General features: G+C 39.6%; 1 protein-coding gene across 1 annotated transcript; it reads right to left on the reverse strand.

Annotated features, from left to right (window-relative positions):
* Window positions 1-63,968: 63,968 nt before the first annotated feature.
* LOC107819809 (anthocyanidin 3-O-glucosyltransferase 5) lies at window positions 63,969-66,600 on the reverse strand. Its single transcript, XM_016645962.2, has 2 exons — window positions 65,689-66,600; window positions 63,969-64,697 (listed from the first exon to the last, which is right to left on the reverse strand). Exons 1-2 carry the CDS (start codon window positions 66,460-66,462, stop codon window positions 64,044-64,046), a joined length of 1,428 nt encoding a protein of 475 aa, XP_016501448.1. The 5' UTR covers window positions 66,463-66,600; the 3' UTR covers window positions 63,969-64,043.
* Between the last annotated feature and the right edge of the window lie 77,579 nt (window positions 66,601-144,179).

The raw sequence follows: 144,179 nt of genomic DNA on the forward strand, positions 1-144,179 counted from the left end.
GCGGGCGATTGGTCGCAGAAGAAAAAAGGGGCTTGAAGAGCAGGGACCGTAGAAGCGGTTAGGAGGACCACATCTGCGAAGTTGCAGATGCGGGTATGGAACCGCAGATGCGGACAATGGTGAGTTAAGTGATTTCCGCAGAAGCGGATGAAGAACCGCAAATGTGGTACCGCAGAAGCGATAAATAGGGCCGTAGATGCGAAAATGCCTGGGCAGAAGGTATAAATTGTGTCCTTTGCGATTTGGAGCTATTTTCACCATTTCTAATTCGGATTGGGAGCTTTTTGGATGATTTTGAAGAGGGATTTCAAAGGAACTTCATTGAAGTAAGGAATTTGGACCTAAAACTCGTTCCTATGCTATTATTTCACGGATTAGAGCTATCGTTAATGGAATTTAAGGGATAAAATTTGGGAAACTAGGGCTTGGAAACTTAGACCTTTGCTTGAGGATTTGAAGGACCATTTGAGGTCGGATTTCAGAATTTTTGATATGTATGAACTCATGGGGAGATAAGGAATCTATTGATGTAAAAATTATCGAATTCCGAGACATGCCCCCGGGGGTCGGGTTATGGTAATTTTGGTATTTGTGTTGTATACTAATTATTTTCGCTTGGGCTTCGTTCCCTTAGCATATTTTGATGTCGTAATTCTGATTTTGGATAGATTCAACGCGAGTGGAGGCCAATTCGAGGTGCAAAGGCGTTGCGAGCTAGATATTGACCGGCTCGAGGTGAGTAATGATTGTAAATGATGTTCTGAGGGTTTGAAACCCCGGATTACATATCGTAGTGCTATATTGAGGTGAGGTACATGCTTGATGACTAGCGTGGTGTCGTGCACTATTGGGGATTGTGACTTGGTCCATCTCGATTGATTATTTTACCGCATATTTTACTGAAATCTATTTGCTATCATCATTATTTGGGCTGAATGCCATATTTGCGCTTCGTGCCAACTATTTGAACCTTTTGAGGGCTTTTATTGATATTTCCTCACTATTTTTACTTTATACTTGAACTCAGTCCTGATATATTTCATTGTTTTCGTACTCAGCCATGTTTACTCTGTTTTAACACTTAAATGATCTTTTAAATGATATTTTGGGCTGAGAAACATGTTTTACTATTGTTCGAGTGGCTTGTGAGGATTTTGACTGAGTAAGGTCAAGGGCCTATGTTATAAGGAAACACTGATTATGATTATGCGGTCGAGGGACTAAGATTTGTACACCACAAGGTGGCTTCTTGATATGAGGCTGAGGGCCCAGTGATGATGCCACGAGATAGCTTGATATTGTGCTTAGGCCGAAAGGGTCCCCTCCAGGAGTCTGTACACCCCCAATGAGCATGGGTACCCATTGTGATGTGAGATTGAGCCCGAGGGGCTGGTATTGTTCGAAGATGTTGCTCGAGGGGCGGATTTGTTGATACGGTGCCTAAGGGGGAAACCTTTATATATTTATCTTTACTTAATTGTGTGTCAATTACCATTCTTAATTGTTGAAAAAGGCTTTTCATGAAGTTAAATTTGAGTTTAAGGATTTTTACCTATCTTTTACTAGTTTACTATTTTAATAGTTTTACTGCTTCATTATAGCATGCTTTATGCCTTACGTGATTTCCTACTTTCAGTCTTTATTTATGATTATTACTCACTAAATTGGAGTACTCACTTTACTCCCTGCACCCTGTGTGCAGATTCAGGCGTATCTGGTCCCGCTCTTGAGTGCTGATCATTTTCGGCTCAGGCGGATCCGAGGAGTCTCTAGTTAGTTGTTGGCGTTCGCATCTCGGAGCTCTTCCATATCTTACTTCTTCATGTTCTTAGTTTTCTATACTAAACTCTATAGTTCGATTTGGAGTATTCCATTTTGTTAGATGTTCATAACTAGTGACACCCCGGTATCAGGCTGTGTTGGGTTATATTCCACAAATTATGTTATTAACTACTTAAACTTTGGTTTATTTTATCATGCTTTAGAATGCTTCTTACTGTTTAACTGTTAAATACTGAAATGGGAAGTGTCGGCTGGCCTTGTCTTCACGATAGGTGCCATCACGACCAGGCCCGGGTTTAGGGTCGTGACAAGTTGGTATTAGAGCCTAGGTTACATAGGTCTTAAGAGTTATGAGCAGGTTTAGTAGAGTCTCGCGGATCGGTACGGAGACGTCTATATTTATCCTGGAGAGGCTGCAGAACATTTAGGAAAAACTGCACATTCTTGAAATTCTTGTCGTGCAAATTTGTTGATCAGAGTGCTAAACTTCTGTTATTCTATTCTCTCACGAATGGTGAGGACACGCGCTACCGGTCAGAATGGACGACCACCAGTACCACCAGCTGTGGCTACTAGAGGACACGGTCGTGGTCGGGGTAGGGGCATAGGTGTGGCCCGTACAATAGCTAGGACAGCACTTGCAGATCCACCAGCAACCCCAATTCAGGATCAGGTCCATGTTATAGATGCTCCAGCAGCACCAGCTCAAGCACCAGCTGTGCCCCTTATGATTCCAGGTCTTCAGGAGGCCTTGGTTCAGATCTTATCAGTTCGCATAGGCCTAGATCAGGTGGCTTCAACCACTACAGCCGCAACTACTTCTCAGTCCAGAGGAGGAAATCAGACTCTCGTCGCTCGCACACTTGAGCAGGTCGTGCAGGGACTTCAGATGTCGGGGGCACATCCATCCTAGCCAGTTGCAGCTGCTCAGGACTATATAGTTCTTGCCATGCAAGAGGACAAGCAGCGTAGGTTGGAGAGGTTTGGTAGACTTAAGCCTCCAATCTTCAGTGGTGTAGAGGGCGAGGATGCCCAGGGCTTCTTGGATAAGTGTTAGATGATGTTTCGTACAGTGGGTATTCTAGAGACCAGCGGGGTCGCATTTAGTACTTATTAATTTTTGGGAGCTGCATTCACTTGGTGGGAGGCTTTTGAGAGGCGTATGCATGTTGGTGCAGCACCCCTTACATGGCAGCAGTTCTCCGTTCTCTTTCTGGAGAAGTATATGCTGCAGTCCCGCAGAGAGGAGCTGCGTAGGGAGTTTGAGTGGTTGCGTTAGGGAGAGATGACTGTGACGCAGTATGAGATGAGGTTCTCCGAGTTAGCTCGTCATGCTATTTGGTTGGTTCCGACAGATAGAGAGAGTATTAGAAGGTTTGTTGATGGCCTCACTTATCAGCTTCGTATTCTCATGACCAAGGAGAGGGTGATTGGTGCTACTTTCGAGGAGGTTGTGGACATTGATCGTGATATTGAGTTTGTTCGTCGCCAGGAGTGCGAGGAGAGGGAGGCCAAGAGGCCTCGAGGATCTGGTAGTTACAGTGGTACTCCTCGGAGAGGTTAGTTTCAGCACGGCATAGGTCGTCCATTCAGGCATGCTCAGCCAGCTCGCCTAGGTTATCGTAGGGCGTCATCGGGTCATGGTTCTCATAGTTCATATCAGGGCAGTCATCACTTAGTGCCCTTCTAGCTCAGAGTTTGTCTCATGCTCCATCAGTTAAAGGCTCTTCTATGCCGAGTGCATCTGCTAGTCACTCCGGTGCGAGGGGTTCCCTTCAGTCCCCTTCTTTAGCACCTGGGAGTTTTATGAGTGTGGTGAGATGGGTCATATATGGAGGTAGTTCCCTTATCGTCTTGCGAGTTCATCTCAGTAGATGGGTCAATCATCGGCTTCAGTGCTAGTTACTTCACCACCACCCACCCAGCCAGCTAGGGGTAGAGGTCAATCAGCTTGGGGTTGCCCTAGAGGGGGAGGTCGATCCGGTAGCAGTCAAACCTGTTTCTATGCACTTCCAGGCAGACCCGATGCTATTGCTTTAGATACTGTTATTACAGGTATTGTTTCAGTCTACCACAAAGATGCCTCTGTATTATTTGATCCCGGTTCCACTTTTTCTTATGTGTCATCATACTTTGCTCGTTATTTGGGTACGCCTCATGAGTTTCTTGCTTTACCTGTTTATGTATCTACCCCTATGGGCGATACTATTATTGTAGACCATGTGTACCGGTCGTGTGTGGTGACTATTGGGGGTCTGGAGACCCGTGTGGATCTTTTATTATTGTGTATGGTGGATTTAATATCATTTTGGGCATGGATTGGCTACCTCAGTGTCGTGCTATTCTGGATTGTCATTCTAAGATAGTCATATTGGCTATACCGGGTGTGACATGGATTGAGTGGCGAGGTGTGACTGATTATGTTCCCAATAGAGTGATCGCATTCTTGAAAGCCCAGCATATGTTGGGAAGGGTTGTCTTTCGTATCTAGCCTTTGTGAGAAAGGTCGGTACTGAGACTCCTTGTATTGATTTTGTTCTAGTTGTGAGGGATTTTCCCGATGTGTTTCCTGCAGACCTGTCGGGCATGCCACCAGACAGGGATATTGATTTTGGTATTGACCTAGTGCCGGGCACTCAACCCATTTCTATTCCGCCGTATTGTATGGAACTAGCGTAGTTGAAGGAATTAAAGGAGCAGCTTCTGGAACTCCTTGATAAAGGGTTCATTCGGCCTAGTGTGTCACCTTGGGGTGCGCCGGTTCTATTTGTGAAGAAAAAGGATAGCTCTATGAGGATGTGCATTGATTATAGACAATTGAACAAGGTAACAATTAAGAAAAAGTATCCTTTGCCTCGCATTGATGATTTATTCGACCAGCTTCAGGGAGAGAGAGTGTTCTCCAAGATTGATCTCCGTTCGGGTTATCACCAAGTGAAGATCAGGAACTCGGATATTCTTAAGACAGCTTTCATGACCCGATATGGTCATTATGAGTTCTTGGTAATGTCTTTTGGGATGACCAATGCCCCAGTAGTGTTCATGCATTTGATGAACAACATGTTTCGGCCTTATCTCGACTCATTTTTCATAGTCTTCATTGATGATACTCTTCTATATTCGCGTTGTCAGGAGGAGCACGCGGAGCATTTGAGAGTTGTGTTGCAGATATTGACAGAGGAGAAGCTTTACACAAAATTCTCCATGTGTGAGTTTTGGCTCAGTTTAGTGGATTTCTTGGGGCACGTGGTGTCCAACGAGGGTATTCAGGTTGATCCGAAGAAGATAGAGGCGGTTCAGAGTTGAGCCAGACCGTCCTCAGCCATAGAGATTCGCAACTTTCTTGGTTTAGCAGGTTATTATCGCTGGTTTGTTTAGGAATTTTCATCCATCGCATCGCCCTTGACCAAGTTGACTTAGAAGGGTGTTTCATTTGTATAGTCAGATGAGTGTGAGGAGAGCTTTCTGAAGCTCAAGACAGTCTTGACCACAGCTCCAGTGTTAGTTTTTCCATAAGCTTCAGGTTCATATACCATGTATTGTGTTGCTTCGAGAGTGGGTATTGGTTGTGTATTGATATAGGAAGGTAGATTTATTTCTTATGCTTCTCGTCAATTGAAACCCCATAAGAAGAACTACTCCGTTCATGATTTGGAATTGGCTGCCATAGTTCACGTGTTAAAGATTTGGAGGCATTACTTGTATGGTGTGTCTTGTGAGGTGTTTAGTGATCATCGTAGCCTCTAGCACTTGTTCAAACAGAAGGATCTCAATTTGAGGCAGCGAATGTGGTTGGAGTTGCTTAAGGATTATGATATTACTATATTTTACCATCCAGGAAAGGCCAATATGGTGGCCGATGCCTTGAGCCGAAAGGCGGTGAGTATGGGGAGTTTGGCATGTATTCTAGTTGGGGAGAGACTTCTTGCAGTTGATGTTCAGGACTTGGCCAATCGGTTCATGAGGTTAGATATTTCAGAGCCCAGTCGGGTATTGGCTTGTGTGGTTTCTCAGTCTTCCTTATGTGATCGCATCAGAGAGCGCCGGTATGATGATCTGCATTTGTTTGTCCTTAAGGATAGAGTTTAGCACGATGATGCCAGAGATATGATCATTGGTGATGATGGGGTGTTGAGGATGCAGGGCCAGATTTGTGTGCCCAATGTGGATGGGCTTCAGGAGTTGATTTTGGAAGAGGCCCATAGCTCGCGGTATTTCATTCATCCGTGTGTTGTGAAGATGTATCATGATTTGCGGCAGCACTATTGGTGGAGAAGAATGAAGAAAGACATTGTGGGATTTGTAGCTCGGCATCTCAATTGTCAGCAGGTGAAATATGAGCATCAGAGACCGGGGGCTTGCTTCAGCGGATGGATATTCCAGAGTGGAAGTGGGAGCGGATCACTATGGACTTTGTTGTTGGACTTCCACGGACTTTGAAGAAGTTCGATGCTATTTGGTTGATTGTTGATCGGCTAACCAAGTCCGCGCACTTCATTCCTGTGTGTACTACCTATTCTTCAAAGCGGTTGGTAGAGATCTATATCTGGGAGATTGTTCATTTGCATGGTGTCCCATTTTCCATCATTTCAGATAGGGGCACTCATTTTACATCGCAGTTTTGGAGGTCTGCGCAGCGAGAGTTGGGTTGTCAAGTTGAGTTGAGCACAGCTTTTCACCCTTAGACGGACGGGCAGTCCGAGCGTACTATTCAGATGTTGGAGGACATGTTGCATGCTTGTGTCATTGATTTCGGAGGGTCATGGGATCAGTTCGTACCACTTGCAGAGTTTGCTTATAACAATAGCTACCAGTCGAGTATTCAGATAGCTCCATATGAGGCCTTGTACGGGAGGTTGTGTAGATCTCCAGTTGGTTGGTTCGAGCCGGATAAGGCTATGTTATTGGGGACAGACTTGGTGCAGGATGCTTTGGAAAAGCTGAAGGTGATTTAGGAGATTCTTTGTACAGTGCAGTCGAGGCGAAATTGTTATGCCGACAGGAAAGTTCGAGATGTGTCTTACATGGTTGGTGAAAAGGTTCGGTTGAAGGTTTCGCCTATGAAGGGTGTTATGAGATTTGGAAAGAAAGCTAAATTGAGTCCTCGATTTATTGGGCCTTTTGAGGTGCTTCGGAGGATTGGGGAGGTGGCTTATGAGCTTGCCTTGCTACCCAGTTTGTCGAGTGTGCATCCAATATTTCATGTTTCTATGCTCCGGAAGTATATTGGGGATCCGTCTTATGTTCTGGATTTCAGCACGGTTTAGTTGGATGGTGATTTGACTTATGATGTGGAGCCAGCAGCTATTTTGGAGTGTCAGGTTTGAAAGTTGATATCAAAAGATATAGCTTTAGTGAAAGTGCAAAGGAGAGGTTGGCCCGTGGAGGAGGCTACTTGGGAGATCGAGCGGGAGATGCGGAGTAGGTATCCTCACCTGTTTGAGGCTTCAGGTATGTTTCTTGACTCGTACGAGGACGAACATTTGTTTAAGTTGGGGAGGATGTGATGACCCGACCAGTCGTCTCATGAGTTACCACTTCGTTTCCCCCATTTCTGCTTCTTTATGCGTTGTTTATCCGTGTTATGTAGTATCGGGTTGGTCGGATCAAATTCGGAATGATTTTGGTAAGGTTTGAGACATTTAGTCTCTTTTGAGGAAGCTTGAATTGGAAAAGTCAATCGGATGTTGACTTATGTGTTAGAGGGCTTGGATCTGAGTTCGGATGGTTCGGATATCTTTGGGAGGTGATTTGGGAATTAAGATCGTAATCAGAATATGTTTTGGAGGTTCAGAGTAGATTTATGCTTGAATTGGCGAAGTTGATATTTTGGCGATTTATGGTTGGTAGGCGATATTTTGGTATGTGGGTCGGAATGGAATTCCAAGAGTTGCAGTAGCTCCGTTGTATCATTTGGGATGTGTGTGAAAAATTTTAGGTTATTCGGACGTGCTTTGGTTGGGTTTTTGATCAAAAGTGGAATTCGGAAGATTTTTGGAACTTACGCTTGAATCCGGTGTGTTTTGGTTGATTTGATGTTGTTTGAGGTGTTTTGAAGATTGGTACAAGTTTGAATAAGGTTTTGGGATATGTTGGTGCTTTTGGTTGAGGTCTCGGGGGCCTCGGGGTGATTTCGGATGGTTGACGGGGGGTTTGAGGAATTGTTGCAGCTGCAGATTTTGCTGCTTCTGGTATTTCCACACCTGCGGATTGGGGACCGCAGGTGCGACACCACATGTGCGGGCGATTGGTCGCAGAAGTGAAAATGGGCTTGAAGAGCAGGGACCGCAAAAGCGGTTAGGAGGATCGCATCTGCGAAGTCGCAGATGCGGGTATGGGACCACAGATGCAGACAATGGGGAGTTAAGTGATTTCCGCAAAAGCGGATGAAGAACTGCAAATGCGGTACCGCAGAGACGGTAAATAGGGTCGCAGATGCGAAAATGTCTGGGCAGAAGGTATAAATTGTGCCCTTCGCGATTTTGAGCTATTTTCACCATTTCTAATACGGCTTGGGAGCTTTTTGGACGATTTTGAAAAGGGATTTCAAAGGACCTTCATTGAGGTAAGGAATTTGGACCTAAAACTCGTTACTATGCTATTATTTCACAGATTAGAGATATGATTAATGGAATTTAAGGGCTAAAATTTGGGAATTCGGGGCTTGGAAACTTAGACCTTTGCTTGAGGATTTGAAGGACCATTTGAGGTCGGATTTCAGAACTTTTGATATGTATGAACTAGTGGGGAGATAAGGAATCTATTGATGTAAAAACTATCGAATTCCGTGACATGGGCCCGGGGGTCGGGTTTTAGTAATTTCGGGATTTGTGCTGTATACTGATTATTTTTGCTTGGGCTTCGTTCCCTTAGCATATTTTTACGTCGTAATTCTGATTTTGGATAGATTTGATGCGTGTGGAGGCCGATTCAAGGGGCAAAGGCATCGCGAGCTAGAGATTTGATCGGTTCAAGGTGAGTAATGATTGTAAATGATGTTCTGAGGGTTTGAAACCCCGGATTTCACATCGTAGTGCTATATTGAGGTGAGGCGCACGCTTGATGACGAGCATAGGGTCGTGCACTATTGGGGTTTGTTACTTGGTCTGTCCCGATTGATTATTTTACCACGTATTTTATTGAAATCTATTTGCTATCATCATTATTTGGGTTGAATGTCATATTTGGGCTTCGTGCCAACTATTTGAACCCTGCGGGGGCTTTAATTGATATTTTCTCACTTTTTTGACTTTATACTTGAACTCAGTCCTGATATATTTCACTGTTTTCGTACTTAGCCATGTTTACTCTATTTTAACACTTAAATGATCTTTTAAATGATATTTTGGGCTGAGAATCATGTTTTACTATTGCCCGAATGGCTTGTGAGGATTTTGACTGAGTAAGGCCGAGGGCCTATGTTGTGAGGAAACACTGATTATGATTATGAGGCCGAGGGCCTGAGATTTGTACGTCATGCGGTGGCTTGTTGATATGAGGCTGAGGGCCTAGTGATGATGCCACAAGATGGTTTGATATTGCGCTTGGGCCGAAAGGGGCCCCTCTAGGAGTCTCACACCCCCAATGAGCGTAGGTACCCATTGTGATGTGAGATTGAGACCGAGGGTTTGGTATTATTCTGAGATGTTGCCCGAGGGGCAGATTTGTTGATACGGTGCCCGAGGGGCGAACATGTATGTGTTATCTTTTCTTAATTGCCTTTCAATTACCATGCCTAATTGTTGAAAAAAGGCTTTTCATGAAGTTAAATTTGAGTTAAATGACTTTTACCAATCTTTCACTAGTTTACTGTTTTAATGGTTTTACTGCTTCATTATAGCATGCTTTGTGCCTTACGTGATTTCCTGCTTTAAGTCTTTATTTGTGATTATTACTCACTGAGTTGAAGTACTCACTTTACTCCCTTCACCCTATGTACATATTCAGGCTTATCTGGTCCCGCTCCTGAGTGCTGATCATTTCCTGTTCAGGCGGATCCAAGGAGTCTCTATGTAGTTGTTGGCATTCGCAGCCCTGAGCTCTTCCATATCTTACTTCTTCATGTTCTTGGTTTTCTGTATTAAAATCTGTTGTTCGATTTGGAGTATTCTATTTTGTTAGATGCTCATGATGTCACGACCTAAATTCCACTAAGGATTGTGACGGCGCCGAACACCGCTGCCAGGCAAGCCAACCAAAATACTTAATTAAATTCTCGTTTTAATAATTTTGAAAACTATGGTTTTCCTTCAATTTCACTAGTAAAAGATAATCATTTCAAATCAAATATGAATGTTAAGAAGTTAATACAAGATATCCTATAATCATCCCAAAACCCGGTATCACCACTGCATGAGCATTTACTAGGGAATGAAATAAAATACAGTAACTGTCCGGAATACAAAATGGACAGAAATGAAAACACCGTAAAATACTCCAATGAGGACTCTGCTGGCTGCGAGTCGTCTCGATAAATGCAGTTCACCTAAGTCTCTGTATCAACCATGCCGCTATGCCACTAAGCCACTAGCCACATATGAACATGTGCAACAAAAAAGCACAGCAAGTGTAGTATGAGTACGAAAACAACGTGTACCCAATGAGTATCCCGTCTAATCTCGAAGAAGTAGAGATGACAGGTCGACTTCGACCCTTGCTAGTGGTCCAACAGTAATATTATTAATGCAATGAATCACAGATTAATTAAGAACAACAGTAAATTCAAATAAGTCATGAAACAGGTAAAAGTTCATTTTTAGTAAAAGTATCCGGATTCATAATCCATTAATTAACAATTATCTCAAGTCGGGGAGAGAAAATATCAATATCAATGAGTCTCAAGGCAAGCAATACAATCATGCACAATTCCTGCCGAGGTTATACGGCCCGATCCAACAAGAATGTAAAATGTGCACTGCCGAGGGTCGAACAACATGAACCATAGATGCATCTATTCAATCTGCCAAGGCGTTCGGCCCGTTTCGAAATTAAAAACACACAGACAATCAACCAAGGAGTCAACATGGAAAAATTATCCAAAGAAAGCCAATTCTCTTTTTAGAAATTCATTTACTAATTCGACGTGATTTAAGCAATTCAAACTTTCAATAATATTACAAGTATTCCAATTATAGCATGCTTTTGAGTCCTATACTACCCGAACTCAAACATAATAGTAGCTACGCATGGACTCTCGTCACTTCGTGCGTACGTAGCTGTCACGACCCTGCATCCTCAACACCCCATCATCACCAATGGTCACATCTCTAGCATCATCATGCTAAACTCTGTCCTTAAGGACAAGCAAATGCGGATTATCATTTTGGCGCTCTCTGATGCGATCATATAAGGAAGACCGAGAAACCACAAAAGCTAATACCTGACTTGGCTCCGAAATTTCTTACCTCACGAACTGATTGGCCAATGCCTGAACATCAACTGCAAGAGGTCTCTCCCCAACTAGAATATATGCCAAACTCCCCATACTCACTGCCTTTCGGCTCAAAGCATCGGCTACCACATTGGCCTTTCCCGGATGGTATAATATAATGATATCATAATCCTTAAGCAACTCCAACCATATTTGCTGCCTCAAATTAAGATCCTTCTATTTGAACAAGTGTTGGAGGCTACGATGATCAGTAAACACCTCACAAGACAAACCATACAAGTAATGCCGCCAGATCTTCAATGCGTGAACTATGGCAGCCAACTCCCAATCATGAACGGGGTAGTTCTTCTCATGGGGATTCAACTGACGAGAAGCATAAGAAATAACTCTACCCTTATGCATCAATACACAACCAATACTAACTCTCGAAGCATCACAATACATGGTATATGAACCTGAAGTTGATGGCAAAACTAACACTGGAGCTGTGATCAAAGCTGTATTGAGCTTCTGAAAGCTCTCCTCACACTCGTCCGACCATACAAATAAAGCACCCTTCTGAGTCAACTTGGTCAAGGGCGATGCGATAGATAAGAATCCCTGAACAAAACAGCAATAACAACCCACCAAACCAAGAAAGTTGCGAATCTCTGTGGTTGAGGACGGTCTGGGCCAACTCTGAACCGCCTCTATCTTCTTCGGATCAACCTGAATACCCTCGTTGGACACCATGTGCCCCAAGAAAGCCACTGAATTGAGCCAATACTCACACTTGGAGAATTGTTTATAAATTTTCTCCTCTTTCAATCTCTGCAACACAACTCTCAAATGCTCCACGTGCTTATCCTGACTACACGAATATACCAGAATATCATCAATGAAGACAATGACAAACGAGTCGAGATAAGGCTGGAACACACTGTTCATCAAATGCATGAACGCTGCTGGGGCATTGGTCAGCCCAAAAGACATCACCAAGAACTCATAATGACCATATCGGGTCCTGAAAGTTGTCTTATGATATTCAAGTCCCTGATCTTCAACTGGTGATAACCATAACGGAGATCAATCTTAGAGAACACCCTCGCTCTCTGAAGTTGGTCGAATAAATCATCAATGCGAATCAAGGGATACTTGTTCTTAAATGTCACCTTGTTCAATTGTCTATAATCAATGCACATCCTCATAGTGCCATCCTTCTTCTTCACAAATAGAATCGGCGCACCCCAAGGTGACACACTAGGCCGAATGAACCCTTTATCAAGGAGTTCCTGAAGCTGCTCCTTTAATTCCTTCAACTCCGCTGGTGCCATACGATACGGCGAAATAGAAAGGGGCAGAGTTCCCGGCACTAGGTCAATACCAAAATCAATGTCCCTATCCGATGACATGCCCAGCAGGTCTGTAGGAAACACATCGGAAAAATCCCTCACAACTGGAACAAAATCAATACTGGGAGTCTCAGCACCGACATCCCTCACAAAGTCTAGATACGACAGACAACCCTTCCCAACCATACGCTGGGCTTTCAAGAATGAGATCACTCTACTGGGAACATAATCAGTCACACCTCGCCACTTGTTCTGTGGCACACCCGGTATAGCCAATGTGACTATCTTAGCATGACAGTCCAGAATAGCACGGCATGGAGATAGCCAATCCATGCCCAAAATGACATTAAAATCCACCATACACAATAATAAAAGATCCACACGGGTCTCCAGACCCCCAATAGTCACCACACACGACCGGTACACACGGTCTACAATAATAGTATCACCCACCGGGGTAGATACATGAATAGGTGAAGTAAGAAACTCACAGGGCGTACCCAAATAACGAGCAAAGTATGATGACACATAGGAAAAAGTGGAACCGAGATCAAATAATACAAAGGCATCTCTGTGCCAGACTGAAACAATACCTATAATAACGGCATCTGAAGCAATAGCATCGGGTTTGCCTAGAAGTGCATAGAAATGGGTCTGACCGCCACCTAATCGACCTCCCCCTCTAGGGCGACCCCTAGCTGACTGACCTCCACCCCTAGCTAGCTAGGCAGGTGGTAGTGAAGTAACTGGCGCTGAAGCCAATGACTAACCCCTCTGCTAAGATGAACTCGCAAGACGATAAGGGCATTGCCTCCACATCTCACCCAGCTCACCACACTCATAACAACTCCCAGGTAATGGAGAAGGGGACTTAAGGAAACCCCTCGCACCGGAGTGACTAGCAGATGCACTCGGCATAGAAGAGCCCTGAACTGATGGAGCACGGGACGAACTCTAAGCTGGAAGGGCACTAAGTGATGACAGGCCCTGATGAGAACTATGAGAACCATAACCTGATGATTCCCCACGATAACCTGGGCGAGCTGGCTAAGCATGCCTGAATGGATGGCATTTGGTGTGCTGAAACTGACCCCTCGAAGGAGTACCACTATAACTACCAGATCCTCGAGGCCTCTTGGCCTCCCTCTCCTCTCAGTCCTGGTGACGAACAAACTCAATGTCACGGGAAATATCCACAACCTCCTCGAAAGTAGCACCAATCACCCTCTCTCTGGTCATGAGAATATGAAGCTAATAAGTGAGGTCATCAACAAACCTCCTAATCCTCTCTCTATATGCCGGAACCATCCAAATAGAATGAAGAGCTAACTCGGAGAACGTCATCTTGTACAGCGTCACAGTCATCTCTCCCTAACGCAGCCACTCAAACTCTACGCAGCTCCTCTCTGCGGGACTGTGACACACACTTCTCCAGAAAGAGAACAGAGAACTACTGCCAGGTAAAGGGTGCTGCACCAACAGGACTACGCCTCTCAAAAGCTTCCCACCAAGTGAAGGCAACTCCAGAAAACTAATAAGTAGTGAAAGTGACACTGTTGGTCTATAGAATACCCGTTATACTAAGCATCCTCTGTGACTTATCTAAGAAACCCTAGACATACTCGCCCTCTGCACCACTGAAGGTCAGAGGTTGCAGTCTACCAAACCTCTCTAACCTAAGTTGCTCATCCTCCGACATAGCAGGAACTAAATAGTCTTGAGCAGCTGCAACCGGCTGGGCTAGATGTGCCCCCAGCGTCTGAAGTCCCTGCATGACCTATTTAGGTGTGCGAGCGGCGGGAATCTGAATCCCTCCCCCGGCCTTAGATGTAGCTACGGCTGTAGTGGTTGAAACCGCTTGAGCTAGGCCAGTGCAAACTTATAAGATCTTAGCCAAGGCCTCCTGAAGACCCGAAATCACTATGGACACAGCTGGTGCCTGAGCTGGTGCTGCTGGAGTGCCCATAACTGGAACCTGGTCCTGAACTGGGGCAACTAGTGGATTTGCAGGTACAGCACTAGCTGCTCTTTCCCTACCACGACCACGGCCACATCCTCGGCCTTTGGTGGCCATGGCTGGTGGTACTGGTGGTCGTCCATCCTGACTAGTAGCGCGTGTCCTCACCATCTGTGAGAGAATAGAACAACAGAAGTTTAGTACTCGGATCAACATATTCTCACGACAAGAATTTCAAGAATATGAAGTTTTTACTAAAGGTTATGCATCCTCTCGAGGATAAATACAGATGTCTCTGTACCAATCCGCGAGACTGTACTAAACCTGCTCATGACTCGTGAAACCTATGTAACCTAGGCTTTGATACCAACTTATCACGACCCAAACCCAGACCCGGTCATGATGGCGCCACTCGTGAAGACAAGCCTAACCGACACTTCCCATATTCCAATTTATTAACAATTTAAGCATTAAAAACAGTCGAAACATGATAAAATAATCCAAAGTAGCAGATAATATCATAAATACACGGAAGAACAACCCAACACAGCCCGATATCAGGGTATCACTAGTCATGAGCATCTATGAGTCATAATACAAGTCTACTAAGTCTATAAGCTAGTACAACTATCTGAAAGGATATAGAAATGATAAAGGAGGAGAAACATGGTACTGCAGATGTCAAGCAGCTACCTCGTGGACTCCGATATCTGTCGGGAGCTCTCAACTCGCACTGGCAGGATCCGCAACGCCTGAATCTGCACACAGGGGGGCAGGGAGTAAAGTAAGTACTCCAACTCAGTGAGTAACAAATGTAAATAAATACTGAAAGCAAGAAATCACATAAGGCACAAAGCATTCTAAAATTAAGTAGTAAACAATTAAAACAGTAAACCAGTGAAAGATAGGTAAAATTCTTTAACTCAAATGTAGTTTCATGAAAAGCCTTTTTCAATAATTAAGCAGGTAATTGACAGTCAGTTATGAAAAGTAAACACATAAAGGCTCGCCCCTCAGGCACAGTATCAACAAATCTGCCCCTCGAGCAACATCTTAGAACAGTACCAGCCCATCGACAAAGATCAATATCAGCCCCTCGGGCTCAATCTCACATCACAATGGGTACCCGCGCTCACTGGGGGTGTATAGACTCCTCGAGGGGCCCCTTACGGCCCAAGCGCAATATCAAGCGACCTCGTGGCATCATCACTACGCCCTAGGCCTCATATAAATCAAGCCACCTCGTGGCGTACATATATCAGGACCTCGGCCTCATAACCAGTATCAAATATTTCCTCACAACATAGGCCATCGGCCTTACTCATTCAAAATCCTCACAAGCCACTCGGGCAATAGTAAAACATGATTCTCAGCCCAAAATATCATTTAAAAGATCATTTAAGTGTTAACAAAGAGTAAACATGGTTGAGTACGAAAATAGTGAAATATAACATGACTGAGTTCAGGTATTAAGTCAAAACAGTGAGGAAATATCAATAAAAGTCCCCTAAGGGTTCAAATAGTTGGCACGAAGCCCAAATATGGCATTCCGCCCAAATAATGATGATAGCAAATGGATTTTAGTCAAATACGCGGTAAAATAGCCATTCGGGATGGACTAAGTCATAATCCCCTAACAGTGCACAACCCCACGCTCGTCATCTAGCATGTGCGTCACTTCAATATAGCACAACGATGTGTGAATCTGGGGTTTCATACCCTCAGAACATCATTTACAATCATTACTCACCTCTATCCGGTCAAATCTCTAGCTCGTGACACCTTTGCCCCTCGAATCGACCTCCACTCGCATCGAATCTATCCAAAAATCAAAATGAGGAAATATGCTAAGGGAACGAAGACCAAGCGAAAATAATCAAAATACGACACAAATCCCGAAATTACCAAAATCCGACCCCCGGGTCCATGTCTCAGAATTAAAAAATTTATACATCAATAGATTCCTTATCTCCCCATAAGTTTATACTTATCAAAAGTTCTAAAATCCGACCCCGAATGGTCCTTCAAATCCTCAATTAAAAGCCTAAGTTTCCAAGCCCTAGTTTCCCCAATTTTCACCTTAAACTTCCATGATTCCTAGCTCTAATCCGTGCAATAATAGCATAGGAACGAGTTTTAAGTCCAAATTCCTTACCTCAATGAAGTTCCCTTGAAATTCCTCTTTTAAATCGTCCAAAAAGCTCCAAGGGCGAGGTCAAAAATGGTGAAATAGCTCAAATTCACGAAGGCCACAATTTATATTTTCTGCCCAGTCATTTTCGCATCTGCAGCTTTTCAACCGCATCTGCAGTCACTGCCTTTCCATGCATTTTCGCATCCGCGATCCATTATCCACATCTGCGACTTCGCAGATGCGGTCCCACTAGCCGCTTTTGCGGTTCCTGCTCCTCAAGACTTTCTCCCTTCTGCGGCCGATCTTCCGCACGTGTGGCATCGCACCTGCAGTCCCCAATCCGCAGGTGCAGAAACACAAGAAGCAGCAAAGTTCAACAGCTGCAACAAGGTTTCAAACACCCTGTCAACCATCTGAAATCACCCCTAGGTCCCCGGGACCTTAACCAAAAGCATAAACATATCCTAATATCTTATTCAAACTTGTACCAATCTTCAAAACACTTCAAACAACATCAAATCACCCAAAACACATCAGATTCAAGCCAAACTTTCTAAAATCTTCCAAATTCCGCTTTTGATCAAAAACCCAATCAAATTACTTCCGAATGACCTGAAATTTTGCACACATATCCCAAATGACTCAACGGAACTACTGCAACTCTGAGAATTCCATTCCGAACCCTATATCAAAATCTCGCCTACCAACCGGAAATCGCCAAAATATCAACTTTGCCAATTCAAGCCTAAATCTACTCCAAACCTTTGAAACTCATTATGATCACACTCCTAAGTCACAAATCACCTCCCGAAGCTAACTGAACCATCGGGACTCACATCTGTGCCCTCTAATACATAAGTCAGCATCTAGTTGACTTTTCCAACTTAAACTAACTCTAAAGAGACTAGGAGTGGGCATTCGGTCGGTTCGGTTCGGTTTGAAGAAATTCGGTTCGGTTATTCGGTTTTCGGTTTTGTAAAAGTAGTAACCGAAAACCGAACTGAAATAAGTTTGGTTCAGTTTGGTTATTCTAATTTCAGTTCGGTTATTTCGATTCGGTTTTCGGTTTGAACATTATCATATTGGATTCCTTCTATGTAATAATACAACCGGCGAATTTGTTAATTTTTCCCAAAACTTCAAAATTGTTGGAAATATTGTGTTTATAGAAAAAAAATAGACTAAACTTTGCACACTTTATGGATCATAAAATTCAAACATAGTGTAAATTACAACTCTGTGTGAAATTCTCCCGGTATCTATCACATATGCTTTGGAAGTTTTAATAGACTGAAAGTCTTTAAGATTGGAAAGTTGATGGACTTACTTAATTGGGTTGAGTCTTTGATAGATTGGACATAATAGTATTAATTTATTACATATGGGCTTAGCCTATGTATAACTTAAAGAACATATATGTTAATAATTCGGTTTTTCGGTTAATTGAACTAAAAAATATAATAACCGAAAACTGAACCGAAAAACCAAAATTTTAAAATTTTAAACCGAAACCGACCGAACAAACCGAATAACCGAAGCCGAAATAAAAAAAATCGGTTCGGTCAGTTTATTCGGTTCCGACCGAAATATGCCCACCCCTAAGAGAGACTAAGTGTCTCAAACCTTACCAACTCCTTTCCGAACTCGATCCGACCAACCCGATACCACATAACACGGATAAACAAAGCATAAAGAAGAAGATAATGAGAAAATAGAGTGGTAAGTCATGAGACGACTGGCCGGGTCGTCACAGTAACCCCCACAAATAGGAGCACATAACCAATTATTTCACCTATGGGGACAATTCCCTTTTACAAGGTTAGAGAGGAGACTCACCTCGCTCTGAAGCCTATATTCTGATTCAAGAACATGCTCAAACCTCCAATTTGGAGCCCAACGATCCAAAACTATTCAAATAGGGTAAGAACTAGTTAATACATGCTCAAAAATTTGTATTCTAATTATTAAACAGTTTTCCCAACCCTAAATGCAAGGTTCCTAAAATTCATCCCCAGGCCCACGTGCCCGAATTCAAGAATTGTTTGAAGAAAATTGTTACCCATAACCCAAGGATCAAGATTATATGATTTTTACTCCATTCCCTAACAAATTTCGTGGTTAAGTCTTGTTTTTATCAAATTCTAGGTTTTTCTTCTACAACCCTTGATTTTCCCTAATTTTCACATGTTAATCCAACCATAATCCATGTATTTAACTTATGATGTGTAGAAATTATTTACCTCTTTGATGCTGATGGAATCCCTCCTCAAATGCTCTCAAAAATTGCCTAAGGCCAAGTGGAAAATGAGGGGAATGGGCTAAGTCTCGGAACAAAAAGCCACTGCACCAGACGCAGAAGTCGCATTTGCGACTCTAGGCTCGCAATTGCGATGTCGCATTTGCGACAAAAGCACCGCAAATGCGAAGCCCATCCTCCCCTAACATGGTCGCATTTGCAATAGAATCCTTGCAAATGCGAAGAGGACAACATCGCAAAATCGATGGCCCTCTCGCAAAATGCGATCCCCCATTTAGCAGACCCAGGTTCGCAAATGCGATATTCCATTTGTGACCAAAACACCACAAATGCGGTCATACCAGTACCAGCAGTCCCATTTCTTAGCAAATCACTCCGAAGCTATCCCGAATCTCACCCAAGCCCCCGGGGCACCAAACCAAACATTCGTACAACTCTAAAAACATAACACGGACTTGCTCGAAGATTCAAATCACATCAAACAATGCTAAAACCATGAATCGCACTCCAATCCAAGCTTAATGAACTTTAGAATTTCAAACTTCTACATTCGATGCCGAAACCTATCAAATCACGTCCGATTGACCTCAAATTTTCCACACAAGTCATATTTGACATTACGGACCTACTATAACTTCCAGAATCGAAATCCGACCTCGATATCAAAAAGTCCACTTCCGGTCAATCATCTCAAAAACTATCAAATTTCTATCTTTAGACAAATGACTCCAAAATGACCTACGGACCTCCGAATTCACTTCTGATCACGCTCCCAATACCAGAATTACCATACGGAGCTATTCCCATACTCGGAATCCCAGACGGGCATTGATAGCACTGAAATGCACTTCAACCCAAACTTATGAGATTCTTCCAAAATGCTAACTTCCACAATAGGCGCTAAAACGCTCCCGGGTCTTCTCAAACCCGATCCGGACATATGCCCAAGTCCAAAATCATCATACGAACCTGCCAGAACCTTCGAATCCCGAATCCGAGGTCATTTACTCAAAAATTCAATCTTAGTCCATTCTTTTAACTTAAAGCTTCTGAAATGAGAATTCTCTTTCCAAATAAACTCCGAACTTCCCGGAATTCAATTCCAACTGTGTGCACAAGTCATAATACCTAAAGTGATGTTGTTAATAGCCTCAAACTGTTGAACGGCGCGCTAGAGCTCAAAATGACTGGTCGGGTCGTTACATTCTCTAACACTTAAACATACGTTCGTCCTCGAACGTGTTAAGAACTGTGTTGGAATTGTCCTGAATCATTGTTTAACACCTCGAGCACCTACCCGTGCTACCACCACTCAGCTGGGCACCTTAGCTTGATCAAATATGAAGATATCCTTTTTCACTTAAGCAAATAAGCCTTAGAGCCCAATTCCAACATCCGAATTTCTCTGACAATCATGTTTCCAACATACGCTCACCGTATCAATAGCTACACGCAACACCAGAACATGACTGCATACCTTAGCTGAATTCACACCTTGCACCATTTTACTCACAGGACCACAATAACATTTTCTTATCAAATTAGTCAAAATGCCACGAACTTGATGCTCCCATTGCACCTCACGACATACATAGATCTGGCTCTAACTCTTACAATACTGCCACGACGGAAGAGATGTATAGAAGTTCATAACCAACTACCGAACCAACAAATCATTTGGTCTATACATCTGACAAGAACCATCACCTCATTCTGAATCAAATAATGGTCTTAGCTCCTTGATATACTTCATATAATCAGGTTGCACTGATCCTAAATCCAATGATCTCGTCTCACCCAGTACGAACTGCTCGGGCAATAAGCCACCCCGGACATGATCAAAAGTCTCATATGATGCCACAATATGCCAATAGACTACCAATTCGAACGTGATACAAAAGGAAAACGAACTTTGGAACGGACTACTTAACTCTCACACAGCTAATACGAGTTTTTCTCAGAAAAATAGGAAACTAAATGCATAAAAACGGATACGAGGAACAGTACTCAACATCACAATGTTGCAGCGCGCGACCCAATCCAAACAACATACCCATGATGGCGTGCCACCCGATCCGCACGTAAAATTCACATAAGGAGATACACACCAAGCTAGATTTCTCATTATAACAAAATACCGAATATCGGTCACAAGCACGCTAAGTGCATAATACCATTCCTAGGAAGACATATAGCGCTATAGGATACAAACTCAAGCACATTGAGGTGCGATATATGATCTGAATCTTAAGAGCCATTCTGCTCATATAACATCATCTCTACGCGGAACCTCAACACGTAAGAAATTCACCAAGCTGTCTCACAACTCACACGGTGTAATATATCATTACATGAAATAGTTGACGACGAAATAACACCCCGACTACTCTTCCATAAGGAGGGCATTGCTGAAATGAACACATCTGGCCTTATATGGAGCCCATATTCACATTTAAATCCATCCACATACCACAAGTTGATTCTGGTCGCACTGAACTTGGCTAATGACCTTTCAAAGGTCCATAATAACTCCTCTTTTCTCATAACACACAAGAACAACCATCATAACCGGAGTAATCCTCCATAGTCCCCAATAAATCAAGTGCCCTCAAGGCATCAATTCTCAAATTAATGATATCACCACAATCTTCATACTTAGTTTAATTCTTCAATCAATCAAGTGACTACCTGCCACACTTATACAACCTTCCCGCAGGGCACGCTCCCACGACCTTCCGTAATAGATAGCAGGTCTTTACATCCATACCACCACCCGCACTAACACTGAAAAGCGATTAAGAATCCTTAACCAGGATACAAAGCCTTTTTCACAAAACACTAATCTCAGGTGATGTTGAAGACAATGTCGGCTTACTCTAAACATTCAAATCCCTTTCCTGCTCATCCGAGCTCATGACATCCTTGTCAATACCGAACCACAACCTTGATCCTCACTTTCAAATTCTATACCACTCACTGCACCCAATATGCTAATATGCGATAGTACAATATCTTCATCTTAACTCTTGAACCACTAATATGGTAAACAACTCCTCACCTTGAAACGTTTTACTTAACTCACTCCAAAAGGATCATAGCAACACGCGAGTAACTTCTCATAACCGTAGAACATTCAAATCCTCAAATAGTGGTATAAACCACCATAACCCTTCTTGGGATCCGCCTACACATAACAAGCCATGATACTTGAATATTTCCAAATATAATCAATTACGGCGGCCGTCGAGCCTCGCGCGCACCGCCACCACTATGCTAATTCAACCATGGCTAACCAATCTAACTTCCTCTAATTCATCTTTAACTTGCCTTAGAGATAATATTAGCTTCATTCCTTACATCACCAACCTAAATACGCACTCATCTTGAGTGACCCCATTCTATGAGACCACATTATATCAAATTCCACGAACTATTTCATATTTCCCAAATGCTACACTGCAAGTCAAAACATCATAGAATATTCTGGGCCTCTTCTCATAAGCTTCTACAAAAGCGTGATTCTTAGTCGTACCTATAGGCTCGAAATCATTAGGCACCAAACTTTACCCCTTTGAACCTACTAGGACCGTTGATGAGAGCCACCCGCTCTGACTTGGCCCCGAATATAATCAACTCCAAGAATCTTCTAGCGCATGAATTGTTACGCCCGCAATATTACGTCTATATTATGCTTTACAGTATTAAGTTACGACAATGTTGCACCCTGTAGGATTGTACGTTGGATTTGTCGTAAGGTAATTGACATCAGTCCAAGTAAAAGATTATTTAGAGATTATAAGGATTATGCTATTTATAACAACCGATGAATAAGTGTTATGAAGGATAAAGAGGTACATGGATTAAAGAAAACGAGTTTCGTCGAAAGTAGCCAATTTGGAATAAAATACGGGTCGAGCGATAATACCCGATAATAGTACCATGCAAGGTACCATATGACCACGGTAGTATACTATATAAAGTATATATGAAGTATTTTAAAAATAAATATAATTTTAAGTAATTGTGGTAATTTTTAAATTACGTGGGTAATTTGTTAATTACCGGGTAACGGGACATTATCTAATTAACTAATAAGGGGATAAATATTAATAAATCCCCCTAAACGTGGCGGCAATATAGCTTACCAAACATGTGACTAAGTAGTCACATAAGCTTAGTGGCCATACATGTTAAAATCCTCAAACTTTATAAAAGTTTGGTAACTTTTTAAAAATTAGTCAACTGTTGATCAGAAAGTCCAATTCTTTTAAAAGATATGATTCGGCCAAGGATCTAACTGCACGGTTAAAAGGGGAAACCTGGTTTCACCTTCTCACTTATGGCATTCCTATTGAAACACTAATTAAATTCTAGGCAAGATTGAACTGTGAATATTATTCATATGAACGGTGAGACTACAAAGAAAAGCATTTACTGGGGGAAGATTGGACGTAGTTATTTATTTGCCATTCTCATGCATAGACAAACTTTGGATTGTTGGAAACATATTATTGGAGAAAATAGGAAACTTTGGCTTTCTGCAACGAACTGACGCTAAGCCCATCCGAAAAGAAAAAGCATCCAACAAAATTTTGCGAACAATTCCAGTGAGAATTGTTAGAACCGTAGCAACATAAAATTTTATGGTTTTGAAGGAGTATAGTATAATCGTTTCCAAGAATATTATACGGATTTTTCGCTATTCCAGGTATGTTAAGGCCCTCCTTTCTTTCTTTTGGCATAGTCCAGATTATACTGAAGAAACGAAAAAATACACAGTTTCTATAAATTACTCTATTCATAGAAATAGTGGGGGTGTCTATATTCTTGATTCCCATGAAAAATATCATTATCTTCTGTTCATGGGTCTCAAAATAATACGCATTTGGAAAAAAGAAATCCGGAAGGAATATTGAGACTATTACGTATTTTTCATGCATTTCATACATGTGCATTGACCCATGACCAGATGGTGTTATATACGCATATATATATATGTAAATATATGTATATGGGATATGGGAAAAGGTTACGGCGTTATATACGTACCACCACCTGATCAGCTGGTATATGATGATGATGTTGCCCATAGAGGCTGAAATATGATTCAAACGGCGTTATATATGCGTATATATGTATATGGGATATGGGAAAGGTTATGGCGTTATATACGCATCACCACCTGATCAGCTGGTATACGATGATGATTTTGCCCACAGTGGCTGATATGATATGATGGGATACCCTTAGAGGCTGATGATGTTATGAAACATGTACCTATGCACGACATGACATTCATACGCATATGCATAATGCTAAAAGTATTTTATAATTTACAGAGTTATTCAGACATACAGGTTGAGTCATGTACTGTACATTTCTTCCATGTCTCTTATGTATTTATTTTTGTGCCTTACATACTCAGTACACTATTCGTACTAACGTCCCTTTTTACCTGGGGACACTGCGTTTCATGCCCGCAGATCTAGACAGACAGGCCGAGAGCCCTCTAAGTAGGCTATCAGCTCAGTGGAAGATGTTGGTGCGCTCCATTTGCTTCGGAGTTGCGTGTTTGGTTAGTATGATTTACACGTGTATTATTTGGTATAGCGGACTCTGTCCCAACCTTTATGATATTTATGTACTCTTAGAGGTTTGTAGACATATGTCGTGTACGTGAAAGATTGTACAGCCTTGTCGGCCTATGTTATGAATTTCTAAATGATCATGTTGGGCTATTAGGGCCGTATGTCTCGTGTATATGATAATGTAATAAGAAAAATACATTATGTTAGTACTCAGTTGAGTAAGGTACCGGGTGTCCGTCATGGACTATCAGTTTGGGTCGTGACAAAAGTGGTATGAAAGTAGTTCTATCCTAGAGAGTCTACAAGTCGTGTCTAATAGAGTCTTGTTTATGGGTGTGTCGTGCACCACACTTATAAGCAGGAGGCTACAGGGCATTTAAGACTGTCACTCTTCCTTCTCACTCTAGATCGTATGGTAGAGCTCAGTTGTAAGAATTCAAATTCCTAACTTCTATTTTACTCGTATTAAGACGATACCTACATCATTAAAGACGGTTGGTAAAACACATGGCTATGGAAGAGTTAAGTTAGAGGAACTCGACTTTGCATCATGCTTATGATGAGTAACTGTGAGGTCTTCAGCAGATCATATGCGTACTGAAAGGTATAAGCCTCTTGATAAGGAACCTTAAGGCAAGAATATTTATCCACATTTATGGTGAAAGACAATGCTTTCAAAAAGTAAAAGAAGCAAGATGAAGTAGGGTACGAGGCGCCTAGTTAATAAAGTTTAACAGCGTTTATAATTGAGGCAGAGGAATATAAGCTTTTTGAGTTATATTCAATAGTAAAAGAGGTATATACAATTGGTCGCACCCCTTTCAGATATGCCCTATGGGGGTTAACAAAAATAGTATAAGAAAATATGATGGATGAATTGATTGCGTCAGTTGACATTTCCGAAAGATATTGCAAATGTGCTAATAGATCTCTTTATGAGACATCTAGATGGTGCACTCTAAAATATTGCAGCCAGATATGAGTACTATAAAGACATGCACTATAAGCCTTGAAGGGATAAATATTACCTTAGTGTGGCGCGCGACCCTAGTAAAGTGAGAATGTTCAGCAACTTGAAGAGCCACTGGATGGAGCAATGGAAAGCTATAAGCGAAAGAATGTCGTATTGATGTTTTCACAAGAAAAGGGATATGCAGGAATATTAGCAGAATAATGAGAAGAGAGATAAGGAAGCATTATGAATAAGGTGTGATACATGGATGAAAACGGTAGACTGTCACAAAACCTATAGTCAAATGAATGAAGAGACGAAAGGTAATGGGCCTTAAGACAACAAAAGAGTATAGGCCATAAGGTTATATCCTCATTTCGAAAAATAAGTTCATGATTCCAACGCGACTACCAGAGGGGAGAGTTAATCCCCAGAGTAATAGAAATCAGTATAGGCTGGTAAACAAGATAAACTAAATATGAATTAGGGACTGAATGATTGGAAAGTACTCAGCATCATGGTAATTTTAAATTTTGTTCTAGCGATAATAGAATGGACCACAGAAGGAGATTCATGATGAATTCAGAGAATGGTCATTCAGAGAGACGTTTCCCTAAAGCAAGCAATGTGAGTAAAGTTAAGCTTAAAAAACTGTATGTTCCAGTTACGCTAAGTGTCACCCTCGCGAGTAAGGAAATTTGTCATCCTTGGTATAGAAGGATTGCCGTGAGGTGAGTAAGGATCATTGATGTTGAGAAATGATGCCAAAGATGAAGAGGTAAAACATCTATAGGTAGATCCTCGTGGCTTCAACTTTTAGTACACCCCTAAAGGGGGGATATGGAGTGATGTGGCATTAAGTCAGAATTTAGTGGTTCTGGTGACTATGGAATGGTAAAGGAAGAATGTGATAAATGAAAGAGGAATGAGATGGAACTTAATCAAATCATACAGATACGCTACGATTCAAGAATATTGTGCAAGCACAACGTCAAGGAGAGGAAGTAAAGGCTCCTGCCCGAGCTGTTATTAATAAATAAGGAGCCAGTGCGAGGCGTAAGTTAAGACAAAGTAAATAACCCAAGAAAGATTACGAGGAATATTGATGTGAGAATGGGCCAACGAGTAGATAGTAATTGGTCAGGGAGATCCCAGTTATGTCTAAATAGGAGGTTACAAACGAGTCATCAGATTGTGTAAGATAAACGTAGTAGAACCCAACATGGAGAATTCAACCTCAGAGAATATCATTATAATACTTGAGATATATTCAAACAAGAGTCGGGGTAGTTAAAGGTACTGCACGAGTATTACGGGGATAAAAAAAAGTGCCACTGGGAAAGCAGTCAAAATATCATTTCAGAAGCAACCATACAAGCACAAGTGCATGAAAGTAAGAAACTACGGATGATTATAGGCAAGTAAGGACATCAAAAGGTCTGTAATAATCTCACAACTTTACGAGAGTCAAGGGTTCTCCCTAAGTACTACAAAGAAAGACTAGATGAGGAGATAAGAAAGAAGGCTTCAACCTAAGCACAACGACCTAAAGGGGAAATAGTCATGTAACAACAATCTCACAAAAACATTGTATGCATTCCAAAGGAAAGTGGAACCTACCGTGGCTAATGAACGAGAAGTAAGAATTAAAAGTAATATTCGAGATCATATGAGTTGTATCAAAATTATAGCAAGTGTGAGCACTAAGATAAGCTAAGTATGGATGCAATAAGGGGCAGAAAGACCAGGAAAAGTAATAGCTTACGTTGGAAAAAAGATAAGATGGAACGAAAGAATTATTTGATCAATGATCCAGAGTTAGTACGTTATGGATACACTCAAAATTTTGGAGCATTATCCAGGCAGCATATTTTTTGACAATCATACAATCATTGAAGACTCCGGTATAAGCTAAAAGAAAGAATTGGGCCCAGGGCGTAGACAAAGGATTGAATTGTTAGAAGATTGTATCATGGATATTCCATAATGCCCATGAAAGGCAAATAACTGATACCATGAGCCACAGATCGGAAGATAGCTTAAGCCTACGTAAAGGTTGATCATAAGGAATAGGAAACTAAAGAATTACATCACCTAAGTAAATTAGGAGTCTGATTATTGGACCTAGAAAAATTATAGAAGTTGTGCTTGAGAACATGATATAATCGCTCTTAATATCAGACGTTCAAGAGAACTAACACAACAACCATAATCTATAATGGCTTTACGAGGAAGCCAGTTAGAAGAAGTACCAACCTCATAATAAGTCAGTACGAAGCTCCCACCGGATTGTGCATGTACAGGAGGTGCGAGTATTATAATAGAGCTTCAAGTTATGGACATGAATTACACCTAGGTGGAAGGGAGGTTTTGAAAGAGATAGAAGATATGATACGAGATTTTAAGGTAAGTAAGGTAAAGGTGAACAACGTACGAGATACTCAAAGGTAGAAGATCGTGAATAGTCCATACTTCAGATAGAATGTTATAAGAACGGGGATCAAATAACCGGGAATGATAGAGGCATTGTCGGCGGCATATCTTCCAGCCTATGGTTTCTAAGTACTGAGAGATCTAGTTATGAGAGTAGATAAAAGTTGGAGACAATGTGATGTCTCGCTTGACATTCCAAAATAACATAAGAAAATCTATGGTGCGAGCAAGTTGAAGAAAAGTTGCGAATAGTATAAATGGATATGTATAGGTTGCAAGTTAAAGTATGATAGAGCGACAAAATTTTAAGTAAACATGAGTAAGAATGAGGAAAGGCAAGTGAAATGGCGACGAAAATGGATAAGTCCTCAAGATTAAGTCCATGAAAACAACAGAGATAATGGTTTCTCTAAGTTATTGAAAGTTCAGTATAGCCTGAATAAACTCAAAGGAAACTAAGACTAGTAGCATTTAGAAAAGATGGAATGTTGCCCTGATAGTACAATGAGGGTGTAATTGTGATGGATAAAGGATGACGTTTAGGCCTTCGAGTAAGTAATGATTTGAAGAGGATTTCATGGATTGTACGAGATTAAAATTCCCACATAAGGGAATCACATTGGGATGCTATAAATATGGTCATTAAAGTATAGTATCACCCCTAAGTGGATCAGGAAAATCACTTCAAATATTCCTCGATGGAACGTAAGCCCTAGTGGCAAGGTATGACATAAGAAGTTTCAAGTTATCAGTGGTATATTGTAGATTAATATTGAGGAGAATCAATAATGGATGGACAAAAGTGAAAACAGGGTCTTTCAACAAATAGCCCATGTACGTACCCCTCACCTCATATACACGACATTCATATATCAACAATACCAAATCCCAAGGGGAGTTCGCCCACACAAGGTTAGGCAAGCCACTTACCTCGAACCAAGATCAAATCAATCCGAAATCATGCTCTTGCCATGAATATCCAACTCTGAGCGGCCTAAATCTAATTAAATCATTACATAACGTAACTATTGCTGCAAACAACTAATTTAGCTAATGAAATCAAAGCTAAGATGAGAAAATAGAAAAACTCCCAAAAATTCTCCACCCGGCCCACGTCTCGCAATCGGGTTAAAGTCATAAATTATAAATATCTGTGAACTCACGAGTTCACTCATACAAAAATCATCCAAAACTGACGCCTAATTCCCACTCAAACCTCAGATTTTTAATTAGGGAACTTTTCCACGATTTTCCAAACTTCCACTCTCAATTTCCTTAATTAGATCAAGAATACAACAATAGATTAATGTAATATGATCAAAATCGAGTTGGGATTAGTTACCGAATAGCTCTCCTTCAAAATCCCTCAAAAAATCGCCTTCCACCGAACTCCAAATTGAATTTTGTGTTATCAAATTTCAAACCCTCGAAATCCCCTTTTCTGCCCAGCGATTTTCGCTTCTAAGAGGTGCTAATACCCAATTTTCCCTCATATATTTTAAAATGTGCATACACACTTTCAAAATATTGTACATGCATTTACAAACATGGACAAGTGTTTTTATAATTTTTCTACAATTTTTAAAGGCCCTAAATCCATTTATTTCTGCATTTTTTAATTACATAAACGTTCAAAACTATCCCTCATATTAGTTTTTGATGATTTAATCATCTAATTTCATCATTTATTTTCATATGAGTGTTCAAATATTTAAATTGAATTTTTCATAATTATATTCGCATTTTAAAGACTATAATTGCATATTTTGCAAAAATAGCCCCTACATACGCATAACTACATTATCTATACAACAAAATGGCTTTTTTATATTTTTATAATATTAAGCAATTATTTTAAATCTCCTGCATGCATGAAAATTAATTTTTATCATTTAATTAGCTATTTTTCAATTATTTTATTTAGTAAAAATGGGTATTTAACAAATAGCCCCTAATTTATACCCAAAATCGGATCCCCCCTAATCCAATTTAATTGAACCCCAAGCCCAATTCAAATCAAACCTAGCCCAACTAAATCCAACCCGCCCTAATCCAGAACCAACCGTGACCGTTCATCTCTAAGATCAAGTTCCATATCACCCCTTACCATTTTTAATCCAAATAACCCCCTAACCCTACTCATTTGTTACACCCCGCCGCCCTTGAATCCCTCATCTCCTCTCTTCTCTCTGATACTAACCCTAACCCTAGCGCCGTCACCTAAATCTACCCTAAATTCCTTCGATTCTTACCCATTCCAAGAGATTCTCTGGTGATTTGAGGCCTCTACCGGCCTCTTACCTCTTCTGGTTGTTCGATTTTGTTGTTTCACGATGGGATCTCGAAGATATCCGACCTAGATTTTGTTCAAAAAATGTTTAAGGGTCTACCTATGGTCATCTCCGTTTGTGAGTACTATTATCTTGTGTATATGGCTCGAATCTTTGGTTCAAAACCAGATTTCTTTTTATCTCTGTCACTTTCTCAAAACCCTCATCTCTTACATTTTGAATCTATTCACATCCTTGTAGATCTGAAACATTTTCGAGTTTATATGTTATCTTTCTTAAAAAAATTCTGTTCTCTTTATCATCGACTGATTTTAATGTTCCTCCAAATTAGGGTTTTGATTCTTTATTATTTGCTGTAGATTTGAAGTGGTTTTGAGTTTCTATAGCACTTTTCTTTGAAGGTTTTCTGTTTTCCTTACCATTAATCGATCCCGAATGTTTCTCTAAAACTAGGGTTCCACTTCTTCTTGTATCTGCAAAAACTTTTCTAAAAGTTATATGTGTTTGAAGCTGGTTATCTTTACTCCTATGTTCTAGTCCTTTTTTGTTCAATATCTCACTGCCTGCTCCAATACTTCCCGTTATTATTTATCTCTGTCAATTAAAATAGTTGACTGATTTTACTTAAGGTTTGAATCATATCTTCCTGTTAAAACCAGTACTTCCCCATGATATTACCTATTTTTCTTATTTATAACTTTTGATTGGTACTACTTGCCGTATTTAGATCGATTAGTCTAATTTATGGTCTTTAGACTTATTGCTTACCTTATTTAACTTCAATCATGCTTGCTGACTGATTTCGTATGAGATTATCCATGACTTAAGTGATATTAATTGATTAGGTTAAGCCCTATCTGACTAGCTAATCGATTTACATGCTTTATTTATGCGCCGTTAATTTTCCTTGCCTTATTCGTTTATTGTGTGAATGCGGCGAATCAGAGGGCCTAATTTCATGCTATCGAGTCACTTCAGAAGAACACCTTGAGACCCCGAGGACACAAAGTTGTGGCCAAGTTCCCCCCTCAGAGCTCGTTAAGATCCGACTTAAAGAAGATATAGATCGAGGCTAGTGTCTAATGGGGAATTCCCAAGGCACACGGCTAAGTCTGACAAAACCGGCCTACCCGGAGCCTGTATCATGGCGTCACATCTAGCCGTCCCATCTCCATGCTTTTACAATTAATGTATTTTGTACTATGGCGAGATTCCCCTCCTATATAAAGGGGATCCTCATCTCTTTGTAAGGGGCTGTTGTTTCTCCAACTACTCTACACAAGATCAATAAGAACTCTCTCTCTCTCTCTCTTTTCTCTCTAATTTACTCCCTCGAGGATGCCTCTTTCATTTATTGCTTTCATATTTGTTCTTCTTTTATCGCTTGATATTGGCCATAAAAAGTCTCTTTTAATTATATCCTAACTGTTATTCCCTTCCTAGTTGCCCCCGATAGCTCGATCCCGAGCCCAAGCATCGACCTCGAGACCCCTCATCGGTCGGTCCGAGGCCCCGATAACAAGCCCCTCGATTTGATTGTAACTCTGTTTTAGCTCGCATTTCATCTCTTATCTTCATACGTCTAGAATCAACTACCCTAACAACTAGCATAAAAATAGATCACGTATTTTTAGAGTCCCATCAACAAATTTAATCATTATTACCATTTTCACGGTAAAAATTTAATCGTTATTACCAAAAGTGTAAGAGCCATCGATTCGAAGACCGGATCCAAAATAGTTAACTATACATGCCTAAGGGCATAGCATAAGAGCCATCGTTGCCAGCTTCACGAGCCTCAGGGCCACATACCTAAAAGGACGCTTTGACCTAAGGCGTAAGAGCCATTGTCGCCAACACAAAAAAAACTTGAGGATCAATTGAGCTCGAGCCGCAACCCAACTCGGAGACTGAACCCAAAATAGTAAAAGTGCAAATGCCTAAGGGCAAGGTGTAAGAGCCATTGTCGCCCGCCCATGCAGACACAAAAGCTTGAGGGTCGAGTAGGCTCGAGTCAAAACCTGACTCGGAGACTAAACCCAAAACAATTGAGCAAAGCATAAGAGCTCTAACGCCAGATTACGCTAAAGGTCGTATCAATCGAGCATATAAGAGCCTCTGGGCCTGCCTGATGAGCCCCGTAGTCATATTACGAAAATAAGGATTCTCGCCAACTCCGAAACTAGCCCACCTGAATAGAAGCAAAGCATTAAGGGATACACAAGAAATAAAGCTTTAGGTTTTCTTTTATTTACATACACAAAAAGTGCATTCTCCATCTACAAACGCGCTCTACGAATATCACATACAAAATAACAAAGTCTACGCCCCGCTCCAGAAGGCTACGGCCTACCAGCCTCTTCTTCACTCTCCGCGGCGTCGGCCAGAAGTGACCGAGCATCACGCTCATCTACCCTCACTCGAGCCAGCTCTTCCGGGAGAACAAAACCCCTGGTGTCGATCTATTCAAGTACCTCTCTTCGGGATCTGCAACGAATATATTCCTCGATCATATCTTCACGATCGAGGGCCCTCTCCAACTCGACTTGGGCATCAGTGACATCCTTCAAATGAATCGCTATCTCGTGATCAGCCATAGTCCGGCTTAATGCTGCTTCAGCCCGAGCATCAACGATCTCAGCCCTGACCTTCGAAAGTTCAGACTCGAGCTTCGCGATTATATCCGCTTGAACCGAAGCAATGTCATTAGCCAAGCGAAGTTGAGCCTCAAAGGCAGGAACTTTAGCCAAAGCACCCTTCTCCTCTAAAGCTTGAGCTTGCACCTAAGCTCTTAGCTCACTACAGTCATTCCTAACTCGGTCGGCTTCACCCCTAAGGTGCCCAAAGCTTCCATCTTTTTCTGCAACTGAGATAGGCAAAAATTTAACCTAAGGGTTAAAAAGCGAAATGCATACCGCGAGAAGTTACCTGCTCCATCAAATAGCTCTCGTAATTTGAGCTCTGGTACGCCTCATATCACTAGTGCATCAACTCAACTTCCTTCTCCTCGCAGAGGAGCCTAAGGGACCTACCCTCCTCCAGAACTTTTCGGAGCCTAGCCCCATGATGGAGTAGCTCAGACCTAAGCCTATCAAAGGACTGCAAAATAAAAACTTGATAAGGAGGGGAAGACAAGAGATACAGAAGGCCCATGCCAAAACTCACCATGAAGTGAAGCCGGCGGACTTCCTCGAAGGCCGATCATACTTTTGTTGGTCCAGCCCCATCGGCCCTGGAAGAACCAACCTCGATCGAAGTATGATCACTCGGAGGAACCACCGCTCCAGAACCGGAGACTTCAGGAATAGCAGGCTCGGGTGATGTTTTCTCCTCGAAGACATGGACCCGTTTAGCCCTACCAAAAGCTCCATCACACTACAAGTGCATATCCCATTTATCACCATCGTCCCTTGGCTCGGAAGCTGACAACTCCTCCCCCTCTCCGGAGGAGCACAACCTTACCCTGGGGACCTTCCGATACGTACGACGGCAAGGTCAGTACATAAAAAGAGTAAAATGTCATCTCAAATATATGAAGGCCAAGGTAAAAGCAGCATATGCACATACCTTGGTATTTTGCTTCCCATCTGCCTTGGGACACAGCTCGCCACCTACGCTCGTTGCAAGTAGAATGGGTTGCCAACCTCCGGAGCCATCCGGGAAGATCAGGAACTTCACCCAGCACCCATGACGTTGCTGCAGAAAAGGAGGAAACGCAATTATTAAACTGGCTTTCACCACGAGCAAATCTGAGAAAGCACGAGACACTCCACTCGCGCGTGTAATTTCATTCCTCGGGAAATGGCATAATTTCTACGGGGATAACGTCAATCATCCGGACCCGGATGAATCTCCTGACCCACTCTCGATCCCCATCTTCCTCATTATCAACAACAAAGGGCGTGGACGAATGGCACCACAAGGTTAGCAGGCCTCGATGATGAAAGGGCTGGTACAACGTGACGAGGTGACTAAGTGTGAATTCAAGCCCATCCTTCTCCGTAAAGAATCTCGTCATCAGCAGTACTCGCCAAAATGATGGATGTATCTACGCCAAAGTAACCTGATACTTCAAGCAAAAATGGAGCGCGACCCTATCAAGGGGGCCTAGTGCGAAAGGGTACAAGTATATGTTTAGGAATCCATCGGTGGGGTCTGTAATACCCTCATTCGGGGAAAGCGCCTGCAACGCTACCCCCTCGCCCCATCTGAAGTCTCTCCTCACTATCTCCCGAAGTTCCTCTCTTATCGAAGACATAGTCTTCAGAGTAAACTCTCGTGGATCCCCTCCTTCCCGGGCAGGCCCTGAGGTAGCAATCATGGCTATAGTAGAACTAGAAAACCGAAGTGGGAACCTATATGAACGCCTTGGCGCTAAGGTAACAAAGAACTCAACGCCGAAACGGAAGGGCAGCTGCCTAAATTAATAAGATCTTCCAAGAATCAGGAGCAACCCCATATATATGTGGGAAAATAACAACAATTCGCCCACACAAGTTTGGCCCTGGGGGACCAGCAGCTTCGGCCCGGGTTCTGAGGTGGTACCCTACCTCGAGGTCTCCTATCAAGGATAAAAATAAGCACTTCTAGCTCCGTCCACGAGGTATCGACCTCGGGAAGTCTACATCAAGTTCAAAGTAAAAACTCCAAGTGCCCGAAGTTGACTTTCACTTCGGTGCTCTATCTCCACGAGGCTCGAGTGCCCCGATGATCCAAGTTTACCAGAGCGTTTCAGACTTGATCCCAGGAACAATGATGAGCTTGGAAAGGAGCCATTTCTATTGACCAAAGGCCAGAAAGAATATCGATGAACGTCAACAGAGGCATACATTCAAAATCCCCACAAACGCACAAGAGTATACAAGAATATGGCGAATACCAAAAGGGGAAATAAAGAAGATGTCCTTTAATTTCATAAATATTGGCTTACAATGGCCCCCGAGGGGTCCTTACATACAGTTACAAAAGCCCGCAAGGGGTCCTTACACAGAAACAAGGAAACGAAAGGGTATACACCCATAGTGAAAACCTAAGGACCTAGTCCATCCTCGAGGGTTCATCTCCAGTATCAGCATCTTCAAGCGCCTTCTTCTCGAGTTCGCATCCTCGAAGGCAACTACTTCGGTCGCCATCTCCTCTAGGTTCCCAGCTCAACCTCGCGGAAAGTCCTCGCCGAGGAAGAAGATGAAGAAGAGGAAAAGGGGGGATGCAGAAGAGGCAGAGAAAAGATACATAGCCCGCCGAAGACACAAGTTGAAGATTCGGCGGGCTCCAGGCTCAGCGGCCGGTTGTGCCATTTTATCTCTCGGAAAAGAAAAAACCCAAGGGATGAAGTGCCACACCAGGCCAAGGTAGGAGAGTGAGCAGCGATGCATAGTCCGAATAACTTTCTAAAAAGGGAAGGGTCAATTCCCCGTCTACCGTCATCTCGAGCCGATAAGGACAGCAATAACAATTGCAACAACAATGGCAGCGACGATAGAACGGTATAATCTCGATCGACAAAGGGAAGCTCAGGTAAAAGACCACAACACAACCTATAGGAGCGCTACCAAATGGCTTTGAGGCCGTAAACTCCAAATATGGTGATCAACAATAGAGTAAGATGGCGAGGATAAAGGGATGAATGAGCGAATAAAGCACTTAGATAGAAAAACAATGCCAGAACGCCCCCATTTATAGGAGATAATGACGCGGTCATATAGGCCTTTGGAAGACTGATCGGTGAGTGCAATTACTACGTTCTTGAAAAACCGAATCAATGGCGGTACTTTCACCTTAAAAATGGGAATCGACAGTGCACTGAATGATGACAAAAAGACAAGTCCATGGGATGTCCCGGTTATCGTAAAAATTGGCTCCATAGGTTGCGTCATCGGTATGATGTCGTCATAGGAAGCCTGAGGAGTCGGGTATCAGAATAGTTTCCTATCGCTTTGTTCTAAGAAACGCGGAGACTATCTGTATGCGGTGAAATCAGAGGGCTTAATTTCTTGCTATCGAGTCACTTCAAAAGAACACCTCGAGACCCCGAAGACGCGAAGCTGTGGCTGAGCCCCCCCCCCAGAGCTCGTCGAGGTCCGACTTAAAGAAGATACAGATTGAGGCTAGAGTCAAATGGGGAATTCCCAAGGCACACGGCTAAGTCTGACAAAGTAGTCCTACTCGGAGCCTATATCAAGGCGTCACGTCTAGTCGTCTTATCTCCATGCTTTTACAATTAATGTAGTTTGTACTATGGCGAGATTCCCCTCCTATATAAAGGGGATCCTCATCTCTTTGTAAGGGGCTGCTGTTGTTCCAACTACTCTACACAAGATCAATAACAACTCTCTCTCTCTCTCTTTTCTCCCTAATTTACTCGCTTGAGTCTGCCTCTTTCATTTATTTCTTTCATATTTGTTCTTCTTTTACTGCTTTATATTGGCCATAAAGAGCCTCTATTAATTATATTCTAACTATTATTCACTTCCCAGTTACCCCCGATAGCTCGAGCCTGAGCCCAAGAATAGACCTCAAGGCCCCTCATCGGTCGGTCCGAGGCCCAGATAACAAGCCCCTCGATTTGATTATAACTCTATTTTAGCTCGCATTTCATCTCTTATCTTCATACGTCTAGCATCAATTGCCCTAACAACTAGCATAAAAATAGATCACGTATTTTTAGAGTCTCATCAACAAATTTAATTGTTATTACCATTTTCACGGTAAACACTCTGCTCAGTGCTATTTAAGTTTCATTCTTTTCTTTAATACACACGAACATAGTTCAACACACACACATACATAGAAAAGTATACAAAGTTCTTGCTCTCGTCCTTTATCACAATCTTCCACTCTTTGCTGTTACATTGTCTAGCCGGCTGGAAGCCAGGGCTAGAACTTTGGACCTTGTTTGCTTCACTCTTCTATTCTAAATTCTTAACTGGTATGCCTCCACTTTACTATCGTTCAAACCTCTGTATGATTTAACTTGTGTACTTCCTATTCTCAGCATGTTTACTTTCATGTTATTAGATCAGTATGTTCTTTGTTATCGGCCTACCTATCTTTAACTAGATCCCTGTGTTTCGTGTTTATTGTTCCTAATCAGCATGTTTTCCTACTATTCAATTAGACTGTATGGTTCCTGCTATTCAACTTGACCTATGTGTTTCCTTATAATCAGCATACCTTTCATATGCTTAATCAAACTTATGTGTCTACTGCAATAGCATGTCTACTTGTGTTTGATTAAACCTATGCGTGTCCTGCTTTCAACCTGTTTACTCGTGTTTTAGCTAGATCTATATGCTTCTGCTATCAGCAAGTCTGCATACTTGCTCATATCTAACTATACCTATGTCTGTTTACTTCTCCACTAGCATGTTCCTTCTATATTTATTTTAAATGTTCACCACTCACAGACTTCTGACCAACATTGCTCTCAATCCCTGCTACCCCTTTGTATGTGACTGTATGTTTGATCCCAGCATGCCATTGTTTAGTGTTTGCTCACCTAGTAACAGCTAATAAACTAAGTTGAAACTCTAAGTGATCATGTTCTTGTATATTGTTTGATTATTGGGACCTTTGTTTGAGTCACTAGAATTGAATGACCCTGTTTGCTCCTCACTTCTTGAGAATCCAAAGCTATTTTCTTAAAAATTATCTCCTGTTTTCAACTCCTATTCTTAGAACACCTAGGGTCCTGCCCCTCCAGTGTGAGAATTGCCTAGGAGTCCATGAGACTCCTCTGAACTTTGACACACTGGGGTTGGCTTTCCAAACTTGCTCACAAAAGGGTTGCTTTGAAAGTTTTCTGGTGTGAGCATTACCCGGGGTCCCTGAGACTGTTGGGAACATTGACACACCAGGATACCATTGGGTGCACAATGAGGGTATTGGCATATTCATACTTGGTTGAAGGCCTGACTTTTCAGGTTTACTGTTAGGGCATGTTCGGGCTCCCTATAGTTTTAGCAATTTCACTTCTGTAATTCGTCATTTATATTTGGTTTGTAATAATAATTTCTTTGTAAACAGATATTGCGGATAGTAGTAAAACTTGGAGGGGTTCTTATACATATCTTGTTGGGAAAGGATAGATACCATGCCTATAGGTTATTGCAATATTTGTTTACTTAGATACCATGCCTATAGGTTATTGCAATGTCTATTTATTTAGATATCATGCCTATAGGTTATTGCAATGTTTGTTTATTTAGATACTATGCATAGGGTTTAAAAATCAATCATGCATTCTAGATACCATACATGTAAGTTTGCTACGATATTTTCTTATGTACATTCAGATACCATGCCTATAAATCAGTCCTGCATTCTAGATACTATGCCTATAGGGGTTTAAAATCAATCTTGCATTTTAGACACCACGCCTATAAGTTTAAAAAATCAGTCTCTACATGCCAACAAAGTCTAAATCAGTTTTCTGCATGTCAATAAGGTTTTAAAACTAATTGCTGCATTTAGATGCCATGTCTATAGGATTTGAAAACCAATTTTTGCATTTAGCTTCCACTGTCTATAAGTTTAAAACCAGTTTCTACATCTAGACAGCATGCCTATAAGGTTTAAATCAGTTCTCGCATCTAGATACCTTATCTGTAAGTCTAAAATTAGTCTCTACACCTAGACAGCATGCCTATAGGATCTAATGAACCAAACTGCATGCTTAAAATTATTTATTGGTTTATTGCACTTCTAATTAATGACTAGATACCAAGTTCATAGGACATCACTGATACACGCCTAGGCAAGCCTGTAAGGCGACAAAAATTCTATAAACTGTAAAACCATGCTTTTGTTATTTATGAATTATCCAGATTCAGCAAGCCCTAAAATCAGTAGGCAAACTGATTAGGTCTCTATTGCCTCGCTTTAATGCAATGCTGCATATATTCTATTGTCGTGCTCACCTAGATATCCTGCTCTAGGATCCTTTGAAATACCTGAAATCTTGTTGTTTGAGACGTGCTATTGTCTGCTTGTGTGAGGAGGTAAAAGTGAGCCTTTAATTTCCCCTTTTATGTGAATGTCCTATTTGTTTTTACTTGTCACTTACATTTTCTACTTTTAAGCACTTTAGGAGAGTCTAGAACTGCCTTAATTAGAGGTCATAAACACCTACAGGGCCATAAGGAAGGGACGGGTAATGCACGCATAGAGTACGTTTAATTAAAATCGCTTATATAACCACTAAGGGGAGGGAAAACTGATAGTACGAGATATGATGACCTATGCGCTAATGCTATGTGTAGTACCCCAACTTAGGGACGATTATCAAGCATTCTACAGAAGTGATCCTGTAGGCTAAAAAACCTAGGACCCCCCTTTACTCCTTGTTTTAAATATAATATCCATTTGTCTAATGTGATTTATCTATTTATAAGACTAATTCACCTAATTTGGGTTCGGACGGAACCCACCGTTGTAGACCTCGAGGAGTGCCTAACACTTTCCCCTGAAGGTTATTTCGAGCCCTTACCCAATCTCTCGTAATGCAAACCGATTTTATGAGTTACTTTCTTTAGGTACCCTAATGCATCATAAATCCGTTAGGTGGCGACTCTTCAAATTCCATACCCAATTTCCAAAAGGAAATGAGTTGTTCCCAATGAATGTCAAAACCCGAACTTAGCGAGGAAAAAGAGGGCGCGACAGCAAAGCGACTCTGCTGGGGAAATTTTTGGTTCTTACCATAACGAACTTGTTTTTGTGAATTAGTCTTAATCATGCTTTATTTTGTTAATACAACCTTTCCCTTTTCCCTTTACTTGAATTTAATTGCTTATTTCTTAAGCATTTATGATTTCCTTTATTTCCTGGAACTGACTTGTCTCCTTGTTTTCTTTTTTGTAATTGTCTTTCAATTATTTAAATACCGCATTTATCATTTTTAAACGTGCAAATACTTGACAATATGCTATTTATTGTTGCATAAATCATGCTCAACATACCAACCAATCCTAAAATATCATATGAACTTAGTCGAGCCCTCAGATCACATCAAACAACGCTAAAATCACGAATCACCCTCCAATCCAAACTTAATGAACTTGAAATTCAAAAATTCTATAACCGATGCCGAAACTAACCAATCCACGTTTGATAGTCATATTCAATACTAAGGACCTTCTCCATCTTCCGGAATCGGATTCCAACCCCGATATCAAAAATTTCCCTACTGGCCCGAAATTCCAAAAATTCAACTTTCTTCATTTCAAGCCTAAATGAGATACGGACCTCAAAAACACAATCCGGACACGCCCCTAAGCCCAAAACTACCCAGCAGAGCTAACGAAATTGACGGAATTCCATTCCGGAGCCTTCTTCACACTGTTCCGACTATGGTCCAAATTCTAAGACTTAAGCTCTCATTTAGGGACTAACTGTCCCAAAATACTCCAAAACTCAAAATGAATCATCCCAGCAAATCACAATAGCAGAAAAAGACACGGGAGAAAGTAGTTAATAGGGATCGGGGTGTTAATTTTCAAAATGACCAGCCGGGTCGTTACATAAACTATCACATTTAACTTTTTGTATCATTCTATACAGTATAGGCAACAATCTAGGTGCACTGCTCAAGCTTGCGAACCTTCTCAATTATACGTGTTAAATTTGAAATAAGATTTTAATCTTTATCATTGACCTATTAGATGATAATCTTATGATGTTCTTATTTATCTTCTTTTTTTAGAATTTGGTATGTCTCCTGATTGCTGGTAATTTCAATGCATAGTTTAAAATTTATAAATGGATCCACATGCAATTAAATAGTTGATTGAGGTGTCATCAAGTGTTCATTATTATAGCTTGCAGATGAAGCAGGCACATACTCCGGAAATTGAGCAACCAACATCTATAAATGATAAGTGTGCGTATGTATAGGTAGCGATATATCTCTTGCTATATTTTGAGCATTGTCTGAACTCACTTCACATTAACAATTGCACGAAAATCGCAATGTGTTACTTTATTTGAAGTATCTAACCAGATTTCTTTCTTTTTGTATTTCAGAATATGGGTATCATAATATTAATCAGATATTATTCTAAGATACACAATGACTAAGATTAATGACTAGATAATTTCTTTTTGAAGTGCTACAGAGATCAATGACTCCAAGTCTGTTTTGAACTTGGGGAATGCATTTTTATGAATGTAACACTAACTTCTTGACAATCTCTTAAAGTATGTGATCACGCCCAACTATGCCTTATAAAAAGGATAATGTGGTCGTTACAAATAAAATCCGGTTTACAAGTCCGGAGTCGAATCCCACAGAGAACTAAGGCTTATCTACAGCTGTTCACTATCACCAAGAAGACAAGCTTGAACAGTTCCTAACTTATAGATATTTAGATTCTTGTGTTTAACTAATTGATTAACAAATTAAAATAATAAATTAACAACTAAAGATACTAAGAGTTAGAGACAAGATTAAGGAGGTCTAGAGTTATGATTTCCCCAATTGTCGGAATCCTTCCCGCTACGTCTTCTATAATTTCGCCTAAGTATTCTCTACCGATCATGAGCACTCTTATTACCGTAAATCTCTCCCGAGTAATCACGACAATTTACTAGACGCACTCTCCCGAGCTACGCTAGCTGGCTTTTGATACAACTCACTTCAGATCGCACCCAAGGCTTTGTTATCCCTAATCCCGCCTTTAAACCCTCGGTTATTGATCTCTCATATACTCTGGGAGTGGTGTTGTTCAACAATTACCTAAATATGCACTCTCTCCCGAGTTATGCATACTAAATAGGCACAGCTAATTGAGAGCTCTTCAATTAACTACAATAAGAACGTAGTTGAATAAATAGAGATTATACTACGGCTCAATTATATAAAAACATAATAAGAATTTATCCTACAAAAGGTTCTATCAAAACTCTAGATAACAATTTAGTTATTCATAATAGTATGTAAAACTACAATACTAAAAGTCATAACCAACAATAAAAAATAGGAAGAGGAAAGAAAAAACTTGTAGAAGAATTCCCAAGCCTTGCTCCTATTGTGTCTCTGCCTCCTTAGGTCAAATCTATGTCAAAAATATGTCCTCTCCAATTCTTGGTCGGCTTCCTTGGTTTAATATAAGGTTTAGGGCTTAAAATCCCGTGTTTTACACTTTGGCCCCTGAAATTTACGCATCCTACCACGGTTCCACCGCGGTCGCGTCGGAACCGCGGCCAAACACCCTCTCAGATTCTCCAGTTGTCCGCGACTGCCCTCTGCCGCGGTTCTGCTGCGGTTCTGCCGCGGTCGCGGTTTTTGACCCGGTTACGTTTGGAATTTGGGAAAACGTAAAACAGAAAAGTTGTAGCCCTTTTAGTTAGCTTTCCAACCATATATTGTTGAGCTAAAATGGAGTTCTGAGTAAAAGGTTATATCTATTTTACTAGACAGTGCGCAATATGCCTCTTCGAGTTTTCGTTTTGTTATTTTATCATCTGTTGAGCTCCGAACGCAATCCCGGCTTAATTCCTTGAGCTCTTACTCAGACTTAAAAGCTCCAAACCACTTAAATTCATTACATAACATCTATATAGCTCGGAATCACACCTACAAGGCATAAATCACAAAATTAGTGCAAAACACTAGCGATTAAAGCGCAAACTCAACTAAAGTGCAGTAAATTAGAGTGTAATAATCGACTAAAATACGTAATTATGGCCTATCATCAACACCCAACACTTAAACCATTGATCGTCCTCGAGCAATCAAACTACACTTTTTTTTTATAGACACGACTTTTTAAAACAATTCTCCTAACTCATCACACCAAGAGTATTTAAAATAGACTAAGCACAAAAGCGTAACATCTTCACCTCAAGATTTGACTCATAAGTACCACGTATTATTCACAATTTACCTACTTACTCTAATATAGAGGTCACTGACATTACTTTTCCTTCATAAATCAAGTGTCCTCACACAACAAAAGAGAGTAGTTCCACACAATAAAATTTAAGAATACTTAGGAACTCAAGATAGAAAGAATTCACTCACTCTCAGAAATAACATTCATATGCCACAAAAGATGCACCATAAGCTTGGCCATAGTGTACTACTCTACTAATGGAGTTCATTCAATCTAGGATCAATTAGGACTTTATTTGGTTGTAATGTAGGCTACGGGACAGGTAGGATACATTTAGATATTAGAGTGACTACAACTCTCTTAGCACTTTAATACATATACTTTAACATTCAAACCTCATACTTATGTCAAGCCAAACTCCACCTTCACATCAATATACATCAACTCCCAAATTATTTAAGCACAATTATATCAAGAGTCACCACTATCAAAGAATATTTTTTTTCCCACAACAATACAACTATATTATTTTTTTTTTCATTCTTTTCTTTTTCAATTCAAGTGGCTCTTGCTTGTCAAATCAATGCACCCTTTCTCCTTATTTCATTAGTTCCACTCAAAAGCCAAACCAACCACCCCACACATTAACTTTTACAAAGTTCATAAACAATTCAAGTGCTCATGAGAGGTTACAATGGTTCAAATAGATGGTTAATTCAAACAAATGGGTAAGGCTTGTAATGTGGTTGCCAAAGAAATAAGATTATAGGCTCAAAGGGGTTAACTACGATACATAACAATTATGCGGGTACAATATACATATCTGGCTCAACAAAGAAATGCCTATATCACTTCCTAGACTGAATAAAACTACTATTTCGCTTTGCAAACACACGGGACAAGTTCTAGACATCAAATGCAATACACAGAATACAACAAACCTCTCACACACATGACACATAACTCACTCAGGATTGGATTCACGGACACTCTAGTCAAAGCAGTTAAGCAATTTTAAGAACATAAAATTTAAGGTACTTATACAAGAGTCAAAAACTGAGCTTAAGCGTCACAACCAAAGTACTCACTATTCTCAAGGCATAACAAAGTCAAGAGATATTGCTTCAATTCAATTCATCTCACACTGGCTCTTACTCCTAAAAAAAATAAAACTAACTACACCCGGTTCAAACAAAACCCTTGGAAAAGAACCGTGGTTTAAAGAAAAATCAAGGGGTAATTATTACACTACCTAACAAAAGAAAATCTTTTTGTACTTTTTCTTTAGACTTAAATGCCTCAAGAAAATTGTCTAATAGATCCATCGTCGGGAAAAGTCCAATCTTTTCTATTTAAAAAAAAAAATTGTTCAATTAAACTAACACAACTAAAATAGCATAGAAAGTCACCCAGTCAATCTCCTCACCCCGCACTTAAAATTGGGCATTGTCCCCAATGCACACCATAACTAATAAAAAGGGTAAAAGAGACTCCCTGGTAGGCCAAAGGCCGAAGCACTAACAGCTCATGGGATACTCAGACTTCTCCCAAGCTTGGTCCTTCGTGCGGGTACCTCACACTTAGTTTCAACCATTTGGTTTGCTGTTGCATCCTTCCAATACCTTTGCTTTCCATGCTCCTAGAAAATAAAAAATTGACACTACAAAAATAATACAATTAAAAAAAATAAATAATAAATAAAAGAAAGCAATAAAGTTAGGTTGCCTCCCAACAAGCGCTTGATTTAACGTCACGGCACGACGCGGATCACTTTTTGCCTCCACATAGAGTTTATGAATTGAACCCCAAGTTTTGATTCAAGCTTATGATTATGGTCATGGGGCGGTGGAACGAATCTGACTGACCCAATAAAATAATGTAGTATTCTGCACTTTTTGGCTTTTAGATGAGGTGTGTAATCCCGACTTTCTGGAAAGAAAATTTCCAGAATGTAAGCACTTTGTTCCTCATTCCTTGACTCCTCAAGTGGCTCGGACGACTCTATTTTCATATCATCATCTAAACACAATGTGGAAAAATGCTTGGAGTGAGGACCAATGCGCTCAACTACATGAACATTGGGACAGTCTACATTCTCAACACTAATGACAATAGAGTCAACTAAATATGTATCCTCAATATCCTTGGTTGACTCTAGTATCTCCTCTACGACATCGGCATCCTCAAAATCTAGATGGTTAGAGTGTTGGGGTTCTACTTTGGATCCCTCCATTGGAATCTCAATTTCCGTCTCTAATGCAAATTGCTCCCGGTTACTATCCATAATATTGACATATTGAGCATTAAAAGCTTCAACTAGTTGACTTACTTGAGCCTCTAAGTTGCGAATAGTTTCATTTTGCCTTTCTACCTGCAGTTGTATTTTACTTTGTTGTTCTATAATGCACTTTAACATATCTTCGATCTTCTTTAGGTCAGCTTCCCTAGGTTCTTTGTTCCTGTTATCCTCACAAGAAAACGTAGAATCATCATAATAAGGGGTTGGGGGAAGATAAGAAATATAAGCACAACCATGAAAGTGACCATCTTGACCACCACACATATCACACACATTCCACACATAAGATTGAGTTGGTGCACATAACTTGCTCTCGGGAATATTTTGATAATTTTGCCAAGGGTAATTTTCATCACAATATTCGTAAGGAGGATTAAAAGTAGAATTACCAACATCAAAAGTTTCATAATTCAATGATGCCATGTTTTTTTTTAAATCAACAAGTAAAACAAAAAAAAATCAAATACAAAAAATAAAAATAAAAGTTCAAACTTGAACCTAGCAATATGTACACCTACAGCTACACCGTTAGTTCCCCGGCAACGGCGCCAAAATTTGATCACGCCCAACTATGCCTTATAAAAAGGACAATGCGGTCGTTGCAAATATAATCCGGTTTACAAGTCCGGAGTCGAATCCCACAAAAACCTAAGGCTTAGTAACAGCTGTTCACTATCACCAAGAAGACAAGCTTGAACAGTTCCTAACCTATAGATATTTAGATTCTTGTGTTTAACTAATTGATTAACAAATTAAAATAATAAATTAACAACTAAAGATACTAAGAGTTAGAGACAAGATTAAGGAGGTCTAGAGTTATGATTTCCCCAATTGTCGGAATCCTTCCCGCTACGTCTTCTATAATTTCGCCTAAGTATTCTCTACCGATCATGAGCACTCTTATTACCGTAAATCTCTCCCGAGTAATCACGATAATTTACTAGACGTACTCTCCCGAGCTACGCTAGCTGGCTTTTGATACAGCTCACTTCAGATCGCACCCAAGGTTTCGTTATCCCTAATCCCGCCTTTAAACCCTCAGTTATTGATCCCTCATATACTCTGGGAGTGGTGTTGTTCAACAATTACCTAAATATGCACTCTCTCCCGAGTTATGCATACTAAATAGGCACAGCTAATTGAGAGCTCTTCAATTAACTACAATAAGAACGTAGTTGAATAAATAGAGATTATACTACGGCTCAATTATATAAAAACATAATAAGAATTTATCCTACAAAAGGTTCTATCAAAACTCTAGATAACAATTTAGTTATTCATAATAGTATGTAAAACTACAATACTAAAAGTCATAACCAACAATAAAAAATAGGAAGAGGAAAGAAAAAACTTGTAGAAGAATTCCCAAGCCTTGCTCCTATTGTGTCTCTGCCTCCTTAGGTCAAATCTATGTCAAAAATATGTCCTCTCTAATTCTTGGTCGGCTTCCTTGGTTTAATATAAGGTTTAGGGCTTAAAATCCCGTGTTTTGCACTTTGGTCCCTGAAATTTACGCATCCTTCCGCGGTTCCACCGTGGTCGCGCCGGAACCGCGGCCAAACACCCTCTCAGATTCTTCAGTTGTCCGCGACTGCCCTCTGCCGCGGTTCTGCTGCGGTTCTGCCGCGGTCGCGGGTTTTGACCCTGTTCTCTTTGGAATTTGGAAAAACATAAAACATAAAAGTTGTATCCCTTTGAGTTAGCTTTCCAACCATATATTATGGAGCTCAAATGGATTTCTGAGTAAAAAGTTATGTCTATTTTACTAGACAGTGCGCAATATGCCTCTTCGAGTTTTTGTTTTGTTGTTTTATAATCCGTTGATCTCCGAACGCGATCCCGGCTTAATTCCTTGAGCTCTTACTCAGACTTAAAAGCTCCAAACCACTTAAATTCATTACATAACATCTATATAGCTCGGAATCACACATACAAGGCATAAAACACATAATTAATGCAAAACACTAGCGATTAAAGCGCAAACTCAACTAAAGTGCAGTAAATTAGAGTGTAATAATCGACTAAAATACGTAATTATAGCCTATCATCAGTATGTATTATTTCTTAAAATAACATTATTTTCACGGTTTTAAATCTTTAAAAAAACCCATCTCTACTGCAAAAATTTACTTGCAATGTGAACTGCAACAGTTTTACATGCAATGTGGCATATATGTTGTGTTTGAAAATTGATGCCCATGTCAAGGGTGTGAATGACTGGCACACTCGAATCTATTAATAAATTTAAATTCTCAAAAATGTTATGTTACGCGGCGCCTTCCTGTGATTCCTTGGATGGGCGACGTAAAGCTAAGCAATTGATGTCAGTGCAATTACTGTTCGCCAATTAAGGTCCCCTCCGTACGCTAGACGAGATTTGAGTGTCGTGCGGAAAAACCAATGTCAAGAGCAATCGAGAGAACAGAAAAGAGAATTGAGAATGAAAGAAAGCTTAATTGTATTAATGAAAGCTATTACAGAAAATTAACACGGTGTCGAGGAGGAGAGACACCAGTACAGAGAATTGTTTGCTTGCTTGATCACCCTAATAATGCTTAAAAAAATAAACCAAAGCTACAAAACTAGACTTTACTAAGCTAGAGAAACATAATGGAAGTACATGAAATAAAACTACTCTATATTTACAATGAAAAGGACTTAGTTTTCTACAAGGCAGAAACAGGTCTGTTGTCAGCAGCATTGTCTTTCACATCACGGTCTGCGTGCGAGGCGCTTTTGGCATCTGCCTGCGGCTGGGCGCTAGAGAGGGATATCGGTGGGGCGACAGAGGCACATGCGCACTTGTCACTTGACGCAGCAAAGACCAGGGGGCCGTCCGTGGCGCTAGGCGTTGGGAGGCTTGCTAGGACGCCACGGGGCGCGCCCAAGGAGTCATGGGCATGGCTGGAAAGCCGTCCATGACAGTTATCATGTAGAATAATGATACTTACATCTAAGCTGTTGTTGCTACTGCTGGAATTTATAGTCCACTGTCACTATGAACCTTCCATAAAAAATTTTAATGTGTATTTTTTGGAAAGTGTGAGAATGTATTTAGTACAAAGCTGCTTTATTTTGAGGGACATGATGCTCTTGTGTATTTGATATGCCTTCATCAGAAAGAGAACTTGCATGACTCATTTGACCATATGTTGTCTTATTTGTCATTGCCTAGGAGAAAATATAACGATCTTATTGTACTATTTCTAGGAAAATTACAATTGGATGGCTGGAATTTTAGAAGTTGTTGTTCTTGGTAATTTTGAGAAGGCGTAGGAAATATATATTGATCTGTCTTAAAGCGTTGTCTAACACTGTAGGTGTCTCTTTCTAATCTAGAGAAAAGATGAATGCAATTAGTACAATTCAGGAAGTGCTTAGTATGGCAAAGAAGAAGAATTGACGGAATCATGACTAAAATGACGTGTGAATGCCCCAATAGTGATATTATATGGACTGCTTTAGTTGAGATAGAATCTTATCTTAATCCTCATGTTCTTACTGTAGTTAGAAAGTTATTTCAAAAAAGAGCAAGTTAGACCAAGCTACACATGAGTTTAACAGAATATTTTTGTTGCACCAGGTATTTGGAATTTTTAGGCAATGCATTAAACGTTTGAATAGCAGCATAGTAATAGACTGCATAGGAATGTTATAGTAAAGAGATGTGCTGCTGCAAAACTAAAGCATGGAGAAGGTGGAGTCACATTGAAAGAAAAAATAGGACAAGGAGATAATAGACAAATACTTGGAAGTGCTGCAAAATTCATAAAGAGTGCGTTGGTTTGAGAAGATGATGAGAACAATCTCAATTACATATGTTGACTTAGTTTTATAGTCTAAGTGATGTTTCAACTGGAGTTCTTTTCGCGGTGGTTAGGGGTGGCAATTTGAGCCCAAACCTATCCAACTCGCCCAAACCTATCCAACTCGCCCAACTCGTCCAGAAATTAATGGGTTGGACTACAGATATTTTAGCTTATGGGTCAATTTGGGTTGAACACAAGTTAACCCATTATTTTTTATAGCTCATTCTAACCCATTAAGCAGCCCAAATACAACCCATGAACTCACCCAAAACAAATGTATCTCAACCCAACTTATACAGAAATTTACTTACTTGCCCCAATTTTACTTACCTTTTTTTTGTATTTTCAATTTTATGTTCTTTTATTTTTCTACACCACCCACTCTACCCTCCCCACTCCCGCAAACCCCATCAAAAAAAAAAAGATTTTTACTTTTTTTTATTTTTAATTTTCTGCACCATCCACCCCTCCTACCCCTCCCCCCCCCCCCTTCCCTGGGCAAACCCCTTAAAAAAATTACTTTTTTTGTATTTTCAATTTTCTTGTTTTTTTTGTTTTTCTGCACCACCCTACACCCTCCCCTTTCCTCCCCCCCCCCCCCGAGCAAACCCTCTCAAAAAAAATTAACTTTTTTTTATTTTTAATTTTCTGTTTTCTATTTTTTAGTTTTTCTGCACCACCCAACCCCCCACCCTCACCCGCAAAATATTTTTTAACTTACACAATTTAAGGTAAAATGTTTTTTTATGCAAGATGAACATGGTTCTAAACATGGGTCAAGTTGGGTGGGTTGGGTTATGACCCATTGTTTAGTCTATCTTGACCCAGCACATCTTAACCCAAGTATATTTTGGGCTGGGTTGAGCAATGACTCATTTATTGACCTAACCCATCTTGACCCGCCCAAATTCAGCCCAACCCGCTCATTTGCCGCCCCTAGGCTGGTACTTTGTCTTTTACATTTATCCAAACAAACAAATTTTATATCCTTTGTCATTTGAAACCTTATATTTGCAGGTTACTTTACCATTGGAGAAAAATTCAAACTCATTCTTATTTTCTTTTTATTTATTTTATTTAGGGACCCCACAAATCTCTCCCTTAATTTTGATTTTTCTTCTTCATTCCAAGACAAGATCTCAATATCTGAAAATCTTCAAACTTGAGAGGCTTTGTGAAGATATCTGCAACTTGATCATGAAACTTTACATATTTGAGCTCTACTTTTTTCTTGGCACCACATTGCCTTTGCTTGTAGCCTTTAGCCATAAGTCGTGTTTTGTATCTCTCCAATTCTCCATCAGCATTCTTCTTTGTCTTGTATATCGATTCTACTTCAATTGCTCAATCACTCTAGGAAGAGTTGTTAACTCCCAAGTGTTATTCTTCTTTGTTGACTCGATCTCCTCCTTTATGGCCTGTCTCCACCTTTTGTCTGTAACAGCTTCATCAAAGTTCATTGGTTCACTGTCAGCATAGAGACAATACAAAAAATCAAAATTAGTAACTTCTTCTGTGCTATCATAGAGCTCTTGAATACTCCTCGTCCTATGCGGTTGTTCATTTGAACTTTCTTGAGAAGAGGGAGATGCAACATTGGTTGGAGAAGGAGGTGGAGTTGTATCCTGCACAGGTTCCACGGTCTCTAGTTCTTCTTCATCACCAAAGTATGGAATAAAATCATATGAAGTTTCTTCCTAAGCTTCCCAATCCTATGTCAATTCTTCATCAAATTCAACATCGTGACTTACGACTACCTTACTGCTGCTTGGGTTGTATAACTTGTAGTCTTTTAAACTCGTATCATAGCCAATAAACACATGCTTGACATTTTTCTTTCTTCCACTACATACTTCTTGAGGGGTTTGATCTCTAACATTCCTTGTTGGAGACCTGTTGTTCAAATAAACTGCACAAGAAATAGCTTCGGCCCAAAATTCCTTGGGCATACTTTTAGCTTTCAACATATATCTAGCCATATTAAGAATCGTTCGATTCTTTCTCTCAGCAACTCTATTTTATTGGGGTGAATAAGGTACCGTTAGAGGGGCGACAAATTCCATGAGATTGACAGAAGTCATTAAATTCTTTTGAGTGAATTCGCCTCATCTATCGGACCTTAAAGCTTTAATTTTCATAGCCACTTTCTTTCTCCACAAGTACTTTAAAATTTTTAAAAGCAGCAAAAGCTTTAGATTTTTGGTTCAAGAAATAAACCCAAGTCTTTCTACCAAAGTCATCAATAAATAGCAGAAAGTATTTGCTTTTATCAAAGGAAGGTGGATTGATTGGTCCACACATATCAGTGTGAACAAGCTGGAGCGGTTTAGTTGATCTTGACATGGTCTCCTTTGGAAAACTCCTCCTTACATGTTTTTCAAGAAGACAAGCTTCACACAATTGATTAGGATGACTGATTGATGGTATCCCATGCACCATGTTCTTTTCTCCCATTGTTTGAGCGATTAAAATTTCAAGTGCCCAAATCGCATGTGCCAACACCATGATTCATCTTGCACATTAGCCTTCAAGAACTTTGCATCAATTGTTTTAAGATTTAGAGAAAATAATTGTAACGACCCGAACAATCGTTTTAAGCTTTTGCACTTTGCTCACCAGTTCGCGGGCATGACTAGCCCCGTGTGATGTATTATGACTTATGTAAATTGTTGGTTTTGGTTTTCAGGGTAATCAGAATGAATTTGGAAGAACAGTTCTCAGTTTGAAGCTTAAAAATGTGAAAGGTTTGACCAAGATTTGACTTGTTAGTAGATGACCTCGGATTGGAATTTTTATGATTTGGTTAGCTCCGTTACGTGATTTGTGACTTAGAAGCGTGTTCGGAATGTATTTTGGAAGTCCGTGGAAGGTTTAGGCTTGAATTGGCGAAATTGGAATTCTGGCTTTTTCCGGTTGATAGGTGAGATTTTGATATAGGGGTCGAAATGGAATTTCGTAAGTTGGAATAGGTCTATTGTGTAATTTGTGACGTGTGTGCAAACTTTTAGGTCATTCGGATGACGTTTGGTAGACTTTTTGATCGAAAGCGGAATTTGGAAGTTCTTGGAATTCTTAGGCTTGAATCCGATGTGATTTTGGTGTTTTGATGTTGTGTTGAGAGTTCTGAAGGTTGGAACAAGTTTGAATGAGGTTATGGGATATGTTAGCATGTTTGGTTATGGTCCTGAGGGGCTCGAGCACGTTTTCGGATTGATTCTGGGCTATTTTTCCTTCATGTTTCACTGATGTATTCTACTGGTATCTGGTGTCTTAGTTCTTCATCGCGTTCGCGAGGCAAGTGTCGCGAACGCGTAGTGTATTCTTATGGCAGCAGTAAATTGTTCTTCGGGATCACGACGTATGTCCCGCATTCGCGTAGTGTTGGGGGAGGACTTCTTCGCATTTGCGTATGGGATATCGCATTCGCATAGAGTCGAGCTAGGATCTGGGTTGGAGGACCTTTCTTCATCGCGTACGCGAGTCTTGGGCCATGTTCACATAGTTCTGTATCCAGTGTGGATCGCGTTCGCGAGGCTGGTGTCGCGAATGCATAGAGCATTTTTGATGGCTGGTGTTTTTATTCATCGTGAATGTGATGGTTATCCCGCGTTCGCGAAAGAGGATGTCTAGGCAGAATGTATAAAAACCTATCTTCGCGATTTTTAGCCCATTTCTCACCATATTTGAATGGTTTTGAAGCTTTTTGAGAGGATTTGAAGAGGGATTCAAGGGATAACACTTGGAGGTAAGATTTTTGAACTCAATACTCGATCCTATGCTGATTCTTACTTGTTTAAACATGAAATATATGGAAATTAAAGCCTAAAATTAAAGAATTAGGGCTTGAATTTGGAGAGTGTAAATTGGGAATTTGTGGGGGCATTTGAGGTCCGATTTTGATGTTCTTGGTATGTATAGACTCGTGGGAGGATGAGGATTCTATTGATGTAATTTTTATCGGATTTCGAGACGTGGACCTGGGGGCCGGGTTTAAGCAATTTCAGGATTTTTGATGTAAATTGGATATTTTCGAGTGGGCTTTGTTCCCTTAGCATATTTTAATAGTTATGTACTGATTTTGGTTAGATTTGGCGCATGCGGAGGTCAATTCGAGAGGGAAAAGGTAACGCGGGCTAGAGTTTGGACCGGATCGAGGTGAGCAATGATTGTAAATGTTGTCCTGAGGGTATGAAACCCCGGATTTCACATCGTTATGCTATATTGAGGTGACGCACACGCTAGTTGATGAGCGTGGGGTCATGCACCATTGGGGATTGTGACTTAAGCCATCCCGAATGAATGTTTTACCGCGTATTTGATTGAAAACTGTTTGCTATCATCATGTTTTGGGTTGAATGCCATATTTGGGCCTCGTGCCAACTATTTGGACCCTTAGGGGATTTTTACTGCTATTTTCTCACTGTTTTAATTTTAATATTTGTACTCAGTCATGCTATATTATACCGTTTTCTTAACTCGGCCATGTTTACTCTATTTTAACACATTAAATGATATTTTAGGCTGAGCATCATGTTTTACTATTGCCCGAGTGGTTTATGAGATTCTGACTGAGTAAGGCCGAGGGCCTGTGTTGTGAGGATACTTTCGGGTTGGGCTGCATGCCGCAGCAGTGATACACTGATTTATGATTATGAGGCTGAGGGCCAGAGATTGTACGCCACAAGGTGGCTTGATATGAGGCCGAGAGCCTATTCATTATGCCACGAGATGGCTTGATATTGCGCTTGGGCCGTAAGGGGCCCCTCCTAGAGTCTGTACACCCTCAGTGAGCGCTGGTACCCATTGTAACATGAGATATAGCCCGAGGGGCTGGTGTTGTTCCATATTGTTGCCCGAGGGGCTCATTCTGTTGGTATTGTGACCGTGGGGCGGTTGTTATGTGTTTATCTTTTCTAGTTGCTTGTCATTTACTTGTTTAACTGTTAAAAAGGTGTTTTAAAGAAGCTTATTCTGAACTAAGGTGTTTTGATAAGATTTCACTATTTTTTTGCCTTTTATTGGTTTTTACACCGCTTCTTTATAACATGTTGTTGTATTTTTATGTGATTTCTTATTGCTCAGTCTTCATTTATTATTATTACTCACTGAGCCGGAGTACTCACATTACTCCCTGCACCCTGTATGCAGATTCAGGAGCTTCAGGTCCTGTTAGCGAGGTTGATATAGCTTCCAGCAGATTTTTGGAGTCCACTAGGTAGCTGTTCGGCGTTTGTAGCCTAGTGTTTCTCCCTCTTATCATTATTTCCTTACCTTGTACAAGATTTCTTTAATATACTATTCAATCCCTTTTCTGTATTCATAGACTTATGTTAGATGCTTATGACTGGTGACACCCCGATGTCGGGCTGTGTTAGGTTTTCCGTAGTTGGTGTATTTCACTTTATTATGGGATTTATCATTATTAGTGACTTAATTATGAAGTATTATCGGTTAATTTAACTGGGAGTTTTGTCGGCTGGCCTTGTCGTCACGAGAGGTGCCATCACGATCGGGTTTGGGTTTAGGGTCGTGACAAGTTGGTATCAGAGCCTAGGTTACATAGGCCTCACGAGTCATGAGCAGGTTTAGTAGAATCTTGCGGATCGGTACGGAGACGTCTGTACTTATCCTCGGGAGGCTGCAGAACCTTTAGGAAAAACTTTACATTCTTGAATTCTTATCATGCGCCCTTGATTCGGCTTGAAATGTAACTCTTTGAATTCCTTCCACGCATTCGTATGCGTGCATGAGCGCTCTGTATTAGTTATGCATTGATGACTTGTGATTCTATGATCGAGTGGCGAGATGTGATCTTTGTATGTGGATGTTGAGCCAGTCTGGAGGACTTGAGGCCAGTTTTTGCCTACAGCTTGAGCACTAAGGTGTTGATTGTGTGAGCACGTGCTTCTGGATTTGTATGTCTGATAGTGTCCCGATTAGGGGGAGTGATAACTGGATAGCTATGTGATGAGTATGAGGTGACTGGGAGATGTGTTCATATGATTTGAATGGGGCAAGAAGGGTCTGCTTGGGGGTAGTAAGAACTATTTGGTGCTTGATTTTCATCTTGATTTGATGTATAGTCCCGAGTTATGGGAGTGTCAAGAATTTTTTCATGTTGTTTAGTTAGGGAGTGGAGTAGATTTCATATTACGATATGAGTTCAGACTCAGGAAGATTAAGTGGCTGCATAATGTTTACGCCGGTGGAAGAGTATAAAGAGATGTTAGTTTGAGGCGAAGCAGGTGGGTTATCTCCTTCGGATTGTTTTGAAGTTTGCGTGATCCTTTATGTCGTTTATTGGAAGATCTCTATTACCAACGGAAGATATGTGTTGCAATTTGAATTTGGGTCGCTTAAGAGAGTGGTGTTGACTGTCACGAGGGTAAATACAAGATTTGCAGAAGATTTAAAGTACCAGATGGTCTGTGTTTCGCGAGCTTATGAAGGATTGAGTTTAATCTCACTATGGTATTATGGTAGTAATAGAGTATATGCATTATGAGTTATTGTGTGTTTTGATCTATTGCTTTAAGCCAAGTGGGGGAGTCTGCGATTGATTGGTTAATTGTACGGTTATGTGTTATGTTGGTTCCCGTTTGAGGCGTGCTGGTGAATTAGTTATGGCTTAGGGAGATTGGGACCGAGGATGGCTCGAGTAAATGAAAATTTTGACAAAGGTTATATTATTCTTCAATAGGTGTATGAGAATCATGAAATGTCTTGAGTGGTTATTGGTAAAGGATGTGCGTTACATAGAGCAGGAAGTTGATTGGTTGTAGGTGAGGTTACACTCTGTGGGGTCAGAGTACTAATAGAGCACAAGTCATCCGGTCCGTTTGATCGGTCTAATTGCGGTTTGAGTAGAGTATGGGGGGCTCTCAAAAATGATTCTAATGGGTTCAAGATTTTACATGTAATAATTGGAGGTTTTCAAGTTGTATGTTTTGCTAGAAACTGAGGTTTGCATTGGAGATTGTCAAGACTTGTGGCATTTCTATATCAATTAGGGAATTCGGTATAGCAGTATCAGGAAGATGAAGGTAACGACTTTGGATTCGCGAAGTCTCTTCAGGGTAGGTATTTGAACGTGGTGCTTTTGGAAATATTTAAGAGAGTACTCAACGGCTTATGAGCCTTAGACGGTGTGGTTTTATGCTTGGGTCTCGTGTGATGAGTCTGGGTGAGGAATTGTGATGTTGTAGCAAGAAGGAGTATCAAGTTGAAGGTAAATCAGAAGGAAACTTGGATAGATGGGATAGCTTGGTAGTAAGCCGGATCGGCATGGTAAGGATATGACTAGTTCTTTGGGTGCTTACGAGGTAATGAGTTTCTACAGGTGTTTCGTGGTAATTCTCTTAGGTTTTAGTGGCCTGCGTAGCTTGGTCGAGTTATAAAGATTCAGTCCTAACGGTTTAGTTTTGTGCCAATGGAATTCGGAGAGTTCTTGATGGTTTCTACCATGGTTAGAGATGTATATTTTCTACGAGTGTGAGGAGCATGTGATGTATAGTGATTTTCTTCTAGATGGGGTCAAATGGAAAGTTCTTGACTAGTTAAGTACGTAGCTGCTTGTGGCTTGGAGGGGGTTATGAAGTCCTTATATTTATCATAGGATGGCATGTTATATGCGGTATGTTGTGTAGGGTTGAAATTTGCATGTGTAAGGTCACGGTTCAGTTCCGAAAGGAAGGTCACAAATTCTTAGATAGCATGGGCAGTTTCAGATGACTAGATAACTGAGATCCCAGATTGGTGTGGCCTGATGAGGGTATACATTTTAGAAAGGGCGATGTGTTTGAGTTGAGGATACATCATTAGTATTGTGGCACTTTCTTGTTGGATCGACTGCTGATATTCGAGTTTGCTTGGTGGTACAGAAGAATTATATGAGTACCTCTCGTGGGATGATTGGGTATTTGAGGTGTGTTGTATATTCGGACAGCGGAGTTGGGATCAGATATGGTGATTTGCGTGTTGTATGGATTTGGAAACTGGAAGTTCTCATAGACAGGTTGGGTCATGGTTGTGGACCGCATATATTGGTCTTGTGTGGTAACTATGGGAGGTTTGGAGACTCGAGTGGATCTTTGTTGCTTGGTATGTTAGATTTTGAAGGTGATATTGGGTATAGACTGGTTGTCTCTTTGTCGTGTTATTCTGGACTGTTGCGCTAAGGCAGCGGCATTGGCAACGCCGGGGATCTACGGATTGAGTGGTGAAGTTCGATGGATTATGTTCTCAGTAGGGTGGTTTCATTTTTGAAGAACCATCAGATAGCTGGTAAGGGTTGTCTTTCCTATTTGGCCTTCGTGATGGATATCAGTGCAGAGACTCCTACCATTGTTTCAGTTCCGGTGATGAGGGGTTTTCCGGATATGTATCCTGCTGCCGGGCATATTGCTGGACAGGTTGTTGATTTCGATATTGATTTGGTACCAGGCGCCATTTCGTATGGCACCGGCGGAGTTAAAGGAACTGAAGGAACAACTTCATGGATTCCTTAATAAGGGGTTCATTGGTAGGCCAATGTGGATGTGAGTTCCAACTTGAGTCGGCTTGGTTGACTCCTAGTTTTATTGTTGAGGGATGTATTGATTCGATTGTTGTTGAGCTTATTAGTGACCTGGAGAGATCTATAAGTTACCTTTACGTGCTGTGAGGCGTTGGAATTTGTTGGTTATAGGCACATGTGGTGCGGTTTTATTGGGGTCTCTCAGTGGAATTCGAGTGGAAAGAGTATTGGGTATGGCTCGGCGGATGGCGTATCGGTTGTGTCCTTTTGGGTTTCTGTAATGTTATGTCAATTGCTTCGTAGTGGTTATGATGATTTGCTTTGGTTCCAAACATCAAATTGCGCGTGGTTGTCGATTTTGAGCATAGTAACTTGAGGTGTTTCATGTGGACCAATGTTTGGATAGGGTCGCGCATTACAGCGAAGTTATGTGGAGGTATGACCCTTCGGGTTAGATTCATGTGTTCTGTTTCTACGATGTGTGGCGGGTTCTCAGCATTGTGTGTGGTGGTACTAGTGAGCTTGCAGTACGACTCTCTCATTTGAGTCATTTTTTCATGATTTGAGTACGTTCAGATTGTTGCTTATTGGTGCGCGGGTTGCACGAGTTGTGGATTTATATTGTATTGATGTGTCGTGTCACCAGAGTAGTTGTGTTGGATTATATGAGATCGTCGGGATCTAAAATGAATAAAACGGATTCAGTTTCAGTATGTTGGAAGGATAATATCGATGTTCACCTCTGAAATTTGCTAGGGTCCTTGCCAAAGGAGGAGTGGCTTCATGAATGGTTGATCTGAGGAATGGTTATTGACTTTCTACGTGTTTCATTTATCATTGGCAGTATATGAAAGTGTGGGAATGATACTTTAGTTGATAAGAGGTTTACTATCGGTATTCGGTTATTGTGTGCAGATGCTGTGATTAGAATTTATCGCTACAAGTGTTTGAGTTATGTGGTATATCATGTAATTGCACCTGAAGTTGCAGGTATGGGTTATTAAAGCTTGTTCAAGCTTATTCAGAGTATAGATGTGAGATTCTGATCTTTTGGATGATTTAAGAAGTGGAAATGTGGTTCTAAGGTTTATGGGCTAGGTTGGATTGTGAAACTTTAGTTGCATTGTATTATCGGACCTATATATATTGGGGTGACATAGGATCACCCCCAGGTATGTGCATGGTAAGGTCATTCAATGATTGGTTGGCTTTTGGAACAACTCTGGACATGTTCGAGGACAAACGTATGTTTAATTGAGGGAGGATATAACAACCCGATCGGTCGTTTTGAGCTTTTGCACTTTGTTCGCCAGTTCTCGGGCATGACTAGCTCTCTGTAATGTATTATGACTTATGTAAATCGTCAGTTTTGGTTTTCAGGGTAATCAGAATGAATTTGGAAAAACAGTTCTCAGTTTAAAGCATAAAAATTTAAAATGTTTGACCAAGATTTGACTTGTTAGTAGATGACCTCGGATTAGAATTTTTATGATTTGGTTAGCTAAGTTAGGTGATTTGGAACTTAGGAGCGTGGTCGGAATGTGTTTTGGAAGTCTGTGGAAGGTTTAGGCTTGAATTGGCAAAATTGGAATTTTGGCGTTTTCCGGTTGATAGGTGAGATTTTGATATAGGGGTCGGAATGGAATTCCAAAAGTTGGAGTAGGTCCATTATGTCATTTGTGATGTTTGTGCAAAATTTCACATCATTCGGATGAAGTTTGGTAGACGTTTTGATCGAAAGCGGAATTTGGAAGTTCTTGGAATTCCTAGGCTTGAATCCGATGTGATTTTGGTGTTTTGATGTTGTTTTGAGCGTTCCAAAGGGTGGAACAAGTTTGAATGAGTTTATGAGATATGTTGGCATGTTTGGTTGTGGTCCCGAAGGGCTCGGCGCATTTTCGGATTGATTCCGGGCTATTTTCCTTCATGTTTCACTGATGTATTCTACTGGTATCTGGTGTCTTAGTTCTTCATCGCGTTCGCGAGGCAAGTGTCGCGAACACGTAGTGTATTCTTATGGCAGCAGTAAATTGTTCTTCACGATCACGACGTATGTCCCGCGTTCGCGTAGTGTTGGGGGAGGACTTCTTCACATTCGCGTATGGGATATCGCATTCGCATAGAGTCGAGCTAGGAGCTGGGCTGGAGGACCTTTCTTCATCGCGTACGCGAGTCTTCGGCCGCGTTCGCATAGTTCTATATCCAGTGTGTATCGCGTTCGCGAGGCTGGTGTCGCGAACGCATAGAGCATTTTTTATGGTTGGTGGTTTTGTTCATCACGAACGTGATGGTTATCCTGCGTTCGCGAAAGAGGATGTCTGGGCAGAATGTGTAAAAATCCATCTTCGCGATTTTTAGCCCATTTCTCACCATTTTTGAATAGTTTTGAAGCTTTTTGAGAGGATTTAAAGAGGGATTCACGGGATAACACTTGGAGGTAAGATTTTTGAACTCAATACTCGATCCTATGTTGAATATGTGGAAATTAAAGCCTAAAATTAAGGAATTAGGGCTTGAATTTGGAGAGTATAAGTTGGGAATTTGAAGGGGCATTTGAGGTCTGATTATGATGTTCTTGGTATGTATAGACTCGTGGGAGGATGAGGATTCTATTGATGTAATTTTTATCAGATTCTGAGACGTGGGCCTGGGGGCCGAGTTTAAGTAATTTCGGGATTTTTGATGTAAATTGGATATTTTCAAGTGGGCTTTATTCCCATAGAATATTTTAATTGTTATGTACTGATTTTGATTAGATTTGGAGCATCCGGAGGTCGATTCGAGAGGGCAAAGGCATTGCGGGCTAGCGTTTGGACCGGATCGAGGTGAGTAATGATTGTAAATGTTGTCCTGAGGATATGAAACCCTGAATTTCACATCGTTGTGCTATATTGAGGTGACACACACGCTAGATGACGAGCGTGGAGTCGTGCACCGTTGGGTATTGCGACTTAGTCCATCCCGAATGACTGTTTTACCGCGTATTTGATTGAAAACTGTTTGCTATCATCATGTTTTGGGTTGAATGCCATATTTGGGCCTCGAGCCAACTATTTGGACCCTTAGGGGATTTTTACTGCTATTTTCTCACTATTTTGATTTTAATATATGTACTTAATCATGCTATATTATACCGTTTTCTTAACTCAACCATGTTTACTCTGTTTTAACATATTAAATGTTATTTTGGGCTGAGCATCATGTTTTACTATTGCCCGAGTGGCTTATGATATTCTGACTGAGTAAGGTTGAGAGCCTGTGTTGTGAGGATACTTTTGGGTTGGGCTGCACGCCGCAGCAATGATACACTGATTTATGATTATGAAGCCGAGGGCCTGAGATTGTACGCCACAGAGTGGCTTGATATGAGGCTGAGAGCCTATTGATTATGCCACGAGATGGATTGATATTGCGCTTGGGCCTTAAGGGGCTCCTTCCGGAGTCTGTACCAGTGAGCACGGGTACCCATTGTGATATGAGATATAGCCTGAGGGGCTGGTGTTGTTCCATGTTGTTGCCTGAGGGGCTGATTTTGTTGATATTATGCCCGAGGGGTAGTTTTTATGTGTTTATCTTTTCTAGTTGCCTGTCATTTACTTGTTTAACTGTTAAAAAGGCGTTTTTAAGAAGCTTATTCTGAACTAAGGTGTTTTGATAAGATTTCACTATTTCTTTGCCTATTATTTATTTTTACACCACTTCTTTATAGCATGTTGTTGTGTTTTTACGTGATTTCTTATCGCTCAGTCTTCATTTATTATTATTACTCACTTAGTCGGAGTACTCACATTACTCCCTGCACCATGTGTCAGATTCAGGAGCCTCAGGTCCTGCTAGCGAGGTTGATAACTTCCAGCAGATTTTTGGAGTCCACTGGGTAACTGCTCGGCATTCGCAGCCTAGTGTTTCTCCCTCTTATCATTATTTCCTTCCCTTGTACTGGATTTCTGTAATAGACCGTTCAGTCCCTTTTTCCGTATTCCTAGACCTATGTTAGATGTTCATGACTGATGACACCCCGATGTCGGGCTGTGTTTGGTTTTCTACAGTTGCTGTATTTCACTTTATTATGAGATTTATCATTACTAATGACTTAATTATGAAGTATTATTGGTTAGTTTAACTGGGTGTTGTGTCGGCTGGCCTTGTCTTCACGAGAATCGCCATCAGGAGGGTCTGGGTTTAGGGTCGTGACAATAATCTATTCATTCCCATATGCACTTTAGCAATTAAAGTTCCACTTGAATCTCTAATACAAAGATGCATATTTTTTTATATGGATGTCATATTCTTTTTCAAGAAGTTGTCCCAAACTCAAAATATTACTTTTTAATTTTGGCACATAATAAACATCTTGAATTAACTTGTGACTACCATGTTTACAGGAGATCAGAATCGTACATATCCCTTCGATTTGAATCTTTGAGGTATCTCCAAAGGACACATTACCTCTCACCATTTTATTGATCTCCACAAACTTCTCTTTGTATCCAGACATATGATTGCTTGCTCCATTGTCCAAATACAACTAGATGCAATCATCTTTGTCTTCTTTCTTGAGTGCCACTTCTTCTTTCTTGTCGTCAACAAGGTTAGCTTTTTCTTCAACATTGCTACGACATTCCCAAGAGTAATGGCCAAATTTATGACAATTATAACACTCAATTTTTGATTTGTCATATCTTTGTCCATTATTTTCTTGGTAGTAGCCACGTCCTCTTCCTCCTCTTTGTCCACGACCACGACCTCTGAATGTTTGGTGGATTTTAACTTCATTGTTGAATTGGTTATCATTTCTTCTTCCTCTTCCACGACTACCAGGGCCTCATCCTCGCCCATTTCCTCGATAGCTTTTTTCACCTCCATAATCCTTGAAGGATGCCTGAGTTTTAAGAAGTTTCTCCAATGACACTTCTTGTCTCCTTTTGATCTTTTCTTCATGGGCCTGTAATGAACCCTCCAATTGCTCCACCATCATTGAGTATAATCTTTAGACTCTTCAATAGTACACACCACAAAATCGAATTTAGGTGTTAAAGTGCAAAGGATCTTTTCTACTACACGGACATCTTCTATGTCCTCCCCTTTTCTTCTCAACTGATTTACAACAGCCTTCACTTTTCAACAATAATCCGAAATGCATTCGGATTCTTTCATATTTAAAACTTCAAAATCAACCCTTAGAGTTTGAAGTTTTACCTTCCTCACCTTGTCAACTCCTTGAAGAGAATTTTGTAAAATCTCCCAAGCTTCCTTTGAGGTGGTAGCATCTGCCACCTTCTCAAACATGGCATCATCCAAACATTGGTGGATGAACGTGAGAGCTTGTTGATCCTTCTTCCTTGACTTTACCAAGACATCTTTTTCACTTTGAGGCAGAGCTTCCTTATTATCGGATTTTGCATACCCTCTGTCTACGATTTTCCACACATCTTGGGAGCCAAGAATGGCTTTCATACGTAGACACCATTTTTCATAATTATCTTTTGTGAGATGGGGGTACTAAAAAGAGAGCGGACCATTATTCGCCATGGCTCTGATACCGCATTGTTGGAAAAATATAATATCCTGCTCAAGAATAATATTCACGATAAATCACAATAACACAAGAGAGTAACAACGACACCAAATCTATTGATGGGGTAAAATACAATACCCAAACGGAGCAATATTTTCACTATAATATTACAACTTAGTAGTGTCAAGAGACTACTACAACTTCGAAAGAAATAATACTCTTTATTTTATACACCTCACTACAATATTATACCCACTCAATATTTATCTCACAGATTACAATCTGTGGATTACTCTCTCCAACTCTCTTTGGCTTCTCTCGATTTAGTGTACTTGAAATGAGGCAACATCATCCCTATTTATAGTTGAACGAATGCTCACAAAAATTGATTAAATTCTGTTATGTTGCCTACTTGCCAATTTGAAAGATTGCAAATTGGTTATGAAATTGGTTCCACCGCCCAACCTTACATCCGCCTACTATTGCCATGGTTTCAACCAATGACATTTTTTTCTTTCTTATTTTCTTTTTGTTTATTTTATTTAGGGACCCCACATTATTTACATATATTTGTCATGTTGGGCCTGTGCAGAGCACGAGCTCTCTTTACTAGTATATATATATATATATATATATATATATATATATTTTTCCTACTAACCACAAGGATACTATAGTACCACATCCCTTTCCTCAATATTATTTTGCATTATTAATACGTACAGTGGTACGGTTTAGCCCATTTGAGTTTTGATAATGCGGAGTTTCTTAATAGGAAGTTCTTTATTTTTAATGAATTTACTTGACATGAGTTCAAATTAATCGAGCAGATGAGTTTCAAATATCGAATGTCCAAAAATATTACAAGATGGCCCTAATTTGACATGCATGAAAAGACAATTTATTCTTAATTGAAAATAAAGTTCATTTACAAAGAAAATATGGGATTACAACTATCTGCTCTGAATGTCCTTCACAAGCTCACAAATGGAGTTGTAAGATGAACCTCCTTCACTTAGTGCATTTTCTGCACTCATCTTTAACTTCTTAGCCTTTTCCTCTATAGGCTTTCCTTCTTTTGTCTGCATCAAAATTCTCACCATCCCTTGAATCTCCTCTCTCTTCACCAATTTCTTTGTCGGCAAAACTGCCGGCCGAATCGCCACCCCTAGCTCCTCCGTCAACATGGCGGCGTTCATTTTTTGTTCAGCATGTAATGGCCATGCAATCATTGGAACCCCATTTGTCAGGCTCTCCATCGTCGAATTCCATCCACAATGTGTCAAAAATCCACCCAGTGACGAGTGACCCAAAATTTCGACTTGGTTGGCCCACATAGGCACTACCAAACCCATATCTTTAGTCCTAGTTAAGAACCCTTCCGGCAAGTATTCCGACATGCCACGTGTCTCTTTTCCGGTAGAGTTCAGATAGGCACTATCTGCATCACCGTCGGACGGGGGACGTACAACCCAAACAAATTTCTGTTGACTTAATTCTAAACCCCATGCAAGCTCGGTCATTTGCTTAGTTGAGAGGGTTCCACCACTTCCAAATGATGCAAATAGCACTGACTCATTATTTTGCTTGTCTAACCATTGAATCACCTGTTGGAAATATGAATGAAAAACAATAGCAATTTTGATTGTTATGCAAATGAATATAAATATAGTTTTAAGTACGGAATTTTGGAGAAGAAAGAGAATGTTTTGGAGGAAAAAGAGATATCATACTCCGTCACAATAAATGACACATTTATAAATTTAGAAATAATTTAACTTTAAACTCTTCAATCTAATCATTTTATCATTAATGATAAGCTTTTATAACCATCCAACCAAGAGGTTGTGAGTTCGAGTCTCCCCAAGAGCAAAGTGGGAAGTTCTTGGAGGGAAGGATGTCGGGGGTCTATTTGGAAACAGCCTCTCTACCCAAGGAAGGGGTAAGGTCTGCGTACACACTACCCTCCCCAGACCCTACTAAGTGAGATTATACTGGGTTGTTGTTGTTGTTGTTGTTGTTGTTTTATAACCATACAAATATTATGGTCCCACAAAGCTTTTACCCCTCAAGCTTTTAAAATCACAACTTTCCAAGTCTTTTTTTTTAAAACTCCGTGTCGAGTCAAACTAACTCATCTAAATTGAAACGGAGGGAATACAATACTTAGATGCACTACTAAAAAGTACTTACTAGTAATTTTTTGTCCACAAAATAAAAAATACTCCCTCCATTCCAATTTATGTGAACCTGTTTAACTGAGCACGGAGTTTAAGTAAAAAATGAAGACTTTTGGAATTTGTGGTTCTAAACAAGTTCAAATGGGGCCCAGAGTATTTGTGTGGTTATAAAAGCTTCTCATTAAGGGTAAAGTTGTAACTTTAAGCTAAATTGTTACCAAATTTAGAAAGGGTTCATTCTTTTTGGAACGGACCAAAAAGGAAATAGGTTCACATAAACTATAACAGAGGGAATAATATTTAGGGGAAAAAGGACCAATTTAAGATGAAAGGATCCATCCTTTCTTAAGATGCAACTTCTAATTCAGAAAAAAAAAAAGTATTTTATTATTTATATTTAAACGAATTGTAACATTACCTCGTCATTCGAAGTTGTTTCAACTTTTCTCCTCAAGGGTCCAATTGGGAAAACTGGAACTTTAAGAAGTAATCGCAACTTCTCATTATATTTAAGTGCATTGATAGTCTCAGGTTCTAAATCTTCCCAAGTATTAATCAAGATTCCATCAAAATCTGTATATTCCATTCCTGGCTTAACATACTCTTCATACTGCTGATCACTCCGATCCAGCAATTGATCCAACACGTTATCAGGTCGCAATGCTTTGCAACCTGGAATTTTCAAAGGTTCTTTAAGATCAACATATTCACCCTCAATCTCTTTCTCAAGAACTTGACAATATATAGCTAACGCTAATGTCCACGCAGTAGTAAGATGGTACGCGTATTTAGGGATGTTAAATTCTTCAGCAATTGGCAATATTTGTGTGCCAAAAATGTCAACAATGAGAGCATCTGGACGATGAGTCATGGATGCTATGGCAGAACGAATTTTAGGCAAAGTTTCGCGGACTAATAGTCGTAATTTAGTGAAAACTTTAGTGCTGGAATTTATTAGGTGGGAAATATCGTTTGAAGGAACTGGAATTATTTCTATAGTTTTTTTCTCATTGGTGAGAGTGGATTTCTTGAGGAATTCAGTTTCTGCTGAAGAAGAGCTGGTTGTGATAGCAAGCATTGTAATTTTGATGTTATGATATGTGGCTAATTGGTTGCCTAAGACTAGAACTGGGATTAAATGACCCATACCAGGGCTTGAGACTATAGCAACATGAAGTTGTGAGCTATCCATAGAATTTTATATTTATTTTTTTGGAAAAGAGAAAATGATGATGAATTTTACAAAATGAGAATCGTTTAGGTATGAGCTTTATAGGAACCAAAAAGTTTGGGAAACCATAAATAATTTTACAAACTGCACTACTGTTTCAGAGGAACATAAATTAAATGACAAGTCTCTTTCTTAAGGGAAAGAAAAATCAAGAAACAAACAAACAAAGTCAATTCACTAGAGTAAGTAGGTGCTAGGGATATAGTAGTAGATATGTCCTAGATCCAATCTCATATTTAATGATTCGAACATATTTTTGTGAACGTTATTCGATATAAAAATATATGACATTCTTTTATCATAGTTATTATTAATTATTTGATTAATTTGATAAGGTCCTTGATTATATTTTGAGACTTGTCATCGTGATAGAGATCATGATAATGAGAGCAAAGTCTCTTACAATTTAATCTAAATTTGTTCTTGATCGTAGGATTATTAATTTGGACATTAGTAATCCGGTTAGATCAATATTTATGTGATCGTCTTTATGGGATAAAGATTAGTTGATCTCATTAACTAAATCACATAGATAGATGATGCATATAGAGATATGATCATTGAACCGATTCATTGGATAATTCCTAATAGTTAGAATTACCATAAACTGTCAATAGGATATTCTCTTAAAGAATGTGATGTAGGAATTTCCTTTGACCTGAGATCGTCATAGTAATTGACAAGTTATTTGTTGTGCTTTGATACTAGACACCTATGGCCCTGGGGCGATATTTGAAAGGATATTGAGTACGATTAAATACTTGTAGAATTAGTGATTGATCAAGATGGAATCTGTCAACTCTTGGTAATGAGTTTAAGCTCCATGCTATCATGAATTATAAACGACCAAATTAAGACCTTGGCCAGGGCAATTGGATGAAAGAAGAAAAGTGTTTCTTAGGTCATTCAATGGTCGAATATATTTGACATGAACACATAGTTGGTCGCCTATTAGGATTTAACAGTTGAACCATATCCTAGGGTGATCCAGAGCTATAAGGACAGAAGAAATTACTACATTATTCTTCTACTGGTTCTTGAGAGTAAATTGTATACTTCATGCTATCTGGTCGTTAAGGAGTGTTGCTAGACGCCACCCTTGATTAGTATATTGATGTGGTCAATTTACTACCGGCTTAGTATTGAACCTATGGGGTTGCACACTAACGAGGGTTCTGATCTTTGCTAAAGGATTAATTAACTTATTATTTGATAATTAAATTAAGGAATTTAATTAGTCAAATACATTTAGTTGTTAGTCCAGATGAAATATTATTATATTCTTTGCTAGCACAGAGGATATAATTAATATTGTGAATAAATTGATGTTTTCTATTTTGAATAGAAAATTAAATTATATCTCTTGATTGAAATATATGTATGATATATATAACAAATATTTATATATAATATTAATGAAAAATTTAATTTGATCAATCCAAATCTTAATTGGATTGACGTGAAAGTTGACTTCAAACCCATAAGAATTTGGATTGGTAATTTTACCAAAAGTCCAATTTGGAATTGGACGCTAGCAGCATTCACGTGAAAGTCCGTAAGGACGTGTCGGCATCTTCCCATTAAGATGGGATTCTAATTTTTCGATAAGTTTATTTTTGGAATAAACTTTTTACTTAAGTAAATCATTACCTCAACCAAATATGAAAAATGTTTATAGGTAATGCTATATAAAGGGTGATGGAACAAAATTTGCATTATGAATTCTTGAGAAGAAAAATCACTTTGTGAAAGTGAGAGTGTAATACAAGCTAAGAGAAAATACAATTACAAGAAAAGTGTTTCTTGTTCTTCTAATATTGAGTTGAGATTTTTGAGAAATATTTCAACACAATATTTCGTTCAATTTTGTTCGCGAGTTTCATTGATCAAAGAGTTGATAGCAAGGATCGGTCTCGGTGTGGATACGCATAGAGTCTTCGCACTATCGAAGAAATTTTTGAAACGAGACTCTCTTTACCAAGTACGTCTTAGATCCGATCTTTGGCATGTAAATAAATTTTAAACACGAAAAGATCTGCCTAGGATTGTTATTGTCTTCCGCTGCGTGTTACGAACATCTATACGCAATCCTTCAGTGGTATCAGAGCCGTGGTTTATTATGTCTAAAATTTATTTACGAAATATTTTAAAATTATATTTGAAGAGTTCAAACCATAATACATGTGTATTATGCAATAGTCAAATTGTTCGAATGTATATGGATTGATATAATTTTATTGTGAATAAAATATATATACATATAAGTTAAACTATTGAGATAGTTCGTAACTTGAATTTGAAAATTTTGTATTAGATATGATTGTAATCTATAATAGGTTATTGGATTCTACTGTTATTTTAATTGTTATTAGTTCATGAGATGTTAATTAATAATAGTTTTTTTGGCATGAATTATTTTTATGTGATATATAAGATAAACATGTTAGAAGATGTTGAATTTCGTTTTTATGTCATATGCTTGTTCGTTACATAATTTTGAATTATTTATTACATGTGATGTAAATCAATTTAGGACTAAGCATGTAGACAATGTGAACTAAATTCACATGCTATAAAAGATTTGATCTTCATGTTATTAAAAGTTGTTTTAGTAACAATTCTCTCTTACTAAAATTTGAGTTCTTAAATAATAAAATATAAGATATTTTATTATATAGCTATCCATCAAAGTAAATAATTTTACTTATTTTTTGTTTATAAGGCGCGGCCTTACTACCAGGAGACTTATAGTTCGAGAATATGTTAAAATTATTTATTGCATTAGATGCATGGATTGAAAGAATTATTCAATTTCTTACTAGACGTCTGGACTACCCGGGGAGTATAAAATTTAATAAGTTCTTTGCTATCATGATGGTTGAACTCAACTATGCCAATAGGATCGACCTGACTACCAAGGGACTATTTGATATAGAGCTATTAAGGAAATTGTATGGGGATACAATTGGTAAGAGTACCTACCTTTAAAATATATGTGAGAAACGACTTGACTTTCAAGGGGCTCATACATATTGTTAAAGGATTCATTTACTCCACTAATAGAAATAAAGATTTTGTAAACTATAATGAGGGTAAATAGTTTAAATTAATTAGTGAAAATATCATTTAGATAAAGGTCCATGTCTTTATGATATCTGTAAATATGTTCTTATATTATTGCCTTTTCTTTTCTATATTTTAGATTTATCAATATGTCTTTTATATCACTGCGTGAAATAGTTGAGACCAACAAGTTGGTAGGACAAAACTTTGATGACTGGTATAGAAATTTGAGAATTGTTCTCATGCATGAAAAGTTCATTGATGTGATTGATAAGCCTGCAAAGATAATCCCACCAGAGAATGATGTTTAAGGCACCAAGGTTTATCAGAAACACTTGGAAGAATGCCTTGCTATTAAACACATCATTCTTGCTTCTATGAGTTCTGAACTCCAGAGGAAATATCAGAATATGGATCCAACTGCAATCATTGAATATCTTAAGAAGATGGTTGATACACAGTTAGACATTGAAAACTCTCCAGTTGGACCCCTTGTCAATCATATGATTATTCTTACCGAAAAACATGAGAAGTTGGGGTACGAGCTTGGTAAAGAGCTTTCTGAAGATTTGATCTTGGAGTCAGTACATGATGCTGAATGTTTTCACTGTAAGAAGAAAGGGCATTGGAAGAGAAACTACAAGGAGTATCTTGTAACTCCAAAGGACAAGAAACAAGGTGAGACATTAATGAAAAATATTTTTAAGGTTTCTTTAGCTACTACTAATTCTTCACTGTGGGTATTAGATACTGGCAGTAGTTATAACATCTGCAATATGTTGCAAGAGTTCAAGATAAGTAGGAGACTAAAGAAAGGAGAAGTTAATCTACAATTTGGAAATGGTGCAAAATTTGCAGTCATAGCTGTAAGATTAATTTCTTTAATAATGCCTACGGGAAAAGTACTTATGTTGGATGATTGTTATTACGTTCCTAAATTTGTTTCGAATATAATTTCAGCTTCTATGTTAGACAAACGTGGTTTTCACATTAACATAGGCAATGGTATTTGCTCTATTTATTAGGGTGATAATTTATATGTGAATGGCTATCTCCAACATGACGTTTATGTCTTACCTAATGTGAATGCTAATTCTATTATGCATGTTTCAAGTCTTAAGAGGAAAAGAGACGATCAAGTAAATCATGCATACCTTTGGCATTGTAGGCTTGGTCATATTGGGGAGAAAAGAATTAATAAGTTATACAAGGAAGGGTACCTTGACAAATATGATTTTGAATCATATCCAACTTGTGAATCTTGTCTCAAAGGAAAAATGACCAAATCTCCATTTACTGGAAGTGGAGAAAGAGCTTCTGAATTATTGGGACTAATTCATACAGATGTTTGTGGGCACATAAAAATTCAAGCTAGAGGTGAATATTCTTACTTCATCACCTTCACTGATGATATGTCAAGATATGGATTTGTGTATCTTATGAAACACAAATCTGAATCTTTTGAAATGTTCAAAAGGTTCCGTAGTGAAGTTAAGAAACAGACTGGTAAAAGTATCAAAGTACTAAGGTCTGATAGAGGTGGAAAATATCTTAGTAAAGTTTTTACTAGGTATCTCAAAGAGAATGAGATTCTCTCCCAGTGTACACCTCCAGGGACACCACAACACAATGGTGTGTCTGAAAGGAGAAATCGAACCTTATTAGATATGGTGAGATCTATAATGGGGGTTCACTGATCTTCCAATAAATTTATGAGGATATGCTTTGAAAGCAGCAACATACTTACTTAATAAAGTTCCCACTAAGTTAGTCTCTACAATACCATATGAGATATGGAAAAGATGTAAGTCTAACCTTAAATATATTAAAGTTTGGGGTTGTCCATCTTATGTTAAGAGACTACAGTTTGATAAACTTGACTCAAGATTTGATAAGTGTAGGTTCATTGGGTATCCCAAGGAAATAATGGGATATTATTTCTATCACCTTTCTGACCATAAAGTGTTTGTGGCTAGAGGAACAACCTTTTTGGAAAAGGAATTTCTTTTAGAAGGAAATTATAATGGATAAATAGAACTTGATGAAGTTCAAGATAATAATGAGTCAACACATTGTAAAGATCATGAGACCCAAGTTGAAGAACCTTTATTGGATGTTTTGAAGTTGACAAGGAAGTTGCCATCTTCAATGGTTGAAGTTCAAGAACTAAACGTAGTTCAAGAACAAGTTAATGAACCAGTTCCAAACCAAATTAAACAACAACAAAATCCAGCACAAGGTGAACAAGTTGTACAAGAACCTCTTAGAAGGTCTACATGAGAACGTCATGTACCAACTAGATTAAATCTAATGGTACAAGATGATGTATCAAATGAGGTTGATCATAATGATGATGACCCTAAGACCTATGAAGAGGCGACACAAGGTTCTGACAATGAAATATGGCAAATGGATGTGAAAATAATTTCCTTAATGGTGAGCTAGAAGAGGATATGTACATAACACAACTTGAAAGTTTCACATCTCCGCATGATCATAATAAGATTTTCAAGCTACAAAGATCCATTTATGGACTAAAGCAAGAATCTTGAAGTTGGAATATTCGCTTTAACAAGACAATTAAAAAGTTCAATTTTGTTATATGTGGCGAAGAAACTTCTGTGTACAAAAAGGTTAGTGGGAGCATAATTATATTCTTAGTATTGTATGTTGATGATATATTTCTCATAGGGAATGATATACTGGCATTGAAAAATACCAAAATTTGGCTATCTGAATAGTTCTCCATGAAAGACTTGGGAGAAGCAACTTATATATTAGGAATAAAGATCTATAGAGATAGATCGAGGAAGTTGCTTGGACTTTCCCAGTCTTTGTACATTGATACCATTTTGAAAATGTATAACATGGATAATTCCAAAATAGGCTATCTACCGATAGGCATTGGAATTACTCTAAATAGGGAGGATTGTCCTAAAACACCTGAACAGAGAGAACGCATGAGTAGGATCCCATACGCTAAGTGCAATGGGAGCTATCATGTATACCATGACATGTACACATCCTGATATGGCTTATGCACTTGGAGTGACAAGCTGATATCAGGCAAATCCTGTGGAGGAACATTGGAAGGTGGTGAAGACCATTTTTAAGTACTTAAGAAGGACTAAAGACCAATTCCTCATTTATGGAGATTCTAAATTAAAACTTAAAGGTTATACTGTGCAAGTTTCTCTCCAGATAGAGATGATAGCAAATCTATTTCTAGTTATGTATTCACCTTAAATGGTGGCGCAGTGAGTTGGAAAAGTTCCAAACAAGCTATAGTAGTTGATTCAGTGACTGAAGTAGAATATTTTGCAGCTAGTTAAGCTGCTAAAGAAGCTGTATGGATGAAAAAGTTCTTAACTGAACTTGGTGTGGTTCCTTCGATAGAAGGTACAATTCCATTGTTGTGTAACAACACTGGAGCCATTTCTCAAGCAAAAGAACCAAAATCACACCAAAAATCCAAACATGTTCTGTCAAGGGATCACTTGATAAGAGAAATCATTGGACGTGGAGACGTCTAGATTTAAAAGGTTGATGGAAAGGAAAATGCTCCATATCCATTCACTAAAGTTCTTGGTGCAAAGGAGTTTGACAAGCGCAAGTGAAAATTGGGAATGAAGTATAAGAGCGATTGACTCTAGTGCAAGTGGGAGATTGTTAGGGATATAGTAGATATGCCCTAGATCCAATCTCATATTTAATGATTCGAACATATTTTTGTGAACGTTATTCGATATAAAAATATATGGCATTCTCTCTTGAAGAATATGATGTAGGAATTTCCTTTGACCTGAGATCGTCATAGTAATTTACAAGTTATTTGTTGTGCTTTGATACTAGACACCTATGGCCCTAGTGCGATATTTGAAAGGATATTGGGTATGATTAAATACTTGTAAAATTAGTGATTGATCAAGATGGAATCTGTCAACTCTTGGTAATGAGTTTAAGCTCCATGCTGTCATGAATTATAAACGACCAAATTAAGACCTTGGTCAGGGCAATTGAATGAAAGAAGAAAAGTGTTTCTTAGGTCATTCAATGGTGGAATATATTTGACATGAACACATAGTTGGTCGCCTATTAGGATTTGATAGTTGAACCGTATCCTAGGGTGATCCAGAGCTATAAGGACAGAAGGAATTACTACATTATTCTTCTACTGGTTCTTGAGAGTAAATTGTATACTTCATATTATCCGGTTGTTAAGGAGTGTTGCTAGACGCCACCCTTGATTAGTATATTGATGTGGTCAATTTACTACCGGCTTAGTATTGAACCTATGGGGTCGCACACTAACGAGTGTTCTGATCTTTGCTAAAGGATTAATTAACTTATTATTTGATAATTAAATTAAGGAATTTAATTAGTCAAATACATTTAGTTGTTAGTCCAAATGAAATATTATTATATTCTTTGCTAGCACAGAGAATATAATTAATATTGTGAACAAATTGATGTTTTCTATTTGGAATAGAAAATTAAATTATATCTCTTGGTTGAAATATATATGTGATATATATTTGATACTCGTAATTATTATTTATATATAAAGGTTATATATTTAATATTAATTTATTCTTACAATCCAATTTTGAATTGGACATGAAATTCCATAAACCGATAAGAAATGGGATTGGTAATTTTACCAAAAGTCCAATTTGGAATTGGACACTAGCAGCATTCACGTGAAAGTCCATAAGGACGTGTCGACATCTCCCATTGAGATGAGATTCTAATTTTTCGATAAGTTTATTTTTGGAATAAGCTTTTACCCTAAGTAAATCATTACCTCAACCAAATAGGAAAAGGGTTTATAGGTGATGCTATATAAAGGGTGATGGAATAAAATTTGCATTATGAATTCTTGAGAAGAAAAATCACTTTGTGAAAGTGAGAGTGCAACACAAGCCAAGAGAGAAAATACAATTACAAGAAAAGTGTTTCTTGTTCTTCTAACATTGAGTTGAGATTTTTGAGAAAAATTTCAACACAATATTTCGTTCAATTTTGTTCGCGAGTTTCATTGATCAAAGAGTTGATAGCAAGGATCGGACTCGGTGTGGATACGCATAGAGTCTTCGCACTATCGAAATTTTTTTGAAACGAGACTCTCTTTACCAGGTACGTCTTAGATCCGATCTTTGGCATGTAAATAAATTTTAAACATGAAAGAATCTGCCTAAAATTGTTATTGTCTTCCGCTGCGTGTTACGAACATTTATATGCAATCCTTCTGTAGGGTCAGCAGATTTGAGAACCACTAATCCAATTGAACTTCTGGGAACTTCCTAATACTACAAAAGGACGGATTAATGGGTTATGCTGGTATATTTTCATGGCGGGTTAATTTGAACACATCTCAAGCTAGTGCATCTTTATAGAGATAAACTAATTTAGGCTAAATATGTAATATGAACTGACCCACTACAAAACTTGTCAATTTTTTTTTTAAATAACTTTTGGTGTTCGATATGAGACTTAGTAATATAGGACATTAATTTAATCCTTCTTGACCCAGACCATCCCAGTTAAAGTAATTTTGAATGGACCATCAATCCGTCCATTTATAGATTATCACGCCCAAATTCAGGCTCACCCACCCAGTTGACACCCCCATATCAAAAATCAAATCAACGATATTCAATACTATGTATTTGGTTAGAGCCCGAAGGAAAAGCGATTAGAGTAAAAATGCTTTTGCGCTTGGTAGATGTATTATATTTAATATGTTGATACTATAAAAAAAACTACAATAATCACGTTAGTTAAAAGGCAATTATATGTAATTCTATTTAAATTTAAAGTATATACATTAATAATAAAAAAACTGAAACTATCACTATAATTTAACATATTTTTACTATTAGCTATTTTTTTTATCAAGTTATCAATTAATATTTGTTATAGACATTTACATATAAAATTTTAAAAGGAATAACCTAATTGTGTGCATATTTGTTATGCCAGCACTACGATAGAATTTAAACACTAGTAGTAATATTTTAAGGCCAAAAAAATTCCGTACTCTTTAATGGACTAGCGCTATTGTATCTTTTCTATGTACTCTTGAATTGGCTATGAAACCCTATACTCTTATGTACTACTCCTCCCTTTCAATTTACGTAAACATATTTAATTGGGCATGAATGTTAAGAAAAGAGAGAAGACTTTTAAATTTGTAATGTAAAATAAAGCACATATTTTGTGTGGCTATAATTATTGCATAAAAATAAATTATTTCCGAATAAGGAAAAAAATAATTCTTTTTACACAAATTAATAAGGGAACAACATAAATTAAAACACATGGAGTACTCATTAATAGTTTGAAGAGAAAGAGAGAATCTGAACCGTAGGGTCCGTTATTCCCCTATATTGACGTGTACTAAAAGTACTCCATTTCGATGTCTCAGTCAAGTCCTAGCTAGCGGTGCTAAAAATTCATGCAAAATTATTTTGAGATTGTGTGGATATCAAATTTTGAAAGGAATATTCCTTAAACTTTTCGTACGTTTACTCATAGGATTTATTTATCGGAAAAAGGCTAGATATATTCCAGTATTATCAGAAAATAGTTATTAGTACTTCCGTTATATTATTCTTTACTATCTACTCCTATCGTGACCCATTTTAATATTTTTTCCCCCATATTTAACGGAGCTCTCAAATATCGACCAAATCTAATTCAAATTTGTCCCAAATAACCTTCCAATCTATTTCAATCCCAAGACCTTCAAGGTTCAACAATGACATTTCTATTTTTAAATTTTGTGAACCAATAACTCTCGAAATTTTAGCAATGAGATTCTTCTTCTTCAATCCAAATTTCAACAGTGTACTAACAACTGAAGCTTAATAAACAATACTAATTACAATAGAAAGCACCAATTCAAACAAACATCAACGAAATTAAAATACCAGATCGTCTTTTTCGTGTTCAAATATCAAACTCATTTCTAAAATTCAAAGTTTGTTCATCAATGGTGGATTTAAAATTTTCACACAAACTCAAACTACCATCATCACAAAGAACTTGAAAGTTGTTCAAGTGTTCGAATATCAAATCGTCCAAACAATGAGCCACAATTTGAGTTTAAGTTTTCAGCTCTCGATTTGATACACAACCAACTGTTAAAACTCAAACTTGAAATTTCTACTACAGATTTCCCCAAATATCGAAGTTAAAGAATTATTTGATTTTTTTTTTTTTTGAATCCAACAGCCTTAGATGGGCTGAAATAGTTTCCTCCGTATAAACAATGGAGAAGAGCCATATGTATGGATTAAATTTCAGGTTCTTTTGGGGTGGGTTTGGATATCGGGTCGGAGCTGAACGGGGTAGGATAAAATGATAGGTGGTTAGATTGTTTAAGATCGTACCACGTGTCTTAAAGAAAGAGTTTGTGTGGGGGTAGAAATATTAAAATAGGTAACGGTAGGGGCAGATAATGAATGATAGTACGACGAAGAGTACTAATAATTAAGTTCTAATAATACAGGACACATCTAACCCTTTTCCGTTTATTTATTGCTTAGAAAGATACATTCAATATCTGGAGGGGCAAGGCAAGGTCCCTGAACTCCACTGCATCCAACCAAAGAAAATTTTCAAAAGCACTTTAATGATAAATATGATTGGCTCAAAATCAACCTTTTATGTCATAACCCCAAAATTCCATCATCCCCTCCCTCCCAGAGGTGTGCATTATTCAAACTAAATCGAAAAATAAAATCAAATTGAGCTTCCTGATTCTTTTTGGTTTGATTTTGAATTAAGGATTTAAAATTTATGATCTTTTATTTGGTTCCGCATTTTAAAAAATAAAACAAGAAAAATTGAGTTATCTAACACTACAACGAGGATTGGGACCCTTTGTGTCTTAGCGGCAGCTGCAGGACCATATAATAATGTAAGCAAAAGTATACTTTCTCTCGACAAATAGTACGATCCAACATGGTCTCATCTTTAACATGGTTTCATTCTTGCCACCGGGGTAAAATCCAAAGGCTATAATCAAATTGTTCTATTTTCTTTTTTGTCATGGTCATAACAATATACACGTAAGACCTCCCAGTGCCACTCGCAGATGTATCGTTATAGTATCGGGTTCATGTGAACTAAGTACATTTTGATGTGAAGCAGAAATTTATATATAAAGATTCATTAAAATTATAATAACTAAGTATATGTTATGATAAATATCATATTATGGTGGATGTCTACTCTTCTTCCATGATTTTCATGTCAAATGCTTAATGACATATGCAATGACATATTTTATATGTTCAATGACATATTTCATGACATATTTTCTTCACTTTTCATGCCTATATAAATGTCTTGTAATAGATAGGAAAATACACACAATTGAAGAAGAAAATCTCTTCCTTCTCTCTATCTCTATTTCTTGTTCATGTTTTACTAAATTGCTTTTATTTCTTGTTCATGTTTTACCAAATTGCTTTTATTTCATAACACGTTATCAGCACGAGTCTCTAACCAATTCTATATATATCTATAAAATTGTCCTACATCCGAAAAGATTGCAATCAGAAGCCATACATATCATTTCATGGTTGAAAGTAAAGAGAAACTACATATGGTAAGTAATTAAACATAAGAAGGTATAATTATCTTATACTTGTCAATCCTCTAATGTCTTGTATGCACACAACTTCATACCATACCTATATTGCATAAGCACATATTAATATTACATCTTTCATATCACATGAATGGAATAAAAATTTTGAAGTTCTATATGTGAAAATCATAGTAGCAGTTAATTGTCGATATGAGACATGTCATGGTAACCAAGGATATGTTATATAAGTTGTCTTGTCTTATGCATATTTGTGTGTTAACTATCTTAAATCTGTCCTACCGCTTTTAACATTTTATTTTACTTGGATGAATATTTTTTCCTTTTGAATTTTTGCACTTGCATATAGTAAAAAAAAAGAGAGAATAAAAAAAAGTCATACTGATTAGAAGCATAAATCATCTTGAAGAAAACAAGAAATACTTCACATATTTATCTAGGTTGATTAATTACTTCTTTGAAATTTGAAAAGCAAATCAGCTACTGAGAAAGTATACTTCATAATTTATGGTCGTATCATTTGAAAGCAAACAGTGATTAGTATGACTACTAGAAGAGGTGTTTTCGAGTATCGATGATCTACTTGATGCTTGCTACTGACCTACCATTTTCAAGTATTTTATATGAATGATACATAAGCTACAACTGGTAAGTTGTTACCTATAATGTCACTTTTCAAGTAATATAAATGCTGAATTTATGTATTAGTACTATATATGTATTGTTACCTATATGTTGTACTTTTGATAAATTTATTCACTAATTGCTTGGTTGAATTGAGTGAAGGAAAGTCATGGCGTTAAATCAAATTCAATAGGTAGGGTATGCCCCGAAAACAACAATATTTTTGAGAGAGGCTCAATAAATATTATGACAATGATTTTATGATCCATTTAAACTCTAATAAAATTTAGAAGAAATATTCTGACTACAAATAGTTGTATTTCATATAGATGCTACAAATAATTAATAAAGCTTTATGCTAATTTGAGATTTGTACACTTATTTAAGAAAACAAATTTGATTTGTTAAGTTGCAAATTAGTTGTGTACAACTTTATTGGCATGTGATTGAAATTAAGGCTTGAGAATGAATCTCAATATGTTTAGCCTATTATGCCATTGATTGAGGGTAAGACATCGGAATCAAGTCCTGATGCTCCATAATGATAAGAGTTGGGTTTGATTCCCAATTTATTATGGCCTAACATGCCTTTATATTGGTAAGACATTGGGTTTGAGTCCCAATGTACCATATTGATGATGTAATGATGACTAAAGAAAAATAATATATTTTTCATGAAAAGGCATGAAGATTGTCCCACTTGATTAGCTTTATTCTTGAAGTGAATGTGGTAGTAGTGCATAATAAGTCTAAATGAAGACAAGTGGTTGAACAATGAACGTGGGCGTTTCAAATAATAATAATAATAATAATCACAATGATTATAAAAGGAGAACAACAAGGGTTCTCAAAATAGTCCTTTAAAATGTGAAGACAATGTTTACCATCAAATTGGTATGAGCACATCGCTGATTATGATCCATTTCTTGAAGAGAATGTGACTTGTGATAAGAATTGAGAATGTAAACCCATTCCTAAAGGTGAATGTGGTAATATGTGATAAAAGTAATGAATAAAGACATGCAAGACGTGATTCGTTGAATACCACACAACTCACTTTTGAGGGAGGTTTGAGTGAAATAAAGAGAATAAATATTATTGTGTGGTTACATAAATATGTCATTGGTCTCGTACATGTGATATGCCAAAATATTTTGGCATGCCTTATAAAAATTATTAAAGGCAAAATTAAAGCAAGAAATGATTTTGCTTATGATAATTTTGACCATGACACTTTATTATGATATAATTTTCTCACTGAAGGAGACATTTACCATATGAATGGTATGATAAAAGATCTTGTAGTACAAAAGTTGTTAAGAGCTCCGGAAAAACTAATTTGTTACTATCCGAATGAATAAAATTATTCATGACATTGATATTGTAAAGTCTCAAAAGAAACTTTTTGAATTTCAAATGTATAAGTCAAAGTGATTGGAATATTGAGACTATAAAAGAAAGGAAGATTGAATATCTTCATATTTCTATAATCATACCACGTAAATATGAAAGATTACCCGATTTTCTTTCTGTTTGTACTACAAAAATATAGACATGATGCTGGAATCATATGCCACAGGTAAACTAAAGGTTTACTAAAATAAATATTAATTGGCATGACCGGTTGACCATCCCGGTTCAATTATGATGCGAAAAATTAAGTAAGAATTACATTGACATATATTGAAGAATAGAAGATTCTTCAAGAATTCTCTTGTGCTGCTTATTATCATGATATACCAGTTAAGGTCGGGATTGAATCCCTTGATTTCTGGAACGAATAAAAGGCGATAAATATATGGGCCTAGTCACCTGCCATGTGGACCATTTACTATTATATGATTTTAATAGATACATCTATTGTATGGTCACATGTGCATTTGTTATCAACTTGCAGTTTGGCTTTTGCAAGATTGCTTGCTCAAATTATTAGAGCACAGTTCCAGAATATAAATTATGATGATTTATCTTGATAATACTGGTTTAAATCCAAGTTGGTTTAGCGGAAATTGCATGCCTTCAATTATAGCTAAATCATTGGTTATGAGAACAAAACTCCCAAAAATAAAATTTGATATGAGATGTATTATTTAATATATACCAGCACTTGTACGCATCTAGCCAAGTTATGAAAATTTCTCCCTATTACAATCGGTTCAGGGTCAGAAACCAAATAATTTCTATATAGAAATATGAATGTGCTATATGATTTAATTATGCCACCATAATGCACAAAGATGGGTTCCCAAAGAAGGTTGGGAAATGTGTTGGTGATTCCAACATTAGGGGGAGAAAATGGATAGCTGAGAAAGTGATACGTGAAATGAATTATTATGAATACATATAGATCCTCGTACAAGAAAATATGAACTTGAAGTTCAAGTGATAATTAATTTATAAATTATTGTCAGACGCATTTGCTGACCCAAAGTTAAATGTCATATTTTAGCTGCTAATGCTCCAAATAGACTAAAGTCTATGAGGGACAGAGTCTATGGAACGCATGAGCCGTAACAGACCAATCGGTTCCAAAGATAAAACTCCTTGAAGAAGGAGAGGGACAACTGTTCAAGATGGTCATAATAAGAAGGCAAGTGCTCTAGAAGAGCACCACGACATAACACTTCGTAAGACCTCATGTGAGAGGCTTAGGTACCTAAAAATAATGAGATAAAGAGATCTTAATAAGTTATGTCTTTATTGTGTAATAATTGAACCGATATAAAATAATCGTCGACGATATTATTAACATAATGTAGCGCTCAATATTATTAATATTGACGAGGATCTTGAGCTCAAATCTCTCATGAAATTTGGATAGATAAATGATTGGCCAAATGAAAAAGACGCAATGAAAATTGACTTCACTTGAAAAATGTGAAGTTGGGCGGATAGTCCCAACACCTGAAAGTATAAGGCCAATGGAGGAATAAATATGTTCTTGTGAAAAGGTTCAAGTCGATAGATATAAAGACGACTTGTGACACAAGAAAATTAGTAAATATCCTCACATTGATTATGTGGAGGCATGTTCTCTTATGGTGGATATAATCATTTCAGGTTTTAATCTGGCAATACATGAAAACTTGATATGCGTATAATGGAAATCATTGAAGAATTAAAATTGTTCTGAAGAATATTCATGTTTCCAAGAAATTTATTAAATAAAGCTTCAAAAATTCTTATACAGATTGAAACAATCAGGGCGCATGTGGTATAATCGCCTGTGTGAGTACCTATTGAAAGAAGGGTACAAGAATGATTCAATTTGTCCTTGTATCTTTATAAAAAGAACTGGATTTGAATTTGTTATAATCTTTGTGTATGTTGATGATTCAAATATCATTACAACTCCCAGGCAGCTTCCTAAAGCAGTAGACTATTTAAAGAAAGAATTTGAAATGAAAGATCTTGGAAAGACAAAAATTTATCTTGGTTTACAAATTGAGTATATGAAAGATGAAATTTTTATCAATCAATCAACATACACTGAAAAGATTTTAAAGCAATTTTATATGGACAAAGCACATCCATTTAGTACCTCGATGGTTGTGAGATCACTCGATATAAATAAAGATCCATTCCGAGCTCATGAAAATAATGAAGAACTTGTTGGTCCTGAAGTACCATATCTTAGTGAAATTGATGCACTAATGTATATTTTTAACACTACAAGGTGTGACATAATGTTTTCGGTTAATGTCTTAGCAAGATATAGTTCTGCTCCTACAAGGAGACATTGGAGTGAAATCAACACATATTGTGTTATCTAAAAGGGACTATCAATGTGGGCTTATTTTGTGGCAATGATTGCAATATCGATCTTGTTGGTTATGCTGATGTAGAGTATTTATCTGACACACACAAGGCTTGATCTCAAACATGCTATGTGTTTACATGTGGAGGCACTGTCATATCTTGGCGATCGACTAAGCAATCAATCGTAGCTACTTCTTCTAATCATGCTGAGATAATTGCTACTCATGAAACTAGTCGAGAATGTATTTGGTTGAGGTCTATAATATATCTTATCCGAGACAAATGTGGTTTGAAGTGTGACAAACTACCCATAATATTGTATGAAGACAATGCAGCATGCATAGCCCAATTGAAGGGATGATTCATAAAAGGAGATAAGACAAAGCACATTTCATCAAAGTTATTTTTCACACATGATCTTTAAAAGAATGGTGATATCAATGTGCAATAGATTCGTTCAGGTGATAATATGGTTAATTTGTTCACCAAATCTATACTGATGTCAACCTTCAAGAAACAGGGGTACAAGATTGGTATGCGAAGGCTGAAGGATGTGAACTGATGCTCTAATCAGGGGGAGTTAATACGCGGTGTACTCTTTTTCCCTTACAAGGTTTTGTCCTACAGGGTTTTCCTTGCAAGGTTTTTAACAAGGCAACCAAAAGGAGTATTTCTAAATATGTGTACTCTTTTTCCTTCATTAGTTTTTTTTTCCATCGAGTTTTTTCCTAATAAGGTTTTAACGAGGCACATTATCTATGGACATCCAAGAGGGAGTGTTATGATAAATATCATATTATGGTGGATGTCTACTCTTCCTCCATGATCTTCATGTCAAATGCTTAATGACATATGCAATGACATATTTTCTATGTTCAATGACATATTCCATGACATATTTTCTTCACTTTTCATGCCTATATAAAGGCCTTGTAATAGATAGAAAAATACACACAATTGAAGAAGAAACTCTCTTCCTTCTCTCTATCTCTATTTCTTGCTCCATGTTCTTCATGTCAAATGCTTAATGACATATGCAATGACATATTTTCTATGTTCAATGACATATTCTATGACATATTTTCTTCACTTTTTATGCCTATATAAAGGCCTTTTAATAGATAAAAAAATACATACAATTGAAGAAGAAAATCTCTTCCTTCTCTATATCTCTATTTCTTGTTCATATTTTACTAAATCTCTTTTATTTCTTGTTCATGTTTTACTAAATTGCTTTTATTTCATAACAGTATCGACATTTTTAAAATTTTGAATTCTAAATCTGCCATACTACTCGTTTCATTGTCGTTGGTTTGAGGCTCTTCAGTTCACTTTCCATTTTCTTTTTCCTTAGCTCAACTATATATGACTGGATGCTTGAAAATCAAACTATCAATCAAAAGCATGCCTTGCTATTCAAGTATGGAGTGAATCATTTGGTTGGTAATTTGCTAGATTCTATTGATCCGGAGGCTTGTTTGAAGGAAAAAGTTATGGTTGAGCTTTGAGTTTGGCCGTTAGAGCGAGATAAGTATTGTGGTTAACCTTGGGTTGAGGGATTAGGTCTTAATTGTCTATTTTCTACGTGTTTGAATGTTAGGTACAACATATAGGTGAAGTGACGAGTACCTATGCATTGTTGTCAAGTTATACCATTCGAGTGGGTCCTATTCTTGTGATTATTGCTTTCTTGGATCATATTATGCTTGTTTAGACTAGATACTTGTTATGTTGAGAACTCATATCATGTTTATGGACTTTGGCATTGATTGAGTATTGACTCAAAGATGAGGTTGATATTGTGGAATCAAATGTTGAAATAAGATTTGTTATTGTCATTTCTATCTCCCTGTTATTATTGTTACTTGTTTGGTGAGGGGGAGTGTAAAAGTACAAAGGGTGATGTCGTTCCATGTTATGTGAGTGTTAATGCATGAAGGGTGATGTCGCGCCAAGTTATGTGAGTGCTAATGTACTAAGGGCGATGTCATGTCATATTGTGAGTGTTAATACATGAAGGGTGATGTCGTGCTATGTTATGAGAGTGTTAATGCACGAAGGGTGATTCCGTGCCGTTTCTATTGATTATATGGTGAGGTTGAGAGTAAAAGCATCAAGGGTGATGCCGTGCATTTTCCTTTTCCGTGTTTACTTGTTGTTATTGGTTCAAAGTATATTAGCTTATCAAGTTTCTTTACTGCTATGACTCTTTATCTTGTAATCCCCTCAGTATGCCCCCCCTCCACCTCCTCCCGATATTATCTGTCTATCTCTTACTTGCCGTTATTTTTTACATATACTATTAAATTGCATAGGGTTATTATGTATGTGTCTTGTCCTAGCCTCGTCACTACTTCGTGGAGGTTAGGCTTGGCACTTACCAGTACATGGGGCCGGTTGTACTAATACTACACTGCACTTCTGTGCAGATTTTGGTACTAGCCTGAGTTGACCCCGAGTTAAGCAGTTGGGTTGATCGACCGGAGACCCAAGGTAGATCTGCTGACGTCCGTAGACCCTGGAGTCTCATCCTAGTCTTGTTATTTTACTATTTCTTCTCCTTCAGAATAGTGTATTATCTTTCAGACTATGTTTGTAGTGAATCATAGTAGCTCGTGAGTTGTGACTCCAGATCCTTAGTATTTCAGATATTTTGGGTTTTATGATATTCTGCAAACTCTGTTTAACTTAATTAATTCTGCTATTAAAAATTGACTGAAGTTGATTTTATGAATTTTATAACGTTGGCTTGCCTAGCAAGTGTAATGTTAGGCACCATCACAGTCCCGAAGGTGGGAATTTCGAGTCGTGACAAGTGGGTATCAGAGCACTAGGTTGCCTAGGTCTCACAATTCACGAGCAGGCTTAGCAGAGTTTGGAGGATCGGTACAGAGACGTTTGTGCTTATCTTCTAGAGGCTATGAAGTTTAGGAACCATTTCACCTTCTATTCTTTTCTATCGTGCGACTTTGTTCTCTCACTGCTAATCGAACTCTTCTACTCTTGTCCTTCGCAGATGGCAAAACACATACCGCATCTTCAGGGGAACAACATCCAGAGCCCCAGTGGCAGCTCCTACGAGGGGCAGAGGTTGGGGTCAAGGCCATGACAAAGGCCGAGGTAGGGGCAGGGCTCAGCCCAAAGCTTGAGTTGTAGCACCAGCAGCGGAGCCTCAGGTAGAGTTTGATGAGAAGGTTCCATCCCAGACCGTTCCAACAGGACCAACTCAGGCCCCATAGGGGTTCATCACCACCCCGATACTTTAGGATGCTTTGGTCCGTTTAGTGGGCATCATGGAGAGTGTGGCATAGACCGACACAATCCCTATAGTACCAGTCGTATCTCAGGCTGGGGGAGTAGCAGAGACTCCCGCCACCCACACCCCGGAGCAGATGGCTCCTCAGTTTCAAACTCCAGCATCTTAGCCCATTGGGGTAGTTTAGCTGGGTGTTGCGGCACTGATCGATGATGGATCAGCTATGTCTTATAACGCTTTATGGAGACTGGATAGGTTTACCAAGCTTTTCCCAGTTCAGTTCAGCGATGCATCTTTAGAGGATCCCCAGGACTATCTGGACAGCTTTCATGAGGTGTTACGGAACATAGGAATAGTGGAGACCAATAGGGTTGACTTTGTTTCATTTTATTTGTCGAGTTCCGCCGGGAAATGGTGGAGGAATTATATGTTGACCAAGCCAGTTGGGTCGCTGTCTCTTACTTGGGATCAGTTCTCTCAGCTATTTCTTGAGAAGTTCCTTTCTATCACTCAAAGAGAGGACTATCAGAGGCAGTTCGAGCTCCTGTAGCAGGGCTCTATGATTGTCACTCAGTATGAGACTCGATTTGTGGATCTAGCCTGTCATGCTATTCTTCTGCTTCCTACCGAGAGAAAGAGGGTGAGGAGTTTCATTGAGGGACTTGCCCAGCCTATCAGATTGCAGATGGTTAAGGAGACTGGGAGTGAGATTTCTTTTCAAGCGGCAGCCAATGTTGCTAGACGAGCCGCGATGGTACTAGCTCAGGGGAGTGGTCAAGGATCTAACAAGAAACTTCGTCATTTTGGTGAATTCAGTGGTGCCTTGTCTGGAGGCAGGGGTACTTTTGGTAGAGGACATCCTCCCATGACGTTTCAGTCAACACTCTAGGTTTCTCACGGTGCCTCAGGTGGCCGTGGCCCTCATATGCATTATTCCGATATGCTAGCCTACAGTGCACCACCAGCTCCTATCAGTGCACCTCCGCTTTAGAGTTTCCAGGGTGGTTACTTAGGCCGAAAAGGTTAGTTTTAGATTCATCAGTCACAACAATCAAGGTCTTGTTATAGCTGTGGAGATTCGAGGCATATTTCTAGGTTTTGCCCTCGATCCTCGAGCAATTCTCAGCATAAAGGTTCTCGTGCCAAGGTCCCGACTCCGTTGTTTCACCGCCTGCTCAGCCAGATAGAGGTAGGGGTCAGACATCTAGAGGTGGAGGACGAGGCATTGGAGGTGGAGGTCAGGCCGCTAGAGGTGGAGGCCAGCTAGACAGGGCTCGTCCTCGAGATGTAGTTTAGAGTTGTGGTGCCCAACCCCGATGCTATGCTTTTCCAGCGAGGCCTGAGGCTGATTCTTCTGACGCGGTTATCACAGGTATGATTTCAGTTTGCAGTAGAGATGCCTCAGTACTATTTCATCTGAGTTCTACTTATTCGTATGTGTCATCCTATTTTGCTTCATATTTGGTTGTGCCTCGTGATTCTTTGAGTGCCCTTGTGTATGTGTCCACCCTTGTGAGAGATGCTATTGTTGTAGATCACATTTATTGTTCGTGTATGGTTATCATTGGGAGTCTTGAGACTCGTGTAAATCTCCTACTTCTCGATATGGTTGATTTTGATGTTATTTTGGGGATGAATTGGCCGTTACCTTATCATGCTATATTGGATTGTCACGCCAAGACGGTGACCTTAGCCTTGCCGGGGTCGCCTTGATTAGAGTGGATAAGGACTCCATTCCATTCTACTAACAGGGTTATCTCTTATATGAAGGCTCGGCATATGGTCGAGAAGGGGTGTCTAGCTTATTTGGCTTATGTCCGCGATTCTAGTGCTGAGGTTTCTTCCATGGATTAGGTTCTGGTCATTCGCGAGTTTCAAGAGGTGTTTCCTGCAGACCTGCCGAGGATGCCACCCGATAGGGATATTGACTTCTGTATCGATTTGGCTCCGGGAACTCAGCCATTTCCATTCCGTCATACCGTATGACCTTGCCAGAGTTGAAAGAATTGAAGGAGCAATTGCAGGATTTTCTTGATAAGGGCTTTATTAGACCTAGTGTATCGCCCTGGGGTGCGCCCGTGTTGTTCATGAAGAAGAAAGATGGATCGATGAGAATGTGCATAAATTATCAGCAGTTGAACAATATCACCATCAAGAACAAGTATCCATTGCCATGGATTGACGACTTATTTGATCAGCTTCAGGGTGCCAAAGTGCTCTCAAAGATTTATTTGAGGTCTAGCTATCATCAGTTGAGGATTAAGGCATCCGATGTCCCTAAGAAACCTTTTCGGACTCGGTACGGGCATTATGAGTTTCTAGTGATGTCACTTAGGCTAACAAATGCCCCAGCAACATTTATGGATTTGATGAACCGGGTGTTCAAGCCCAACTTGGATTCCTTTGTGATTGTATTTATTGATGATATTTTGATCTACTCCCGCAGCCGAGAGGAGCATGAGCAGCACCATCGGATCGTTCTTCAGACTATGAGATCGTCACGACCCTAACCCCGAACTCGATCGTGATGGCGCCTCTCATGAAGACAAGGCCATCCAATTAAGCCAAATTCACTTTTTGAACAGTTAAACAACATAAAAATAGTCTAAAACAAGATTTAACGATACTAAGTAGCGAATAACAACAAGTGCAGAAGTACAACCCGACACAGCCCTAACCAGGGTTTTATACTGAACTAAGGACATAAAGGAAAGAGATAGGGAGGAGCTCCGGGCTACGATCACCAACAGCTACCTAAAAACTCCTCGAGATCCGCCTGAAGCTGGAATGAATCAGCACTCGGGGGCGGGACCAACTATGCCTGAATCTGCACACTGGGTGCAAGGAGTAAAGTGAGCACTCCAACCCAGTGAGTAACAAATGTAAATAACGACTGAAAGTAAGAAAACATGTAAGGCACAAGGCATTTTATAATGAAGCAGCAAAATCATTTAAAAGCAATAAACCAGTGAAAGTTAAGTAAAATACTTTTTCAACAAGTAAACGGGTAATTGATGAGTAGTTAAGGTAAAGTAAACAAATAGAAATTCGCTCCTCGGGCACAGTATCAACAAATTCGCCCCTCAGGCAACATCTCAGAACAGTACTTTCCCCTCGGGCTCAATCTCACATCACGAAGGGTACCCGCGCTCACTGGGGGTGTGCAAACTTCTAGAGGGGCCCCTTATGGCCCAAGCGCAATAATAAGCCATCTCATGGCATCAAAACTAGGCCCTTGTCCTCAAATCAATCGAGCCACCTCGTGGCATACATATATCAGGCCCTCGGCCTCAAATCAGTACCAGTGTTTCCTCACAACATAGGCCCTCGGCCTTACTCAGTCAAAAATACTCACACAACCCTCGGGCAATAGTAAAACAGTGTTTCTCAGCCCAAACATCATTTAAAATATCATTTAAGTCTTAAAATTGAGTAAACATGGCTGAGTATGAAACAGTGGAAAAATAACATGACTAAGTTCAAGTAATAAGTCAGAATAGTAATAAAAATCCCCTAAGGTTTTAAATAGTTAGCACAAAGGCCCAATATGGCATTCAGCCCAAATCATGATGATAGCAAATAAGTTTCAGTCAAATACGCGGTAAAATCATCAACCGGGACGGACCAAGTCAGAATCCCCAATAGTGCACGACCCCATACCCATTATCAAGCGTGTGTTTCACCTCAATATAGCACTACGTGTGCAATCTGGGGTTTCAAACCCTCAGAACATCATTTACAATCATTACTCACCTCGAACCGGCTAAATCTCTAGCTCGCGAAGCCTTTGCCCCTCGAATCGAGCTCCACGCACGTCGAATCTATCCAAAATTAGAACAAGTACGTCAAAATATGCTAAGGGAACAAAGCCCAAGCGAAAACAATCAATAAAGTGCTCAAATCCTGAAATTACCAAAACCCGACCCCCAGGCCCATGTCTCAAAAATCAGAAATTTTTACACCAATAGATTCCTTATCTTCCCACGAGTTAATACATATGAAAAGTTCTCAAATCCGACCCCAAATGGTCCTCCAAATCCCCAATCAAAAGTCAAAATTTCCAAGACCTAGCTCTTCAATTTTTAGCTTAATTTCCATGATTTTCTAGGTGGAATTCACATAATAATCGAGTTTTAAGACCGAGAATCTTACTTCCCAACGATTCCCCTTGAATCCCTCTTCAATCTCCGTCAAAAATCTCCAAAAATGACCAACTATGGAGGAAATAAACCCAATCCTCGCGGATAAAATGAGTTTAAAAACATTCTGCCCAGGCATTATTTCCTTCTTCACGAACGCGGTCAAACCCTCACGTTCGCGAAGCACAATTTTACTTTGACCAATTTTCCTCCTACGCGATCGCGACCAAGCCCTCACGAACGCGATGCTTCACCCAGGCCAACCTTCGCGAACGCGCTCCATCTCCTGCGAGCGCGATGAACAACTTGACCTCCAAGCCAGCTAACCCCATTCCTCTACGCAATCGTGAAGCACTTCTCGCGAATGCGATGCTCCAATTCCTTAGCCCTTCGCGAATGCCAAGGGTAAAATCCCTACAACAGCTGAACAAATTTTTTGCAATTTCCTTAACTCCAAAATAATCCGATTGACCACCCGAAACTCACCCGAGGCCCTCGGGACCTCAACAAAGGCACCAACATATCCTAAAACCTTATTCAAACTTGCTCCAATCTTCAAAACACCTCAAACAACATCAAATCAACCAAAACGCATCGGATTCAAGCCTAAGTTTCTAAAATCTTCCGAATTACGCTTTTGATCAAAAACCCAACCAAACCACGTCCGAATGACCTGCAATTTTGCACACACATCCCAAATGACACAATAGAACTACTGCAACTCTCGGTATTCCATTCCGACCCCTATATCAAAATCTCGCCTACCAACCGGAAATTGCCAAAATATCAACTTCGTCAATTCAAGCCTAAATCCACTACGGACTTCCAAAACTCACTCCGATCACGCTCCAAAGTCATAAATCACCTCCCAAAGCTAACCGAACCATCAGAACTCACATCCAAGCCCTATAACACATAAGTTAACATCCGGTTGACTTTTCCTACTCAAGCTTCCTCAAAAGAGAATAAGTGTCTCAAACCTTGCCAAAATCATTTCGGATTCGATCCGACCAACCCGATACCACATAACACGGGTAAACAAAGCATAAAGAAGCAGAAATGGGGGAAAATGGAGCGGTAACTCATGAGACAACTGGCCGGGTCGTCACATCCTCCCCAACTTAAACAAACGTTCGTCCGTGAACGAATCAAGAAACATTCCTGAAGCCTTAAACATGTGAGGATATCTGCTCCGCATCTCCCGCTCGGTCTCCCAGGTAGCCTCCTCCACGGGCTGACCTCTCCACTGCACTTTCACTAAAGCTATATCCTTTGACCTCAACGTTTGAACCTGCCGACCCAAAATAGCTACTGGCTCCACATCATAAGACAAATCATCATCCAACTGAACCGTGCTGAAATCCAAAACATCAGATGGATCCCCAATATACTTCTGGAGCATAGAAACATGAAATACTGGATGCACACTCGACAAGCTGGGTGGCAAAGCAAGCTCTTAAGCCACCTTCCCAATCCTTCAAAGCACCTCAAAAGGTCCAATGAATCGCGGACTCAATTTCCCTTTCTTCTCAAATCTCATAACACCCTTCATGGGAAAAACCTTCAACAGGACCTTCTCGCCAACCATGTAGGACACATCTCGAACCTTCCTGTCCGCATAACTCTTTTTCCTCGACTGCGCTGTATGAAGCCTCTCCTGAATCACCTTCACCTTTTCTAAAGCATCCTGCACCAAGTCGGTCCCTAATAGCCTAGCCTCACCGGGCTCGAACTAACCAACTGGAGATCTATACCACCTCCCATACAAAGCCTCATATAGAGCCATCAGAATACTCGACTGGTAGCTGTTATTATAAGCAAACTCTACAAGTGGCAGAAACTGATCCCATGACCCTCCGAAATCAATGACACAAGCACGCAACATGTCCTCTAATATCTGAATAGTGCACTCAGACTACCCGTCCGTTTGAGGGTGAAAAGTTGTGCTCAACTCAACCTGAGTACCCAACTCTCGCTGCACAGACCTCCAAAACTGCAAAGTAAACTGAGTGCCCCTATCTGAAATGATGGAAACTGGGACATCATGCAACCGAACAATCTCCCGGATATAGATCTCTGTCAATTGCTCCAAAGAATAGGTAGTACACACAGGAATGAAGTGCGCGGACTTGGTCAATCGATCCACAATCACCCAAATAGCATCGAACTTTATCAAAGTCCGTAGAAGTCCAACAAAAAAGTCCATAGTGATTCTCTCCCACTTCCACTCGGGAATATCCATCTGCTGAAGCAAGCCACCCAGTCTCTGATGCTCATATTTCACCTACTGACAATTGAGACACTGAGCTACAAATTCTACAATATCTTTCTTCATTCTTCTCCACCAGCAGTGCTAGCTCAAATCCTGATACATCTTCGCGGCACCTGGATGAATGGAATACCGCGAGCTATGGGCCTCCTCCAAAATCAACTCCCGAAGCCCATCCACATTGGGCACACAAATCCGGACCTACATCCTCAACACCCCATCATCTCCAATGGTCACATATCTAGCATCATCATACTGAACTCTATCCTTAAGGACAAGCAAGTGCGGATCATCATACTGGCGCTTTCTGATACGATCATATAAGGAAGGCCGAGAAACTATACAAGCCAATACCGACTAGGATCCGAAATATCTAACCTCACGAACCGATTGGCCAAGGCTTGAACATCAACTTCAAGAGGTCTCTCCCCAACTGGAACATATGACAAACTCCCCAAACTCACTGCCTTTCGGCTCAAGGCATCGGCCACCACATTGGTCTTTCCCGGATGGTACAATATAGTGATATCATAATCCTTAAGCAACTCCAACCATCTCCCCTGCCTCAAATTAAGATCCTTTTACTTGAACAAATGTTGAAGACTGCGATGATCTGTGAACACCTCACAAGATACGCCATACAAGTAATACCTCCAAATCTTCAATGCGTGAACTATGGCACCCAACTCCAAATCATGAATGGGGTAGTTCTTCTAATGGGGCTTCAACTGACGTGAAACATAAGCAATAACTCTACCCTCCTACATCAACACACAACCAATCCCAACTCTCGAAGCATCACAATACACGGTATATAAACCTGAAATTGATGGCAAAACCAACACTGGAGTTGTGGTCAAGGCTGTCTTGAGCTTCTAAAAGCTCTCCTCACACTCGTACGACCATACAAATGAAGCACCCTTCTGAGTCAACTTGGTCAAGGGTGATGCAATAGATGAAAATCCCTGAACAAACTAGCGATAATAGCCAGCCAAACCAAGAAAGCTGTGAATCTCTGTGGCTGAGGAAGGTCTGGGCCAACTCTGAACTGCCTCTATCTTCTTTGGATCAACCTGAATACCCTCGCAGGACACCACGTGCCCCAAGAAAGCCACTGAACTGAGCCAAAACTCACACTTGGAGAATATTGCATAAAGCTTCTCTTCCCTCAATTTTTGTAACATAACTCTCAAATGCTACGCATGCTCCTCCTGACTACACGAATACACCAGAATATCATCAATGAAGACTATGATGAACGAATCGAGATAAGGTCGGAACACACTGTTCATCAAATGCATGAACGCTGCTGGGGCATTGGTCAGCCTAAACGACATCACCAAGAACTCATAATGACCGTATCGGGTCCTGAAAGCTGTCTTAAGGATATCCGAGTCCCTGATTTTCAATTGGTGATAACCTGAACGGAGATCAATCTTGGAGAACACTCTCGCTCCCTGAAGCTGGTCAAATAAATCATCAATACGAGGTAAATGATACTTGTTCTTAATTGTTACCTTGTTCAATTGCCTGTAATAAATACACATCCTCATAGTGCCATCCTTCTTCTTCACAAACAGAACCGACGCACCCCAAGGTGACACACTAGGCCAAATGAACCCTTTATCAAAGAGTTCCTGAAGCTGCTCCTTTAATTCCTTCAACTCCGCTGGTACCATATGATACAACGTAATAGAAATGGGATGAGTTCCCAGCACCAGGTCAATACCAAAATCAATATCCCTGTCCGGTGGCATGCCTGGCAGGTTTGCAGGAAACACATCGGGAAAATCCCTCACAGCTGGAACAGAATCAATACTGGGAGTGTTAGCTTTGAAATCCCTCACAAAGGCTAGATACGAAAGACAACCCTTCCCAGCCATGCGCTGGGTTTCAAGAATGAGATCACTCTACTGGGATCATAATCAGTCACACCTCGCCACTCGATCCGTCGCACACCTGGTATAGCCAATGTGATTGTCTTAGCATGGCAATCTAGAATAGCACGACACGGAGATAGCCAATCCATGCCCAAAATGACATCGAAATCCACCATACATAATAATAAAAGATCCACACGGGTCTCCAGACCCCCAATAGTTACCATACACGACCGGTACACATGGTCGACAACAACAGTATCGCCCACCGATGTAGATACATGAACAGGTGAAGCAAGAAACTCACGGGGTGTACCCAAATAACAAGCAAAGTATGATGACACATAAGAAAAGGTGGAACCGAGATCAAATAATATAGAGGCATCTCTGTGGCAGACTGAAACAGTACCTGTAATAACACTATCTGAAGCAATAGCATCGGGTCTGCTTGGGAGTGCATAGAAATGGGCTTGACCCACCTGATTGACCTCCCCCTTTAGGGCGACCCCTAGTTGACTGACTCCACCTCTAGCTGGTTGGGCGGGTGGTGGTGAAGTAACTAGCGCTGAAGTTGTTGACTGACCCCTCTGCTGAGATGAACTCGCAAGACGACGAGGGCATTGCCTCCATATATGACCCATCTCACCACACTCATAACAACTCCCAAGTGCTGGAGAAGGGGATTGAAGGGAACCCCTCGCACTAGAGTGACTAGCAGATGCACTCGGCATAGAAGAGCCTTGAACTGATGGAGCACGTGTCGAACTCTAAGCTGGAAGAGAACTAAGTCATGACTGGACATGATGAGAACTGTGAGAACCATGACCCGACGATGCCCCACAATAACCTAGGCGAGTTGGCTGAGCAGACCTGAATGGATGACCTCGGCCGTGCTGAAACTGACCCCTCGAAGGAGCACCACTATAACTGCCAGATCCTCGAGGCCTCTTGACCTCCCTCTCCTCTCGCTCCTGGCGACGAACAGACTCAATCTCATGGGCGATATCCACAACCTCCTCAAAAGTAGCACCAGTCACCATCTCCCTGGTCATGAGAATACGAAGCTGATAAGTAAGACCATCAACAAACCTCCTAATCCTCGCTCTATCTGTCGGGACCAACCATATGGCATGACTAGCCAACTCAGATAACCTCAACTCATACTACGACATGGTCATATCCCCCTGAAGCAACCACTCAAACTGCCTACGCAGCTCCTCTCTATGAGATTACGGTACATACTGCTCCAGAAAGAGAATAGAGAACTGCTACCAGGTAAGGGGTGCTGCACCAATAGGCCTACGCCTCTCAAAATCCTCCCACCAAGTGAAAGCCGCTCCTGAAAACTGATAGGTGGTAAAAGCGACCCCGCTGGTCTCCAGAATACCCGCTGTATGAACCATCCTCTGACACTTGTCCAAAAAGCCCTAGGCATCCTCGTTCTCTGCACCACTGAATGACGGAGGCTGAAGTCTACCAAACCTCTCCAACCTACGCTGCTCGTCCTCCGACATGGCAGGAACTACATAATCCTAAGCAGCTACAACCGGTTGAGATAGATGTGCCCCCGACGTCTAAAGTCACTGAACGACCTGCTCAGGTGTGCGAGCGGCGGGAGTCTGATTGCCTCCCCCAGCCTGCGAAGTAGCTGCGGCTGTAGTGGCTAAAACTGCCTGAGCTAGGCCAGTGCAAACTGATAAGATCTAATCCAAGGCCTCCTGAATACCCGGAATCACAATGGGCACAACTGGTGCCTGAGCTGGTGCTGCTGGAGCGTCCATAACTGGGACCTAAGCCTGAACTGGGGCAGCTGGTGGATCTATAGGTGCTGCTCTAGCTGCTCTGCCCCTACCACGATCACGTCAGCGTCCTTGGCCTCTGGTGGCCACAGCTGGTGGTACTAGGGGTCGTCCACCCTGACCAGTAGAGCGCGTCCTCACCATCTGCGAGAGAGTAGAACAAAATAAGTTTAGCACTTGGATCAACAAGTTCGCATGACATGAATTTCAAGAATATGAAGTTTTTCCTAAAGGTTCTAGAGCCTCTCGAGGATAGATATAGACATCTTCGTACCGATCCGCGAGACTCTACTAAACCTGCTCATAACTCGTGAGACCTATGTGATTTAATTGAACTAAATAGCGGAAAGATGTTGATAAAATGCGGAAATACACCCGACACAGCCCTAACCGGGGTGTCACAAGTCATGAGCATCTAACAACACTAAGTCCTCAAATGTAACTACAGAGTTTAAATACTGAACTAAGGACATAAAGGAAAGAGATAGGGAGAAGCTCCGGTCTGTGAACACCAACAGCTTCCTAAAGACTCCTCGAGATCCAACTGAAGCTGGAATGAATCAGCACTCGGGGGCGGGACCAGCTACGCCTGAATCTGCACATAGGGTGCAGGGAGTAAAGTGAGTACTCCAACTCAGTGAGTAACAAATGTAAATAACGACTGAATGTAAGAAAACATGTAGGGCACAAGGCATTCTATAATGAAGCAGTAAAATCATTTAAAAGAAATAAACCAATGAAAGTTAAGTAAAATCCTTTTTCAACAAGTAAACGGGTAATTGATGTGCAGTTAAGGTAAAGTAAACAAATAGAAGTTTGCCCCTCGGGCATAGTATCAACAAATCCACCCCTCGGGCAACATCTCAGAACAGTACTAGCCCCTCGGGCTCAATCTCACATCACAATGGGTACCCGCACTCACTGGGGGTTTGCAGACTCCTGGAGGGGCCCCTTATGGCCCAAGCACAATAATAAGCCATCTTGTGGCATCAAAACTAGGCCCTCGGCCTCATATCAATCGAGCCACCTCGTGGCGTACATATCTCAGGCTCTCGGCGTCAAATTAGTACCAGTGTTTCCTCACAACATAGACCCTCGACCTTACTCAGTCAAAAATACTCCAAGCCCCTCGGGCAATAGTAAAACATTGTTTCTCAGCCCAAACATCATTTAAAATATCATTTAAGTCTTAAAACTAAGTAAACATGGCTGAGTATGAAATAGTGGAAAAATAACATGACTGAGTTCAAGTAATAAGTCAAAACACTAGGGAAATAGTAATAAAAATCCCCGAAGGGTTCAAATAGTTGACACAAATCTCCAATTTGGCATTCAACCCAAATCATGATGATAACAAATAAGTTTTAGTCAAATACGCGGTAAAATCATCAACTGGGATGGACCAGCTCACAATCCCCAATAGTGCACAACCCCACGCCCGTCATCAAGCATGTGTCTCACCTAAATATAGCACTACAATGTGCAATCCGGGGTTTCAAACCCTCAGAACATCATTTACAATCATTACTCACCTCGAACCGGCTAAATCTCTAGCTCGCAACGCCTTTTCCCCTCAAATAGGCCTCCACGTGCATCGAATCTATCCAAAATCAGAACAAGAACGTCAAAATATGCTAAGGGAACAAAGCCCAAGAGAAAACAATCAATAAAGGTCACAAATCCCGAAATTACCAAAAATCGACCCCCGAGCCCACATCTCGAAAATTAGAAATTTTTACAGAAATAGATTTATTATCTTCTCACGAGTTCATACATATCAAAAGTTCTCAAATCCGACCCCAAATGGCCCTCCAAATCTCCAATCAAAAGTCCAAATTTCCAAGCTCTAGCTCTTCAATTTTTAGGTTAATTTCCATGATTTTCTAAGTGGAATTCACATAATAATGGAGTTTTAAGTACAAGAATCTTACCTCTCAACGATTCCCCTTGAATCCCTCTTCAATATCCTTCAAAAATCTCCAAAAATGACCAACTATGGAGGAAATAAACCCAATCCTCGCGGACAAGACGAGTTTAAAAACATTCTGCCCAGGCATTATTTCCTTCTTTGCGAATGTGGTCAAACCCTTGCGTTCGTGAAGCGCAATTTTACTTTGACCAATTTTCCTCCTACGCGATCGCGATCAAGCCCTCGCGAACGCGATGCTTCATCCGGGTGAACCTTCACTGACGCGCTCCATCTCCCGCGAACGTGATGAAAAACTTGACCTCCAACCCAGTAGACCCCATTCCTCTACGCGATCGTGAATCCTTTCTCGCGAATGTGATGCTCCAATTCCTTATCCCTTCTCGAACGCGAAGCTCCCATCGCAAACGCAAAGGGTAAAATCCTTGCAATAGCTGAATAGATTTTCTGCAATTTTCGTAACTCTAAAATGATCCGATTGACCACCCGAAACTCACCCGAGGCCCCCGGGACCTCAACCAAAGGCACCAACATATCCTAAAACCTTATTCAAACTCTCTAAAATCTTCAAAACACCTCAAACAACATCAAATCAACCAAAACACATCGGATTCAAGCCTAAGTTTCTAAAATCTTGCGAATTACGCTTTTGATCAAAAACCCAACCAAACCACGTCTGAATGACCTAAAATTTTGCAGGCACATCCCAACTGACACAAAAGAACTACTGCAACTCTTGGAATTCCATTCCGACCCCTATATCAAAATCTCACCTACCAACCGAAAATTGCCAAAATATCAACTTCGCCAATTCAAGCCTAAATCCACTACGGACCTCCAAAACTCACTCCGATCGCACTCCTAAGTCATAAATCACCTCCCAAAGCTAACCGAATCATCAGAACTCACATCCGAGCCCTCTAACACATAAGTCAACATCCGGTTAACTTTTCCAACTCAAGTTTCCTCAAAAGAGACTAAGTATCTCAAACCTTACCAAAATCATTTCGGATTTGATCCGACCAACCTGGTACCACATAACACGGGTAAACAAAGAATAAAGAAGCATAAATGATGGAAAACAGAGTGATAACTCATGAGACGACTGACCGGGTCATCATAGAGAGGCAGTTAGTTATATGTTAATTTTTTAAAATGCGAGTTTTGGTTGAGCTTAGTCGCCTTCTTGGGGAACGTTTTATCAGCATAGGGTATTTTGGTGGATCCTAAGAAGATTGAGGTAGTCAAGAATTGGCCTAGACCTATATCAGCTACAGAGATCTGGAGTTTCTTGGGATTGGTGGTTTATTACCGTTGATTTGTGGAGGGGTTCTCATATATAGCAGCCCCGTTGACCAGGTTAAGCCAGAAGGGTGCCATGTTCATATGGTCAGATGAGCGTGAGGAGATCTTTCAGAAGTTCAAGACTGCTTTGACTACGACGCCGGTGTTGGTGTTGCCCACAGGTTCAGGGTTTTATACAATATATTATGACGCATCTCGTATTGGACTTGGTATAGTATTGATGCAGGATGGTAGGGTGATTGCATATGCCTCACGGCAGCTGAAGGTTCACGAGAAAAATTACCATGTCCGTGACTTAGAGCTACGTGTTAAAGATTTGGAGGCACTATCTTTATGGCGTATCGTGTGAGGTGTCCATGGATCATCGGAGTTTGCAGTATTTGTTCAAGCAAAAGGATCTCCATTTGAGGTAGAGGAGGTGGTTAGATCAATTGAAATACTATGATATGACCATCTTGTATCATTTAGGGAAGGCCAACGTGGTGGTCGATGCTTTGAGTAGAAAGTCAGTGAGTATGCCTTGCGTACATTCTAGTCGGTGAGAGACTTCTTACATTAGATGTTCATCCCTTGACCAATCAGTTCGTGAGGTTGGATGTTTCTGAGCCCAGTCATGTTTTAGCTTGTACGATCGCTCGTCATTGTTGTTTGAGCGCATCAGGGAGCGACAATATGATGACCCTATTTTTCTTGTCCTTAGGGATACAGTATGGGACGGTGATGCCAAGCAGGTTACTGTTGGGAGGATGGAGTTTTGAGGATGTAGGTTCTTGTTTGCGTGCCTAATGTAGATGAACTTCATGAGTTGATTCTAGAGGAGGCCCACAGTTCCCAGTATTCTATTCATTTGGGCACCACCAAGATGTATCGAGACTTGCGGCAGCATTATTAGCGGAGAGAATGAAGAAAGATATAGTGGCATATGTGGTTCGATGTCTAAATTTTCAGTAAGTAAAGTACGAGCATCAGAGACCTAGTGGTTTGCTTCAAAAGATACAGATTCCTGAGTGGATGTGGAAGCATATCACTATGGATTTTGTTGTTGGACTCCCACGAACACAGAGGAAGTTCGACGTAGTTTGGGTTATTATGGATAGACTGACCAAGTCAGCATATTTCATTCCTGTGGCAGTTACCTATTTTTTAGAGTTGTTGGCAGAGATTTATATCTGCGAGATTGTTCGTCTTCACATTGTGCCCGTGTGTATCATTTCCGATCGAGGTACACAGTTTACCTTGCATTTTTTGAGGAAAATGCAGCGTGAGTTGGGCATGCAGGTTGAGCTGAGCACAACATTTCATCCTCAGACGAACGGGCATTTCGAGCGCACTATTCAGATATTGGAGGATATGTTGCGCGCTTGTGTTATTGACTTTGGGGGCTCATGGGATCAGTTGTTGCCACTTACGGAGTTTGCCTACAACAACAACTATCGGTCGAGCATTCAGATGGCTCCCTATGAGGCACTATATGGTAGACAGCTTCGATCGCCGGTTGGATGGTTTGAGCCTGGGGAGGCTCGGTCATTGGTTACAAATTTGGTACAGGATGTCTTGGATAATGTTAAGATCATTCGGGATAGACTGCGCACAGCCCAGTCCAGGCAGAAGAGTTATGCCGAGCGTCAAGTCCGTGAAGTTGATTCATAGTCGGAGAGAGAGAGTGTTGCTCCGTGTGTCACCCATGAAGGGTGTAATGAGATTTGGAAAGAAAGGCAAGTTGATCCCTAGGTGTTGATACTCTCTCTCTCTCTCTCTCTCTCTCTCTCTCTCTCTCTCTCTCTCTCTCTCTCTATATATATATATATATATATATATATATATATATATATATATATATATATATATATATATATATATCATCATTTAGTTTACAAGCGTATACAAGTATTTTTCATAATTTTCCATAATTTTTCATTGTTTTAAATCAATTCCTTTCTGCATTTTTATTGTATAATTTAATCATCCAAACTCATAATTTATACCAATATGTATGTTTTTAAATATTTTACTGCATTTTTTATAATTATATTTGCATTTTTAGGCTAATTGCACATTTTTGCAATAATAACTCATATTCATGTAAAATTACGATATTTATGCAAAAATATCTTTTTAAATTTTTATAATGTTAAGTTATTATTTTTAATCATTTTAGTGCAGAAATAATATTTTTTCTACTTATTAATTATTTTTTAAATTATTTCTTGCTAAATATTGGGTATTTAAACAATAGCCCAAATTTTACCTATTTTCCGACCTAAACAACCCAAACCTCAACCCAATAACACCTAATCCCAATCCTTCCCCGTCCAAACTGACCCATACCCTTTAAAACACAACCGTTGATAAAAAATGATCAACGACTCACAATCCTCAACTGCTTTTCTCTAATAACCCGACCCCCCCAAACCCTAGAGATATTGTCACTCACCCGCCGCCTTTAAACTCTCTCAAACCCCATTCTCTCTATCAAACCCTAGCCGCCGTAACCCTTAATCCTCTCTGATTCTAGCTCAAACATGGAATCAATCCATGATCTACTTACCTATTTCGTAATACTCTATCATTATATGCATGATCTTGGCATCACTAAGTTCTTGGCCTATTTTTGGCAAGAACTAACTCTCAAGAACAGGCCGATTCACTTTGATTCAATAAAGATCTGGACGATATTCAATCTCTATATATGTTATATTGACCGATCCTTGTATCTTTGGCCTGATTCAAGGCTCAACCTCAACTAGGGTTTGAGATTTTCCCATTTCTTTACTGATTTCTGATTGATACTCTTCCCTTTCTTATGTTTGACTGATATTTTCCTTATTTTTACTTTATTGCTCCACAAAAACTGACTCTAATTGATCTTTGTATGATATTTTCCTTATTCTCTGTTGTATTCCCTTATTTTAAGTGTTATTTGCATGATTGTGTTCTCTTATTCTATGTTAATTTACTGAACTCCCTTGTTTTATGTATTATTTGCCCTAAAATTGATTCCAGTTGATTCTAGTATATCTTTCCCTATTTGTGTTCAATAATTTGTTTCCATGTTTACTTGTTTGATTTCTACTATATAAACCCCTCTCAGAAGAGGTTTTGAGGACCCGGACTCTGAGTATTGTTTTCCACTACTCTCTCATTCACTCACTGTTACTTTCAAACTCGCTGAAACTATTGAATAACCTCCTCCGGTGCAAGCATTGCTCGGAACCCATTCTCGAGGCTCTTGTGAACTCTTAAGCATTGGAGATTTGGGGTTTTTGCTTCTACACTCTGCACTCTTTTAATCTTGCTACTGGTTAGTGTTTAAACTCTCACAATGTTTAAATTCTTTCCTACATATGTATCTGAATTTTGATTTAATTGTGATGGTGTTCAACTTTGATGCCATTATGTGACGCATGAGAATAGTCTACTATAATTTGCATTCTGTGATCTCTCATCTCTAGACCCTGTAGCATCTTATATGTTAATCTTGGGCTCCAATATTGTGGTTGCATGAGTTTCTTCATATTGTAATTAACTAATGCTCTCTATGATACTTAATCATGTTTGTATTATAATGTTCTATCCTGAGTTTGGTATAATCTGATCCTCTAAGTTCTAAATTGGTTGCATCACTTGGTTTTATTAGTCTAATGCCTTCTCTATTATCTTTGCAGTCCTAGATTCTTTGTCTTTTGTCATATGTTACCCTGCCAATATGCTAGTTTATGTTTATTATGTGATTATCCTGTAAGTTTGCAAATGTTTTTTCCAAACCTATTACTTTAGTATTATTTTCACTAGTTGTTTCCTGTCATGAGTTTAATTATGGGGCTTTCTGAAAGCCAAAGCCCTTCCCCCTAATTCTCATCTATCAACCTCCTTAGTGTGAGCACTGCCATGGGTTCTTGAAGCCCTTGGGAACTCTTACGCACTAGGGTCCAAGTTTCTTTGCCACTTTTCCTAATTGCTCCACTGTGCACCTTTTTCCACCTACTGGACAAGCCAATGGGCTTGTGTAAATGGTTGCCTTTATGGGACTATTAATCAGCTCTGGCTATTGGGTTTTGGCTATTCTGTGTGTAAATGAAGATCATTTTCTAGGTTTAATTGGCTATGGCTTCTAGGCTATGTTGAAGCCTGTTGGATATGATGTTGAAGGCCCAGCAAGGCTGAGTATTTAGTTGTGTATTTGGGCCTGCTATAGGCCTATCTATTGCCATGTAATATTACTATTTTACTTGTTAATCTGCGTATGTAATACTACTTTGTATAGATAATTGGGGTGTTAGTGAAAAGGGAAAGTGTAGAATTCTAAATCTACATGCCATGGGTAGATAACATGCCTATAGGATTTGACAATGTGTTTGCTATATGTGTTGTTCGATTACATGAGCCCTATAGAAATCATGATATTAGGAGAAACACACACACCCTATTCGTTTACTATTCAGACACTATATCTATTATTGCATAGATATAGACATCATATTCATATGAAGTGAGCACTTTGCATGATTACTCAGTTATTCACTAGAAAGCATGCCTAGAGGATGTATAATGTCTGCTTTGTCAACTCAGAAACCATGCCTATGGGAAATCATACACTTCACTTAGCTTGCCTAATACCTGCAACTTATTCAAAAGCATGATCTTTGACTAAATATTTTACCTGCTCTTATGTGTACTTCTGTCCTATTATTAGATATTATGCCTATAGGAAATGAATGCTAATAACAGCCCTTTCAATCTGCACCATGCTCAATAGATATCATGCCTATAGGATTTTAATTACTCAATGTCGCGCCCCCTTTTTTCCCTCCGCAGAGAGAAGTCCGTGTTTCGATGTTCATGGGGGAAATCACTCATTTCTTTTTGGGAATTGGTATTTGAAGAGTTTCCATCTAACGGATTATGGTGTGTTAGGGCACCTAGATTGATTAACTCTTGGATTAGTTTTCATTACTAGAGATTTAAGGTAAGGGCTCAAAATAACCTTGTGGGGAAGGTGTTAGGCACCCCTCTCGGTCCACAACGGTGGGTCCCAGCCGAACTTATACTTATGAACTAGTCCATTAACAAATAAATAATTTTAAACACATAATTACAAATAAGAGCAGGTTTAAGACATTACATGACTCAAATAATGAGACAAAAGAAAGGCTTAAACAAATTGTATACACATGGAAAGTAAAGGGAATTTGGGAAGGAGGGGTCCTAGGTTGGTTAACCTACAGGATCACTCCACGCAATGTCCGGTAAACACTCCTCAATAAGGGGCTACACGTGACATTAGCGCGTAGTCATTTTATACATATCTACCCTTCCCACCCCTTAGCGGTTATTAAGCGAATGTTATTTAGCGATCTATATGTGTGCTGTTACCCGTCCCTTCTTAATGGTACTAGAAGAAATTAGGACCTCTACCTATAGGCAGTTTTAGATAGACCCCTAATGTTTAAAGGAGAAAATACTAAGGCGACAAGCAAGAACACATAAGACTTTAGCAAATAAAAGCATGAAGGAGCAAATAAGAGGCTCAGGTTTACCTCCGCAGATAATGCATGTAAACAGCACGACTCAAACACAAACAAGGGCAATATTATTAAACAGGATCCTAAGACATGATGTCTAGGTGAGTATCAGAATACAAGAGACATGCAGATTTATTTTTTAAAAAACTTAGAAGAAGGGGCCTAATCAGTTTACCTACTGATTTTAAGCCTGTTAACCATTAAGTAGTAAACACAAAGAGGCAGTTTCCAGTTTTATAAGAAATTCGATTTCTTAAGGCTTGCCTAGGCATGGGATAATGCACAATTGTTACCAGAACTATTAAAATAGGGTAGGAGATATTTTACCTAAAGCATGTTATTCTAAGTTTTGCAAGATACAGAATTATTACTAGTTTTACTTAAACAAGATAATTAGATGTGAGACTGTTTTATATCTTTTTCATGCATCAGTAGTTTAACTAGGTGTGACTGAGCGAGTATGAACGAAATCCTAAACCTGGTATCTAATATGCACATATAAGGTTTAGAATGGTTTATATGCAAAATTCCTAAAGCAGGATTTCTAAATGCACAACAGGTTACAGCATGATTCAAAATATGCATAAGTAATAGTTTATTTTAATGTTGTCGTTTATCCTAGAAACAGGATTTCTAAGTGATAATAAGGATGTCAAAATGTGATGCTGAAAAGAGTATACATGAAACCTAAGAGCATGGTATCTAATGCATGATATGCTCTGCATGTATTGGTCCTAAACATGAATTCTAATGCACATATAGAAAAATATAAACCTAAAGCATGTTTTCTACCTTTTGATAACATATATAGCTACCCTCTCCTTTTTTACCAGCCAACCCTAATATTCGTTTACAATGAATATTACAAACCAACATTGAATGAATTACATTAATAGATAAAGAAAAATAAGAAGTTACCCTATAGAGAGCCTGCAAGTAGGCCCAGATTTCCAAAACCTCAATTGCTTAGATTGTTTCATAGCCTTTCTCAATATCCGAGTGTGTCATAGTTCCTAAAGGACCTCAAGGGATCCCGGGAAGTGCTCACACCCAGATTTCACAATCATATTTGAGTAAGTGCAGTATAGAAGGGCCAGCTCTAATGCATCAGAGTTCAGAGGGATCTCATAGGGATCCCTAAGCAGTCACACATTAGAAGGGCAGAACTTAGGGATCTAAGAATAGAGTGAGAGTGCTTGACATAGTTTTGAAAAAAAAAGTAGGAAAACAATTTGGAAATAGTTTTGTAAAACAACAAAGGAGTTATTCAATAAGACAGTTTTGAAAATAGTGGGGCAATCAACAAACAATAGACCAACCTCAGAACTAAAATAGGTTCAGAATCACACATAGAACAAAGAACCAAGACAGGTTTAGCACCACAAGCCTTCACACAGGGGTAAATGGGAATTGTGGGACCGGTAAAACATATAATGGTAAACACATAGCAGACAGAAATCTTTGGAATTGGTATGGATATGCTGAGAAACACTGATTAGACATAGTCACAAAATCAACAATGCTTAAGGGGTTCAGTATAGGATCAACATAATTTAAAATCAATCCCAGAATCATAAAAGTTTAGGAGTGCAGACTATTTTACAAGGAGATTCATACCAAAAACAAGATAGAGCAAGATCATAGGGAGATAGACTACATAGAGGGGGGTAACATGTTCATATTGATCCTAAGGAAGGGGAGTACATAACATGCTAATAATGTAAACACATCAACTACAGGTTTCACAGCAAAACCATAAGTAAAAGAAGACTAGAAACAAGATGAACTGTAGTAATAAAAGGACCGTATCGTTTTTGGAACTTGAATAAAAATCAGAACATACCAGTAAAGAAGGTAGTAAACACAAAGTGAGGAGCAGGAGAGTAGAGTAATCAGCCTTGGCTTGCAGCCGGCTGACTAAGAACAATAGCAAGTAACCAGAGAAAAGAGAGCAGAAGAGAGTTTTTGTGTGAGAGAGAGTTTTTGAACCATTGTGTTCGTGTCTTTGTGCTAATGAAAGAGCAAGGTACTTATAGTTTGAAAACAGGTAGAAAATAAGGAAAGAATCATAGTTCAACAGTAATTATGGAACTATGTACTAATTAGAATCAAATCAGTATAAGTACTTCCTTTAATTAAGAAGTTAAATTTAAACGGTAACAGGCAATTACTAAATAAGGATGGAAATCACATAAGGCTAAATATAACAAATAATGAAATATTTTCAACATAGTACAAGTACACAATATGTAATAGAGACCAGGCTCAGCAGATTCTAATCAAGGAAAGTACTTAAGAAATCAGTTGACAGCATGCTCGACCATAGATTAAGGTAAGAAAATATCTTAAAGGTTAAAATCAGAAGAGAATATTACAAGAAATCAATGAAGGATCAATCATAGAGATTCAAAGATTCAAAAATAGCAAATAGTACTGATTTGGGAGAAATTGACACAAATTTATGTGAATAAGCAGAATAAACACATAATAGGCAAGAATCGGAAACCCTAATAAGCCAAATAGGGTAAAATCACACAAAATTAGGGATTCACATAGAGCATAGTATAAATTAATAGAATAAACATAACATAGGCGGAAGAAGTAAAAGTCAGAGACACTGATGAACAAAATAGGGTAAAACCACAAAAAGTCATAAGTCTCATGTGAAACAAGCAAATATACAAATTAAGTGATTATCACAAAATAAACTCAGAATCCAGGATTAAAACTAAGAAACTTAGGGTTTTCAACATAATAACCCAAATAAAAAGAGAAAACTCAAATAACTGTTTATACATAGTGAAAATCATAGATTAATACTAAAATCAGAAGGAAAAGCCATTTTGAAAAGAGGGTTAAGAAACCCTAGTTTGAAGATGAAGAGTCATTTTAGAAAAATCGAAAAATCTTTAAGGAAAACAGCAAAATAATTCGGAATATACCCATATCTATTACAGATCTAAGAAATCAAGAGCTAGTAGTTAGGGTTTCAGAGAGATAACCCAAAGAGAAAGAGAATAAGCCTAGAAACCATAGGTTCTAGCCGGAGATGGTAGGATCTCACTCGTATAGGCCAAGATTGGCCTGAGAATGACATGAAAAACCACGGGGGTGAGTTGAACGGCCTCTGGTTCCTTTGAGGACCTCAAGGCAGTAGTAACCCAGCGTAGGAAGGAGCTATGGGGGCTGGGATGATGGTGAGACCACCATAGTTACCGGCAAGTCGACGGCTGGTGAGAGCTTTAGGTTTTAGTAGAGAGAATTTGAGAGGTGAGGGGAGAGTGTAACGGTGGAGTGAAAGAGAGAAATGATGGGGGAAGGGGGGGGGATAGTCTCTAGGGTTAATTATGGAAATGGGAGATCTGGACCATTGATTAAAATTCATCAATGATCCAGATACAAGGGGTTGGGTCGGGTAGGATAAGGTATTGGGCCTGGGGTATTTGGGCTATTTTAATTAGGTTGGGGTCTGATTTAATTGGGTTATCATTGAAATAAAAGTGGCTATTCGTTAAATACCAAATGTAAATTAATTAAAACAATTTACAAAAATAGTTGTTAATTATAAAAATGAATTTCATGCATAGAAAATAATTTAAAAATGTTTATTTAGTATTTAAAAAATACACATGATTAATTTCTGGATGAAAATAGTACAAAATCATATGATTGGGCTATAATTGCAAAGTTATTGCATTTATAGTAAAAAGGTGCCAATTTGGCTAATTATGAAATAATTTGGTCTTAATAGGACCAAACACAATACATTACATCAAGAAATGCTTTTGAAATCATTTGTGAGGTAATTTTGTAATTGTTTCGTGGAAATAAAATGTTGGATAAATTAATAAAAATATAGAAAAATTGTGGAAAAATAACAATTGTTAATCAATGCATGATTTTGAAGACATATATGTAATTTGAAATATTTTTTGAGAAAAATTGGGTATCAGCACTCAAATTCGCTATTGCATCATACTGTCCATCTAGAAAGCATCCCAATAGGAGCTAAGTACGCATAAAATCAGCTCAAACTGTCAACCTTTAGAAAGCATGTCTATAGGAGCTAAATATTTATGAATCAGTCCCAATCGCCAGTCTCTTGAAATCATGCCAATAGAACATCAGTATTCGCACTCCAAACGTTGTTATTAGGAAGCTTAAGCATTTTCAATAAATTTTATTGTTCCTACTGTGTAAATCACCTAGAGATCATGTTTATAGGTTTCATAACCTCCCACATAATCTGCAAATCAGTTAACTTGGGATAGCAGCACCACATATACGATATCGAATTCAACATCACCTAGAATCAATGCATATATGACTTTAAGTGTCAAATTTTGAAACTATGTATTGCTTAAAATGCACGCGTGCGCTTGTTTGTTTGTGTGTGGAGGCTAACTTGAGCCCTTAATTGCCTTTACATGAAGTCCAACTTGTTTTTTTTTTTGTATGTCGCCTAGTTTTATCATTTTTGAGCAGCCTAAATAAAGTCTAGAACTACCCAAACAGAGATCCAAAGCCTCCTGGAACGTAGGCATGAGACAAGTAGTGCACGTATAGGGTACGAGTTATAATTGAACTAGTACTCTTTAGGTAACAACTTAAAGATAGTAATCATTTAGCAGGAGATGATAGTCTGTGTCCGTTGAATAATACAAGTAACACTCCATCTGGAGCGAGTTACGAAGTATTATTTATGTTGCAGAGGGTGATCCTTTAGGTTAAAAAACTTAGGACCCCCCCCCCCCATTTTCTTTATTTTCCTATTAGAATCAAAATAGTTGTACCCTTTGTTCAAAATCTGTTAATAATAAACTTCTTAAATTTTTGTTCTCACTTTTCGTTTATTTGATCACATAGACTAATTCATATAATTCGAGTTTGGTTGGGAACCACAGTTGTGGACCTCAAAGAGTGCCTAACACCTTCTCTTCGAGGTTATTTTGAGCCCTTACCCGATATTTGGTGACGCAAACTAGTCAAACAGAGTTATTTGTAAATATGTGCCCTAACACACCTTAAACCCGTTAGGTGGTGACTCTCTCTTTTAACACCTTTCTTTAAAAGAGTTGTCACATTTCGAAACTCGATTTCACAAGAAAAAGGAGTGCGACAGCATGGCAGCTCAGCTGGGGGATATTTTTAGGCTCTTACCATAAGCGAACTTGGTCTATATGAATTAGTTTTCTCTGATAAGCGTGTATTTATTTCTGTTGTTACATGAATATCCCACTCTCATTTCCCTTTTATTTGCAACCTGTACACCTTTTTCCCATTTTCCCTTTATTTGAATTCTCATGCAAATATCTTCGCTCAATTTGGTCATAACATGCGTTTTCCTTTTAAACATTTTTCAGAATTGCTACATCATGTCTCTCCCCACACTTACTCTCTTGTCTACTTTATTACAATTTCCACATTATGCGAACTAACTTCTTCCTTGTTTTATTTATTTTTATGTCTTTACGTTTCATTAATTACTGCATTTACTGTTTTCATCATGCAAAATATTTGACAACGTGTTGTTTTATCTTTGCATAAAGCATCTCCACATCATATTCCATTCGAGCGTAATTAATACCATAGAGGCACTTGATGAGTGTCTGCGTTCTTCCTAAATCACCCTTTAAATTTGAAAAGGCTTATTTGCGATAAAACTAGTCGATTAACAGTGCAGTCGATAGTTCCGTGCCTTTCCCTCTCAAGTTGTCTGCTTGAGGGTACCAGTCTAGACACTTCTAGAAACCCCCACTCTAATATTAGCTGTGCATGCATCATGTCCAAACCTAGTATGAGTTAGAACGCAGTCTGCGTAATAACTCGCTAAGTCAAGCCTTGTCCAAAGTCCATCAGGATTTTCATAATCCCAATGGACACAATCACGATCTGTGCATTATTTGGAGAAAAAGTGCGAATATGTTGATCATTAAAGTGTAAATAGCCAAATCCGGAGGGGAAAGGGCTAACTTTATTGGTTTTACAGAAATAAGGCACGAAGTCTCCAGGTTCGGCATGGTTCAAAATATCTCACCTTTGCTGCTAGATTGGTGGGAAAATCTCCCGAAAAGTGACAAAAACCATGTGAAGAGAGTCCTCGGGAATTTGCACTATATGTTAGACATTCAACCAAATAATGCATTAATTGAGGCCGCCACTATGTTCTGGGATGAGGAGAGAGCCGTTTTTCATCTTGGTGACATAGAAATGACTCCCCTTTTAGAACAAATAGGAGGTTTCACTAGGCTCCCAGAGGATAGCCCTGGTTTGTTGGTGCTGGAAAATCGCACTTCTCGAGGTTTCTTGAAAATGATAGGTTTCAGAAAAAATGATAATTTAGTCTATCTGAAGAAGTCTTACATACCATTTGATTTCCTCTATGAGCGTTATGCACACAACAAGTCATACTGCCTTTACCATGATGAGTTTGCCATCACTTCTCTAGGTTGGACTCATCGCCGAGTTTTTGTATTCATTATCTGTTTTGTGGGGATGCTGGTATTTCCAATACAAGGAGAAAGGATCCACACTCGCCTAGCTATGGTCACTAAGGCTTTAATGGAGGGGATTGAGCGGAAAACTTGCACTATTCTCCCTATGATTCTGGCCAATATGTACCGGGCTTTAGATCATTACAAAAAAAGGGTACATGACTTTGAGGGCTGCAATATATTGCTGCAAGTATGGTTGCTGGAACACCTTCAAAGGGGAGAATACTGTCAAGAACTTCCACGACGACCATTGAATGACCACATAGCATATCACCATCCTAAGAGAATGACTTTTATCACAAACAGGTTTGCGCAACTAGAAAACGCTGTGATTTGGGCACACTTCTTCAACAATCTGGCTTATGACAAGGTACATTGGATGTTCGAGTGGTTCCCTAGTAGTGAATTCATTATCAGGTCGAGAGATACTCCGCATCTAGTGCTAATCGGGTTGAGGGCAATCTATCCTTATGCTCCTATCAGGGTTATGAGACAAGCTGGGAGAAAACAGGTTATACTACGAGTTTCCAAAATGGTTCAGTACAAGTGGACTTCCAGGGGAACGCCATTCCATTCAAGTTCAAGGCACAACACAAGTGGCATCAAAAGATCATTGTGGAGAAAGATACCATCGAGCCAGATCGGTATCATGCCGGCCATGTGCACTTCTATCGTCGTGGTTGGTAGATGATATAGCGGGGGATGTCAAGCCAGGGATTAATCTGAATAATAGGGTTGTAGTTGACGATGCTGAAGCACAAGTCAAATGCAGGATGTTGCGCAAAAGGGTTTTCGAGTCTGAAGCCAGGCATTTGGAACAACATAAAGTGGACATGGAAGTAATCAATGAGTGGAGAGAAATCGCTACTAAATCAACAGAGAGGTTGGAATATCTAGAGCAGGGGTTGATAGAGCTTGAAGGGAAAATGAGAAAGAGGGTGCATGCTATCAAAACATGGATGGCAATAAAGGAGGACTCCTAGCAATGGCGTATCTGCTGTTTTACATGTGCAACCTGGGGAATCTGATCGATGAAGCAAAGTAGGTCAAGCATGGAGAAGGTCCCTATGGGACCAAATAGATTAGGAATGATATTTTTACTTTCTTTCTAGACTCGTTTTAGACTTCGGTTGTAATAAGGCACATGCCATTAGTGACTCTTTATAATTATTGTCGTTTTAGTTGAGATTTGGTTCATTTATCATATTAATAAAATGGCACAGTTATTGGCATCGATTTTCTCCAAATCTATATGTCACTTAGGCCTACCTCGGGCACAATGAGGTCCCCAAATTAGGACGTGAATTTATAATTCCGCAATATGTGTTTCAATACCGCAAATATCCTTTTAATACTCCTTACTGACTTGTTTACTTTTTGTTTTCTTCTTTTCTTTAATTGTTCATTCCTATCCCCTAAGGTTGGTTCATGCATACTGGCATCACCAGCATACCACACCAGATCTAGAGGTCCTCCTCCTCCTCTAAGTGATCCTAAAAGTTAGGGAAAAGCTAAAATTGATGATATGAGTGGTATAAGGAAAGACAACGCTGCAAATGCAGAGAATGTTGAAACTTCGGATGGTCAGAGTACCTCGGCATAGAATGACTTGGGTTTACGATTAGAATAGAACATATTGGAGTTACAAGGGGAACTTGAGCAGGTCCAAAACTTGGCAAATATTTCCTTACCCTAAACGTCCCAGATATCAACCAATAGAATAAAAACGCTCAAAATCCAACACCTCCTCAGAACACACAAAACCAACAAAATCCTCCTGCAACCCATCAATATACCACACAGCTCCTCAAAATTCTAATCCTCCTCCAGTACCAACCCCTCCACAACATCATCATCACCTAACTCAATGCCCACAAACCACCACCTACCACACTCTTCAAAACGCACCACAACCTACCCCTGATCGCCAAAACTCAACCAACGACCACCATTATGCCCAAATTCCTGGAGTCCATCAGAGCAATCTCATATACGTGGAAACCTTACCTCACACACCACAACAAACCTTATACATACCTGAATCCGCCGAGAAGGACCTACTCATAAAGAATATGGCGGAGGAGCTCAAGAAGCTTACTAGTCGAGTCTAGGGTGTTGAAGATGGTAAAGGCATGGAAGGTCTAAATTATGATGATTTGTGTATCTAGCAGGACGTAAAACTACTAGAGGGTTACAAACCTCCTAAGTTCGAGATGTTCGATAGGACAGGTGATCCGAAAGTACACTTTAGAACATATTGTGACAAGCTCGTAGGGGTTGGTAAAGATTAAAGAATCCATATGAAGTTTTTCATGAGGAGCCTCACTGGAGACGTCCCATCTTGGTACATCAGTCAAAACCCAAAAAATGAGTTAATTGGGTAAGCATGGTGTCATATTTGATGGATCAGTTCAGGTTCAATACAGAAAATACACCAGACGTCTTTTATATTCAGAATCTTAAGAAAAAGCCTACAGAAACTTTCCGCGAGTGTGCTACTCGATGGGGATCAAAAGCTGTGAAAGTAAGGCCAACACTGGAAGAAGAATAGATGAATAAGTTCTTCGTCAGAGCTCAAGATCCACAATACTATGAAAGTTTGATGGTTATTGAAAACCATTAGTTCTCCGATATCATTAAATTGGGAGAAAGAATAGAGGAAGGAAATAAACGTAGGATGGTGACAAATTTTGAGGCACTCCAAGCTACAAACAAAGCCTTGTAATCGAGAGGTATCTCTAAAAAGAAAGAAATTGGTCCAATAATGGTAGCCCAAGGTCCAAAGTCTCCTCTTACATACCAAACATCATCGCCCACATATCATCCTTCACCTCCCAGATATCAACAACCCACCGCCACTTACCATACTTATAACACCCAGCTAGCATACTACCACTCCCTACCAGCCTGCCAAAACTACCAAAAACCCAAACCAAATTTTGACCGTAGACCGACCAGACAATACACCCCTATTACTGAATCCATCGACCAATTGTATGAAAGACTGAGGGATACCGGTTATGTCACTCCCATTCCCGCAGTTGCCATGGAAAACTCCTCTTAGTGGGTTAATACAAACAAGATATGTGCCTATCACTCGGACATGAAGAGTCATACAATTGATGAATGTTGCACTTTGAAGGATAAGCTCCATACGCTGATTGAACCAAGGTTATACAAGCAAAAGAGTCCGCACCCAATGTCTGTAACAATCCTCTCCTGGATCACAGGGGAGAGGAGGTAAATATGATCGAAACTGATGAAGAATGGGATCCGAAAGGATCAATTGGACTCATTCGTGAAGGGGATGAACCTAAAATACCTCCAGTCACTCTCACACATATTATAGTGCAGATTTAGTCACCGATTAAGGTTGAAATAGCCACACCAACTCCATTTGAGGTTAAAGCAATAATGCCTTAAGCCGCACCAACCCCGTTTGAGGTGGAAGTAACTACACCCTTCACTATGACGGTAGCACGTAACCCCTCTTATCACTCTAAAGTTATACCATGGGACTATATTGCAGAAGCAAGAAGGAAAAGAAAGGGGAAAATGGAAGAAACCAGTGCAACACAAGGCATGACTAGGACTGGTAGGGTTTACACGCCTGAGCATTTGGGAGGAATAAGTAAAGAATCCACTCCCAAGCATCCTATCATTGAAACTGGCCCAGATGATCTTTGGAGAAAGGTGCAAGCAAGATAGTATTTTGTGGTTGATTATCTGAATAAAACCCCAGCTAAGATATCCATTCTATCACTACTACATAATTTTGAGGCGCATAGGAATGCATTGATGAAAGTGTTGAACAAAGCCTATGTACCCAACAACATCACTAGCAGAGAAATGGTCAACATGGTAGGACAAGTGTTGGAAAGCCACAAGATCACTTTTCATTATATATCACCATGCAGTTTGAGGATAAATTCATCGCCAGGGACCTGAGGGTTTGAGTCTCAACATTTGTCTGTTGACTACTTTGAAGAGGTTGGGTAAAGGTTTGCATAAGATACGTGCAAGAAGTATGAACGTGAAAGCATTCGATGGGTCCTAAAGGGTCACAATTGGGGAGATCAACCTATGTTTGCAGATGGTCCCAACTTGGTTTGATGTTGAATTTCAAGTATTGTACATATCTCTCATATAGAATATGCTATTGGGATGACCTTGGATACATGTTGATAGGGCCGTAGTGTAACGACCCGCCGGTCATTTCATGAGTTACCGCTCTATTTCCCCCATTTCTTCTTCTTATTGTCTTGTTCAACTGTACTATATGTTATTGGGTTGGTTGGTTCAAATTTAAAGAGGTTTTGAAAAGGAATAAGATACTTAGTCTCTTTTGAGTAAACATAGGTTGAAAAAGTCAATCAGATATTGACTATGTGAAAAAGGGATCGAATGTGAATTCTAATGGTTCGTATAGCTTCGGGAGGTGATTTGAGACTTAGGAGCGTGATCGTAATGGGTTTTGGAGGTCTGGAGTAGATTTAGGCTTGAATTGGCAAAATTGGAATTTTGGCGTTTTTCGGTTGATAGGTCAGATTTTGAAATAGGGGTCGCAATGGAATTCCAAAAGTTGGAGTAGGTCCGTTGTGTTATTTTTCATGTGTGTGCAAAATTTTAGGTTATTCGGACGAGGTTTGATAGACTTTTTTATTGAAAATGGAATTTGGAAGTTTTTGGAATGCTTAGGCTTGAATCCGATGACGATTTGGTATTTTGATATTGTTTTGAGCGTTCTGAGGGTTGGAACAAGTTTTAATGATGTTATGGGATATGTTGGCATGTTTGGTTGAGGTCCCGAGGGCCTCGGGTGAGTTTCGGGTGGTTGAACGGATCAAATTCATGTTGGAGAAGTTGCAGATTTCTGCTGTTGGTGTTACAGATAATTGACCTTCGCGTTTGCGAGTGGGCCCTCGCATTCATGAAGGGATATGGTGTGAGTCAGGAAGTTTGACCTTCGCATTCACGATGTGGTTCCACATTCGTGAAGGGTTGGGTTCAACGTTCATTTCGTTCGCGTAGGTGTAGCCACGTTCGCGAAGGTTTGGTCAGCTGAAGCATCGCGTTCGCGAGGGGTCTTCTGCATTCGCGTAAGAGGATTTGGCCAATGGAATTTTTTTGCTTCACGAACGCGAGGCTTTGACCGCGTTCGCAAAGAAGTAATTTAAATCGCTAGGCAGAATATTTAAAAGGCCATTTTCGCGATTTTTGGCCATAGTTCACCATTTTTTAGTCGATTTTGGAGCTTTTTGAGGGAGATTGAAGAGGGAATGCAAGAGAACTTCTTGGAGGTAAGATTTATGGAATTAATACTCAATCCTATTGTGATTTATACCCAATTAAACATGAAATTTTGGAGATTTGAAGCCTAAAATTGGGGAGTTAGGGCTTGGAAATTGGAGACCTTAATCTAGGGATTTGAGGGGTCATTTGTGATTGGATTTTTGTATTCTTGGTATGTATAAACTCGTGAGAGTGTAAGGATTCTAGTTTTGTAATTTTTATCAGAATCCAAGATGTGGGCCTGAGGGTTGGGTTTTGACCAATTTCGGGCTTTTGATGTAATTTGATTATTTTCGAGTGGGCTTTGTTCCCTTAGCATATTTTGATGGTTATATAATGATTTTGGTTAGATTCGGGGAATTTGGAGGCGGAAGCAAGAGGAAAGGGCGTCGCGGGCTAGAGTTTAGCTTGGCTTGAGGTAAGTAACGCTTCCAAACTTGGTTTTGAGGGTTCGAAACCCCGAACTGTGTGTTCTATGATTACTATTGAGGTGACGCAATGCCAAGTGACGAGCGTATGGGCGTGCATCATGAGAAATGCAGCCTGGGTCATTCTAGAGCACTACTTAGTGACTCCATCTTGCTTATATATGTGATGTATCTATGTGATTAAGTCAATGAACTACAAATAATGCTAATTATTATGTTAAGGCTTCACGACAATACTATTGAGACCCGAGTGGTCATTTCTTGCTGCCATGTCATTAGTTTAATTTATATTCTATACGTAGTCCTGTTTATGCATATTATATCATGCCTCAGTCTCGATTATTGCTACTTGACATATCATATCATTGTTTGGGCTTGTATCATGACATCATAGCCCATGTATGTGAGACTGGAGAGTATTGACTAAGTGAGGCCGAGAGCCTGATATTGACTGACAGTATGGGATTGGAATGCACGCCGCATCAAGATATTGATTATGCCTTCGCCTGGCATTGATATAGCTCTTGGGCTCAGAGAATCCCCTTCGAAGTCTTTACACCCTAGTGAGCGCAATTGATGATATTGAGGGATGGATCTTCCCTGGACATGGATCTTGTCCGAAGTATTGGTATGGAGATAGATCTTCTCCATGGGGATAGATTGGCCTGTTTCCTCGGTACTGGGTGACTTATAGTCTAGATGTGTATACATTTCGGGATGGATCTTCCCTGGGCCGAGTGGGCAGTATACAGTACCGAGTGGTTGAGCAATGTGAGCGGAAGTATTATATGTAACATTGAGCATGCTATCTATGCATTGGTACTTAGAGTTTCCTGAGCTTTATACTCTATATCGTACATACTGTGTTTAATAACTGCTAAGAAACTACATGAACTGTAAGAATGTCTACTTTTCTGTACAATTAACTGTTGCAACCTGCTAAGGTTTGGTTCATCACTACCGTCAATCTATAGTTTGTACTTGTTACCTACTGAGCTGGTGTACTCACGCTACCCCCTGCACCCCTGTGTTCAGATCCAAGTATCTCGGGGTATGGTAACGGTTGCTGACTTGCCAGTTGGAGGACTTCTGATGAGATTGCGAGGTAGCTGCTTGGCAACTGCAGTTCCGCCTTCTCCTTCCTTATCTTCCTTTAGTTTATTTGTTTGAATATTCTCAGACCGTGTTGGTCATGTTATTTTAAATAGTTGTATTAGTTTTTGGTTCATGACTTAGTGACACCCGAGGTCAGGATTATGTTTCTTTTCGCTAGATTTCGATTCATACTTTTATCTTATTGAATTTCTGTTAAAATTATGATTTTTTTAAGTATTTACTTGAAAACTGGAGTGTTTGGATATAAGTGGTTGGCCTAGTATCACGATAGGCACCATCATGACATGGATAGATTTTGGGTTGTGATATGTTGGTATAAGAGCCTAGGTTACATAGGTCTCACGGGTCATGAGCAACTTTAGTAGAGTCTCGCGAATCGGTACGGAGACGTCTGTACTTATCCTCGGGAGGCTGTAGTACCTTTTGGAAAAACTTCACATTCTTGAATTCTTATCGTGTGAATCTATTGACTCTGGTAACTAAATTTCTATTATTCAATTCTCTTGCAGATGGTGAGGACACGTGCTCCTAGTCAGGATGGACGACCACCAATACCACCAGTTGGGGCCGCTAGAGGTCGAGGATGCGGTCGAGGCCATGGTAGAGGTAGGGGTGTGGCCGGCACAGTAGCTAAGGAAACACTTACAGATCCACCTGTCGCCCCAGTTCATGATCAGGCTCTAGCGGGGGATGCTCCAGCAGCCCCAGCTTAGACTTTGAATGTGCCTATTATTACTACGGGTCTTCAGGATACTTTGGCTTAGATTTTGACTGTGTGCACCAGTCTTGCTCAGGCAGTCGTAGTTTCCACGACAACAGCTACTTCTCTGGCTGGGGGAGGCACTCAGACTCCCACTGCCCATACACTCGAGAAGGTTATTCAAGGACTCCAGACACTAGAGGCACTAGTAGCCCAGCCGGTTGCACATGCTCAGGATTTTGTGGTTCCAGTTATGCCTGACGATGAGCAGTGTCGATTGGAGAGGTTTGGTAGACTTCAGCCTTTGACTTTCAGTGGTGCGGAGGGCGAGGATGCCTAGGGTTTCTTGGATAAGTGTCAGAGGATGTTGCGTACAACGGGTATTTTGGAGACTAGTGGGGTCTCATTTACTACTTTTTAGTTTTCTAGGGCTGACTTCACTTGGTGGGAGGCTTATGAGAGGTTGTAGTCCTATTGGTGCACCTCCCCTTACTTGGCATCAGTTCTCCATTCTCTTTCTAGAGAAGTATGTACCTTATTCCCGTAGGGAGGAGCTGCGTTGGCAATTCGAGCAGCTGTACCTTATTCCCGTAGGGAGGAGCTGCGTTGGCAATTCGAGCAGCTACATCAGGAGGGCATGTCCGTGACACAATATGAGATTAGGTTCTCCGAGTTGGCCCTCATGCTATTTAGCTAGTTCCCATGTATACGGCGAGGATCAGGATGTTCGCTGATGGCCTAAACTATCAGCTACGGATTTTTCTGACCAGAGAGAGAGTATCTGGCGCTTCTTATGAGGAGGTGGTTGACATTTCTAGAGAGATTGAGTCAGTTCATTGCCAGGAGCGAGAGGAGAGGGAGGCCAAGAGTCCTCGAGGATCTGGTAGTTTTGGGGGTTCTTCTTCGGGAGGCCAGTTTCAGCACGATAGAGGCTGTTTATTCAGACATGCTCAGCCAGCCCATTCAGGTCACCATGGTGGGTCATTGGGCCATGGTTCTCACAGTTCACATCAGGGTCACTCGTCTCTCAATGCCCTTCCAGCTCAGAGTTCGACTCAGGCACCATCAGTTCAGGGATCATCTATGTCGGGTTCTTATAGTGGGCATCCCAGTGCGCGGGCCCACCGCCACTTGCTGCGAGGGGTTGTTTTGAGTATGGAGATTTGGGTCATATCAAGAGGTTCTATCCCTATTTTATGGTAGGTTCATCCCAACTAAGGAGTCAGCCTTGGGCTTCAGCACTAGTTACTTCCCCACCCGCTCAATCAGCTCGGGGTAGAGGTCAGTCAGCTAGGGGTCGCTCTAGAGGGGGAGGTCGATCAGGTGGTGGTCAAGCCTATTTCTATGCCCTCCCAGCTAGACTGGATGCTATTGCTTCAGATGTTGTGATTACAGGTATTATCTCAGTCTACCACAGAGATGCCTTTGTATTATTTGATCCCGGTTCCACCTTTTCTTATGTGTCGTCATATTTTGCCCATTAATTGGATATGCCCCATGAGTCTCTTGTTTCATCTGTCCATATATCAACTCCGGTGGGTGATACTATAGTTGTGGATCGTGTATATCAATCGTGTATAATGACTATTGGGGGTTTGGATACCCGAGTGGATCTCTAATTGCTTAGTATGGTTAATTACGATGTGATTTTGGGCATGGATTGGTTATCTCCATGTTGTGCTATTTTAGACTGTCATGCTAAGATAGTGATATTGGCTATGCCAGGGTTGCCACAGATTGAGTAGCGAGGTTCGACCGATTATGTTCCAGAAGGGTGATTTCATTTCTGAAAGCCCAGCGGATGGTTGGGAAGGGTTGTCATTCATACTTAGCATTTGTGAGGGATGTTAGTGCAGAGACTCCCAACGTTGATTCTATTCCAGTTGTGAGGGATTTTCCCGATATGTTTCCTGCTGACCTACCGGGCATGCCACTAGACAGGGATATTGATTTTGGTATTGACCTGGTACCGAGAACTCAGCCCATTCCTATCCCACTGTATCGTATAGCACCAATGAGCTAAAGGAGTTGAAGGAGCAGCTTTAGGAACTCCTTGATAAGGGGTTTATTTGGCCTAGTGTTTCGTTGTGGGGTGCTTCTGTTCTATTTGTGAAGAAGAAGAAGGATGGCACTATGTGGATGTGCATTGATTATAGGCAGTTGAACAAGGTTACAATTAAGAACAAGTATCCCCTACCTCGCATTGATGATTTGTTTGACCAGCTTTACGGAGTGAGAGGGTTCTCCAAGATTGATCTTCGTTCAGGGTATCACCAGCTGAAGATCAGGGACTCAGATATTCTTAAGATAGCTTTCAGGACCCGATATGGTCATTATGAGTTCCTTGTGATGTCTTTTAGGCTGACCAATGCCCCAGTAGCGTTCATGCATATGATTAACAACATGTTTCGGCCTTATCTCAACTCGTTCGTGATTGTTTTCATTGATGATATTATGGTATATTCACGTAGTCAGGAGGAGCACGCAGAGCATTTGAGAGTTGTGTTATAGAGATTGAGGAAGGAGAAGCTTTATGTAAAGTTCTCCAAATGTGAGTTTTGGCTCAGTTCAATGGCTTTCTTGGGGAAGGTGGTGTCCAGTGAGGGTATTCAGGTTGATCCGAAGAAGATAGAGGCGGTTCAAAGTTGGCCCAGACCGTCATCTGCCACAGAGATTCACACCTTTCTTGGTTTGGCAGGTTATTACTGCTGGTTCATTCAGGGATTTTCATATATAGCATCGCCCTTGACCAAGTTGACTCAAAAGGGTGCTCTATTCAGGTAGTTGGATGAGTGTGAAGAGAGCTTTCAGAATCTCAAAACTGCCTTGGCCACAACTCCAGTAGTAGTTTTGCCATCAGCTTCAGGTTCTTATACAATGTATTGTGATGCTTCAAGAGTTGGTATTGCCTATGTTTTGATGTAGGAGGGTAGAGGGATTGTGTATTCTTCTCGTCAATTGAAGCCCCATGAGAAGAACTACCCCGTTCATGATTTGGAGTTGGCTGCCATTGTTCATGCGTTAAAAATTTAGAGACATTATCTATATGGCGTGTCTTGTGAGGTGTTTACTAATCATCGTAGCCTGTATCACTTGTTCAAGCAGAAGGATCTCAATTTGAGGCAACAGAGATGGTTGGAGCTGCTAAAGGACTATGATATCACTATTTTGTACCATCCGGAGAAAGCCAATGTGGTGGCCGATGCCTTGAGTAGGAAGCGGTGAGTATGGGGAGTTTGGCGTATATCCTTGTTTGGGAGAGACCTCTTGCAGTTGATGTTCAGACCTTGGCCAATCGGTTCATGAGGTTGGATATTTTGGAGCCTAGCCGGGTCTTAGCTTGTGTGATTTCTCGGTCTTCCTTATTTGATCGCATCAGAGAGAGCCAATATGATGATCTTCATTTGCTTGTCCTTAATGGCAGAGTTCAGCACGATGATGCTAGAGATATGACTATTGGTGATGATGGGGTATTGAGGATGTAGGGCCAGATATGCATGCCCAATGTAGATGGGCTTCGGGAGTTGATTGTGGAGGAGGCCCATAGCTCGTGGTATTCCATTCATCCGGGTGCCGCGAAGATGTATCATGATCTGAGACAACATTATTGGTGGAGGAGAATGAAGAAGGACATTGTGGGATTTGCAGCTCGGTGTCTCAATTGTCAGCAGGTGAAATACGAGCATTAGAAACCGGGTGGTTTGCTTTAACAGATAGATATTCCATAGTGGAAGTGGGAGCGGATCACCATGGACATTGTAGTTGGACTCCCATGGACTTTGAAGAAGTTCGATTCTATTTGGGTGATTGTGGATCGGCTGACCAAGTCCGCGCACTTCATTCCTGTATGTACTACCTATTCTTCAGAGCGGTTGGTAGAGATCTATATCCGAGAGGTTGTTCGGTTGCATGGTGTCCCAGTTTCCATCATTTCAGATATAGGTACTCAATTTACTTCGCAGTTTTGGAGAGCCGTGTAGTGAGAGTTGGGTACTCAGGTTGAGTTGAACACAACTTTTCACCCTTAGATGGACGGGCAGTCTGAGCGCACTATTCATATATTGGAGGACATGTTTCGCGCTTGTGTCATTTATTTTAGAGGGTTGTGGGATCAGTTTCTACCGCTCGCAGAGATTGCTTATAATAACAATTATCAGTCGAGTATTCAGATGACTCCATATGAGGCTTTGTATGGGAGACAGCGTAGATCTCCGGTCGGTTTGTTTGAGCCCGGTAAGGCTAGGCTTTTGGGTGCAGACTTGGTGCATGATGCTTTAGACAAGGTAAAGGTGATTCAGGAGAGGCTTCATACAGTGCAGTCGAGAAAAAAGAGTTATGCTGATAGGAAGGTTCGGGATGTGTCCTACATGGTCGGTGAGAAGGTTCTATTGAAGGTTTCACCCATGAAAGGTGTTATGAGATTTGGGAAGAAGGGTAAATTGAGTCCTCGGTTCATTGGGCCTTTTGAGGTGCTTCAAAGGATTGGGGAGGTGGCTTATGAGCTTGCTTTGCCACCCAGTTTATCGAGTGTGCATCAGGTATTTGATGTTTCTATGCTCCGGAAGTATATTGGTGATCCGTCTCATGTTTTCAATTTTAGCATGGTTCAGTTGGACAGTGATTTGACTTATGATGTGGAGCCAGTGGCTATTTTGGAGCGACAGTGTCACGACCCAAAATCCTAACCCGGTCGTGATGGCACCTCTCGTGAGGACAAGGCCAGCCAATCAACAAAACAGTACATCTCTTTATAATTACTTAGCAGGAATAAGTCTAAATCATGGGCAATATAATCTTAAATGCAAAATAAACGTGATAGAACAAGGAAAACCATCCCAACTCAGCCCGAAATCGGGGTGTCACAAGTCATGAGCTACTACAGAGTTTACTAATATTTTATAAAGTCTGAAATTATCATAAATAACAAAGATAAGGGAGAAAACGGGGCTGCGGACGTCAACAGCTACCTCGTTACTCCTAGTCACCGCCTGGCCTGGAAAGAATCAGCGCTCAGGAGCGAACTCAGCTCTGCCTGTATCTGCACACATGGTGCAGGGAGTAATGTGAGTACTCCGACCCAGTGAGTAATAAAAGTAACTACAGTCCGAAGATAAGAAAACCTAGTAAATACACAAAGTAAGCTAAAATCCAAATATGCAGCAACATATGGAACTGAGCAGCTAAACAACAGTATAGATACAAATACATGAATACAATGCAATGCATATGATGGTACATTCCCGTACCCACTGCGGCGTGCAGACCGAGCCATCCCTATTTATTTATCATCGACGGTGCTCACTGGGGGTGTGTACAGACTCTGGAGGGGCTCCTACAGCCCAAGCGCAATATCTTGGTCAGTCATTGTTACCTGACCGGTCAGCCATTGTTACCTGACCAATTTATATCATACAGTGCCATTGTTACCACTGTTCAAGTATATCATCCAGTGTCATTGTTACCACTATTTCAAGTATATCACACAGTGTCATTGTTACCACTGTGTCAAGTATATCACACAGTGTCATTGTTACCACTGTTTCAAGTCACTTTATAATCAGTCCAGAAAATAATATAATAAGCCCCTTTGGCATTTACAAAACAGAAGTTCCCAGCCCGGAATACATTTAAAAATATCATTTAAGTTTTCAACACTTAGAATTATGGCTGAGTTTATAAAACAGCATTTAAAACCTTGGATTGAAATTAAATGATATGCAAATCATGCTAAGCAGTAATATCAATCCTCGAAGGATTTTACAAATTGGCACAAGGCCCCAAACATGGCATCAAGCCCAGTAATATCAATGAAGTATGTGTATCAATCACCAGTATAGTATAAACATCACACGGGGTGGACCAAGTCACAATCCCCAGTAGTATCCGACCCCGCACTCGCCATGGAGTGCGTGTCACGCCTCAATATAGCGTTACGATGTGAAAGTCCGGGGTTTCAAACCCTCAGAACATCATTTACATCTATTACTCACCTCTAGCTCGCTATGCCCTTGCCTCTCTAATTGGCCTCCTCGTGTGACGAATCTGCCAAAAATCACACAAACCTCGATGAAGTTCGATTTCTAAAAGACGGGGTTTTAACCGTACATATCTGAAATTCGCCCCTTAATGATACTATAATGATCCCATACAGTTATGTAACTTCAATCTACAATATAACACTCAATATGGCCAATATTAGTACTAGATCCCATAAATTATGCCATTTTGGCATATTATCAACCATCTTGTAGGTATAAATATTTACACCTCTTAACTATAGCATTGGTTCCTCCAACTATTACCATTAACCAACAATTCATCACACTATTATTCTTTAACAATTTATACTCCTAACATCACATGTGTGATCAACCATTCACACTCAAACCAACAAAAATTCCATCAAATAAACACCTCTAAATCCCTACCATGTTCATGTATTTAAATAGGGAATTTATGGCTTCCAACCACCATACAATAAGTTATAATACTTGACTCATATTTCCATAATATATCCATATATGTGAGTCTAAGGTGTAGGATTTACCTTTTGGAAGAAATCTTGCAAAACCCTTCTTTGAGTTCTTGAAGGAATTTCTTGAAAATCTAAGGATTTTTAAGATCAATCCATGTTAATATAAGTGTTTGGGAGTAGTAATCAACTCAAAATACTCCAAAAATCTTACCTTAGGAGTGCAATTAGGTGCCTTGGTCGAATTGGGGGTGTAGAGGAAGCCCTAAGCTTGAGAAATGACTCAATTCCTTTCATTTCCGGTCTTTAGAGTACTTAAAAACCTTAAGTTGCGTAGTTCGTGCGTTGTTCGCCCGTTTGTTCGCGCATTTTGCTGAGCATTCTGCCTCAGACGCGCGAAATGCGCGACTTCGCGCGATACTTCGTGCGCTCTGACACCTGACCAGTGAAATGGTCATAACTTCCTGTATACACTTCCAAATGACGAACGGTTTGTTGCGTTGGAAACTAGAGTCAAAGGGCTTTAATTTAATAGGTTGTATCTCACACAACTCCTTATATAACGAGAGATATTATCGCTCAAAACGGAGGCCTTGTGCGCACTCATTTACAACTTTCGTCTATTATGAAATTTCCAACTTCAAAAGTTTCCGTTAGCCATCCGAAATCATCCCGAGGTCCTCGGGACCTCAACCAAAAATACCAATACATCTTATAATATTATTCAAACTTGTTCCAATTATCAAAACACCTCGACTAATACCAAAATTATCGAATTACACCGAATTCAAGTCTAAGTTCCTTTAAAACTTCCAAAACGCGCTTTCGATCAAAACTCGACCAAAATATGTCCGAATGACTTGAAATTTTGCACACATATCCAAAATGGCATAACGAAGCTACAGAAATTCTCGGAACTCCATTCCGACCGTCGGATCAAAATTTCACCTATCAACCGGAAATCGCCAAAATGAGCTGATTTCTTCACCGGACCTCCAAAATTAATCCCGATTGCGCTCCTAGGCCTTAAATCATCCCCCGAAACTAACCAAATCATCAGAATTCAATTCCGAGCCCTCTAACTCACAAGTCAACGTCCGGTTGACTTTTCTAAACTAATTCTTCCTTAAAGAGACTAATTGTCCTATTTCATACCAAACTCGATCCGAATTGACTCAAATTCACCAAGTACACATATTGAAACATGAATAAGCATTTAACGGGGAATACGAGACGAAAATATAGGAAACAACGGTTCGGGTTGTTACAGACAGGTTCGAAAGTTGAGGTCAAAGGATATAGCTTCAGTGAAAGTGTAGTGGAGAGGTCGGCCCATGGAGGAGGCTACCTAGGAAATCAAGCAGGAGATGCGGAGCAGATATACTCACCTATTTGAGACTTCAGGTATATTTCTTAACCCGTTCGAGGACGAATATTTGTTTAAGAGAGGGAGGATTTAATGACCCAACTGGTCATTTCCTGAGTTACCGCTCTGTTTTCCCCATTTCTGCTTCTTATTATCTTGTTCAGCTGTATTATGTGTTATCGGGTTGGTTGGTTCGGGTTCAGAGAGGTTTTGGAAAGGAATGAGACACTTAGGGGTCAGAATGGAATTCCGAAAGTTGGAATAGGTCTGTTGTGTCACTTGTGGCGTGTCTGCAAAATTTTAGGTCAGTCGGATGAGGTTTGGTAGACTTTTTTTATCGAAAGCGGAATTTGGATGTTTTTGGAATTCTTACGCTTGAATCTGATGATGATTTGGTGTTTTGATATTGTTTTGAACATTTCGAGGGTTGGAACAAGTTTGAACGATGTTATGCAATATGTTGGCATGTTGGTTGAGGTCCCAAGGGCCTCGTATAAGTTTGGGGTGGTTGAACAAATCAAATTCATGTTGGAGAAGTTGCAGATTTCTGCTATTGGTGTTGCAGACAATTGGCCTTCGCGTTCGCGAGTGGGCCCTCGCGTTCGCGAAGGGATGTGGTGTGAGGCATGAAGTTTGGCCTTCGCATTCTCAATGTGGGTCCCACATTCGTGAAGGGTTGGGTTCAGCATTCATCGCGAACGCGATGAGTTTCTTTTGTTCGTGTAGAGTATTTGGGATAGCTGATTCCAGGAGCTTTGTGCTTCGCATTCGCGTAGGTGTAGCCGCGTTCGCGAAGGTTTTGTCAGCTAAAACATCGCGTTCACGTGGGGTATTCTGCATTCACGTAAGAGGATTTTGGTCAACGGAATTTTTGTGCTTTGCGAACGTGAGGCTTTGACCACGTTCGCGAAGAAGGAATTTAAATCGCTGGGCAGAATGTTTAAAAGGTCATTTTCTCGGTTTTTGGCCATAGTTCACCATTTTTGAGTCGATTTTGGAGCTTCTTGAGGGAGATTGAAGAGGGAATACAAGAGAACTTCTTGGAGGTAAGATTTATACATTTAATACTCGATCCTATTGTGTTTTCTACCTAATTAAACATGAAATTTGGGAGATTTGAAGCCTAAAATAGGAGAGTTAGGGCTTGGAAATTGGAGACCTTAATCTAGGGATTTGAGGGGCCATTTGTGATCGGATATTTGTATTCTTATATGTATAAACTCGTCAGAGTGTAAGGATTCTAGTTTTATGATTTTTATCAGAATCCGAGGTGTGGGCCCAAGGGTCGGGTTTTGACCAATTTTGGGATTTTGATGTAATTTGATTATTTTTGAGTGGGTTTTGTTCCCTTAGCATATTTTGATGGTTATATAATGATTTTAGTTAGATTCGGAGAATTTGGAGGCCGAATCAAGAGGAAAGGGCATCGCGGGCTAGAGTTTGGCTTGGCTTGAGGTAAGTAACGCTTCCAAACTTGGTTCTGAGAGTTCGAAACCCCAAACTGTGTGTTCTGTGATTACTATTGAGGTGACGCAATGCCAAGTGATGGGCATGTGGGCATGCACCGTGAGAAATGTGGCATGGGTTATTCCAGAGCACCGCTTAGTGACTCTTTCTTGCTGATGTCTGTGATGTATCTATGTGATTAAGTCAATGAACTACAAATCATGCTAATTATTATGTTAAGGCTTCACGCCAATACTATTGAAACCTGAAGGGTCGTTTCTTGCTGTTATGTCATTAGTTTTATTTATATTCTATACTTAGTCCTGTTCATGCATATTATATCATGCCTCAGTCTCGATTATTTCTACTTGACATATCATATCATTGTTCGGGATTGTATCATGACATCTTAGCCCATGTGTGTGAGACTGGAGAGTATTGACTGAGTGAGGCCGAGAGCCTGATATTGATTGACAGTATGGGATCGGGTTGCACGCCGCAGCAATGATATTGATCATGCCTTCGTTGGCATTGATATAGCGCTTGGGCTCAGAGAAGCCCCTCCGGAGTCTTTACACCCCCAGTGATCGCAGTAGATGATTATATTGAAGGATGGATCTTCCCTGGACATGGATCTTATCTGACGTATTGGTATGGAGATGGATCTTCTCCATGGGGATGTGTTGGCTTGTTTTCTCGGTACTAGGTGACTTATAGTCTATGATGTGTGTCCATTTTGGGATGGATCTTCCCTAAGCTGAGTGGGCCGTATACAGTTCCGAGTAGTTGAGCACTGTGAGCAAAAGTATTATACGTAACATTGAGAATGCTATCTTTTCATTGGTACTTAGATTTTCCTGAGATTTATACTCTGTATTGTACATATTGTGTTTAATTACTTCTGAGAAACTACATGAATTGTAAGCATGTCTACTTTTCTGTACAATTAATTGTTGCAACCTATTGAGGTTTGGTTCGTCACAATTCTCAGTCCATAGTTTGGACTTGTTACTTACTGAGTTGGTGTAATCACGTTACCTCTTGCACCCCTGTGTGCAGATCCAAGTATCTTGGGGCACGATAGCGGTTGCTGATCTTGCCAGTTGAAGGCCTTCTGAGGAGATTGCGAGGTAGTTGTTTGGCGACCGCAGTTCCTCCTTGTCCTTCCTTATCTTCCTTTAGTTTATTTGTTTGGATATTCTCAGACCGTGTTGGTCATGTTATTTCGAACAGTTGTAGTAGTTTATAGCTCATGACGTAGTGACACCTGAGGTCGGGATTATGTTTCTTTCCACTGGATTTGGATTATAATTTTATCTTATTGAATTTCTGTTAAAATTATGATTTTTCCTTAAGTATTTACTTGAAAAATGGAGTGTTTAGATATAAGTGGCTGGCCTAGTATCACGATAGGCGCCATCACGACATGGATAGATTTTGGGTCGTGACACGTAGCCTCTACTCTACATCGAGCTGTGAAGTTTGAATGGAACCATCAGGAAGTAATCATCCACGAGGAAGGGAGTAATCCCATTTCTACCAATCAAACTGTTCCGGTTGTTGAAAATAGAAGGAAGTTAAGAAGAGAAACGTACCATTGCATCGAGCGTGTCAATGTAATTAAGAAAGACAAATGGTGGAGTAATAAGATTGAAAGCATATTGTCATGGACATGGTATTAACCCGGCAAGGGTCTCGGCAAGAATCTCCAAGGGATCACCAAACCGATACAGCAAAAGCATCACGACACAACTTTTGGGCTTGGGTATGAATACACCTGGCATGAGAATCAGAATTGGTCGCCCCCATGGCGTGGTCCTTATTACCCTCTTGAAAAACAAATACTACATTTGCACCAGACATTTCAACAGACTGACGTGATATGGGGATCTGAAGAAGATGAAGCTTTAGCTGGCCTGAGGAATCTATTTCTGGATTATGAAGACATGGATTGCAGTGTAATAGTTGAGGAGGAGGAATACCTTATAATTCAGACCATGGGAAAAGGAGCAGTTCTCAAGAATTAGACTGTTACATCGTCCCGGGCCCGTCGAGTTCCTGGGTAGCCTGACAATCAGCATGATCATTTTTAAAAGCAATTTTAAGAATTTAAGACATTTTTAGTATTTTGTTTTGAACGTACTTTATTTTGAAATAATTTCTTGAGTCATCGAGCCATATTTGTTTGGTGTTTTTAAGATTTATCTAATGCATTTGCTATTTTAGTATTTATTATTATACTTTATATTTTCTCTGTACAACATTATTATTACTTATCCTGATGAACCGACAACTGTGACATGTAATGAGACAACGCAAGATAAGGATAGTGATTCAGATGAAATAGAAGAAGAAGAAGAAGAAGAAGAAGAAGAAGAAGAAGAAGAAGAAGAAGAAGAAGAAGAAGAAGAAGATATTATACCTGAGGAAATTGTCAGAGAAATGGAAAATTTTGAGGACAAGCCTAAGTCCAATTTGGACGAGACCGAGATAGTCAATTTGGGAGATTCCGAAACAATCAAAGAAACTTGCATAAGTATTCACCTGTCACCATCAGAGAAAGAAGAGTACACCCGTTTCCTGAAAGAGTATGAAGATATTTTTTTATGGTCTTATGATGATATGACTGGTTTGAGCACATTTATAGTGGCTCATAAACTACCTACCAATCTTATGTGTCCGCTTGTGAAACAGAAGCTCGGAAAATTCAAACTAGCTATGAGTTTGAAAATGAAAGAGGAAGTCACCAAGCAGATCAAAGCTAAGGTTCTTAGAGTGATCTAAAACCTTACCTGGTTGTCCAACATCGTGCCAGTTCCGAAGAAGGATGGGAAGGTCAGAGTATGTTAAGACTATCGGGATTTAAACAAAGCAATTCCCAAAGATTATTTCCCGTTACCCAATATACACATACTGATCGACAACTGTGCCAAGTATGAACTCTAATCATTTGTGGATTTCTTTGTGGGATATCATCAGATCTGGATGGATGAACAAGATGCCGAGAAGAAAACCTTTATCACTCCTTGGTTGATGTATTGTTATAAAATGATGTCGTTTGGCCTGAAGAATGTTGGAGCCATTATATGAGAGTTATGACGGCTATTTTCCATGACATGATTCACAAAGAAATAAAGGTGTACGTGAATGACATCATCATCAAATCCAGAAGAAGCATAGATCATATAACAGACTTGAGAAAATTCTTTAATCGGCTTCGAAGGTATAATTTGAAACTAAATCCTGCAAAGTGTGCCTTTGAAATCTTTGCCGAAAAATTGCTAGGCTTCATCGTTAGTCGCCGATAGATTGAACTTTGCCACCACCAAAGAACAAGAAAGATGTGATGATCTTCTTGGGGAGTCTCAATTATATTAGCCGCTTAATAGCACAATCGACTGTGATATGTGAGCCGATTTTCAAAATGCTGAAGAAAGATACTACAATAAGTTGGACTGAAGAATGTCTAAAGGCTTTTGACAAAATCAAGGAATACCTATCTGCACCACCGGTCCTGGTCCCGCCGGAACCTGTTAGTTCTCTGCTACTCTATCTGTCCGTACTAGATGGAGCTTTTGGTTGTGTCTTGGGATAACACGACGAGAGGAAAAAAAGGAACATGCCATATATTATCTAAGTAAGAAGTTCACACCTTACAAAGCACAGTATTCTTTGCTAGAATGTACCTGCTGCGCTCTGACGTGGATAGCTCAAAAATTGAGGCAATACTTCTGTGCCTATACTACAAACCTCACATCAAGGATGGATCCTCTGAAATACACTTTCCAGAAACCAATGCCTACAGGGAAACAAGCAAAATGGCATATATTGTTGAGTGAATTTGATATTGTCTATGTGACCCAGAAGGCGGTCAAGTGACAGGCATTAGTAGATCATCTTGCAGAAAATCTCGTAGGAGAAGAATATGAACCACTAAAAACGTATTATCCTGATAAAGAAGTATCATTTGTAGAAGAAGATATCACCGAAACTTACGATGGTTGGAGAATGTTCTTTGATGGGGCCGCAAACTTCAAAGGAGTGGGTATTGGAGCTGTTTTGGTATCATAGACACATCAATATTATCCGGTATCCGCAAAGCTCAAGTTTCTGTGCACAAAAAATATGGTAGAATACGAGGCTTGCATCTTGGCGCTCAATTTGGCCATTGACATGAATATCTAGGAATTGCTGGTAATTGGTGATTTAGACCTTCTCGTACATCAGGTTCTAGGAGAGTGGGCTACAAAGAATGCCAAAATATTACCATATCTATATCACGTGCAAGAATTAATGAAGAGGTTCACAAAGATAGAGTTCAAACATGTTCCGAGAATCAAGAATTAGTTCACAGATGCATTAGCCACTTTGTCCTCCATAATACAGCATCCGGAAAGGAATTTCATCGACCCTATTCCAATAAGAATTCATAATTAGCCATCTTATTGTGCTCATGTTGAAGAAGAAAAGGATGGGAATCCGTGGTTCCATGAGATCAAGGAATACTTGGTAAAAGGAGAATACACGGAACATGCAAATCATACTAAGAAATGCACACTCCGATGATTATCCAACCATTTCTTCCAAAGTGTAGGAATTATGTACAGAAGGACTGCAGACCTAGGATTATTACGGAGCATTAACACTAAGTAAGCTTCCAAACTACTCGAAGAGATACACGCCAGAACTTGTGGACCACACATGAACGATTTAGTTTTAGCCAATAAGATATTGAGGGCAGGATATTTTTGGATAACTGTCACGCCCCAAACCTGGGGAGGCGTGATTGGAACCCGGTGCCATACTGGCCCGAGCGAACGACTCTGTAACTCAATTTTTTTTGTAACTATCATGGGCTAACATGGCCACAACTTGTAATGTATAACTATAAGTGGGCAAGCGTTGTATCAATGAACCACCATTCTTAAAATATGAATACATATGGGCCATCAAGGCCTCTGATATACTGTGCAATATGAACCTCTGTCTACAAAGCCTCTAAAATTATTTGACATCAAATGTAACAGGGTACTAGCCTACCCATAAGTCTGTAGCAAGACTCGGACACAATGACTTATCGAATTGGCTGCACTCCGAATGAGGTAGAGTCTTACCGATCCTTTGATGAATGCTAACATCGTCTACTATGAGGGCTCGTCAATGTAATTATCTATACCTGTAGGCATAAATGCAGCGTCCCCAACTAAAGGACGTCAGTACGAATAATGTACTAAGTATGTAAGGCAGAACTGAAACATAACAATAAGTCAACTTTAATTAAAGACATATAAGAATTAACCTGAATCTCTGAAGTGCGATCGTATATGTATACTTATTATACTTACATATATATAATACTTCTCTTTGAGACTATTATTCGTATATATGATGCATGACTGCCCAACTGATCAGTGGTAACTGTCCGATCGGCCATTGCACGGTGGTAAATGTATGACTGCCCAACCGGTGGTAAATAATCATACATCACTACCCAACTTATGGTAACTGCCCGACCGGCTGTAGCCTGGTAGTAAATGCATGACTACCCAACGGGTTGTAGCACGGTGGTAAATGAATATGCATGACTGCCCAACCGGCCATAGCACGATGGTAAATATGTAACTGCCCAACCGGTCGTAGCTCGATGGTAAATGCATGACTTCCCGACCGGTTGTATCATGATGGTAAATGAATGAAGATGCATGTACATGTATCACTATATTATAAACATTAACACTTCTATCATATGCATCAATAAGGACTAGATACATACTTAGACATGCTAGAATATCACTTTATGGGAATGAATAATGTAGACATCCTTAAGTTCTAAGAGTTGAACCACTTATCGAATATCGTTACGTTTATGTATCGTTGCTTGGGTCATGCCAAATGAAAGAAGGGATAGCCTTAACATACCTTTGTCGCCAAATTTCTACTTGTATCCATGAACAATATCCTTAAAAATGGAGGAAAGACGATGTTGTAATTATTTTGATCGTAACTCCACCTCCATTTCCACGTCTCAACTTCCCACAAATACATGAAGAAAACGAGAAAAGAGCTTTATTTAAAAATCATTCATGCTTCAAAATAATCCTAATTCAAAGTTTGATCAAAGAAATTTTGTTGCAGAGTTCTACAACGAAAGAAGGTTAAAAATCATAATATACTAACTCCTTGTAATGGTGGTCTATCAAGACACTATATAAATATATAGTAATTCCTTACATATAAAGTGATTGGAAAGAGTTGAAATCTTTGTTTCCTTCCTTTTACATACCGCCACGCCACTCTCCTTTTTTAATGTCTCATTTTTATTCATGCCACCTTGTTTAGTGAAGGTAAGAGTCATAATGTTACTAAGTCAAAATATGCCACGTGATTTTCTTATCCAAATTATTTTTAGATAATTACCAATTACCCGCATAATTAAAAATTATCTCAAATTACTTAAAATACTACTCACTTTTAATAAACTTTATATATCTTACTATCATGGTCATGTGGTACCCTGTAAAATAAATTCATACACTGTTGTTTTATTAAAACATCCATGTAAAAATACATATATTTTTTCAACTTCTAATTTTCCTAATCTCATATAAAGAGTACAAATTTTCGTACACCTAATTCTTAATATGGTAAAAAAGATAACCTTCTTTTCTTGTGAGAAAATAATTACTATCTTTACAATTAAGAAAATCTCATAAACTTTCTCATATTATATGTATAATTTAAAGCATATTCGAAAGTAGTAATATTAATAACCATATAAAATTATATATTTTTTTCAAACTATATTACAAAAATATTCCACTCAAAATACCGTATCAAATGTATATAATGGTATCAATGTTATTAGATATGAGGTCTTACAATAACATATTTGCAAATCCTCTATAACCTCATGAATGGTCTTAATCCCTTTAAGCTCATATGGATTACTACAATCCATCCTAATATTAAAGCACGGGATGTAACAATAACTATGGAAACGGACTGCATCGGGTATGTCCAAAAGCGTCACCAATGTCAAATACATGCAGATATGATACTGGTACCACCAAATGAACTCAATGCAACAAGTGCACCTTGGCCTTTCGCCGCTTGGGGAATGGATGCCATTGGTCCATGGAGCTAGCCGCATCGAACGGGCAAAGGTTCATTTTAGTGGCCATAGACTACTTCACAAAATGAGCTGAAGCTGCATCTTACAAAGTTGTAACTAAGAAAGTCATCACATATTTTTTCAGAGATCGTATTGTTTGCCGATTCGGTGTGCCAGAATCCATCATCATCGACAATGCCGCCAATCTCAATATTGACTTAATGAAAGCCATGTGTGAGACCTTCAAAATTAAGCATAAGAATTCCATAGCGTACAGGCCTTAAATGAATGGATCCGTGGAGGTCGCAAACAAGAATATCAAGAAAATATTGAGAAAGATGGTAGACAACCACAAGCAATGGCACGAGAAATTACCATTTGCCTTATTGGGGTATCGCACCACAGTTTGCACATCCACCGATGCAACTCCCTACATGTTGGTATACGGTACTGAAGCTGTCATTCCCGCCGAAGTCGAAATTCCTTCTTTGATAATTATACAAGAAGCTGAACTCAGTGATGCAGAATGGATATGGAGTCGCTATGAACAATTGGATCTTATTGACAGGAAAAGAATTAATGCGGTATGCCATGGTCAGCTTTATCATAACAGAATGTCCAGAGCCTTCAATAAAAAGGTCAAACTCAGACAGTTCGCACCGGGGTAGCTGGTGCTGAAGCGAATCTTTCCACATCAGGATAAGGCCAAAGGGAAGTTTTCACCCAACTAGCATGATCCTTACATGGTTTATTGAGTACTAATAGGAGGAGCACTCATACTTGCAGAAATGGATAGAGAAATTTGGCCAAAACCAATCAATTCAAACGCAGTCAAGAGATACTACGTTTAGATTATTTACATTTCTTAATTTGATGTAACTGAACTACACTTGACCTAATTCCTATTTAAGAGGGGATACGTAGGAAACCCTGTGAGTTCGGTCACATCTTAATAAAATCTTCATTTTTCCCATGGCCAAAAACTGGAGCAGAATTTTGAGGAGGACCCTTAAAATTCCGAAGCAAGTCCAGCCAACTTCATCATATGTGGAATGGTCGAAGAATCGCTATTAAACTGTGGCAGAATTTTGAGGAGGACCCTCAAAATTTAGTGCTAAGGAGTCGCAATGTCTCTAAAGTGTCACAGTCATTGATTCATCTAATTTACTTGATATTGCATACTACTATATTTTTAAATAACTATATTTATAAAAGTGCTTGCATATTTTTTTGAAAACTTTATTTCTATGGTAGCCAGATGTTACCTAGGGTAAATCGAACAGGATCTCCAGAGCAAAGTAAAGCAAAGCAAGAAGGCGAAGGCATGAACAAACCATCCCCGCATAACTCATGATTTTTCTTTGGATGCAGGCACAATGAACATAACAGGAGAATTCGCAAGTATACATATATCAAAATCACTATCTTCATAATGATAAAATTTGCAAATGCAAACATGTCTCCGGATAAGAAATACTCTGCTATCACTCTTTTTTTTTCTTTGCATGAGGCTAAGCCATGCCTCCTCAATTGCATAAGGCTAAGCATTGTCTTTCCCTGCATAAGATTAAGCCTTGTCTCTTTAACTGCATGAGACTAAGCCCTGTCTCTTTAACTCCATGAGACTAAGCCCTATCTCCTTTCCTTGCATCGAGACTAAGCATTGTCTCCTCTTTTGCATGAGGCTAAGCATTGCCTCCCTAATTGCATAAGGCTAAGCACTGCCTTCCATTGCATGAGACTAAGTCCTGTCTCCTTTCCTTGCATCGAGACTAAGCATTGTCTCCTCTTTTGCATGAGGCTAAGCATTGCCTCCCTAATTGCATAAGGCTAAGTACTGGCTTCCATTGCATGAGACTAAGCCTTGTCTCCTTTTCTTGAATCGAGGCTAAGCACTGTCTCCTATTTCGTATGAGACTAAGCACTTCCTCCATAATTTCATAAGGCTAAGCACTGCCTTCCATTGCATGAGACCAAGCATTGTCTCCCGTTCTGCATGAGGCTAAGCCCTGCCTCCTCGATTGCATAAGGCTAAGCACTACAGTCCCCTGCGTAAGACTAAGCACGGTCTCCCTTTCTTGCATGAGGCTAAGCATTGCCTCCCTAATTCAATAAAGCTAAGCACTGCCTTTCCTTGTATCGAGACTAAGCGTTGTCTCCTCTTCTTGCATGAGGCTAAGCATTGCCTCCCTAACAATATAAGGCTAAGCTTTGCCTTTCCTTGCCCAATACCGAATGTTATGCTACTTGAAATCTAGCACTATTTTGCTTTCCTGGGGCTAAGCTCCACCCTCAATCATATGCAAGACTACGCTCTGTCTTGTTTAGCTTTTTATATGACCCAACATCATGTCTTTGCATTTGATGGGCTGAAACATCACCATTTGGTCCAAAGGTGTCATAGTCCGAAGGCATCATCCTCATAGCCAGAAGACACCAATCCATGGCCTGAGGAACTCTAAATATTGCACATCATTATTCAAAGGCATCATGGTTCATAAGCACCATTATCATGGCCCGAGAACATCATTTTATGGCCTGCGAATCCCTTATCACATGATTCATGGCCCGGGATGTCATGGTCTAAGGACATCATCCTCATCGTCCAAAGACAACCTTCATAGTCAAAAAGGAATTTGCATCATGTTTAAATTCTAAGAATAATCCATATATATTTGCATGCATCGTGTTTTAAGTTTAGCAGGTAATCTAGAAAGTAACCATTCTTCAACCGGGAGCAATCTTCGCTCTGGTTCCCGCTCACAACGTTCACATTCTGCAAACGTTTTAAACATAACCAACCATCATCAATTCCCACTTCTTACTGTATGGCTATTCAGATACTTGCTATATAACACATCCATTACGTTTTAGATTCACATTCATAACTCCGTATAAATTCATCCGATACTATCCTTCCCAAAAGAACCTTTTCCGAAACATGCAACCATTCCTATAACAACTCCCTCGGTTTCGTTCACCGTTGGATCCAGAATTATACATGGCCTGATTCCTGTAAAATCAGGGATATGTAAGCAACTCAGAAACTGGAGTTCAACCTCTATTTTTAAAATTACCCCATTCGGTCAAAATCGATCATCGTTTCTTTACCCGACAAATCTTTCATAATTTCCAGATAAAAAGGGGCAGTTGTTGATACCCAATTTTTCCCTCATATTCTAAATATCTATATATATACTTTCAAAAATAGTATGTATGCATCATCATTTAGTTTACAAGCGTATACAAGTGTTTTCCATAATTTTTAAAGGTTTTAAATCAATTCTTTTCTGCATTTTTATTGTATAAATACCCAATAATTATCCTTCAAATTATTTTACGGTGATTTTATCATTCAAACTCATCATTTATACCAATATGTATGTTTTTAAATATTTTAATGTATTTTTTATAACTATATTTGCATTTTTGGGCTAATTGCACATTTTTGCAATAGTAGCCCATATTCATGTAAAATTATGATATTTATGCAATAAATAGATTTTTATATTTTTATTATGTTAAATTATTATTTTTAATCATTTTAGTACACAAATAATATTTTTTTATATTTATTAATTATTTTATAAATTATTTCTTGCTAAATATTGGGTATTTAAATAACAGCCCAAATTTTACCGATTTTCGGACCTAAACTACCCAAACCTCAGCCTAATAACACCTAAGCCCAAACCAGCCCCATCCAAACCGACCCAGACCCCTTAAACCACAATCGTTGATCAAAAATGATCAACGGCCAGCTCACAACCCTCAACTCCTCTTCTCTTATAACCTGACCCGCCAAACCCTAAAGACATTGTCCCTCACCCGCCGCCTTTGACCTCTCTCAAATCCCCTTCACTCTATCAAACCCTAGCCGTCGTAACCCTTAATCCTCTCCGATTCTCGCTTAAACAAGGAATCAATCCATGATCTACTTACATATTTCGTAATACTCTATCATTATACGCATGATTTTGGCATCACTTAGTTCTTGCCCTATTTTTTGGAAAGAACTATCTATCAAGAATGGGCCGATTCACTATGATTCTATGAAGATCTGGACGATCTTCCGTCTCTGTACATGTTATATTGAACGATCCTTGTATTTTTGGTCTGATTCAAGGCGTTAGTCTCAACTAGGGTTTGAGATTTTCCCTTATTCTTCACTGATTTCTGATTGATACTCTTCCCTTTCTTGTGTTTGACTGTTATTTTCCTTATTTCTGTTTGACTCACTGTGTTTCCCTTATTTTTACTTTATTTTGCCCGAAATTTTACTCTAATTGATCTTTGTATGATATTTACCTTATTATCTGTTGTATTCCCTTATTTTAAGTGCTATTTGCATGATTATGCTCTCTTATTCTCTGTTAACTTACTCAAATCTCTTGTTTTATGTATTATTGCCCTAAAATTGATTCTGATTGATTCTAGTATATCTTTCCCTATTTATGTTCGAATAATTTGTTTACTTGTTTGATTTCTACTATATAAACCCCTCTCAGAAGAGGTTTTGAGGACCCGAACTCTGAGTACTATTTTCCACTACTTTCTCATTCACTCATTGTTACTTTCCAACTCGTTGAAACTATTGAATAACCTCCTTCGGTGCAAGTACTGCTCGGAGCCCATTCTCGAGGCTATTGTGAACTCTGAAGCATGGGAATTTGGGGGGTTTTTTTTCTACACTCTGCACTCTTTTAATCTTTCTACTAGTTAGTGTTTAAACTCTCATAATGTTTAAATTCTTTCCTGCATATGTATCTGAACTTTGATTTAATTGTGATTGTGTTCAACTTTGATGTCATTCTTTGACGCATGAGAATAATCTACTATAATTTATATTCTGTTATCTCTCATCTCTAGACCCTGTAGCATCTTATATGTTAATCTTGGGCTCCAATATTATGGTTGCATGAGTTTCTTTATTTAGTTGCATTTCATGCATTTTTAACATTTTAAAATCATAGAAAATCATAAAAATTATCACGTTTTAATTTCATACCATCTTAGGTTCAAATTGCATGTAGGAATTAATTTTATTAAGCAAAAATTACAAAAATGTGCATAAATGCACATTTTTGTAATTTTTGCCTTTAAAAATTAGCATTTTTCTTTAGTTTTAAGTTAATTAGTCGTTTTAATGTTAAAAATAAATAAAGAATTTTAATTTCTACAAAAATAGATTCATTTAGAATTTTAATTAATTTAATTAGGATTTTAAATTCAATAAAAGGATAAGAAAACAAAGAGAAAGAAAAATAGGCAAAGAATTTGATCTAGTCTTGGTATATTGGGCCAAAGTCTAACTAGCCCAAATACAATACCCAAATTTCCCTAGCCCTTCCCCTAATTGACCCGAACCGGCCCAACCCATTACCCCTTTTCCTAAAAAACCTTCGGATCCTAGACCTAGACAAAAGGATATAGAAATCGGACCCCATTTAGAGAACAGAGAACGGCGCAAACCCGAGCTCCCTTCTCTATTTTGCTTCTTCATTTCTCAACACAGGCGAAGAAGAAGACCTTCACCTTCACAGACCCTCACTCCCTAGCTCTCATCTCTCTTTGTCTCAACTACAAAAAACAGTAACGGTACCCCTCTCCAAGGAGGTCTTCTATACTATTTTTCTGGGTTTTGAAAATTGGATTTCAAAGAATATTTAAGAAGGGTATTGATTACTGGAGTTTCAAAACTTCAATTTCCTCTTTTATGGACTTAAACGAAGCTATCAAAGCGCAAATTTGTGGTTGTTTATCGTTGATGTTGCTGGATTCCAAAAGGTTATTGAATTCTTTTGTCTTTCTGTATTTAGGTAAGTTCTACACTTTGTAATTATACCAGCTTGAGTCAATGAACGAAAAATCTGGTGTTTTGATTTTGCCTATCATGTATTTGGTTTCCTTGTTTGTTACTGATGCTACGATCTCTCTTAGGTGTATTTGATGTTGCATTATTAATATGCGTTGAACATTTTACTTAGCTACGTTTTGTATTTGAATGAATTTAAAGTCGGCTTATGTGCAGTAGCTCAAAATATAACACTCATATGGATCAATTTGATATCTATGGTCAGTTAAGCATATATCATTAGTTGTTAAACCATTTGTTAGCCTTGAATGAGGTTGAAATTTTGCTTAAATTTTTGTAGATTTAGCTATAATTCAAACAGAAGTTTATCATAGTACTCTATGTATGAAATTAGTAAATTGGGGATGCCAAAAAGCTGTAATTACTGAGTACATGGCTATAGTTTGCATATCTGGCCACTAGTTGGTTATATCAGTAAAATCTAAAGCTAAGGATTGGAATTGAAGTCGTTGGTGTAAAGAAGATTAAGCTGAAGATTAGTTGTTCCTTGTTTAGGATAGCTATTATTGCTTTCTGCATATATTAGAATGAACTACGTCCATTATCATCTTTGAGAATTGTAATTGAGGTGACCAAAACTAGAACTTCCATTTATATTTGTTGTATTTAATTCTTGTTCTATATAAAAGTCTGAACCAGTTTAGATGTACTGATCTATTCTTAAAAGTGACCATTCGCTTGGTCAATGCATTTGTAGTGTTTCAATGCCATCAATTGGTAATTTTGCTTATTCTCTTTGTTTTTTGGTTTCCAAATACTGATACTTCCTAAGTGCTTCTCCATTCAATGGCAAAGTTTAGTGGTTGGTACACTTCTGTAATTTTAGATTTATGTAATGATATTAGTTCCACTTTGATGGAATACATGTCCTAGTTTCCTTTACCTCCTTGGTCACGAAGAGAAAATAAAGAGCTAGAAAGCATCTACCTTCTATTATTAAATTATTACAACTACAGGTATGGTTCTCATGATGTGGTTATGATACCTAATTTTAAATTAGATTAAAATAGGAGTATCTTTAGTTTGCCTTAGAAAAAATACAAATCTTTTCTTTTAAAAATAGGTTGAGATGTGCCATACGCAAATAAAATCCATAACCTATGGCCCTCATATTAATATTAAGTTAGTATAGAAAAACACCCTTTTAAACACTCGTAGTTTGCTTTAGGCGTGTTTATAATAAAATCATTATGGCTACGGGTACAGTTCCCGTGACGTAGTTGTGATACCTAATTCCTAAATCCGCGGGTACATTTATGTGAAATTTTTCATTAATTTAAACATGTTGTAGATCGTGGGTACGGTTCCCGTGACATGATTCGCAATATGTAACAATAAATAAATAAAAGTGGTTATAAAGTTAAACATGCACAATAGGTTTAGAACATGTAGTTAATCAGATAATAGGCCAATTATTAATAGTTTGAGCGACCGTGCTAGAACCACGCAACCCGGGAATGTCTAACACCTTCTCTCGGGTTAACAGAATTCCTTACTTAAAATTTCTGGTTCGCAGACTTTTAGAATAAAGTCGAAATTTCCTCGATTTTGGGATTTTAAAATAAACCCGTGACTTGGGACACCAAATAAACTATTTCAAATGGCGACTCTGAAAATTTAAATAAAATAATCTCATTTCGAATAATGTCACTTAAATTGAAAAAACTCCTATATACCCTCGAGGTGTAAAAAGGAGGTGTGACACTCACGATCACTCCATCCTTACGGTCGCTCGACACTCACACTCGCACTTAGTAGGTAGCTGCTCTCACTGTGGATGTGCAGACTCCGGAGGGGAAATTCCAGCACAAGCACTATAATAAGCCAATCATGGCATGAATCAAAATAACATGTTGTGGCGTGCAGGCTGCTCCCATAAATGTTCCCACAATCAGGCACTCGATCTCACTCAGTCATCGATCTCTCCAGTCTCTCGGGCTCTCACAATCATGATAATCAACGCAAACAATGAAGATTTAATGTATCAACAACAAAGACTGAGATATAATATGCAATAAAAGTTGTGACTGAGTACAAAATGACAATTAAGAAAATAACTCAACATGTAAAACGACCTCTGAGGGTCCCTACAGCACCAACACGTAACCTATGCATAATCTCTAAACATAACTGGCAGCACAATTTCTTTAACACATGGTGAAAATACAGATAGACAAGATTAATCAACTATATAATTCCATGAAATTGACCAAGTTATTACGGTGCACGACCACACGCCTGTCACCTGCATGTGCATCACCTCAACACCAATCACATAACACATAATTCGGGGGTTTCTACCCTCAAAACCAAGTTTAGAAGTGTTACTTACCTCAAACTGTGCAAATCTCTACTCCAACAAGCTATCGCCTCGCAAAACGGCCTCCGAATGCATCGAATCTAGCCACAAACAGTTGGATACAATCAATACGAGCTAAAGAAATCAATTCCATAAGAAAACACTAAGTTCTTAATCAAAAGTCAAAAAGTCAACTCAAGCTGACCCCCGGGCCCATGTCTGGAATCCCAAGTGACTTAGCTCAAGAAACCCCTCGAAAATCCTCTTAAAAATCGTCCCAATACGAGTTTGCAAAGTCCAAAATGAGAAAAATAACGAAACCCTTCGGATATAACACTATCAGTAGTCTTGCACCTATGACCCGCTTAACCGCATATGCGGTCCCGTAGGTGTGGATATTTCTCTGCTTCTGCGGCCAAGTCTGGGATCTATGCATTCGCTTCTGCGATCTCCCACACGCAGGTGCGAGGCCGCATCTACCGAACTCCCTATGCATCTGCGCTCTAAGGCTTCCTTCACTTGGCCCGCTTCTGCGCCCCTTATTCCATATTTGCGACCACGCATGTGCGGAAATTCCCTCGCACCTGTGACCAATACACATTCCTCTCTGCATCTATGCTCCTCTGCTCGCACCTGCGATTAAACTTCGCATGTGCGATTGAACTAGAACTGGTGAGCTTTAGTAGGCTTCCAAATTCCAAGCTTGATATGTTAATCATTCGAACTCCACTCGAGGTCCCCAAGACCTCAACCAAAAATACCAACGAGTCCTAAAATACGATACGAACTTAGTCGAGCCCTCAAATCACATCAAACCTTACTAAAACCACGAACCGTGCATTGATTTAAGCTTAATGAACTTTTGAACTTCTAACTTCTACATTCAATGCCGAAATATATCAAATCACGTCCAATTGAC

This window comes from Nicotiana tabacum, chromosome 3 (genome assembly GCF_000715075.1).
Source record: "Nicotiana tabacum cultivar K326 chromosome 3, ASM71507v2, whole genome shotgun sequence".
NCBI lineage: Eukaryota > Viridiplantae > Streptophyta > Magnoliopsida > Solanales > Solanaceae > Nicotiana > Nicotiana tabacum.

Coding starts and splice junctions, on each gene's coding strand:
- LOC107819809 (XM_016645962.2), bottom strand. CDS start 66,462: ATGGATAGCTCACAACTTCATGTTGCTATAGTCTCAAGCCCTGGTATG. Junction 64,698..65,688: donor AAACAACTTCGAATGACGAG/GTAATGTTACAA, acceptor TATTTCCAACAG/GTGATTCAATGGTTAGACAA.